Raw genomic sequence first — 109,810 nt, forward strand, 5'->3', positions numbered from 1 at the left:
TGGGCTGTGGACACGACTCATAAGAACACACCATTAAACATTAGGGGCTGCTTCCCGCAAACCTGCTACTAACAACAAATAGTCCACCTTTGCTGTGTATCCAGTATCTAATAATAATGAAACTGGATAAGGATATATTAACTGGTGCAACTTAATTTCTTTCTCTGAAAGGTATTTTAAATGTTTTTAATTAAAAAAAATGAGAAAGTTCTAAAAACTTCGTTACTTTTACAAAAAAGGAAAAAAGAGATCCCTTTCTCAGTTGTCTTTTTACTTCTAGTTAAAGTCGTACTTGATAAAGACACTTAAAGTGTCTGTATCAAAAGTTCTAACAGTGAGGCAGAAAATGTTCATATAAAACTGGAATGATGTAACAGCTTAGTACCAGATTTGATAACAGTCTTCCTTGTTATGGGGGTTTGACATTTCACATAGGAAATGGCTGTAAACTCACTTAGATGGGTTTGTATTTGCCATACGTATTTGACATTTCACATAGGAAATGGCTGTAAACTCACTTAGATGGGTTTGTATTTGCCATACGTAAACTTCCCTGTTGGGATGACCCAGAGGGAGGATAAAGGGAGGAGGGAGGTGGGAGGGGGGTTCAGGAGGGGGAACTTATGTAAACCCGGGGCGATGTATGGCAAAACCAACCAATATAATATTGTAAAATAATTTGCCTCCAATAAAAAATAAATTAATTACTTAAAAAAAAATAAAAAATAAATCGCAACTTAACTGATAAAAAAAAACAAACAAAAACTTCCCTGTTAAGTGGGTCTAGAATTGATTATTTGAACAAGTTGTTTATTTTTTAATAACTTATGAAAATCACATTTCTGTCAAACCTAATTTAAGACATGTATTAATACTGCTGAATTTACAGTATTCCATGCAGTTTACTGTTGCATTTACAATTTTGATCCATTTAGTGTGTTATTTTTATGACTGACTAGTTCTGTGATGTGGTATATTCATGAAGTAATAGCGCCACCTTCTGGTCACATCATTGTTAAATTTGAAGTAATTTGAAATCTCACTTTTGCTTAGAAAATTAAAACATGTAATTGCCTAGGATGACTTAGAAATTAATATAAAATGTAATGCAACATTTGTGAGTGACTTTTAAAAATCTTTTGTTTGGAAATAATCATAGAGTCCCATGAGGTTGTAAGTAATAATCCAGGGCTCTAGTATACCCTTCAGCCATAATACAGAACAATTCCATCACCACAAGGATCTCTCATTGTTGCCCTTTTATAATCACAGTTACCTCCCATTTTACAGGAGGAAAATAAAAGTCATTTGCTTAAATTCACATCTGGGCTCTTAACTATCATGGTATTGCTGCTACAGTAGGAGTCTTGAAAATTGCTCTGTTTATATTGTACTATCTCCAAGGAGTTGAACTTTCCTTCAACTTATTTTCAATGTTTTTCACAACCATAATATTTCAAATGATAGATTTCTTTATACGTGCATTTGCATTTAATATTTGAGAATCAATAGTAGATAAATATCCTGATCATAACCTCCCTGATTTTAAGCCCTGACATTGCTATTACATAAATTAATAAGGTTACCGAAATAAGGATTTTAAAATAGCTTTCAGTTCAGTTCAGTTCAGTCGCTCAGTCATGTCCAACTCTTTGTGACCCCATGAATCACAGCACGCCAGGCCTCCCTGTCCATCACCAACTCCCGGAGTTCACTCAAACTCATGTCCATCGAGTCGGTGATGCCATCTAGCCATCTCATTCTCTGTTGTCCCCTTCTCCTCCTGCCCCCAATTCTTCCCAGCATCAGAGTCTTTTCCAGTGAGTCAGCTCGTCGCATGAGGTGGCCAAAGTATTGGAGTTTCAGCTTTAGCATCAGTCCTTCCAATGAACACCCAGGATCGATCTCCTCTAGAATGGACTGGTTGGATCTCCTTGCAGTCCAAGGGACTCTCAAGAGTCTTCTCCAGCACCACACTTCAAAAGCATCAATTCTTCGGCGATCAGCTTTCTTCACAGTCCAACTCTCACATCCATACATGACCACGGGAAAAACCATAGCCTTGACTAGACAGACCTTTGTTGGCAAAGTAATATCTCTGCTTTTTAATATACTATCTAGGTTGGTCATAACTTTCCTTCCAAGGAGTAAGCGTCTTTTAATTTCATGGCTGCAATCAGCATCCGCAGTGAATTTTGGAGCCCCAAAAAATAAAGTCTGACACTGTTTCCACTGTTTCCCCATCTATTTCCCATGAAGTGATGGGACCAGATGCCATGATCTTTGTTTTCTGAATGTTGAGCTTCAAGCCAACCTTTTCACTCTCCTCTTTCACTTTAATCAAGAGGCTTTTGAGTTCCTCTTCACTTTCTGCCATAAGGGTGGTGTCATCTGCATATCTGAGGTTACTGATATTTCTCCCAGCAATCTTGATTCCAGCTTGTGCTTCTTCCAGCCCAGCGTTCCTCATGATAGCTTTAGGATGTTGAATTCTTGAATTGGAAAGAGTTGTGGAAACTGGTTATAGTCACGAGGTGTAAGGTAAGAATGAGGTGTTTTTCCATGTGGAGAAACTTGTGAACTTCTGATAAAGTCAGGTCAAATTGGTGTCTTCAGTGTACAATATGAAGCGCACAGGAAACCTAAGAAGATGATGGGGACTTGGAAAGGTCCCAGGAGAGAAAAAGTTCTTGGTAAGTAAAAACTATGCGACAGGACAGTAAATTTGGAAATGTTGATTTGAAATTTGAAGTATCCAAGTTGATGCATAAAATTTAAATTGTTCTCTTGAAGCTTCATCACCCCTTTCTCCCTTCGCCTTTACCCTGTCATACTGGTTTTCTTCAGTGTTGGTCAAGGTTGGGTGGGGGAGCCAGGAGAATGGCTGAGTGGGTGGGAATGTGGGGAACTTTCCATGGGCTTCCCACATGGTACAGTGGCAAAGAATCCACCTACCAATGCAGGCGATGCAAGAGACGTGGGTTCGATCCCTGGGTCAGGAAGATCCCCTGAAATAGGAAATGGCAATCCACTCCAGTATTCTTGCCTGGAGATTCCCATGGACAGAGGAGCCTGGCAGGCTACAGTCCAAGGGGTCAAGTTGGACATGACTGAGCACACATACACATTCCATGACTTAGGAACTTAACCACCTCAGGCTCATTTTCGCCTGTCTTTGGTAACTTCATGACTTGAACTTATTCTGGTTCCTGTGGATCCTTCTTATTAGTTTCAAGTAGAGACCATTGGTCCCAGTGACATCTTTTTCCTTTGTGACTTTCATATACATCATGCTTCTCGTCTTGGCTCGTGTCAGCACTATCCTTGTTTATCACTCTCCTTTGGCCTGTCTGTATTGCAAAGGTGGAAGATTTCCTAATGGACTAGAAATGGCGCGTGAAAGGAAGTGATGTATTAGAGGTAAAAGCAAGTCCTGTGGCCTGAACAACTGGAGGAACACGGAGTCCATGATCTGAGGTAGCAAAGATTGCAGGTAGAATAGGTTTGGACGCAGAGGTTGTGACTGAAGTATTGAGTGTGATGGTTTGAGATGACTATTAGATGCCAAGGAGAAACATCAGGAAGGCAGTTGGATATACAGATTTGGAATGGACGGAAATCTTCATTGGAGATAAAAACTGGGGAGCCTTGAACCTACTCGGTGGTGTTTAAAGCTACGAGACTGGATTAGAGAGATGAAGAAAGAAGAGAAAGTAGACCAAAGAATGGATGGAGCATTCCAATGCTCAGAGCTCAGAAGAGGAACCAGTGGTGGAAAATGAAAAGGTGTGATTACTGGTCAATTGAAAGCCAAGGGACGTGAGTGAGTCAAGGGGAAGGGGTCGGATGTGTCAATGATGCTCACAGGTCTAGTGAGAAACCAGCCGAGAAATTGGGCTTGTCACTGTGGAGGCCATTGGGGATCAACAGGAGCAGTTTTGGTGGAGTGGAGCCAAACACAGATGCTGTGAGGAGTTTTGCTGTAACAGGAGCAGAGAAGGGGGATGCCTGCTGTTAGCAAAAGCAGGGTCAAGTTTTGTTGTTGTTTTTTTAAGATGGAATCGTGGCATTTGGTTGACGGGATGGCCCAATAGCCAAAGGAAGACTGATGACGTAGGAGATGGGAAGGATTGTTGGGACCAAGTCTTGGGGGAGATGAGAGGGAATCTTGCGCACAAGTAGAGGGCTTGGCTTTTTGTACAACAGCATCAGTGTTTGTCTGTGGTAGGAGGGCAGAGTAAGCGGAGGCATGGGCGGGAGGACATCTCTGAAAGTCCACTTGCTTCAGTCTCAGTGAATCAGGAAGTGATCCTCAGCGATGAGTGAGATGGGGAAGGCAGTATTATGAAGTTGAGGAAACAGTAGATGTGAATTGTCCCTGCTTGCGGAGAAGGACAGGACCAGGGACACAGAGGACATCTTGGCATCACGAGAGCCCACTTGAGCTTGTGCTCACGAATTACAGGTTAATGTTAAACAACAGGTCATTGCAGTCGTTTTTGTCATGCTTCTGTTTTGAAAAGCCGTCTGGGTTCCCACTGAAGGGCATGGTGCTGGCTTTTCGGCTGAGGTGAGAATATTTGATTCAACTATTCATATATATATATATATATATTTTAAATGAAGAAGGGCAGTTAAATTTGTTAAATACCTTCAGTATCTGTTGGGCTTCCCTGATGGCTCATAGGGTGAAGAATCGGCCTGCAATCCAGGAGACTCAGGTTCAATCCTTGGGTCAGGAAGATCCCCTGGAGAAGGGAATGGCAACCCACTCCAGTATTCTTGCCTGGAGAATTCCATGGACAGAGGAGCCTGGTGGGCTACAGACCATGGGGTTGAAAAGAGTCTGATATAACTTGAGTGACTAACATGAAAATAATCTTGTTTCCCTCCTTAGATCACTTAATTTGATGACTCATATTAATTCATTTTCTATTATCCACCATTACATTTTGGAAATGAATACCATTTGGTCAGGATATATTTAAATAAGCTGCTTCTGTTTGCTATAATTTTATCAGGAATTTTTGCATAAATACAAGTGATACTGGTTTGTACCTTTTCTTCTGTATGGGTCTAGTCTTTGGAGGTTTTGTGGTGTTAAACTAGCTTCATGGAAAGAATTTAGTAGATTGTCTTCTTCTAAACTGTTTTAGAACGACTTGAAAAGAATTGGAATGATTAAAGAGTTGGTGAACTTTCCCCATTAAACATTCTTGACCCTTTTGTGGGGGTGCATCCTGACAACCTCGTTTCCTCCATGAAAATTGATTCACTTAGAACCAATCTTTTCTAGAATTCATTTTAATAAATAATATTCCTAGAAAATTAGACAAGCTTTCAAATGTATTTACATGAGCTGAGCAAAATATACAGGACAAGAACTCACTTTGTCTTCAAAATAAATGAACTAACACGAATACTTCATTTATGTGACAAGTTGAGATATCTGATTTTCATTTGGCACCAAAATAATTACAGACACAAGCAAGGACCCTAAAATAAAGTGGTGGTATTCAGGTATGAGAGATCAGGTATTCAGGTAAGAGAGTTCCAAAAAACAGCTACTTCTGCTTTATTGACTACGCCAAAGCCTTTGACTGTTTGGATCACAGCAAACTGTGGGAAATTCTTCAGAGATGGGACTACCAGACCACCTTACCTGCCTCCTGAGAAATCTGTGCAGGTCAAGAAGCAGCAGTTAGAACTGGACATGAAACAACAGACTGGTTCCAAATTGGGAAAGGAATATGTCAAGCCTGTATATTGTCACCCTGCTTATTTAACTTATACACACAGTACATCATGTGAAATGCCGGGCTGGATGAAGCACAAGCTGGAATCAAGATTGCCGGGAGAAATATCAATAACCTCAGATATGCAGATGACACCACCCTTATGGCAGAAAGTGAAGAGGAACTGAAGAGCCTCTTGATGAAAGTGAAAGAGGAGAGTGAAAAATTTGGCTTAAAACTCAGCTTTCAGAAAACTAAGATCGTGGCATCTGACCCCACCTGCTGCTGCTGCTAAGTCACTTCAGTCGTGTCCGACTCTGTGTGACCCCATAGACGGAAGCCCACCAGGCTCCCCCGTCCCTGGGATTCTCCAGGCAAGAACACTGGAGTGGGTTGCCATTGCCTTCTCCAATGTGTAAAAGTGAAAAGTGAAAGTGAAGTTGCTCAGTCACGTCTGACCCTTAGCGACCCCATGGACTGCAGCCTACCAGGCTCCTCCATCCATGGGATTTTCTAGGCAAGAGTACTGGAGTGGCTTGCCATTGCCTTCTCCATCTGACCCCATCACTTCATGGCAAATAGATGGGGAAACAATGGAAACAGTGAGAGACTTTATTTTTTTTGGGTCCAAAATGACTGCAGATGGTGACTGCAGCCATGACATTAAGACTCTTGCTCCTTGAAATAAAAAGCTGTGACCAACTTAGCATATTAAAAAGCAGAGACATTGCTTTACTAATAAAGGTCCATCTAGTCAAAGCTATGGTTTTTCCAGTAGTCATGTATAGATGTGAAAGTTGGACTATAAAGTGCTGAAGTATTGATGCTATTGAACTGTGGTGTTGGAAAAGACTCTTGAGAGTCCCTTGGACTGCAAGGAGATCAAACCAGTCCATCCTACAGGAAGTCAGTCTTGAATATTCATTGGAAGGACTGATGCTGAAGCTGAAACTCCAATACTCTGGCCACCTGATGTGAAAAACTGACTCATTGGAAAAGACCCTGATGCTGGGAAAGATTGAAGGTGGGAGGAGAAGGGGACGACAGAGGATGAGATTGTTGGATGGCATCCCCGACTTGATTGACATGAGTTTGAGCAAACTCTGGGAGCTGGTGATGGGCAGGGAAGCCTGATGTGCTGCAGTCCATGGGGTCGAAAAGAGTCAGACATATCTGAGGGACTGAACTGATTCAGGTATGAGGAAGCCATCTAAATCAAATGTCAGTGAAAGTGAAAAGTGAAAGTCGCTCTGTTGTGTCCAACTCTTTGTGACCACATGGACTATACAGTCCATGGAATTCTCCAGGCCAGAATACCGGAGTGGTTAGCCTTTCTCTTCTTCAGGGGATCTTCCCAACCCAGGGATCGAACCCAGGTCTTCCGCATTGCAGGCAGATTCTTTACCAGCTGAGCCACAAGGGAAGCCCAAATCAAACATGTATAATTTCTCATAAGGAACCAGTGATCCCAGGAGAACAAGTCTGGGTTTCCCACTTGAGAAACACTCTCCTTATGGAAAGTGTTTAAACTTAGCTTCAGGCCCTCACATTTCCACCTCCTAATACTGCTCCTTGTGTCTCCTACACACCAGGTCCACTGAATCATTCTTTGGTTCCTGATTTTCCCACTTCCCTGTCATTCTTGCTGTCATTCTGCCTGAATGCCACTTCTAGATGTTTATTTCCACTCATTGTTCAATTTCCACCAAGATGCAACTTTCTCCTTGAGATGTTGAACTTGCTTTCTCATCTTCCCCACAACACAAGCCGTGATGACCCAAAATACCTGATTGCCTCTCCCTTCCCATGCCAATCTTCAATTCAGTTAATTGGAACTGGAATTCAATTTAAGATTTTGTTCTTAAACTCTGAGCTGATTATATAGCTTTTTCTCTCACCACTGTAGTCTTAGAAAAAAAAAAAATGACTTCGAAATTTGGAAGAGATTAGAAAATGGAAACAGCTCCAATCTAGCTCTTTGTTGATTAGATTGGCCCCAAAAAGAAGTACGTAAAACAGGAAGCAAAATTTAAACAGATCCTGGTATTTAATGGCAGCTCTGTAAAAATACTCAAGTATGCGTGATTTCAGCAGTCATGCCCAGCTGTTGGAGGTCAAGGGTCCCTTTCACACTCATCACGTTCAATTTTACATTGAGTTTCAGGTCACCCATAATCACCCAATGGCTCTTCTGAGCCTGCAGTGAAAGTAAACTCTAATTCTTGAAAGCAGTGGCTCTTAAAAGTGTAGTGAACATCATCATCATCATCAGAGAACTTGATGTGCAACTTATCTGTCCCTCCCCAGTGCCTGTAGGGAGGGGACCAGCAATTTAACACCTCCAGGCGATTCTAGTGCCAATAGTTTGAGATCACTGCCCTAAAGCACCCATTGTGTGTAATGATTCTCTCCTAGGCATCTCCTTAGGAGAGCTGAGAAAACAGTCAACCCACATCACCATCTGGGTTTTGGGGTTCAGTTAAGGAACCCCACTGAGAAAGGCTACCTGAAACCACCTGCCTTGAGAGATTACACTCAAATAGGAATTAAAAGTTTTCTTTGATATCTTCTATGCGTGCTAAGTCGCTTCAGTTGTGTCCGACTCTGTGCAACCCTGTGGACTGTAGCCCAGGCTCCTCTGTCCATGGGATTCTCCAGGCAAGAATACTGGAGTGGGTTGCCATTTCCTTCTCCAAAGGATCTTACCAATCCAGGGATTGAACCTGCATCTCTTATATCTCCTGTACTGGCAAGTGGGTTCTTTACCACTAGTGCCAACTGGGAAGCCTGATATCTTCTACAGAGACAGAATTTTACCAAGAATCTAAAAAGGCGCTTCCACCATCTAGCTCAGCCTCCTGGCAATGGAAGAACCAGATGTTGAGTTCTAGAAGTCTTTGTCGTTTGGTGGAAAGAAGCATGTCACCTTTTCTGAGCCAGAGAACCTTCTTGACACAGAATGTTCAGAAGCTTCTGTCATGTGGATGTGTTACAAGTTAAAAGGGACACTTAGTGAGATGGGACCAGTATCCTTAACACAAGCACAGGAGTTTGTCCAGTTTTCTCTGTGCTGCTGCTGCTAAGTCGCTTCAGTCGTGTCCGACTCTGTGCAACCCCATAGACGGCAGCCCACGAGGCTCCGCCATCCCTGGGATTCTCCAGGCAAGAACACTGGAGTGGGTTGCCATTTCCTTCTCTAATGCGTGAAAGTGAAAAGTGAAAGTGAAGTCGCTCAGTCGTGTCCGACTAGTAGCGACCCCACGGACTGCAGCCTACCAGGCTCCTCTGTCCATGGGATTTTCCAGGCAAGAGTACTGGAGTGGCTTGCCGTTGCCTTCTCTGTTTCTCTGTGTGGTTAGTATTTAAAATCTATTTCTTCCCACTGATTTGAAATAAAGCTTTTATCAGTGTCTTAACTTGGGTGGCTACAACAGAATACTTTAGACTGGGTGGCTTATAAACAATAGAAATTTATTTCTCACCATTCTGGAGGCTGAGAAGTCCAAGATCAAGCTGTCTCAGTGTCTAGTAAGAATCATTTTCCTGGTTCATAGGCGGATGTCTCCTGGCTCTTCTCTCATGTGGTGGAGGGAACTTCCGGGGATCTCTTATAGGGGTGAGAGTGGAGCCCTCATGACTTATCACATTGCAAGGGCCTCACCTCCTAGCACATCTCCTTGAGGGTCAATTTTTGAGACATGAATTTTGGGGGAGCACAGACATTCAGGTTCTAGCACTAATTACTCATGAAAGTGAAAGTCACTCAGTTGTGTCTGACTCTTTGTGACCCCATGGACTATACAGTCCAAGAATACTGGAGTGTGTAGCCTTTCCCTGCTCCAGGGGAATCTTCCCAACCCAGGGATCGAACCCAGGTCTCAAGCATTGCGGGTGGATTCTTTAGCAGCTGAGTCACAAGCGAAGCCCAGGAATACTGGAGTGGGTAGTCTATCCCTTCTCCAGCGGAACTTCCCAACCCAGGAATCGAACCAGGGTCTCCTACATCACAGGCAGATTCTTTACCAACTGAGCTACCAGGGAGGCCCTGATATGATAATCACTCACAGGGGAGTGCATTTCTGAACTTCCTTTAACCTGAATATGGGTATTTCTCTGCCAGAATCATATAAGCAATTACAATTAATAATACATTTTAATAGCACATAAATATTTTTCTATTCAATTTTTGAACTTCTGGATCTTTATTTTGGAGTTCAAAAATATCCTACTTTTTTAAAAAAATTGGAATTACATCGAGTTTATAGTACTGTGAAATGCTAGTTCCTGTTACACCTGAGAAGGGACACTACCTGTGTTTGGTGACTCCAGGCAGATGATTCTTTCCCGCCCCCAGGGATCTTCCTGGTAGCTGTTTGCATTTGGGGGGAAGGAGGCTGCAGATAGGACGCCCTGTGCATCGTGAGAGAGGCAGGCTGGGTGTGGGCTCTGAACACAGAGGGGGCTGTGAGGAACATCTGCCTTTGGAGACAGGAGGAGAAGAGATGCTTCTGCTTTAGGACCAGGCGGAAGAGCGGGTACAGACAAGGGCCTTCTCCCCAGTTCTGCAGAACCTGGTGTGGAGCCGGCCCAAAGGGCTGACGTCTGTCTGCCAGGCCATGAGTCACTCCAGTCGGTGAGGTGCTGGGGCTGGCTTCAGAGAGTCAATTGTTGAGTTTGGGGGAATTGTGCAAGCTGGCTGTTGTCAAACAGCCATAGTTGAAAATCAGACTTATAAACTTACATAAATTTTGTTAGGAACAAAGGTAATAAAAACTCACGCTCATCACTTTCTAGTTTTACCACACTCTGCTTTCACCCCTGCTCTAGGGGTTATTTACAGCTCCTGGACCTGAGGGGATGCTGTGCCCTCTCTCACCCTACTTCCACGTTCAGTGATGTCATGTTGGCAGCTTGGCGGGGGTATTTACACGTGGAAATTGGCAAATGCTACAAATTAGGCCTTGACTTATTCTTTCATCTATTGTCTAAATGAGAGGTTGGCAACTTTTTCTGTAAAAGACCAGATAGTAAATGGTTAGGCTCTCCAGACAATCCCTGCCTCTTTATTTTTATTTTTCAAATTTAGGTCTATGATCCACTTTGGATTAATTACATTTGATGTCTGTATGGGACCAATGTTCGTCTCCCCCCCATATGAACAGCCAATTAATCCAGCACCATTTATTGAACATAACATATTTAACTGCAGTTATGCTTTTGTGAAATTAGGTGATTTCTACATGAATCTCAGTTGGGCTTCTTTCTGGTCCACTGATCTACATTTTCATTTGTATGCCAATATGCAGCAGTCCTGATTATTGTGATATCCAGACACCATCTTCAAAGGTATCCTGGGAGTTGTCACCTCTATAGATTTTGCAAGGGCAATTCCTTGCATAGGGACATAGAGCATTGGCCCTTAGGAGTGGAGACAGTGAAACAGGGAAAACAGAACTGGAGGGATAAGCCATGTCTAGACACCAAAGGCTCCTCTGGTGGCTCAGATGGTAAAGTATCTGCCTGCAACACAGGAGACTCAAGAGACGTGAGTTCGATCCCTGCCTGAGTCAGGAAGATTACCCGAAGAGGGGAATGGCCATCCATTCCAGGATTCTTGCCTGGGAAATCCTATGGACAGAGGAGCCTGGCAACTACAGTCCATGGGGTTGCAAAGAGTCAGACATGACTGAGCAACACTTTGACTTTCTTTCAGATACCAAAATAACTGATATTTCAGATATCTGAAAGACGTTAAGCTTTTGTGCGTTTTAAAGATGTATGAAGACTTCCCTGGTGGTCCAGTGGTTCAGACTTCACCTTCCAGAGCAGTGGGAGTGGGTTCGCTCTCTCCTTGGGAAGCTGAGATCCCACATGCCTCAGGGCCCAAAACCCAAAACATAAAACAGGAGCAATATTGTAACAAATTCAATAAAGACTTTAAAACCAATCCACATCAAAACAAATCTTGAAAAAAAAGATGTAGAGATGTTCTGGTAGATTAAAAAACTTATAAAGGCACCCTCATATTAAAAATGTCAGAAAATATAGTTTTGGAACACCCTGCAAGATTTTTGTGTTCATTTGGTGCTAAGCACTTGACACTTTTTACTCTGTGTCCAGTCATGGATGGAAAGTAGTCATGGATGGGGCAGATGCTGAGCTCAGAGGAGTGACAAGGTGTCTGAAATGCCTAAGGGACCAGGAGTGACCCCAGGAAGGAGCACAGCCCACAGCTGGGAGGCCCCAGGAGAAGGACCCTTGGCTATAAGGAGAGGACGACTGGGCTGGTTGCCCCCCTACAGAGCTTTGGCTTTCTTGACATTTCCTTCCTTCATTTGACTCCCTGTCCCCTTGTATTAATGGTTAGTACAGAAAATAAAAAGAAGCAGAAATTACCTTCCATCACTCATCACGCCTCCACCCAGAATGAACCAATGTTAACACTCAGGCTTTGTTCCTTCCAGGTTTGAGTCTGATGATCTTTTTTATTTTTTTAAACAATCGGGGGCAAACAGCATGCACAGTTTTATTTCCTGCATTTCTTGTTCGGGGTATAAGTAACCCCCTGGGGTCTTTCTTCTGTTTCCTTTTGAGTCTCAAGCTAGGGAAATTGGGCTGTTAGCCGGGAGGATTTCCTGAAATCCCTCTGAATGATCGCAGGAGTTGGGCTCAGGCTTCCTCCAGTTGAGAGTTCTGTTTTTTTTCCTCCCTCCCCTCCTATGAAGCTGCAGATCAGGAAGGCAGATGGAAGACTCAGCTTTTGGGTCTGATTTCTAAAAGTGGTGGTTATTATTTTTTTTTAAAGGAATAGAGAATTAATTTAATAACAGGGTGCCAGGCAATGGCTAGGCTTGAGCACCCAGAAACTGTCCCTAAGAAGTGGAGTCCAGGAGGAGAGAGAGACGGAGGTCTCTGCAGGGTGAGGTGACTACAGAAGGATGGAGTGGAGGAGGGGCTGTGGCCGCAGGCCCAGTGGAAAAGTACCTCGTTCGTGAGTCATCACGGATAACACGAGGCCTGTGCCCTGCCACTGGCATCCAGGAGTGCGGCAGTGACAGCTGGAGGTCACATCAAAGACAGAACCACGCGGAGGGGAAGAAAGTAAAGGAAAATCAAGATGAAAATGTACCACTTCAGGGTAATACCTGGCTTCAGCTGCGAGCGAGCATCTCCAAGTCGGCCAGCGTGAGCCCAGTGTCTGCTATGTGGCTGGCGCTGTCTGGCTCAATGGGCAGGCTAGGCGGCCGATCCAGGAAGCTTCCAGTCTTGAAGAGGGGTGGCGGAATGGCATGGGACGACCCATCGAACACAGTTTGGCTGATTAAAGAAGGGCTGTGGCTTAGACAAATGGAATTCCCAGTGCCACCGAATTTTGGATCTCTAAGGATATTGCCCTGATTATAGAATAACTGGATGGTTTAAAAACGTGTTCGCATAGCGTCAATATGTAGGAATGGCCTGCAGTTGTCAGCTGGGCTGCTCATTAGTGTTCTTGGAAGACCCTGAAAACTAGACACCAGGGATTTTCAACCATGTCCCAGAGGGTTGTTTTTTTTAAAAAAAAACAGTTTTATTCAGATATAATTCAAATAGCTTCCCATTCTCCTTAGAAGAGTGTACAATTCAATGGTTTTAGTATCTTCATAGACAGCTACGAATCTACCTTCTGTCTCTGTAGATTTCCCTGTTCTAGGCCTTTCATGTGAATGGAAGCATATAATACAGTCTTTTGTGACTGACTTCTTTCATTTAGGGCAACTTATCCAGTAACCCCATGGAAGGTCTTGTGAATCTTTCACAAGGATAATCCATGTCATAGCATGTAACATGGACTGTGGCATGACAGGCTCCTCTGTCCTCCTCTGTCTCCTGGAGTTGGCTCAAATTCATGTCCATTGAGTTGGTGATGTTATTTATCCATCTCATCCTCTGTCATCCCCTTCTCCTTTTGCCTTCAATCCTTCCCAGCATCAGGGTCTTTTCCAATGAGTCAGCTCTTCGCATCAGGTGGCCAAAGTATTGGAGCTTCAGCTTCAGCATCAGTCCTTCCAATGAATATTCAGGACTGATTTCCTTTAGGATTAACAGGTTTGGTCTCCTTGCAATCCAAGGGACTCTCAAGAGTCTTCTCCAGCACCACAATTCGAAAGCATCAATTCTTTGGTGCTCAGCCTTCTTTATGGTCCAACTCTCACATCCATGACTACTAGAAAAATCATAGTTTTGACTATATTGACCTTTATTGGCAAAGTGCTGTCTCTCCTGGTAAGTCCATTTAATTATTTTTGCAACAGATGGATTCTTTTTCAAAGTAACTGTACCAGTTTCCACTCCTACCAGTAATATATGAGGGGTCCCATCTCCCTACATCTTCGCATCTTTTGTTATCATCTGACTTTTCGATTCTAGCCACCCTAGTGACTGTGAAGTGGCATCTCATTATGGCATTGATTTATTGATGACTAACAATGGCAACCCACTCTAGTGTTCTTGCCTGGAGAATCCCAGGGACGGGGGAGCCTGGTGGGCTGCCGTCTATGGGGTCACACAGAGTCGGACACGACTGAAGTGACTTAGCAGCAGCAGCAGCAGCAGCAACAATATTGAGAATCTTTTCATGTGCTTACTGGTGCTTTTTTCCCTTCACTTTTAAAGTTTTGAAATAATTTTAGGTTTAGAGAAAAACTGTAAAAATAGTACAAAACTCTCATTTACCCTTAGCCTAGATTCCCCAATGTTAACCACACATGCCTGATCATTCTCCATCTCTGAATCATTTAATACTTGCAGACATGAAGGCTCTTTACCTCTAAATATTCCCAGTGTGTATTTTCTTAAAACAAAACAAAAACCAGCTTTCTCTTATGCAACCACAGTAAAATGATCAAAGTCCCTTCAGTGTTCACCTGAAACTATCACAACACTGTTAGTCATCTATACCCCAGTGCAAAATGTTTTGGTGTTTTTTAAAAAAAATACAATTAAAACAAAATCAGAAAATCAACATCTACTCAATACTATCAGTAACTGAATGTATCCCAGTTTTGCCAAATTTCTAGGCACCAACATTTTAAAAAAGCTCTACAGATGATTCTATTGGATATCAGGATCTCTGTCACCTCCTCTCATCAATGAGGACCATTAATTCCAGGGAGGACAATGCCCTCCCCGAGGTCACCATTGATTTAGAGCAGAGTTTTCAGAATGTCCCATCCCCCAGGGCACCTTTATGTGACTTAGGGAAAGATGTCTTTCTGCTACAGCTAAATAAATAAATTCGAGAAGTGGCCATGTCTTCTCTGTTCTTTCCAACTTCGATTTAGCCCCATCACATCAGAAACATCGGGTGGTGGAGCTCAGCCATCTGAGTTTTCACCAGTCATCCAGGTACTTCTAAAGCATGCTCAGGTTTGAGACCCCCTGGCCTAGTAGCTATGGCCACAGGGAAGTCCAGGAAAGACCAGCCCTTTTCTGTTTCTAGTTATTCAAAGTATACATTCTCTACAGCTGGTGAATCAAGAATCATGACAAATTATTTATAGTGCGCCTCAGTTCAGTTTCGGAGAAGGCAATGGCAAGCCACTCCAGTACTCTTGCCTAGAAAATCCTATGGATGGAGAAGCCTGGTAGGCTGCAGTCCGTGGGGTCGCTAAGGGTCGGACACGACTGAGCAACTTCACTTTCACTTTTCACTTTCACACATTGGAGAAGGAAATGGCAACCCACTCCAGTGTTCTTGCCTGGAGAATCCCAGGGACGGGGGAGCCTGGTGGGCTTCCGTCTGTGGGGTCACACAGAGTCGGACACGACTGAAGTGACTTAGCAGCAGCAACAGCAGTTCAGTTTAGTCACTCAGTTGTGCCCGACTCTTTGCAACCCCATGGACTGCAGCACATCAGGCCTCCCTGCCCGTCACCACCTCCTGGATCTTGCTCAAACTCATGTCCGTCCAGCTAATGATGCCATCCAACCATCTCATCCTCTATTGTCCCCTTCTCCTCCCACCTTCAATCTTTCCCAGCATCAGGGTCTTTTCCAATGAGTCAGTTCTTCGCATCAGGTGGCCAAAGTATTGGAGTTTCAGCTTCAGCACCCATCCTTCCAATGAATATTCAGGACTGATTTCCTTTAGGATTGACAGGTTTGGTCTGCTTGCAATCCAAGGGACTCTCAAGAGTCTTCTCCAGCACCACAGTTCAAAAGCATCAATTCTTCGGCGCTCAGCTTTCTTTATAGTCCAACTCTCACATCCATACACGACCACTGGAAAAACCATAGTTTTGACTGGATGGACCTTTGTTGGCAAAGTAATGTCTCTGCTTTTTAATATGCTGTCTAGGTTGGTCATACTTTTTCTTCCAGGGAGCAAGCGTCTTTTAATTTCACGGCTGCAGTCACCATCTGCAGTGATTTGGGGGCCCCCAAAAATAAAGTTTCTCACTGTCTCCATTGTTTCTCCATCTATTTGCCATGAAGTGATGGGACCAGTTGCCATGATCTTAGTTTTTTGAACTACGGAGCTCAGATCATGAACTCTATTGCCAAATTCAGAAAGTAAGGAAAACCACTAGACCATTTAGGTATGACCAGTGTGCCTACTATGTGCCAGACAAAGGAAACAGGAAGATGGCCTGGGTGGGAGAATGTGACTCGGTGAGTGGAATTCCAAAGCCTGTAGAAGGCCATCTGAGCAACCACTGAAGCTGGTGGCAGGGCTTGGGTTTACACTGATGGAAGCCAAGACCTCAGGGGTCTGCAATTTCTGGTCCAGCTTAATTAGAGTCGACATGGGGAAAGTTGCATGATTCTTTCATATTCTCACAGCTTTAGATATCTCATAGTTCCTATTAGTGTAAGAATTAAATACAAAAAATTTGGTAGTTACATGTAACAATTCAAATTTGTAGAGAAAGAATCTGGGTCTTCTAGATCAAGTTAATGTAAACTTTGGCTTCCAAGCACCTTAGAGATTCTACTGATAAATAAACTTATTGAATGCTTTTTAATGCTTATAGAACCTTGCCCATTTTGTGGGTACTTGTGGTTCAGATGGTAAAGAATCTACCTGCAATGCAGGAGACCTGGGTTCAATCCCTGGGTTGGGAAAATACCCTAGAGGAGGGCATGGCAACCCACTCCAGTATTCTTTTTTTTTTTTAAGTTAATTTATTTTAATTGGAGGCTAATTACCTTACAATATTGTATTGGTTTGCTATACATTGACATGAATCAGCCATGGGTGTACATGTGTCCCCCATCCTGAATCCCCCTCCCACCTCCCTCCCTATCCCATCTCTCAGGGTCATCAAAGCGCACCAGCCCTGAGCACCCTGGCTCATGCATCGAACCTGGACTGTCGATCTATTTCACATATGATAATATATATGTTTCAATGCTATTCTCTCAAATCATCCCACCCTCACCCTCTCCCACAGAGTCCAAAAGTCTGTTCTTTATATCTGTGTCTCTTTTACTGTCTCGAATATAGGGTTATCATTACCATCTTTCTAAATTCCATATATATGCTATACTGTATTGGTAGTTTTCTTTCTGACTTACTTCACTCTGTATAATAGACTCCAGTTTCCTCCACCTCATTAGAACTGATTCAATGCATTCTTTTTAATAGCTGAGTAATATTCCATTGTGTATACATACCACAGCTTTCTTATCCATTATCTGCCAATGGACATTTAGCCTGCTTCTGTGTCTAGCTATTGTAAACAGTGCTGCAATGAACACTGGGGTACATATGTCTCTTTCAATTCTGGTTTCCTCGGTGTGTATGCCCAGCAGTGGGATTGCTGGGTCGTTCAGTTCAGTTCAGTCACTCAGTCGTGTCCGACTCTTTGCAACCCCATGGACCGCAGCACGCCAGGCCTCCCTGTCCATCAACAACTCCTGGAGTTTACCCAAACTCATGTCCATCGAGTCGGTGATGCCATCCAACCATCTCATCCTCTGTCGTCCTCTTCTCCTCCCATCTTCAATCTTTTCCAGCATCAGGGTCTTTTCAAATGAGTCAGCTCTTTCGCATCAGGTGGCCAAAGTACTGGAGTTTCAGCTTCAAAATCAGTCCTACCAATGAACACCCAGGACTGATCTCCTTTAGGATGGACTGATTAGATCTCCTTGCAGTCCAAGGAACTCTCAAGAGTCTTCTCCAACACCACAATTCAAAAGCATCAATTCCTCAGCGCTCAGCTTTCTTTATAGTCCAACTCTCACATCCATACATGACTACTGGAAAAACCATAGCTTTGACTAGACAGACCTTTGTTGACAAAGTTATGTCTCTGCTTTTTAATATGCTGTCTAGGTTGGTCATAACTTTCCTTCCAAGGAGCAAGCGTCTTTTAATTTCACGGCTGCAATCACCATCTGCAGTGCTTTTGGATCCCAGAAAAATAAAGTCAGCCACTGTTTCTGCTGTTTCCCCATGTATTTGCCATGAAGTGATGGCCAAGTGATGGGAGCAGATGCCATGATTTTAGTTTTCTGAATGTTGAGTTTTAAGCCAACTTTTTCACTCTCCTCTTTCACTTTCATCAAGAGGCTCTTTAGTTCTTCATTTTCTGCCATAAAGGTGGTGTCATTTGCATATCTAAGGTTATTGATATTTCTCCTGGCAATCTTGATTCCAGCTTGTGCTTCCTCCAGCCCAGCATTTCTAATGATGTACTCTGGTCGTATGGCAGTTCTATTTCCAGTTTTTTAAGGAATCTCCACATTGTTCTCCATATTGGCTGTACTAATTTGCATTCCCACCAACAGTCTAGAGGGTTCCCTTTTTTCTGCACCCTCTCCACCATTTATTGTTTGTAGACTTTTCGATAGCAGCTGTTCTGACTGGGGTGAGATGGTACCTCACTGTGGTTTTGATTTGCACTTCTCTGATTATGAGTGATGCTGAGCATCTTTTCATGTGTTTGCTAACCATCTGGATGTCTTCTTTGGAGAAATGTCTGTTTAGTTCTTTGGCCCATTTTTTGATTGGGTCGTTTATTTTTCTGGAATTGAGCTGCAGGAGCTGCTTGTATATTTTTGAGATTAATTCTTTGTCAGTTGCTTTGTTTACTATTATTTTCTCCCATTCTGAAGGCTGTCTTTTCACCTTGCTTATAGTTTCCTTCATTGTACAAAAGCTTTTAAGTTTAATTAGGTTCCATTTGTTTATTTTTGCTTTTATTTCCATTACTCTGGGAGGTGGGTCATATAGGATCCTGTGGTGATTTATGTCGGAGAGTGTTTTGCCTGTGTTTTCCTCTAGCAGTTTTATAGTTTCTGTATCCTTGCCTGGAGAATTCCGTGAACAGAGGAGCATGGCGGACTGCAGTCCATAGTGTGACAAAGTCAGACAAGACTGAGTGACTGACACTTTCTTTTCTAGTGCCTAGATGGTGAGATAACTCAAAGGTTGAAGCCCCCTCCCTTAAAAAAGTCTTTATTTCCTTCAGTCAAAGTCGAGCAATCTTGCCTAAAAGACAGCATGTTCTACATGTGATCTTGGTCCCATGTAGGTGAAGGGGGTCAAAATGTACAAACTTCCAACTATAAGATAAACGAGTCCTGGGGATGTAATGTACATACAGCATGGTGTCTACAGTTAATAATATTGTATTACATATTTGAAAGTTGTTGCAAAAATAAGTCTTTAAAGCTCTCATCCCAGGAAAAATTTTTTGTGACTGTCCATGATGATGGACAGATGTTAACTTGACTCACTGTGGCCATCATTTCATAATATACACAAATACGGAGTCATTATATTGTACGCCTGAGACTAACATGATGTTATATGTCAATAATACTTCAATAAAAATGCACGCACCGAAAATAATACCCATTTACACCAATACGTGCAAGTAAACAGATACACAATGAACCATCAGAATGACTGATGGTGGAATGAAGCTGGAGAAATAGATAATGTGAATAAATGAAAATAAATACATAAAACAAGACAGGGGCCTTGGATGGAAAAATATTGAAAGTATGATTTATTCAATCCTTGGCACCTGAAGTCCAAAATAAATACATCAATAAAAATATGAAATATCCTTGAAAATACTATACATCCTGAAAAGCCTCCTAAATGTTAAAAAAATATTTTCTTAAAAAACAAGAAAAATCCCTTTTCGGAAGGCGAATTTCTTTTTTTCCAGTAAGAGTTTTTTCCAGCTGATTTCTGAATGATATTTTCCAGCTCATTTTGTGACTAACCCAAGGGGGTAACAGGATGCTACCTTCTCTACCTAAAGATGACGTCATCAACCCACCACTAGGGGGGTTACATTTTGGTTTGTTTTCTGTGAGGAGGTGCTGGTTTGTGTTGACTCATACGAACTTCTTAGCAAGCATATGTACTTTCACAGTCTCGCCCCCACCTCCCTTCCCATTCTTATTTCCTACCTGTCTAGACAAATGGGTTCCTTCCTCGTGGCTCTTTCAACAGCCTCATCATAGTTCCGTGCCTTAGGACATGCGTCCTGCGCCTCCTTCAAATGTCACTTCCTCCATAAAGCTCTTTTCCAACCTGGCCAGGAAGAGTTAATCAAACACAGTGGGGAGGAGATAGAATAATCTGGGGATAATTCTCACCTCTAACACTTAAGTGAAGTGAAAGTCGCTCAGTCGTGCCTGACTCTTTGCAATCCCATGGACTATACAGACCTTGGAATTATCCAGACCAGAATAATGGAGTGGGTAGCCTTTCCCTTCTCCAGGGGAATCTTCCCAACCCAGGGATTGAACCCAGGTCACCTGCATAGAAGGCGGTTTCTTTACTAGCTGAGCCACCAGGGAAGCCCTCTAACACTTATGACCTCGATAATTTACTGAATTTTTCCAAGTCTCAAGTTTCCTTGTTAAAAAACAAGGTTGTGATAATAATACCTATGTTACAGGGTTGTTGTAAGATTTGGATATTTAAACTACTGGGAATGTGCTGATGCTTGTTCCTTTTTTCCCCTGGGGGCGGGGGGAAGGCAAACAATCTTGCCTAAAAGGCAGCATGTTCTACATGTGACCTTGGTCAGCTTTTCATGCTGCTCCTGAATAACAGCAAATCGACAAGCCGTCATTCATTACCCGTTGGTGGCTTTCTGTGGATCTATTTGAACTTGTGTCTGTCCAATATGTGAAATGAAGAGTGAAAAAAATTGGTCACGTGCCACGCACTTTTAGTTTTTAAAGCAAATACATTGCAAAGAGCCAATTAGGGCATATATGGGCTGTTGATCTCCTGTAGTTGATTTAGAGGATGGATTAGCCTAAATTAATGGAAATTCTGAATTATAGATCTTGAAGGCTTGAAGGAAAACAGAGCAGCAACTAGGTCTGGGGTTGTTTTCTAGAGGATCCTTCTTGAATAAATAGCCATGAATGTTTTTCGATTTGATATTAGAAATCCTGATATTTCCCTTGTGGCTCAGCTGGTAAAGAATCCACCTGCAATGCAGGAGACCTGGGTTCAATCCTTGGGTTGGGAAGATCCCCTGGAGAAGGGAAAGGCTACCCACTCCAGTATTCTGTCCTGGAGAATCCCATGGACTGTATAGTCCATGGGGTCACAGAGCCGGACACAACTGAGTGACTTTCACTTCCCTTCAATATTTTTGAAAACGTTTCAGAAGTTCTCCAGAATACTGGAAATATCCACACCATTTGCACTATTTCTGAAGATGGGCTTTGCACTGAAGAGGCCCTTGCTGAAGTGAACGAACTATTACGAAGCTGATTGAATCTCTTTTCATCCAATCAGGTTATGATAACTCCATCTTCAATATAACTTGAAGTACTCCCTCATCTAAAATCTAATAACGGATCTGTATTTTAACATGTGTGTTGCCGAATTCCACTTTTTAAACTCAATCTACCATCTGTACTGCGGCAGGATGATTTTGCCAAAACACACCTTCTTAAAAGCCTTGTGTAACTTCTCTTCAGCGTCAGAGGACAGCCGGAGCCCTGCACAACCTGCCCCCTCCACTTCAGCTGTCTCTCTTGCCCAGAGGGAACCCTTTCCTCCTTGCAGCCATGCTAGAGAACTTCCTCACCCGGATGGACTCCTAATATTCCCTCCCCCTGCAACACCCTCCCCCACAATGCGTTTCCTGGTCCTCGCCCTCCTTCCAGATGGAGCTCAGTTAGCGTCTTTCCAACGCCCCAGTTTTCCCCTCACAGAATTCCCTCAAGCCCCAGCATTTTTCTTCTCATCCTTCTCTCCCCTGCACTAGTTTCATGCACCTCATGGGTTGCATTCAAGTGGCTATTTACACTTAAATGACTTAAAACGAAAGACAAATAAAATTTAGTTCCTTGCTGCCACTTGCAGTGTTTCAAATGCTCAGCAACCACGTGCTGTTGGTGGTGACCACCTTGGATGACACCACTTGGAAACCTTCCATCACAACAGGGAATTCTAGACTATGAGCTCCTGGCGAGGAGGGGCTCAGTCATTCACCATCACATCTCTGGTGGTCAGCAGAGTGGCCAGCACACGGCAGACACTCAAGAAGCGTCTCTTGAACCAGATCAAACCGAATGGACGTGAGACTGTCTTCAGAGAAGCAGGCTCAGGGGGCCTGGGTCACCAGAGGTCACGGCATTCTGATGGTGGAGTAGCGGGAAGGGTGGGAGTGTGGCTGGTACTCAGAGGGGAGGGAGCCCAAACCAGCGCAGAGGTCATCTTATTTTTCTGGGTGGCATGTCCCAGCCAGGATTCTGTTACTGTGGAGAGGGTGAAAATGGGTGAGAGGGAGAGCCCCAGATATCTGCTGCCCTGGGGCCAGGGGACAGCCTGGGTTGAGGACAGCCTGGGGGAGAGTGTGGGGCATGAAGTCTGGACTCCATGTGACTGAGATGGAGAGGCCGGGAAAGTAGGGGCTAGAGGAGTGGTAAGACTTTAGGAAGAGTCAAAAGCATCGCCACAGCGCCTTAGCTTCTGGTCCTTGGGGTGAGGAATGCCCCCCGCCCACCACCACCACTCTGGGTCCCTCGTGTACCTGGGAGGCCCCAGGCGGGAGGTCTTTCTCCTCCTGGGACAGGCAGACATGGATGCTCTGTTCCAGTTCAGAAGCCGCTCTTCCTAACCCAGGTTTTTGGCAGCCCTGGTGTTTCATTGTTCATTATTCATGAATAGACTTGACTTGGTTCAGAATTAAAGCTTCCACGCAGCAAATCTGGCCTGCAGAGGGGATGGCTGGGAACTTGCCTGTGTAGCTCCAGAAATGGCCCCCTTTCTCTGGAAAAATCTTATCTGGGAATCTGTGCCAAGACCTGGTGAGTGAGAAATGACTTCATGATGTATCCAAAAACTGCATCTTTTAAGAAACTGTCTTTATAAATGGTATCAGAGGGGGAAGAAAAAAAGAGAGAGAGGGAGAAAGAAGGGAGTAATCCTTTCGGATCAAAAGCATTCTTTCTAAATATGAAGATGTTGGGGCAAAGGGAAGGTCCCCTGACTTGTGCTGTGCTCTTCCACACGTGCCCTATTCACACAGGTGGCACACACACACAACACCCTCCTGAGTGGATGGTTCCGGTCCCCATAACCCTTCTGGGGGGACTTTAATTTTCTAACTTGGCATCCATGGTCTCCTTGGGGTCCCTGACTCAAGCTGTCTCCTTGGTGACCTGTGTTATCTTCGGAGCAGGGGGGTGAGCTGCACTCACACCTGAGAGGTGATTGTGATGCAATCCTGGTCCTTCCAAAGCCTTTTGTGCTGTGTTTAGTCGCTCAGTCGTGTCTGACTCTTTGCACACTAGGGACTGCAGTCCGCCAGGCTCCTCTGTCCATGGGGATTCTCCAGGCAAGAATACTGGAGTGGGTTGCCATGCCCTCCTCCAGGGGACTTTCCCAACTCAGGAATCAAACTAAGGTCTCCCACTTTGTGGGTGGATTCTTTACCATCTGAGCCACCAGAAAAGCCCCAAAATACTGGAGTGGGTAGCCTATTTCTTTCCAGGGGAACTTCCCAATCCAGGAATCGAACCAGAGTCTCTCTCCAATTCTGCTTCTCAGGCTTGGCTTGGTCTTCTGTTCCTCCATTGGTTGGCCCCTTGTGATGAAACCAACAGGGTGGTTCCAACAGCAAAGAGATGCTGTCTTCCTTCCCTAGTGGATCAGCTCTGTGGACTCTATGGCTTGCACTTCTGATCATCACCATCACAAAAACTTCTTTTAGGTTGCAAACCATCACAGGAGTTGTTTCATTGCTGAAAATACACTTTGATTAGTTCCTCCAGGGAGACCCAAGATCACTGCCATTTTCCTGGTGAACGTCCCTGAGATCCAGCTTGCAGAAAGTTACTGAATGTCCCTGAGATCCAACTTGCAGAAAGTTACAGAATTAAGGGCCAGAGTGGGATTCCGAATCCAAGCCCATCAGATGATACGGCTCCTGCCTGCTTCACTAGGGCATGCTAACTTACCCTGAGAGGGGAGGAAGGATACTTCAGATAGAGAAGGGAGCTTGGGCTAAGTCAGAGAAACCTTAAACAGGAAGGTACGTTCCAGAAAATGCAAGTTATTCAGCACTGGGGGGAGCAAAGTATATGCAGTGGCGGGGAACGGAGTGAAGAATTGGGGGGAGAGGGTGATGGGGACTCAGTGGGACACTCAGGGACTTACTCTCTGCCAGGAAGGAGCTTAGATAAGCTGTGGTCACGTTTTGCTTTGAATCAGCTAGTTCACTCTGCAATCTGGCCATTCGGCTGGAGGGGGTAGAATGGGGGCCAATGGGTTTAGAAGGTGTGCTGGCTCCATCACTCTGAACTTGTGGTGTGACCTGGGAGTCACTTACCCTTTCTGGCCTCCAGTTTTCTCATCTGTAAAATACAAGTATTGGATGAAAAGAAGTTTTCGCCAATCTCTTCACCATGGTGAGACCGTTTATCTCATCTGCTAGCTGGACTACAGCGGGGAGAGTTTTTATTTCCTGATGGACTTTGTGTATTATTCCTCTGTGATGCCAGGCCAAGCTCCTCTTTTTTGGGTAGTCCCAGCCAGCTGAGCACTTGCAGCCTCTAATCAGCAGAGGTATCACCCCTTTCTGCACCCCCTAAATCCAGGGCTGAGTCAATTCTGAGCGCAGGTCTCCCTTCCCACAAGGTGAGGTCCTGGCTTTAGGAAATACCACCCTGGGGTCCAGACACTCAGGACAAGGCCAAACCATCTTGTCATGCCCCAGGATGTGGACCTCCTGCTCACCGGTTTCTTGGGCCCAGGGACCCCTCTGGACCCTGGACGCTACCATGTCTCACGTTTGGGAGGTGCTTTCGTGGGAGGGGGTGGGGGTGGTGGTGGAGTTATACATATTTGGATTTTACATTTAAACTATTTTTGTTGGAAAAGTACTCCGTACCCAAGGGAACAACGAAATACAGAAGAACAGCAAAAAGTCGCTAAGCCTCCACCACTACCTTCCCTCTAAGGCCAGCCCAGGGCCCACCCAGGCACCCCTGGGCGCCTCTGCCCTGGCTCAGGGCTGCACGAGCCCTCCTCGTCCCGGCTCCTCCGGTGCCAGCTTTGCCTATCTGCGGACCTAGCACCGCCCAGGCACGAGGACCACCTCCTGGGTTGCCCCTGCTCCTCCAGACCACGCCTAGATTCACTTCCGTCTCAAATGACGCACCGAAGACTCTCGAGTGAGATCAAAGGCGAGCCCTTTAATTTAACAGCGTTTGGAGAGAATCACGCACGTGGTGAGACTCAATCAGTACAAAGCCCCTCTCCCACCCGAGACCATCCCCCCCACTGCTTCCCCGTCCCCCGCAGCCTCTCGCGTCTCCTTCCCGAGCCCTTCTGGGCAGGCACAAGCACGCATCCCACCCGTAACTTTTTTTAAATGGCTCGAATGACTATATTCTAACTATTTCTGCTCTCTGCTTTTTCCACTTGACGGCGGGTCTGGGCGCTGGCTTTGTGCCAGCCCCGCGAGCCCCGCCTTCTTCGCCGGGGGGTGTCCACGGTCATGGTCGCGCGTGCAGAGCGCGGGGGTCAGTTCCAGAGAGATGTTCGCCTTCCCGCCCTGGAGCGCGTGACCCGGCCCGGGGTCTGAGCCACGTCCCCTCCCGCGGCCGGGCGGGTCCCCAGCTCGGCAGTTTGCGGGAACTTTCCCGGGCGCTCGCGCGCCGGCCCCGCGCGGGTTCCTCTGGGCGAAGCCTCTTTTTGGGTTTGAGGTCCCGAGTGGCGGCGGAGAAATCCGCGAGAGGAGGATACGTGGGGAGCGGAGACCGGGCAGCAGAGCCCCGCGCGCGGGCGGACCCACCCGCGCGCCGCCCCGCCCGCGCGCCCGCGCCCTCGAGCCCCGCCGCGCCCGCCCTGCCCCGCCGCGGGCGGTCCCCGGCCCGCCCCCCGCCATCCGGTCGGCCCCCCTCCCGGGCGCCGTGCCCGTCCCCCAGGCGGCTCGTCACCGCCGCGAGGCCAATGGGCTGGGCCGCGCGGCCGCGCGCACTCGCTCGTCCCGAGTCCCTCCCGCGCTCTGCCCGGCGCCGCTCTCCGGCCCTCGCCCAGCCCGCCGCCGCCGCCGTCGGAGTCGCCATGCAGCCCCCGCGCGCCCCGTTCCTCCCGCCGCCGCCGCCGCTGCTGCTGCTGCTGCTGCTGCTCGCGGCGCCCGCCTCGGCGCAGCCGGCCCGGGCCGGACGGTCTGCGCCGGGCGCCGCCGGGTGTCCCGAGCGCTGCGACCCCGCGCGCTGCGCCCCGCCGCCGGAATCCTGCGAGGGCGGCCGCGTCCGCGACGCGTGTGGCTGCTGCGAGGTGTGCGGCGCGCCCGAGGGGGCCGAGTGCGGCCTGCAAGAGGGCCCCTGCGGCGAGGGGCTGCAGTGCGTGGTGCCCTTCGGGGTGCCCGCCTCGGCCACGGTGCGGCGGCGAGCGCAGTCTGGCCTCTGCGTGTGCGCCAGCAACGAGCCGGTGTGCGGCAGCGACGCCAAAACCTACGCCAACCTGTGCCAGCTGCGCGCCGCCAGCCGTCGCTCCGAGCGGCTGCATCAGCCGCCGGTCATCGTCCTGCAGCGCGGCGCCTGCGGCCAAGGTACCGGCGCTCCGGGAGCTCCCCGGTCGCGACATCCCGGCCCCGAGGGACGGACGGGCCGGGAGAGGGGCCGCGAAGCTTTGCTGGGTCTTCCGGGGGCACCTACTGGCTGGGAGAGGCAGGCACCGACCCGCCGGGGTGGCAGCGATCCGCGGGCTCCCTCGGAACCGAGCTTTGCGCCTAATCCAAGGTCGTTCCGCTCGTGGCGGTCCTGGTCCTGCTCTATCCCGAAGCCCCCCCAGCCCAACTCGGGGAACCCGGGGCCGAAGCCTCCGGGCCCATGGCCGCCTGCTGGTTGCCCCGCGGGGAACCGCACCTTGCCAGGGCCTGGGGGACAAACAAGACGGGAATGTGGGCATAAAGAGGGTTGAGAAGTTCAGGGCTGGGAGAAGTGTCCAGTGCTGAGTGAGCCCTGGGGTTGGGACCATAAAGTCTCATTTCTGTGGCTTTCCCTTCCTTCTCTTCATCCCCCCACCACCACCCTCCTTGAGATGAACAGGGTTCATGTTTCACATTAGCGATCTCCTGGTTGAAAACTTTTAACTTTTTATTTGAAAGAGGTGGCCATGCCCTTGAGGCTCCCCAGTTTCTCCCCGCCCCAGGGTTTCCCGGTCAAGCACCGGTTTAAGGAGGTGTAGCGGGCACTGATGCCAGCGTCGCTTCCTGGGTTTTGAGCCAACCGTACAAAAATGAAAGTGGCTCTATTTGAATAAGCTGAGCGTGGATCAGGGGAATGGCAGAGGCAGGGGTGAGGGGAGCGCGTTAGGGGTGAGGGAAAAGTGTAGCCCTCTCCCTCCTGAAGCATCTTTTCTGTATCAGTAAGACCCGTCCTGGTCGGGGAGGTGGGGGTGGGGGGAGCGAAGGGTGGAGCCAGCCTCTCACTCTCTCGCGGGACCTTCCCGAAGGATGCTTCTCTCCAGTCCCAGAGACCATATGGAAAAACAATGCTGAGTTCAGCTCCGGCCAATCCAGTGGTGTGGGGACGGGCCAGCCCTGCTTGGCAGGGCACTTTCCCTCAGCCTGAAAGCTGCCTCCTCACCGTGGGCAGTTCGTGGAGAAGGGAAGAGGGGAGCCCAGCACCGGGGAGCTGGGCTAGGTTTTCTTGGTAGGCAAATGGTCTAAGAGCAACCCGGCGCCCCCCCGCCCCGCACAGGCTGACCGACCTGGGGAGGAGGGTGCCAGACCCTTACAGGTAAAATGCAGAACCTCCGCCCTCTGGAAACAGCCTAGTTAGAGGGTGGAGGAGACGTATTCCAGAGAGATGTGAACCTGCCCAGTATGGGTTTACACCACAATTCATGTGTATTGGGTGCCCATTTGGCGCCCCAGTCCCTGGGCTAGATGTGTTACGTGTGTGATCACACTCAGCCTTCACAGCCTCAAGAGGAGGGAAGTCATTTCCGTTTGACAGGTGGGACAACTAAGGGTGAATTACATGTCCAAGGTCACTCAGCTGGAATTTGAACCCAGACAGCCTTATTCAGAAGCAACCCAATGCTTTACCTGGCTGGGGGAACAGGCGTTGGGGAGGGTAAAGGAAGTTTTGGGAGACCCCAAATTGCATCCCAAGTGGAGTAGGGGGAGGCAGGCTGAGCCCAGCCTGGTTTGGTGAGTAGATTGGTGTGACTGGGGAGGCATCGGGGTGACCCAGGCTGGTGGTGCAGAGTCCCCGGGCCAGAGAGGACAGTCTGGGTTGTGTTCTCAGATGTTCCTGAGCCAGGCAGCTCCCAACAACAAAACAGAACAAAAAAGCTGGGTAGGACGAAGCTAGCGGTGGAAAGCAGACCACACCGGGGCGCGGAGGCATGATGCATGCCATAATTTGGGTATGAGGTGATGACTTTAAAAAAGCATATTGCATGTTTTTTTTTTTTTTGTCAAAAACAAGCCAGCTGTTACTGTTTGTAGTCTCACGGCACAGGGTCCTGAATAACTGGCACTATTGGAGCACCAGATTGATTGCCAGCGAGGTGGAGTCACTTAGCTAGTTTTGGAGTTGGCGGAGTCATTAAGAGTCACCGTGTGTGTGCACGGAGAATAGGTCGTCTGCTGCTGGCCAGCAAGCCTGCAGCAGGCTCCAGGGAGAGCCAGAGAGGGGACAGCACCAGGAGTACAAGCGTGGTGAGGAGGGAGAGACAGAGGGCGCAGAACGGTTCTCCCCTGCCCTCCTTTCTTTCTGCAAATATTTACTGAGCTCCACGGTGCATCCAGCACTGTGTGTGTGCGTGTGTGTCTGCTGGGCACATGGGAGGCACCTGGCAGATGTGTGTGTGGGGAGGATGTTGAATGAACAAATGAAGCAGAAACCAGAGGTACTGGAGATCCACGGCCACCCAGTCTTTCTTTCCTCAATGAAAGGTTTTGCTTTCGCTGCCCTTCTCAGCTCCCCACCCCTTCCCGCCACCCCCCGATCCTCACATCCAGCCCACTGCCCTTGACTTTCCAGAGGTACCTCTGAGGACCGGAGCCTGGGAACCAAGACTTCATTCAGTCGAAGCCTTGCCCACGAGCAGGTCACCTGAAGTCATTGTTCAGCACGGTGCGTTGGCCGTCGGCTCTGGCTCCGAGGCTTGGCCGGAGCGTTCCTTTAGCTGGAGTGCCCATGGGAGGTCTTTGGAGGAGGCGCCGTTGGACTGGCAGCCTGGAGTTGGAGCGAGCCGCGTGAGGACGTGGGGAAGGAGCTCCCTGGGCAGGAGCGGCTCTGCCAGCCCTGGGATCACAAGGAGGGTTTGACTGGGGCAGAGAGAGAGAGGGCAGGGGAGGTAAAGGGTGCTGGTGAGCAGCCCGTGGGAGTCACGGCGGATCATTGGATGGTGGGATGTGTCCTCATTCAAAAGAGAGCACTTTTAAAAAAAAAATTATTTTTTTAATTTATTTAAATTAGAAGCTGTTTACTTTACAATATTGTAGTGCTTTTTGCCATACATTGACATGAATCAGCCATGAGTGTACATGTGTCCCCCATCCTGAACCCCCCTTCCACCTACCTTCCCATCCCATCCCTCAGGGTCATCCCAGTGCACCAGCCCTGAGCACCCTGAAAAGGGAGCACTTTCGTCTGTGAGCTGTTTCACAAAGACTTCAGAGAGGGTCTCTAATCATGGTTCTGGAAATGAGGGCACATCATGGATTTCAGAAATCATGCTGCTGTCAAAATTTGGCTGGGAAAGTGTACAGTTATACCAGAGATTAGAGAGCTGCTGTCTTCCACCAGGAGCTGATTGGATTAGTTTAAAGCAGAAACTCTACACTGGGCAGGGGATTACAGAAAAAAAAGAAAGGGATTGCAAGTAATAATAATCTGATAATAAGGGCTAACATATATTTCGTGCTTGTTCTGTGCCAGCCCTGTGCCAACCCGTTTGATCCTCCCAGCAACCCTGTGAAGGTGTGCTGTCATCCTCCTGGGGTGACAGCTGGGAGACAGAGTCGCAGAGCTGTGCCTTGCCCAGGACTTGAACCCATGCATCTGGTCCACAGCCCATTTATAATCACTCTGTGCTGTTGACAGAGAAACCAAAATTATAAGCCAACCCCAGCTAAGCTGAAGCGAATAGCTGGAATAAACAGAGCTCCAGATGGCCGTGGCCTTGAGCTGAAACACAGGACCCGTCATGGTGCTTGCTGCTGCAGCACAGCAGTTGGGGGACATGGTTACCCCCAGATTCCATTAAGGCAGCTCTTGCTGGGGGAAAAAAAAAAAAGCAAAAAAGCACCGAAGGATCCGTACTAGAGATATTTCCAAACCAGAGCCCTGGACCCCAGACTGTTCTTGGTCAGAGAAAGGCTTCTTTGGATTCCCAGATATTGCAATAAACTAGCCAGGATCTCTGACCGGTCTCTGCTGAAAAATGGACAGGAAGCCAGGAAAGAGACCCAAAAAAGACTCCCCAAGTATCAGAAGCCTAATTTTTTTTCTCCTCCTCGTGCACAGTCCAGGAAAGCACCCCACCCCTGCCTCAAACAGCAGCCCCGAGCCCAGAGGTCTCGAAGCCCAGGGACTCCCCATCTTGGTCCCACCCAAGGCCTGACAAGGAAGGGCTTCTGGTGGAGGCTCGCCACACACTCCTGGTGAAGAGCCACCACCAGCTTAGAAGTAATTTATAAGGGCTTTGCTCACTCTGGTTGGTTATCTTCTTTGGCTCTCTGTTGGTCTTGCTGTGCTGTGCTTATTCGCTTGGTCGTGTCCAACTCTTTGCGACTCCATGGACTGTAGCCCCCAAAGCTCCTCTGTCCTTGAGGATTCTCTAGGCAAGGATACTGGAGTGGGTTGCCATGCTTTCTTCCAGGGGATCTTCCCAACCCAGGGATCGAACCCAGGTCTCCCTCACTGCAGGCAGATTCTTTACCGGCTGAGCCACCAAAGAGTTAAAATAGTAAGGTTTCATAAAATTGGTAAGCCAAGTGTCTAGAAGCCAAGCGTTTGAGTAACTTCTTCAGGAGTTATTTCTTTTTCTGAAGTTATTGAGGGTTAAAGCCAAGGTTGGGGTTGATGCCTGTGGCCCATCTGGGGCCTGGTGGCCTTGTACTGCAGCTTTGTGCTGGCTGCTGCAGTTTCCCCGTGACCACTGTGGAGACACGTCTAGACTCAGGAGGCGAGCTGCATTGAACCTGGTGGTCCTCCCTTCTCCCCAGGGACTCTGAGGCTGGGCTGCAGGTGTCCTCTGGAGCAGGATCCCTCCTGAGTCTTTTCTCTTTCCTTCTCCATCTTCTCTGCTATTAAAAAGAAAGAAAATTAATGTCAGCAGAGAAACTGAGAAGTGTAGCCATTCCAAATGCTTTTCTGAAAGGCTTCCATTGAAGAGGCATGTCTATTGCTGCTGGAAGGGCTCAGATTTCAGCTTTTGGAATTAATGACATGAGTTCTAAGTTCATTCGGAGCATTTATTGAACACCTACTGTGCACTCAGAGGGTCCAGGTAGAAGGAGTCAGAGGTAAGTAAGGCTGGGTAGTCCATGATGTCAAGGAGTTTGTAGTAGGTCATATCACACCCAGCTTAAGGAGTCTGATCAGTTCAGTTCAGTCGCTCAGTTGTGTCCAACTCTTTACAACCCCATAGACTGCAGCACGCCAGGCTTTCCTGTCCATCACCAACTCCCAGAGCTTGCTCAGACTCTTGTCCATTGAGTCAGTGATGCCATTCAACCATCTCATCCTCTGTCAACCCATTCTCCTCCTGCCTTCAACCTTTCCCAGCATCAGTGACTTTTCTAATGAGTTAGTTTTTCGCATCAGGTGACCAAAGAATTGGAACTTCAGCTTTAGCAACGGAGAAGGCAATGGCAAGCCACTCCAGTACTCTTGCCTAGAAAATCCCATGGATGGAGGAGCCTGGTAGGCTGCAGTCCGTGGGATCGCTAAGGGTCGGACACGACTGAGCGACTTCACTTTCACTTTTCACTTTCATACACTGGAGAAGGAAATGGCAACCCACTCCAGTGTTCTTGCTTGGAGAATCCCAGGGACGGGGGAGCCTGGTGGGCTTCCGTCTGTGGGGTCACACAGAGTCGGACACGACTGAAGTGACTCAGCAGCAGCAGCAGCAGTGAATATTCAGGACTGTTTTCTTTGAGGATTGACTGTTTTGATCTCCTTGCTGTCCAAGGGACTCTCGAAAATCTTCTCCAGCACCACAGTTCAAAAGCATCAGTTCTTAGGTGCTCAGCTTTCTTTATGGTCCAACTCTCACATCCATACATGACTACTGGAAAAACCATAGCTTTGACTGGATAGACCTATGTCGGCAAAGTGATGTCTTTGCTTTTTAATATACTGTTTAGGTTTATCATAGTTTTTCTTTCAAGGAGCAAGCATCTTTTAATTTCATGGCTACAGTCACTGTCTACAGTGATTTTGGAGTCCAAGAAAATAAAATCTGTCACTGTTTCCATTGTTTCCCCATCTATTTGCCATGAAGTGATGGGACTGGATGCCATGATCTTAATTTTTTGAATGTTGAATTTCAGGCCAGCTTTTTCACTCTCCTTTTTCACTTTCATCAAGAGGCTTTTCAGTTCCTCTTTGCTTTCTGCCATAAGGGTGGTGTCATCTGCATATCTGAGGTTATTGATATTTCTCCCAGCAGTCTTGATTCCAGCTTATGCTTCCTCCAGCCTGGCATTTCACATGATGTACTCTGCATGTAAGTTAAGTAAGCAGGGTGACAATATACAGCCTTGACGCACTCCTTTCCTGATTTGGAACCAGTCTCTTATCCCATGTCTGGTTCTAACTGTTGCTTCTTGACTTGCATACAGATTTCTCAGGAGGCAGGTAAGGTGGTCTGGTAGTCCCATCTCTTAAGAATTTTGCACAGTTTGTTGTGATCCACACGGTCAAAGACTTTAGCGTAGTCAGTGAAGCAGATGTGATGTTTTTCTGGAGCGCTCTTGAGTCAGATGACCACTTTCTAAAGCGATGACGTCTCTTATGTGACCGACTCTCTCAGTTTCTTCATCAGTAGAATCATAATAAAAATAATGGTGCGTCCATCTCTATGTCAAAGGATTGTTGAAAGATGGAAGCAGCTGATTATATGAACTCAGTGCTTAGAACCATACCGAGTGCATTACTAGAACTGGATCAGTGTTAGTTGTCATAATCATCGTCATCATTTTCATAGTGATAGCCAATGAGGAGTCAGCTCAGTGGAGGTGGTGCTGTCGTGTTGTCTTCCTGGGGGTAAAGTGTGTGGATGGATTAAAGGTGGCATCACAGGGGAGGAGGGTGACGCCAGGCCTGTGTCCTGGAGGCTGACTTGGAGTTTGCTAACAAATGTGTTAGGAAAACCTCTCTGGACCGAAGGACTCAGACACCACTTGCCTGTCGCCCTTTGAATCCCCCAGTCATTGTCTGCATCACCTAAGAAGCTTGTGACTTCTCTGGACGGAAGAGCTGCCTGTCTGGAACACCTGGGATTTTCCAAACGTCATCTGGTTCACCCTTCCTGGGTTTGTGATGCCCGGGACAGAGCAGTACGTAGAAACCCTGAGAGCCTCTTGAATGATGCTGCCTTTGTTTTCCGTGCTTCGGTAATTCCTTACGAGGAAAGATTTGTCACATCTCAAGGAAGAAAAAAATAAGTTTGAGAGTCCACGGGTGGCCTATTATTTTACATCCCCGGGACAAATTGTCATGTCAGCACTTGCCATAAAAGCAGTCCTACCCGGTGTCATGTGACAGCAGCTGGGCCCTCATCAGGAGATAATTATATCTCCTTGGGCACATGGTGGTTTCAGAGGGCACATTGTTGTGGCTGGAATTTTCGATGGTTTTCAAATTTGAATAAGCTCTGTCTTAACGAGTCAGAGCCTTGTGCAATATTTTCAAACCTCAGGAAACATCTTTCTCGTTAGTTGTGCAATCTGATCTCGAGAAGAAGACAGTAGGCCTGTCTGCCTGATGAATTTTTTTCCCTCCGAGTTTGGCAAGATCTGCAGTAGAGTTCCCTTGCACACAGTCTCAGGCGAGAGTTTACTTGATCATCCAACAGTTGAGTCATCTCACACCCCGTGACTAGGAGAGCCCTCTCTTTGTTGCCAGTATTCCAAGTGGTCGTCACCACTTGGTGAGGGTGGATGGACACAGAGGGTTCTGCCAGCTGGGGTTGCCCAGGCCGATGGCTGCCAACCGGATACAGAGGAGCAAAGGCTCAGCATTCGGCAGTCACAGGTGCTTCTCTCTGGCAGAGACTGAGCTCACCTGGGGGAGAGGGGAGAAGGGTCAGTATTCTCCTGGACAGCCAGGTGCTGGGCAGCAGCACTGGACGGAACCATGGCCAGGAGAGCTCCCTCTGCTGGGAGCTTCCTGGGAGCCAGGTGCTTCCTGGGAGCTGGGTGCTGTGCTCTTGGTGTCACGGGCCCACCTCGTGCATCCCTCATCGCCACCCAGGGAGAGAGCAGTGTTATCTCATTGTCCAACTGTGGAGGAGATGAGGCTCTGAGAAGTGAGTGGTAACTCTCAAGGGCTACTCAGGAGAGGGAGGTGGAGCCAGAATTTGAACCCAAGTCTGCTTCATTTCCCAACTCTTCTTGAGACATCTTTGACTCAAGCGTTACTTAGAAGCATGTTATTTAATCTCCAGACCCTTGGGGATTTGCCAGCTCGCCTTCTGTTATTGATTTCTGGTTTAGTTCCTCTGTGGTCTAAGAACATACTCTGCGTGATTTCTGTTCTTTTAAATTGGTTAGGATGTGTTCTCTGGTCCAGAACGTGGTGTCTTTTGGTGAATGGCCCATGTGAACAGCAGAATTTTCCGGTGTTGTTGGATGGAGTGTTTTGTAAACATCATTGAGATCTAGTGGATTGATAATGCTGTTTGGGTCAGCTGCATCCTTACTGATTTTCTGCCTGCTGGGTCTATTGGTTCCTGAAAGATAGGTGTTGCTGTCTCCAGGGTCTATTCTGAGCTCAGAACTGCTGTCTCCTTGTGCTGTCTCCTCCATCCTCTGACAAGTGCAACTGTGTGCGCACACCTTCCATGACCCATCTCCAACCACAGTGACTCTCCACCTTCGTGTCTTCTGGGATCCTGTGGACAAAGACTCCTCCTTCCCTGCAGAGACGCTGTTGACTGGTCAGAACCACCAATTGGCTTGTGGACAGAATCCCAGAGCTCAAAATCTGAGTGTGGAAGTTTCTCGAAGGTCCCATAGCCCGACCCTTCACTTTAGAGACAGGCACCCAAGGGGAACATGACTCTCACAAGCTGCTTAGCTCACTGGGGCAGGAGGGTTGGTGGTCTGGTGTGGGTTCTACACCGGAGCTCTTCGCTCCTCAGCTGTCCCTTCCCGCTAGAGCAGGGGGCTGTTTGGGAGAGGCTGGGGTCCATGCACACCATTTGGATGAGGCAGGGAGACAGTGGCCACTTTCATTGAATCTCTCATTACAAAATGATGCTAAAGAAAGCTTCCTCCACCCCCGCCTAAAATAATCTGCTTGGATTGGAAGATGATCAAAAGGCTATCCATATAATGACTGACTTCTCCTCTCAAGAGTTCTAAGCGCCTATTAATGCCCTTGAACCATAATTACAGTCCTCCTACTAAAAAGAAAAAAGTCAGTATAAATATCATAGTGGACAAGCCAGATAAGTCAGGGCTGAGATGCTTCAATATCTCTTACGCTGTGGTTTGATTTTCTTTGGGACGAATATACCAAGATTTTCCTCTCTTAGCATAAAGGCTCTTTTTAATTTCTCTTCACCATGCTTCTTAGACATCATGGGAAATGCTTTGATGACGTATTACACTATACCAGTTTTTGAAAATTATACTTTAATCACATCAAAAAAAAAAAAAGAATAAAAAAGATCTAGGATTCCACCGTTATTCCAGCAGCTTCATCATTTCTGTCCCGAGCGTTGTCACCATTTGCTTAGCTAGTCCTTTTTATGTTCTTTTGGGCCGTGTTTTCCCCAAACCAAACATTTTTGTGTTTATGGCTTTCGGTATCTGGTTATCCTTTGGGGATAGATACTAAAAAGCACAGTGACTGGATGAAAGGGTGACCGTTTTTGTAGCTCATAGTGTACATTGTCAAATATTTTCCAGGGGATTGTACCCATATTCGTTGCCATTGGCTATAGAATTAACAGTCTCCTAAGTCGCTGAAAGCTGCGGCAACCAGAAAGAAACTGTCACCAAAGAAATCCATCAGGATAAATGGAATACGATGGTACTAAACCACTCTGCTCCGTCAGTATTTACCTGGTCTGTCTTTACATGACTTTTATTCCCAGGTCGACTGCTTTTAGGAGATAAATAACGTTTGGGGTAGAATGAGAACTTTTAAAGTTTAATTTTACCTGCTGAACGTGAAAGAAAAGAAAGTGAAGTTGCTCAGTTGTGTTCGACTCTTGGCGACCCCGTGGCCTGTAGCCCACCAGGTGCCTCCGTACATGGAATCTTCCAGGCAAGAGGACTGGAGTGGGTTGCCATTCCCTTTTCCAGGGGATCGTCCCGACCCAGGGATCGAACCTGGGTCTCCCACGTTGCAGGCAGACACTTTACCGTCTGAGCCGCCAGGGCTGTCTGACCTAATGTGGATTGTGTGGTCCAACATTTGTGTTTTCCCTGCGGGGCCAGGACCAGCAAGGGGCTGTGAAAGCCCAAGGTCACAAACCAGGCTGTGACAGAGGCTCTGAGTCCCTGGACGCCCAGCCCAGGGCTCTCTGCTCTCGGTCTCCCGGATGCCGTCTCAGTTCAGGATGCAGGAGGAGGCCAGACTGTGCTTGTTTGGAAAATTGAACAATATGTTTACTGGAATGTTTGGTTACACATAGACCGAAATACAACAGGAGCCGCATATATAAAATACAATTTTCCAGTAGCCACAATAAAGAAGTAAAAAGAAACTGACTTTTCCCCTTTTTTTATGCGGTTCTACTGAGATATTATTCACCTACCATAAAATTCACCCCTTTGAAGCAGACAGATCAGTGTATTTACAGAGTAGTGCCAACTGTCATCACTGTGTAATTCTAGAATACTTTCATCACTCCGAAAAGCAACCCAGTACCCGTTAGCAGTCACGCCATACTTCCCAGAATTCTGCGCACGGGATCATGAATCTGCTTTCTGTCTCTGTGGATTTCTGTGTTCTGGACGTTTCATATAAATGGAGTCACACATTTGTGGTCCTTTGTAACTGCCTTCTTTCACTGACTGTAATATTTTCAAGTATTTTCAAGGTTCATCCACATCGTGGGTGTCCGTGCTTCATCCTGTTTTATGACCAAATAATATTCTTTTGTGAATATAGGAAGGCCAGACTTTTATTTTATCCCCTCTTCTTGATTAGGGTTTCCCTAATCCCAGCCCCAAACGTCACTTTGAAAGTCTAGACAGCTGAGGCGGCCCAGAAGAAGCTGGAACACAGGCTGCAGGAAACCAAGATGGAAAATAAGAATATTCTATAAGGATGGGAATTACGTACTGAAAGGGAAAGATCAGGAAATGTACTTTTCAGATATATTAGATTGTATAATTTTTTCGGGAGCTGGAAAGGAGGTTGGAAATGGTTTAGTCAGCCCCCTCATCTTACTGATGAGGTAATTGAGGCCCAGAGAAGGGAAGTGGCTCGTCTTGGGTCTTAAGGCCCACTTTTTACGGCTCACTTGAGCCAAAGATTTCTTCTGAGTTTTGTCTCAGTTTTAGGAGTTCCCCTCCTATTAACCAGAGGACGGTTTACTGTTTAGTTGCTAAGTCTGTCCAACTCTTCGCGATCCCCTTTGTTGCCCGCCAGGCTGCTCTGTCCATGGGATTTCCCAGGCAAGAATACTAGAGTGGGTTGCCATGCCCTCCTCCAGAGGATCTTCCCGATCCAGGCATTGAACTTGCATCTCCTGCTTGGCAGATGGATTCTTTACCACAGAGTCACCTGGGAAGCTCGAGGATAGTGCCTATCAGCAAATGGGCAGGTACTTCTCTGGATGGTCCCTACCCAGATGGAGAGTCGTGGTTCACCATCACATCCTTTCCCCCATGCTTTCCCATCTTCTAACCCCAAGCCCCAGGCCCGCCCTTCTCCGCCAGGGCCTGCCGGAGTATGGCTGCTGACAGCTCAGGAGCGTGTCCCAGGCCCTTCACTGGCAGACTGGTCACCTCCCAGCCCGCTGCTGGAGGCTTTGGAAGCCTGAACTGCCTTGGCCACTTCAGACATAACAAGCAGGAGGAGCTGGAGCAGGAAGAGAACCAGGCCGAGAAATCTGGGAAGGTCAAGACCGGAGCCAGATGCTTATCAGGAGGAGAGTTAATGGTGTTTTTGTGAGCTGAGCAGTCAGCCGTTTCCCCAAAGATAATAATAGACACATCATGCTGGGTGTTCAGGAGACTTCTGAAAAAAGAAATTGTGCAGTGGAATGGATTGGAAACTCTTTTTTTTCTAATACGTCAAACAGGTCAGAAAAAAAAGAAAAACTATGAAAGGCAACAATACCCAGCAAACCCAAGCATTCAGCATGGGTATGCAAGCGAGGACTTTTTTCTTTTTCGCCAGTGAGACTGAAAAGCGATTATCAATGACAGGCACCTTTAAACATAGACACATTGTTCTAGAAAAGGCCTTTTACCTTTTACCAGTAAAGTTGAAACTGCAGAGAACCAGGCCTTGCTTATGGCTGACTGGCCAGCTGGCCGGGTGCCCCCTGAAAGCCGTTCCTCCTCCTCGGGGGAGGCAGTCTTAGACTTGTTTGGGTTGTCTCTCTCCTTCACTTCACCTGCCCGAGTCTTTTCCAGCATCATCGGTGGCAGCCTCAGCCCGGCCCCTGCAGACAGGCACTCTCTCAGGGCACATGGAGGTGGGGAACGGGTTTGCAGTCTGAGGTCTGGCGTCAGGCGAGCTTTTCCCACTCTGAGCCGTCTGGGAGACTGTGCCGGAAAGCCAGGAGCTGCCAGGCCTTGAAAGTGCCAGTGCGGGCTGGAAATCGAGGCCAGGCTCCCCGGCTCCGCCCCGTCTTCCTGCTTTACTCAGTAGGAGCTGAAAAATGGGTCACACGTAACTCTCCTCCATTTTGCTTTTTTACTTCTCTGCAAAAGAGAGAGTGTAGTGGTCTGCCATCCAACTGTGAATCTTTAAAAAAAAAGAACAGTTGCTACCTGTAAATATTCAGTTTCTTTTCACAAGAATGTGGCTGAGGGCCTTTGGCCCTGGGACCCTCAATTCCAAAGCTGTGTCTTTTCTGTTGTGTGCTTCCTGACGTTTGCAGACAGTGGCCTTGATGATGTACAGATTTTAGACCTCAGTCGGCCGCCTCGGCCTCAGTCAAGTGATGCTTCTCTGTCCCTCCTGTGTGTTTTCCCTGGAGGGCTCAGAGAAACCTAGCTGCACAGGCCCTCTGCCCTGGAATTTGCAGTCACAGCGCTGATTAGAATGGGGGTCTGATTTCCTGGAATGTGCAAGGTCTCGCTTCTGTCTCTGCTGCCTCCATGCTCCAGAGCAGCGCGGGGCCAGACCCCGCGTTGGAGCCGTGGCTGACACATGTCCTTGGAATCTAATGGAGCGGGGCAGACAGAATGCAGTCGCTCAAACTGAAAACATGGAGAAAATGAGCCTGGCAGGGCATCTTTGCCACCTTCGCTGAGTGATGCTTTTTTCTTCTCCTCCAGGCAAGTGCTCTGGCAAAAAGGAGGCCCCATCCCCTTTGCAGACTTCCCAGGTAGCTCAGCAGTAAAGAATATACCTGCCAATGCTGGAGACATGGGTTTGACCCCTGGTCCAGGAGGACCCCCTGGAGAAGGAAATAGCAACCCACTCCAGTGTTCTTGCCTGGGACATCCCATGGATGGAGGAGTCTGGTGGGGGCTAGAGGCCATGGGGTCGCAAAGAGATACGACTCAGCAACTAAACAACAATCCCCTTTTCACATCCTGGGTCATTATCCATTAGGAACCTGTTTAAGTCAGTGTCTCTCCTGACCCTCAGGGGAAGGTGGTCCAAGGTCAGCGGAAGAGGAGGAGGTGTCCTGAGCTCCTCTGGTGCCTTGGCTCCTTTAACTGCCGCCTTCCTGCTGTTCCTTCTCCCCCTCAGCTGGCCAGCCCTTCTCCTCCTGTGCCCCTCAGGGTAACGCTCAATCCATCGTGCACCCTCACAAAGAGAGCTTTGCTCAGTGAGAAAAGCATCCTTGTGCCTCCCCGGGATGTGGACCAGCCGCTCTCCCAGCTGTGCGGTGTCAGGTTACTTAATCGCCTGCCTCCCGGTCTGACTCCAAGCGCCTACACACCGGGCACAGGTGTCCAGCTGGGGCCCTGGGTGCCCGTGCTCCCCCAGAGGTGTGGAGGCCCGCCACCCAAAGTCCTGATGTGGGGGTTGGCATGGCAGGGCTCACCGTTCACAGTAAAGCTCAGTCTTCCAGCTTCTGTCTTTCCATGGTGCCGGTGGCTGGCCTTGGCCTGCAGCCCTCTCCTTCTCTTGGGTCTGTTCTGGCCCCATCAGGAGCTGGGGGGTCTTTGGCTCAGGGCAGTATGATGCCCAGCATCCCTGTACCCCAACCCTCCCCAGCCTTGCCAGGCTCCACTTGGCCTCGTAGTAAAGGTACTGAGCAGTGAGTGGAACCGGATGGGTGAGAATGGGCCCATGCGGATGGTGTGCGAGTAATAAATTTCCTCCTGGGGATTGAGGGGTCCTCTCTGCACTTGGGCCTGGATTTATATACAAAGCAAGTAGCCTCTTCGTAGTTACTTTTAATCTCGCCCTGCTAGGGACAAAGAAATGTTCACACGTGACCCTGGGACCCTCTATAGAGGAAGAAGGAGACAGCCTCGGGCGTATACCCCCTGGCAATGCATCCTGAGGGATCACTCGTTTCTAGGTCTGAATCTAGGCTGATTCTTGGAAGATGGGGCTCCAGAGACTGGACCTCCTATGGGGAGCACCCTCTTGGGGTGCTTTGACTGTGGGAGGGTGGCTGATGACAGGTGAGAAGTGCATCCCAGACCCCTTACTCAACTGAGCCATTCCCAAGGCTATTTAAGCTTTCCCTGATACCTACGGCAAGCCTGCTGTGCTTGCTCCTTTATTTACCGTTTCTGAGCCTATGGGAGACTGGCTGGCTGTGTCTGTTGGTGGCCAAGAGAAATTTCCCAAGGCTTTGGGGCAGAGAGCAGTGGTGGGTCCAAGCTGGCATCTCAGGGGTAATTACTCCTCCTGGTCCTTCCAATGAAAATGGAAAGGTTTTCCACTGGCTTTCATTTCCAACCTCTGTACAATGCATTTGTACCCTTGCCTTAATAAGAACTTTGATCACTTATGCCCAGGTACTCTGAAGGAAGAGAGGGCTGGACCCGAATGCCCGGGGACTGGGTCAAGTGCAGGAGAGCCAGCCATGCAGGACAGTGGCTACCCTGACTGGTCTACCCAGCCCCTTGGCGAGTAGACCCTGGGCGAATCCAGCCATCATTTTGTCTGAGTTCCTTTCTTCCTCTTTGTCCTTTCCGCTTTGTTGGTGTTCACTTACTGAGTCGTGTCTGACTCTTTGTGACCCCAGGGACTGCAGCACGCCAGGCTGCCCTGTCCTTCACTATCCCTGCCAAACTCATGTCCATCGAGTCAGTGATGCCATCCAACCATCTCATTCTCTGTCATCCCCGTCTCCTCCCACCCTCAATCCCTCCTAGCATCAGACTCTTTTCCAGTTAGTCAACTCGTTGCATGAGGTGGCCAAAGTATTGGAGTTTCAGCTTCAGCATCAGTCCTTCCAATGAACACCCAGGATTGATCTCCTTTAGAATGGACTGGTTGGACCTCCTTGCAGTCCAAGGGACTGTAGTCTTTAAAGCATGACTGTCTTTGTGTGTGTGTGTGCTTGTGATCAGTCATGTCTGACTCTTTGTGATCCCATGGACTGTAGCCCACCAGGCTCCTCTGTCCATGGGATTTTTCAGGCAAGAACATTAGAGTGGGTTACTGTTTCTTCCTCGAGAGGATCTTCCCGACTCAGGGATTGAACCGCATCTCCTGTGTCTCCTAGCATTATAGGCAGATTCTTTACCCACTGAGCCGTCAGGGAAGTCCATGACTGTGGGTTCAGTTCCTGGGTCTGGAAGATCCCCTGGAAGAGGAAATGGCAACCCACTCCAGTATTCTTGCCTGAAAAATCCCATGGACAGAGGAGCCTGGTGGGCTATGTTGATAGGGTCACAAAGAGTTGGACACGACTGAGCACGCACGAACCATCACGACTACGTTTGCTGGCATTTAAAGTTGAAGAAATTAGGTGGAAAATCACAAAGGAATTCTCCCCTTTCTCTGTGGAGCCAGGAGGGACCTTGGAAGCCCCCCAGTTGAGCCTCCATATTTTATAGTGGAGGAACCTTCGGCTTGAGGGGCTTGCCTGAGGTTGCGCGGTTTGCCTCACGGAGAGTGAACTGGGCCAGGCACCTTAGATCACGGGAGACAGACACCTGCCTTCCAGCACACGGGGTGCTTCATTGGCTCCTAGGCAGGCTGAGTCTGCCTAGGCTCAGCCAGATGAAGGCATCATCTCCGGCAGGTCCTGAGCAGTGGCATCATAGCAAAGCAGTGTCGTTGTTGTAGTCTTTGATTCAAGTTTTGGTAGATGTCCCTAGTTTCTGGAGCTTTCACAGGGTTGGGATGTCTTAGAGACCATCACTCCTGCCCATCTTAGTTTTCTGTTGCCAGTGATGAAGGACCACAAACAAAGCAGCTTCAGAACCACCCAAAGTCATCATCTCGAGTTACATGAAAAGGTCCCTAGGTACAGTCCCCTCTGCTCGTCACCGCCCTGGGCTGAAACTGAGACGTTGCCCAGGCTCAGGATTCTCTTCCAAGCCCACCGGTTGTGGACGAATTCACCTGTTAGTCTTTACAGTGAGATCCCCGTGTTGTTTCTACCTCTGGATCAGGGACCTACTGATGCTTCTCAGCTCTTCACAAGCACTTTGGGTTTTAAATCAGATGAGGTTGGAATGTAGGCAGGGTCTGCTTCATGGGTGTGCAATCTATTCAGAAGGACCCCCACTCCTGACTTAATACTCTGCTGACCATCTTGGAATTCTTGATAGTTTTGAAACAAGGGGTCCCCGCATTTTCCTTTTGCCCTGGGCTCTGCAAATTATCTAACTGGTCCTCAATGTGGGACAGGGCATTAAAATGCCAGTGATTTGACCAATCTGCTCCTGCAACTGATTTGAATTTTGAGAACACGCTGTTCCTGTTGAATAAAGAGGGATTTCTTTCTTTTCCCTCGAATACACTGCATTCTGTTTTCCAAATTAGCCCTACTTATCAACCCTGTGGAGAATTTGGAAAGCACGATTGTTCTTGCTGGAAATGAAGGTTGGCTTGTTAATCCTGAATCCTGGCTCTGAGTTCTCGGGCCTGGAAGTGAGAAGCTGGTTCCCACAACCGCAGGGGCCTCGGGGGGCTGGAGGCTGGGTGAAAGACCGCAGAGGCAGAGCAAAGAGCTCCAGCTAGGCAGCCAGACAGATGGGGTCGGGACCTCCCGCCTCTGCTGCTCGCCAGCTCTGAAACTTTGAGCATCGTGCTTAACTTCTGTGATCCTCCCTCTCCCCATCTCTGTAGATGGGGGATAACGGCGTCCTGCAGGCTTGCAGGAATAATTAGAACGGGTACTCAGTGCCTAGCTTTGCGCTTGACACATGCATAGATGCTCCGTAAATGTATAGTAGTATTCTTGTTGGTGCTATTTATTGCCAAGATTGAAAGCTGGGTGGGATTTGACTTGCTGTTGGGGAGGAGAATCTGTATGCTGGCCAGGAAGGAAAGTGTGTGTGCGAATGCAGGACATGGGGTGGAGCGTGGTGTTTTTGGAGGCTTGGTGAGAGGTTTGCACGTGTGGAGAGTATGCATTAAGGAATCTTGGAGATAGAGTTGGGGACTCATAGCCACGTGATGGAGGGAGTTTTGGATGAGATGGGGATGGCCGTGGGAGCCCTGAAGCAAGTTCATGCACCCCAAGTGGTAATTACTGAGGGGAGACATCGAAAACCGACCTGCCTGAATTAGACTGTACAGGTGGGATTCTTAGAAGTTTCAGAAGTGTGGAGGAAACTCTGGGAGGTGTGGAGATGCACCTGGGAGGCTGAGTGCAGGGCTGAGAGCTGGGAAGTGATAACCCAGCCTGTGGCCTCGAGACAGGGGTGGGTTCAGTGCTTTTTGTGCTTCTCATTCAGGAACGTTCTGGGGTTGGAGTCCAGCTTGGCCTTCCTGTCTCTCCCAGGAAACCATCTCTTTTGGAAATTTTAAAAAATTGTTATTTTTAAAAAATTTTTATTCATTTTTATTTTATTATTTGGCCTCCTGGCATGTGGGGTCCCTAGTTCCCTGACCAGGGATCAAACTGGAACTCCCCTGCATTGGAAGCACAGAGTCTTAACCACTGGACTGCCAGGGAAGTCCCCTGGAAACCATTTCTGTCCTAGGGTAGATAACTAGACACAGAAGTGACTTCAAAGCACATAAATGTATTTATTAATTAAACCCAAAGAGAAATGATCCTCCTAGATTTACCTTCCTTGCAGCCATATCCCTGAGTGTCCACAGCACTCCAGCAGGACAGGGGATGACAGAGGGAAGGAGACAAGGTTTTAACCAACTGCAGTTTAAATATTTCACTTCTGCAGACTTTCCAGAAGCTTTTGACAACTGAATGCTTTACTAGGGTCCTCATGGGGCAAATGCAGGCTCTAGGCCAACACCTTGTCTACCTTCCCTATAAATCTACTTTGATTATTGTAGCTGTGCTGGGCTGCAGCATTATCCACTGGAGAGAGCCCAGGAGACCAGGCTGGGGTTCCCATAGTTTAGTGGTTTGTGGACACTGGGTGTCTTAGTAATTGCTCCCAAATCACTGCAGATGGTGACTGCAGCCACAAAATTAAAGGATGCCTGCTCCTTGGAAGAAAAGCTGTGACTGTGTATTAAAAAGCAGAGACATTACTTTGCCAGCAAAGGTCCACCTAGTCAAAGCTGTGGTTTTTCCAGTAGTCATGTATGAATGTGAGAATTGGACTATAAAGAAGGCTGAATGCTGAAGAATTGATGCTTTTGAGCTGTGGTGCTGGAGAAGACTCGAGAGTCCCTTGGACAGCAAGGAGATCCAACTAGTCAATCCTAAAGGAAATCAACCCTGAATATTCATTAGAAGGACTGATGCTGAAGCTGAAGCTACAGTACTTTGGCCATGTGATGCGAAGAGTCAACTCATTGGAAGAGGCCCTGATGCTGGGAAAGGTTGAAGGCGGGAAGAGAAGGGGTGACAGAGAATAAGATGGTTGGATGGCATCACTGATGTGATGGACGTGATGGACGTGAGTTTGAGCAAGCTCCGGGAGTTGGTGAAGGACAGGGAAGCCTGGGTGCTGCAGTCCATGGGGTCATAGAGAGTCGGACACGACCAAATGAGTGAACAACACCATTGGGCCAAAAGAAGGATCGCACAGTTCCAGTTATCAGATAATTAGGTCCCAACAACATAATAAGTTTTGTGTCCTTGTAACACAGTAGTCATTTGACCAAAAAAGGAAAAGAAAGAGGGACTTCCCTGGTGGTCCAGTGGCTGAGACTCTGCCCTTCTGGTGTAGAGAGCTTGGGTTTGATCCCTGCTCCAGGAACTAGATCCCACATGCTGCAACTAAGAGTTTGCATGCCGCAACTAAAGACACTGCAGGCTGCAACGAAGATCGACAACATCCCAAGTACTGCAACTAAGACCCTGCACAGCCAAATAAGAAAGAAAAATGACATTTTAATTTTATTAGTCACTAATGTATGAATGTGAGAGTTGGACTGTGAAGAAAGCTGATTGCCGAAGAATTGATGCTTTTGAACTGTGGTGTTGGAGAAGACTCTTGAGAGTCCCTTGTGCTGCAAGGAGATCCAACCAGTCCATTCTAAGGGAGATCGATCCTGGGTGTTCAGTGGAAGGACTGATGCTAAAGCTGAAACTCCAATACTTTGGCCATCTCATGCGACTAGTTGACTCACTGGAAAAGACTCTGATGCTGGGAAAGGTTGGGGGCAGGAGGAGAAGGGGACGACGGAGAATGAGATGGCTGGATGGCATCACCGACTCTGTGGACATGAGTTTGAGTGAACTCCGGGAGTTGGTGATGGACAGGGAGGCCTGGCGTGCTGTGATTCCTGGGGTCGCAGAGAGTTGGACACGACTGAGCGACTGAACTAACTAACTAAAACCACAATTACTTACAAAATTAATACAAGTGATCTATGTGCACTCACTGGGAGCCACACAGCCTCTCAAATCTTAGTTTCAGATTGGACAGTTCCACCCATTTCCACTTCAACATCGATTTTTGTATGGTACTTACTCTTAATCACAGAGGCCAGCACCACCCGACATCCAGATTCACAAACATGTGGAATCGCTAACAAAGTATAATGCAATCTGATTTTGAGATTGTGATCTGCCGAGAGCTCGTTCTCAAGGTGTCCAACAGTGCTTTCCCAGGAAACTTGAGATATCCTGGGAGTTTGCTGTGACACTCTGGGGTGGCTCTGCGCTGAGTTTGAGAATGAACACTTTAGGATTAGAAAGATTCCTTCCTTGCTTCACACCTTATCTTTACCTGACTGTTCTGCCTTAAAGATGAAAGAAGCACATGTTTTAATGTATTTAAAGCACATGTGCGGTGGTGTGCCAAATTTTTGGAGAGAAACACAGGTAGAAGTCTGTCCTTTGATTCATAGCCCCCTCACTGTGATTTTAATTTTCACTGCAGCCAGTTTTCTTCAGTGTGATAACGTATGTCAAATACTTAACTCATTGCCTGGCCTTTTTTCAGTAAACACTTTATGATGGAAGTGTCTGCTATTCTAATTTTTTTTTTTATAAAATTTTATTTATTTGGCTGGGCCAGGTCTTCGTTGTGGAACAGCGGAGCTTTAATCTTTGTTGAGGTTTGTGGGATCTAGTTCCCTGACCAGGGATCAAACCTGGGCCCCCAGCATTGAGATCATGGAGTCTTAGCCACTGGACCACCAGGGAAGTCCCTGTAATTCTAATTTTGATAATAATCATCGAAACTTATCAACAGTATGTGTGTGTTTCCCTCTCCTCCTATTAGGAGGTTGTTGAAAATAGTTAAGAAGTACTACTTATAAAACCCCAGAGATGAGGCTTCCAAGGAAGCAATGTTTGTGGAGTTTTGTGCATGACTCGTGGTTTATAAAGAGGAAAGATGAATCATTTATTATCTTTGGATGGGAATCTGTGTATTTAAAAACTCTTAGAACTATAGGAAATGGCTACTCTTAATGGGTCATTGGTTGTGTTAAAATCAGTAATGATAAATATTTACTAGGTAAGTGGAAAGCTCCGTCTTTGTAAAATGTCATGACTTATCATTCTGCTAATCCTAGTTATTAGAAATTTTTCTGTCTGAAATAAAATCACATAGTGTACATTTCAGTTCTCTCTTTTTGAGAATTATTTTGATATCCTGCATTCTTTGCTTTGCACGTAAATTTTAGAAATAACTTGTCAGTTTCTGCAAAATTTCCTGCTGGGGTTTTCATTGGGACTGTGTTGAGGTATGTGGGATCTAGTTCCCTGACAGGGATCAAACCTGGGCCATAGATCAATTTTGGGAAAATTGATAGCTTAATAAGAGGGAGTCTTCTGACACAATATGATGTCTCTGTCCTTTTATTTATGTTTTCTTTATTTCAGCAGTGCTTTGCAGCTTTCGGTGTACAGGTCTTGCACGTATTTTATTAAACATTTTCCTAAGTATTTAATGGGCTTCCCAGGTGGTGCTAGTGGTAAAGAACCTGCCTGCCAGTGCAGGAGATGCAAGAGACATGAGTTCGATTCCTAGTCAGAGTCATCCCCCAGAGAAGGAAATGGCAACCTGCTCCAGGAGTCTTGCCTGGAAAACTCCATGGATGGAGGAGCCTGGTGGGCTACAGTCCATGGGGGTCTCAAAGAGTTGGACATGATTGAGTGACTAAGCACAGCCCCAAGTATTTAATATTTTTGGTGGTGTTATAATTGATATTTTTAAAAATTTCAGTTTCCAGTTGTTTACTGATAATGCATAGAAATACAATTGATTGTACATATTGACGTGTTACCCTGTGATGTTGATAAACTCACTTATTCTAGGTAGTATATTTATAGATTCTTTTTTTTGTAGACCCTTAATGTCATCTGCAAATAAAGACAGTCTTGTGTTCTCCTTTCCAATCTCTATGCCTTTACGTTTCTTTTTCTAATTAATTATTCTAAGACTTTAATAAAATATTGATTAGAAGTGGTAAGAATAGATGTCCTTGCCTTGTTCTCATTTTTAGCTGTGTGTGCTATGCTCAGTCACCCAGTTGTGGCCCATTTTTTGCAACTCCATGGACGGTAACCTGCCAGGCTCCTTTGTCCATGGAATTTTCCAGGCAAGCACATTGGAGCAGGTTGCCATTTCCTTCTCCAGGGGATCTTCTAGACCCAGAGATAGAACCTGTGTCTCTTGCATAGCGTTTTTCACCATTAAGTATGATGTTAGTTTTAGGGATTTTTGTTTTGATCCCTTTTGTCAAATGGAGGAAAGTCTCTTTCATTTTTAGTTTGCTAAGGTTGGTTTTATTTTTTTAATCATGAATGGATGTTCAATTTTGTAGAGTCTTTTTTTTTTAATCTATTGAGATGATTGTTCAGGTTTTCTTTTTTAATGTGTTAATATATGGAATTGCAAAGAGTTGGGCACGACTGAGTGACCAAACTGAACTGAATAGTGAATTACATTGCTTGATTTTCAGATGTTACACCAACTGTATTTATCCTTTCCTAGGATAAACCTCACTTAATCATGATATGGTATCCTTTTTATTATATTGATAGATTCTGTTTGTTAAAAATTGTAAGGACATTTAGTCTAGGTTTCCCTCGTGGCTCAGATGGTAAAGAATACTCATAATGCAGGAGACCTGGGTTCAGTCCCTAAGTTGGGAAGATCCCCTGGAGAAGGGAATGGCAACCCACTCCAGTATTCTTGCCTGGAGAATCCTATGGACAGAGGAACCTGGTGGGCTACAGTCCATGGGGTTGCAAAATTAGGACATGACTGAGCAACTAATACTAGTCTATGTTCATACTGGATATTAGCCTATAATTTTCTTATAATATCTTTGGCTTTTATATTAGAGTAATGTTGAGTTCATAAAATAAGTTGGATAGTAGTTTCCGTTTTCTGTTTTTGGAGAAAGTTTGTGAAATGTTAGTATTGTTTTTTCCTTAAATGTTTGGTAGAATGCACCAATGAAGTTCTATGGGCCTGACATTTTCTTTGTGGAAAGGTTTTTAACTACTGATACAATTTTTTTTTTACTAGATATAGTATTGTTTAGGTTATCAGTATCTTCTTGAGTGAGTGTTGATAGATTATGGCTTTAAAAACATCTTTCCATTTTATCTGAGCTGTAGAATTTATGTGCATGATTTTGTTCATGATATTTCCTTATCATATTTTTAATGTCTGTAGGATCTGTAGTGATGCTCCCTTTTTGACTCCCTATGTTGGCCATTTTTTGTCTTTTATCTTTTTTACATTAATCAGGAATGTAGACAATACCTTACTTTCATGCTTCTGAGTTGTCAGTTTTCTATAAATGGCCGGCCATTACTGAATGCCAGCCGATTCTAGCTTTCTGTGATAAGGGAGCAGCTAGAAAGTCCAGGCCTCGACTCTGCTTGAGGTTTCCCAACCTCATTACCTTCTGCCATGTCAGTTCTGGCCTAATTAAACGAGGCCCTCACTTTGCAGAGGGAGTTATATTTGTCTTCGGGGCAGCTTGGTTGCTCCATGGGAATCTGAGAGTGCAGCTGGGCTTCGGTTCAGGCTAGGCTGTTCTGCTGAACCAGCTCTCATCTAGCTCTTGTGGCTATGGGGTGCTCTTACAAGCTGAGGAACGGAGGTACACATCAAAGCCAGAAAAACTGGCTTACCACACAGCTTTCCTCTGATCTCTGCCCCTGCACTGCTGGCCATGATGGCTCTGTTAGAAAGAGTCTCCAAAGGCATACACAAATTTGCTGAGGTGGGGAGAGTGGTTCTCTGGACATGTTCACCTCCCCCTTTACTTTTCTGCTGTGCCACAGAGATAATTGGTGCTCAAACCTGTCTGGAATTGGCTACTGAGCACCTCCAGCAGTTTTTTTTTTTATTTTTTTATTTTTAAGCTATGCCATAACTTGGCCAAGCACTTTATCATACACAGTAGCTCATAAAGTTAGTGTCAAAAACATGTGAAAGTAGGAGACTTCCTTGGCAGTCAAGTGGATAAGACTTCACTTCCCAATGCAGGGGGTGCCCGTCAGTCCCTGATTGGGGAGCTAAGATCTCACATGCCTTGGGGCCAAAAAAAAAAAAGCCCAAAACATAAAGCAGAAGTAATATTGTAACAAATTCAATAAAGACTTTTGAAAAATGGTCTACATCAAAAAAATCTTTAAAAAAAAATAACACACACACGGAAGTAGATGGGCTTTGCTGGTAGTTCAGTTCGTAAATAATCCTCCTGCAATGCAGGAGACCAGGGTTCAGGTCAGGAAGATCCCCTGGAGAAGGAAATGGCACTCCACTCCAGTATTCTTGCCTGAAAAATCCCATGGACAGAGGTCTCTGGTGGGCTGTACAGTCCATGAGGTCACAAGAGTCAGAGTGAAGACAACTTAGCGACTAAACCCCCAGATAAGACTTGGAGGAGTCTTCCGCCTAAGGTCAAACAGCCAGGAAGTCCTGGACCAGGTATCTCACTCTGATCCTTCTGAGACCAGAGCCAGTGCTGTGGCCCATCCTCCCCATGCTGAGTGGCTTGGATGCCCCAGCCCTCCGTCCGTCTCTGTCACTCGGAGAGTGGGTCATGGCAGAGCCAGGTCCATCTCTGGAATTCTTCACCCAAGCTGACCCCTCTTGGAGGAAGATGGTTGACTCGCAGTTGAAATCACAGCAGATGGGGCCAACCAGGGTTTCTAAAGACCATGAGGCAGCAGCAGCAGCTTCCTCTAGTTTGACGGACAACTTTAAAATGGAACCGGACTCTAACACTGAGTCAAGCTGCTCTTGGCGACCCTTTTATTCCTCATTTGAAAATTGTGTTTGGAGAAGGCAAACACTTCTTTGGTTTGACGTTTTGCCCATCTTTGGACTACTGGTTGATCCCGCTTCAGTTCAGTTGTTTGTCCTCTATTTATTTCTCCCATTGACACGGATCCACCAATGATATTAGAGGTAACTCGTTGCTTTTTCATCTAAGCTGCACAATGAAGGCTTGTCCCTTGGGCTTCTCAGTGTGGTCTGTGTTCCCACTGCCCCTCTGTTCTGTGTACTCATCTGCAGAATTAGGCAAGTCCTGTGCCCAATCTCAGATTCCACAATCTCTTTCTCTTGCTGTAGCATGTTGGAATGAGAGGGAGAGACAGGGATTAGATCATAGAGGGTTGGGGTGGGAACAGACTTCACAGCTCATTCTAGAGGTAATTGGCCCCATTTTACAGACAGGGAAATGGAGACCACCCAGTAGGCTGTGGCTGGAACCCGGGCCTTCTGGTGTCCAAGCTAGCTCTGGACAGGCTCTCTCCCACGTTGCTGTCCCAGGTGGATAGACCCTGGAGCCCCTTTCTCTAGTGTCTGTGAGAAAGCAACTGCTTCTCATTTTAGCTGGAAAAACCCATGCTCATTTTCATCCCTGATGTGGGCAGATTCTCCCAGGCCTTTGTGGGAAGTAGAAAGAGGAAGCAAGGCGATGATTTTTAGTGGCAGGGCTCTAGTAACTGTCCTTCTTGTGAGGTTCTCAGAATCTCCACACTTCCCTGGGGTGGCTGGTCTTGTTGGATTTAAGCCTCCTTTTGGCCTTTCCCGGGAGCAGGTCCAAGGAAGCCCAGAGGTACTTGTTCACAGCTGTCTCTGGGTAATGTTCGCCAGGTTCTGAGTTGGGGAGGAATGTTTCTATCCCCTTTATTTATTTCTCCCATTGGAGAACTTGGGGAGACACACTAGTTAAATCACCTCAACTACCTGGAATCCTGGGAGGACAGCAGAAACGTTTGGGGCTGGAAATGTTTTATTTTTGCTCGGTTTTTTTTGTGATTCATACACTCTGTGAAGGAAATTTAGTGTCTATGTAGAAGTCATTTATTGTCTGTGAGCCTCAGTTTCTCTAGAGGCTGTTGTTCAGCTGCTCAGTTGTGTCCGACTCTGTGACCCCACGGGCCACAGCACGCCAGGCTTCCCTGTCTTTCACCGTCTCCTGGAGCTTGCTCAAACTCATGTCCATTGAGTCAGTGATGCCATCCACCCATCTCATCCTCTGTCAAGCCCTTCTCCTCCTGCCTGCTATCTTTCCCAGCATCCAGATCTTTTCCAACAAGTCAGCTTTTTACATCAGGAGGCCAAAGTATTGGAGCTTCAACGTCAGCCCTTCCGATGTATATTCAGGGTTGATTTCCTATAGGATGGACTGCTTTGATCTCCTTGTAGTCTAAGAGATTGTCAAGAGTCTTCTCTAGCACCACAGTTCTAAAGCACATGGGAACAATATCCAATTTTCCTCTTCCACAGGAAGGGGATCATGCTACTGCTGCTGCTAAATCGCTTCAGTCGTGTCCGACTCTGTGTGACCCCATAGATGGCAGCCCCCCAGGCTCCCCCATCCCTGGAATTCTCCAGGCAAGAACACTGGAGTGGGTTGCCATTTCCTTCTCCAATGCATGAAAGTGAAAAGTGAAAGTGAAGTCGCTCAGTCGTGTCTGACTCTTAGTGACTCCATGGACTGCAGCCTACCAGGCTCCTCCGTCCATGGGATTTTCCAGGCAAGAGTACTGGAGTGGGATGCCATTGCCTTCTCCAAGGAGATCATGAGGGTAGGTTTTCTGATAGTATCATATGAAAGGGTCCTGAAAACCAAATAACAAAAATGATGCTACTGTAAATTTGCTGAGTTAGTTAATCTTGCCGAGTAGTTGCACACCTTTTTCTGTACCTTAGAAAAATCAAGCTGTGCAGAAAGGGAGTGGATTCCAGCCCTGAATTAAAGCAGTGCTGAGTCCAGGAGCTGGGACAGAGAGGGGCCCTCCCTTTGTTTTTTGATGGTCTCTCACTTCCAGGAAGGAAAGTTGGGAGAGGCAGACTAGTCCCCAAGATGTCCCTGTGCCCAGGGGTATAGAGCGGAGAACCGAGGTCCCTGGTGGGGTCACACAGCCACTGGGAATGCCTGTGGATATGCAGCTCCAAGAGCCATAGAGGACTTGAGAATGTCACAGGTTTCACAGCCTGGAGCAGTGGCTGTACCCCAGGCGCGGAGGCATCCTGTGGGTATGTACTGTGAGAGCGCATGTGTGTGGGTATATGTGAGCGTTAACTGGGTATACGTGCGAATGTAAGAGTGTGTGTGTATGAAGCTGTGTTTCTCTAAGAGTCAGATGGAGTTTGTATATATGTGTGTGCGTGAGTGTGTGTGGATGTCTTTATATACGTGTGTATGTGTGTGTATGTGTGTGTGCTCATGAGTATGAGTGTGTATATGTGTGTGTGAGCATGTATTCATGAATGTGTAAGTGTAGGTGTGGGCTTGTCTTGTGTGTGTGTGTATATGTGTGTTGGGGGTGGGGCTCACAGACCCTTTGTTCGTGAGGGACAGTTTTGCAGGCCAATGGTTTCCTTTTAAACTTCAGGCTTCTTGCGAACCCCACTGTGTGAATGGTGAGCGAGGCAGACCAGGGCCTCTCAGACCATCTGTGGTGAAGGATAAGGGTTCCTTTCCTTGTTATTTTCTACCCATCATGGATCAATACATTCATCAATTCAGTTCAGTCGCTCAGTCATGTCCGACTCTTTGTGACCCCATGAACACAGCACACCAGGCCTCCCTGTCCATCACCAACTCCCGGAGTTCACTCAAACTCATGTGCATCAAGTCGGTGATGCCATCCAGCCATCTCATCCTCTGTTGTCCCCTTCTCCTGCCCCCAATCCCTCCCAGCATCAGGGTCTTTTCCAGTGAGTCAGCTCTTCTCATGAGGTGGCCAAAGTATTGGAGTTTCAGCTTCAGCATCAGTCCTTCCAATGAACACCCAGGACTGATCTCCTTTAGGATGGACTGGTTGGATCTTCTTGCAGTCCAAGGGACTCTCAAGAGTCTTCTCCAGCACCACAGCTCAAAAGCATCAATTCTTTGGCGTTCAACTTTCTTCACAGTCCAACGCTCACATCCATACATGACCACGGGAAAAACCATAGCCCTGACTAGACGGACCTTTGTTGGCAAAGTAATATCTCTGCTTTTTAATATGCTGTCTAGGTTGGTCATAACTTTCCTTCCAAGGAGTAAGCATCTTTTAATTTCATGGCTGTGGTCACCATCTGCAGTGATTTTGGAGGCCAAAAAGTAAAGTCAGCCACTGTTTCCACTGTTTCCCCATCTATTTCCCATGAAGTGATGGGACCCGATGCCATGATCTTTGTTTTCTGAATGTTGAGCTTCAAGCCAACTTTTTCACTCTCCTCTTTCACTTTCATCAAGAGGCTTTTTAGTTCCTCTTCACTTTCTGCCATAAGGGTGGTGTCATCTGCATATCTGAGGTTATTGATATTTCTCCTGGCAATATCTTCATAGCATACGCTAAAAATGAACTACTACCAAGATGTAATAAGAAAAGACACAACCAGCCCCATTAAAAAATTTTTAGATTTCTCTTTCAATTTCTTTGTAGGTTTCTGGAAACTCCCGTGAGTCCCTTCCCCCCAGGCTGGGTGGCAGTGTGGCGGGCAGAGTGCTGGGTTTAGCCCTGAGCTAGATTCACGGCTAAGGCAGAGAGGAGGGGAAGGCAGGGGTGTGGGATTCTTGGCTTCAGACTGACTTGGAACTCCTCTGCTGTTGAAGCAGAGAGACTTGTATTCTGGGGTATGACCAGGTGGCACAGGTTTGGGGTCAGAGTAAGAGGTTCAGACTGCTTCTGCCACTCGGGTACCCACAGAATGGGGGCTTGGTACCCTGAGTCTCCAGTAGCTCATCTCTGAGTCAGGTACCATGGGAGGGTGCATTGGGCTGGTGGCAACTAACTTCTCGGAACCCTACGTGGGATCTGTGATAGCTTTGTTTGAAAGTGGCTTTGCAAATAGGGATTCCCTACTTATAGTGCATATGTTTACATAGAGAATTATGGTCATTGGATTTTTCCTTTTTTTTCCCCAATAGAATCAAGGCATCTTTTGGCCTGGGATGTCCTGGGGTGGGAGGAGTGGAGTGAATGATTAAGATGGAAAACTGATGTGGGGACAGACAGTGGGGAAGACACTATCTGTGCCTGCGCCTTAGTGCTTTTCCATAGTAGCCTCTTAAATCTCTAGCATCTGATGGGCATCTTATCAGAAACAACTTCAGCCTTCCCCTCGACAGCGGTGGTATGCTGAGAAGGGCTGCTCTGTGGTTCTTGGGGAGTCGGGGAAGGGACACTGGTGGATGGTGCCATGTCAAGGTGACCCTTGGGCCACCCGCTGTTTGGAATAATAAAGGAGGCCCAGGTATCTGCTGATGCCTCTGGTTCAACATTTTCGTGATGAAACAGTTGAGACCAAGGAAGCCAAGCAAAGAGGTCATCTTTGGTGGGTGTTGCTGTCTCATCTGGGGCTTCCCTGGTGGCTCAGCGGTAATGAATCCACCTGCATTTCGGGAGCTGTAAGAGACACGGGTTTGATCCCTGGGTTGGCAAGATCCCCTGAAGGAGGGCATGGCAACCCACTCCAGTTCTTGCCTGGAGAATCCCATGGACAGAGGAGACTGGTGGGCTATAGTCCACAGGATCACCAAGAGTCAGACAGGACTCAAGTGACTTAGCACACACGCACGTGCACCTTACTGGGAATTTCCTCAAGTGCTGGAAAGATCTCTGTCTCTGAGCCCAGGCCTGGGATCTTGTCTTCACCCTCCTTTTCTGGTTCTTCTGACGCACAGCACAGAGCACAGGATCTTTAAACGTCTTGTCTTTGTTTCTGTTCTTAGGTCAGGAAGATCCCAACAGTCTGCGCCATAAATACAACTTTATTGCCGATGTCGTGGAGAAGATAGCTCCTGCCGTGGTTCACATCGAGCTGTTTCGCAAGTAAAGAGCGCCTTCCTTTTTTCCCTCGGTCTCCGAAGCTCCCACCAAAACTGCTGCCACAAGCAAAACATCAGAGCTATTTCTGAGACACTTTAGAATGACACTGAATACAGTCCTACAAGAAGATAAGCTCTTCTTCCTTGGGATGTTTTCCTGTTTGCCTATTGAAATGTATATTCTTGACCCTTCTACATGTTTTAAGAGCCTCTGGTTCTGAAGAGATGCCCTAAGAATATTTTCTAAGTGGAATTTTGGGATGCGAATAAAAGCCAGTCTCACATTCTATTTTTTAAAGTTTAATAAAGCTATTGTGCAGAGTAACAATTGCTAGTAATAGGTGTCTGTTGCTATTATAGATGGAGAAGGCAATGGCAAGCCACTCCAGTACTCTTGCCTGGAAAATCCCATGGGCAGAGGAGCCTGGTAGGCTGCAGTCCGTGGGGTCGCTAAGGGTCGGACATGACTGAGCGACTTCACTTTCACTTTTCACTTTCACACATTGGAGAAGGAAATGGCAACCCACTCCAGTGTTCTTGCCTGGAGAATCCCAGGGACGGGGGAGCCTGGTGGGCTTCCCTCTGTGGGGTCGCACAGAGTCGGACACGACGGAAGTGACTTAGCAGCAGCAGCTATTATAGAACTGATGCATCAGTGTGTCAGAGGGTCGATTTTAAATGTTTCAGCTTTGACCAGGTACTCCTTTTGGTTCTAGGCTTCCTTTTTCTAAGAGGGAAGTGCCGGTGGCCAGTGGGTCTGGATTCATCGTGTCCGAAGATGGACTGATTGTGACAAATGCCCACGTGGTGACCAACAAGCACCGGGTCAAAGTCGAGCTGAAGAACGGCGCCACCTATGAGGCCACGATCAAGGACGTGGACGAGAAGGCGGACATTGCCCTCATCAAAATCGACCACCAGGTAGGCGTGCTCCCCACCTGCAGGACCAGGTTCTCAGGTGCCTTGGCTGAGACTTGGCTAAATCCGGAGAGGTCAACAGACACCAGAATTCCCTGATTTCATGAGTTTCTCAAGTGGGACTGAGCCAGTCAGGTCTGGAGCAAAGGAGAGCATTTGGGAGACACCGAGTGTGGCCTGGGGTGGGGGAAGGGTGGGATCTCATGGAAGCTTCTTGAATGAGCAGGCTCTAAGATCAGAGTTTTAATAATAGTGTTCCAAATTTTTATCAAAGCAGTAGGCTTATAAAGAAATGAGTAGGTAAGCAGTGAAAACTGAGTTTCCATTCCATTCCTACCCCTGAGGCAACTGTTGCCACAGATTTGTGTTCCTTCGTGCACTCTCCATGTATAAAGAATTTACTGGGTTTTGAAGTTAACTATCATTAGCATGTAAACAACTACTCTGAAAACAAACCAGGTCTCCCAAACTGGGCTTTTGCAGAGTCACTAGATGTGTTTTAAAACAATACTTGACACTCAAAAAAGTTTTGGAAACCTTGAATTAAAACAAAGCTAATGGATTTTGACCTCATAGCACTTCTCAAAGCTTTTCATGTGCTAATGTGCATAGGACCCTCCTGCAAGAGTGTGACTCTGAACTACAACTGTCTGAGGGTAGAATTTTTTTTTAATTGAGATGTAAAGAGCTCAGTTTGGGAAATGGCTTGCTTTCTGTTGGAATATTCTCCTTGTAGTCGTTTTTGTCCTGTTGATTTGTTTATAAAAATCTTCATGTGTGCGTGTTAAGTTGCTTCAGTTGTGTCCAACTTTATGCGACCCTATGGACTGTGGCCCACCAGGCTCCTCTGTCCATGGGATTCTCCAGCAAGAATACTGGAGTGGGTTGTCACGTCTTTCTCCAGGGGATCTTCCTGACCCAGGGATTGAACCCGTGTCTCTTACGCCTCCTACATTTGGCAGGTGGGTTCTTTACCATTAGTGCCACCTGGGAAGCCCAAAATCTTGGCTGAAATCAAGTCCAGTTTTTATTAGACCATCAACAGTTCCCACTTGTTGGTGTGTTGATAATGGAGGTTTGGTTTGCTTCGTGGCAGGTGCCTAGTGAGATTGTGTTTTCTAGTTTCTCCACACTTCGTCATTTTTCAGACTTCATCTGGAAGGAGGAATTGGGATAGATTGGAATCTTGTTTCTGGACCAGGAAAAGGTCATAAACTGAGAGGCAGAGAGTGGTCTTCTTTTCCGGCTCTCTGTGCCTTCTACCTGATCTGAGCTGTGAAGTCAGACCACAGTGAAACAGCACAGGCTGTTTTCATTTATGCTGTGATCAGGGCAGAAACAGGCCCTGTGCCCAGCGTAGGTAACTGACCTTTAGAAAGGTCTCGATTGCATACTATTTCTGTTAGGTTACCATGGGATTTCTGTAACAACTCATCTTTCAAAATGTGTTTATGGGTCACAGTATAGTCATACTAACTTCTGCTTGATAAGTTCCAAAACTGGACCAGGCTCTGCCTTCATTTATAACTTTCACCTATTCTGTCAACGGCTTTTATCATTCCCATTTTACATAGGAAGGAATAGGGATTCAGAGAGCTTAAGTCACCTGCCTGAGACCACATAGTTAATACTGTGGTGAAATTATAGCCTCCTAAGCTGACTTCACTTTCACTTTTCACTTTCATGCATTGGAGAAGGCAATGGCAACCCACGCCAGTATTCTTGCCTGGAGAATCCCAGGGACAGAGGAGCCTAGTGGGCTGCTGTCTATGGGGTCGCACAGAGTCGGACACGACTGAAGCGACTTAGCAGCAGTGGCAGCAGCCAGCTGACCAGGGGACTTCCGCAGGAGACACGGTTTGGATACCTGGGTCAGGAAGATCCCCTTAGAGGAAGGCATGGCAACCCACTCCAGTATTCCTGTCTGGAGAGTCCCACGAACCGAGGAGCCTGGCTGGCTGCGGTCCGCAGGGTCGCAAAGAGTCGGCCACAGCTGAAGCGACTGGACACACACACGCAAGCCTGCCAGGCTCCCCAAGTGCCCAAGCCCGTGACCGTGACGGAGGGATGAAGCCTGACCTTTTGGTGTGATGAGATGGCTCAGCTTTAAATAACCCATGGGGAGGCTGGCACACCCCAGTGTAGGATCATACAGCTCTCAAGGTGTCCAGGATGTGGCAGTCTCACCGGAAGGAGGCTGGCCAGAATAGCACATCCTGTGGCCACACGCAAGACTCAGCTCCCCTGAGCCCTGGGGAGGCAGCCAGCTGTGCGGGCTCTCTCTGCAGGCAGGGCGCTGGTCTGGACCCTGCGTGAGCTGCTCCCGCTGAGTAATTTCATGTTTGGCACGCGTGGGCGCATCCCATGCAGCTGCTGTGGCCGGGGGATATTCTTTTCAGCTTCTGAGCCGAGGTGGAGAGCGGGTTCTCCTGTCATCCCTGGCAGGTCCCGGCAGGATGTGGACTATCTCGATGAACCAGCTTTGCAGGGTGTTTCTAACCTGGCTCTTGCTGTTCCCGGGAGGCTAGCCTTCCTGCCAGCAGCACGCTATTTGAGATGAGTTTCTAGCCCCAGAAAAAGGAGCTTGAAAATTTAAAGTCGAACTAATGTGGCTTTGCAAAATGGAATCGGAAATGAAAGGATATTAAATTGCAGACACCCACACAAGAGACTGGTTTCCACTGACTAAACTGCTTTTTTTTTTTTTTGCTGATAGTAGTTGGAAGTGGGGAGAGTGAAAACATCTCTTCCAGCTCTTTCCATTTTGTTCCCTTAGTCGGAGGATTGATTATTTAGGAGAGGGGGGCAGGGACTGGTTTGTAATGAGGCTCAGTTTGGGAGGAGCCCCTCAATTCAGTGAAGACTACTGTGCCCCAGCGCAGGATTTTATAAATGTGTCTGCCGTGCTGGGGGTGGGAGTGGGGAGGGGTGGTGAGCTTCCCTTGCACTGTGTCACTTCGGGAGCAAGAAACAGAGCAGGGAATCTCAGAGGAGGCAGAGCAGACCCAACAAAACTTGGACTTGAGGACCAAACTCATTCCGAACGGCGCTTGCCATGTGAGGTCATGGCTCAGTCTCCCCAGGTCCGTTTGCCCGTAACCCAGTGAAACTGGGGTGACTGCCCCCCCAACATACACGGGCCCAGTGGTTAACCTGGTGCCTTATAATCTGGGCCCATTTGCTCCCCAAGGGCCAGACTTTCACGCGAAGGGCTCTCCATCAGTAACACCGAGACCCTCCTTCCTGAGTGTGCTATTCCTGCCGCTTTTAATGAATGGAAATTACTGTGGACACCTGCGGTCACTGCCCACGTCTTCTGGACGCAGAGGCCAGCATCTCCTTCTGGATCTATTTCTGCCCCCCCCCCCGGACAGTCTTGTGGGGGCACCAGTCACGGCGCACCCCCCCCCCAACCCCCTCTGGGGCCATGGGACATAGGATCCATCAGACCAAGCAGATCCTTCGCTTGGAGCAGTAACTGGATGCCAACCGCAGGAAAATGACACGGGGAAGCCGGTGTGGCCCCTGTCTGAGCTCCTCCTTTTCAGAGCCTGATCCGCCAGCCTACTTTCCCTTTCATTCTTCAAGGCCCCCTCACATCTTCTGTAAGCCCGCCTCGGCTTGAGCTTGCCAGAGACATTTCTGGGCTTGCGACCAAAGAGCGTTTTTAAAGCTCCTCACTGCTGAGCGGACTCGTGTGCACTCACTTCCCCTGCTGAGTCTGAGCAGGGGAGAACCTTTGGGGGGAACCTCCCAGAGCAGGGCGCCTGCCCCCGCCAAGCTGGAGAAGGAGGGTGTCCCCTACAAAGGCAGCCCGCCTGCCCAGACATGTCTTTCCACTGCCCTTTCCTCTGGGCCACGGACAGGGGCCAGCATTCGCCTGGGGCCGGGGGGGTGGTGCCAGCTGCAGGAAGGAAGGACACTGTGCATGCGAACAGTTTAATAGAAAGCAGCTTTGAGGGCAAACTAGTTCAGCCTCAGATAAAATCGGATTCCAAAATGTGTTGAACATGACGCTGGCCGTGTGTGCAGAACACTTAAAATTTTTTTCTCCAGAGGCCGTGTTTTGTCCATGCAGCTTTTTTTTGCTGAGTAGTTCGGGAAAAGAGAGAGAGAAAGAAAAAAAATATATTTGGTTTCTTTAGGTCAGAGTGCAGGACAGAAATAAGTACTGGGGAGATACTGAAGAAGGTAAGAAAGTTACTTTTGTTGCAGCTATTTTTCCAGCTGTGTTGATTAGGAAACAGATAGGGGAAAAGCATCTGTGCCCCCCCACCCCCATCCCAGGACTGCAACTTTCAGATCCAGTCCTGTCTGCCTGTATAAAGCCCTTCACACTCTCTCTGTGCTTATGGAGAAATCTTAACGACTTAGCCAGAGATCTGAAGGTGTGCCCAGCCTGTTGGGTGTCCCACTCTCCCCTCCTGCACTCTTCTCTCTACACCTCCCCCATTCTGCCAACCCTCCACTACTCCAAACCCCTGCCTCCTCCCACAAAGCCGGGCTGTTCTCTAGGGGCCCTGCTCTTGCCTTCCCCGGGGTGTCCCCCTTCCAGCTCCTCCACAGGTGACCTTCCGGTCCTTCAGCGTGTGTGTGTGCGAAGTTGCTACAGTCATGTACAACTCTTCGCGACCCCACGGACTGTAGCCCGCCAGGCTCCTCTGTCCATGGGGATTCTCTAGGCAGGAATACTGGAGTGGGTTGCCATGCCCTCCTCCAGGGATCTTCCAGACCCAGGGATCGAACCTGTGGCTCCTGTGGCTCCTGCCTTGCAGGCTGATTCTTTACCGCTGAGCCACTGGGGAAGCCCCCGGTCCTTCAGGCCTAGGTTAATTTCTGCCCCCAACAGTCCTTCCCTGACACCCACCCAGGGAGAGTCCATGTCCCTGACTCCCCTCCTCACTCTGGGGATGCATAATCCCAGAGGGGATCTTACGTTACTGTTCATATTTCCCTCCCAGTTGTCGTGTTTACTTGTGGATTTCGGTTTCTCTCTGCCGCGGGGGTGTGAGGGCCACAGCTCTCTCAGTCACTTGTCATGTTGTAGAGCCTCAGCAGCCGTGTGCAGAGGATGAATTCAGAGTCCTCCGCTCAGAGGAGGCAAGGCTGGTTGCTTGTGGACTGGCGGGGGTGGGGTAGGGTAGGGGGCAGGAAGGTGCTGGGGCTCTTGCAGTGGCTGCTCCCCACTTACAGAGGAGGAGGTGTCCATGCAGCAGGTGGGCTGCAGAGCAGCACCTCCATCTCCACCCCAGACTCCGCGAGGCCAGTGCTCATCTGATTCCTGGAGTTGGGACAATGTGTGGCCTTGCCGGGCCCCGGGGGGCTCTGTGGTCTTGGCCACTCAGAGCCCTGGGAGCAGTGAGTTTTCCTGTGGGCACTTCTCCCTGATGCCAACACCCCCAGGGGATATTTGGAAGCAGGCTTGTCCTGTCTTGTGAAGTGGTTTTCTTCCTGCACCTCCAGGCCAGGCCTGCAACTGTCTGCCACCATCTTTGGGCCAGATGCCACCTACCGCTGTTTGAAGTGGCTGAAGGTGACACCTCTGGGCTTGGGGGGCTGCTCTGTGGCAGAAGGTCCTTTTCCTGCTGAGCTGGCTGCTGGGGCCAGAAGAGCTGACACCCCCCGACTGTGAAATGTAGAACCCCGATGGCTCTGGGAGAGTGAGGGTCCCAGACCCTTTACAGAGCTGGCTCTGGTCTCTCCAGGCCTGTCTCTCAGAGCCTGGCCTGTTGGTGGCAGGACCTGCCCCAACTTCTCAGAGGGAGGAGGGTCCAGGTGACCCAGGGATGGTGGCAAGGGAGGGGAGCAGCGGGTGCAGGCGTGACTCATGCCCCCTCCCGCCCCCGTCCCTGCCTCCAGCCAGTTCTCCTCAGACAACCTGATTGTCAGAAGGCGCTGACTCAGCCGCCCGAGCTTGTCCAAAAGTGAATCAGATAACACAGGGCCCGGGCTGGACCGGCTCCCCGTCTTCTGGAGTCTGTCACTCATCCTTGTAAAGTAACCAGGAGCTGGAATGCGGCTCCCAGTACCATAGCTACCCTGGTATTTTGTTTCTGTGTTTTTCCATTTTGAATTCTTTTCTCCACTCCCTCCGTCCTGGGCGTTCTGTGGTCTCTCCTCTTTTTTTCTCCCTGAACTGAGAGGCTGGCATTGCATTGGCTAAAGAGGCCACAGACTCTTCTCGATGTTAAGAGGCTCCTGTTACTGTATTGATTTTTTACCATTTTTAGGGGGATGCAGATCAATATTTCATTAGATGATGTCCATCCAGAAGCTGGATTGGAAGCCGGCGTTTTTTCTCTGGGTCGGCCTTCGCCCAGGGGCTCATGGAGACGAGGCTCCTCGTTGTTCTGATTGCAGCTTCTCATGGAATGTGAAAATATTTCAGTTCCCCAAACCATCAAAAACCAGAGCCCTAGTGTGTTTTCTGGCCTCATTTCAAGAACTTAGTTGATTGTTAAGGAAATTCTTTGGCTATGTTTTTCTCTTAATATGGTAATGCTTTTTTTTTTTTTTCACTTTGGTGATTTCTCTTCAGGGAATTCAACCAAGACTATTATTTATGGTTCTGGCAAAGCAGTTCCCAGGTTGTTGGGACTGAATTTGTAGGTGTTCCATGGGGACTCTCCCCTTCCCTGAGGGGAGGGCATGCATTGGTTCCATTTGCTAGTTTTGTTACTGTGTAGCAGTGTGTTGGGACCCGGGGTTGGCCAGCTGTGGCCTGCAGTCCAAATCTGGCCCTCCATTTGCTTTTGTAAATAAAGTTTTATTGAGACACAGCCATGCCAGTTTGCTTTGGTAGAGTCTACGGCTGCTCTTACTGGTCAGCAGAAGAGTTGAGTAGTTGGGATGGAGGCCACCTGGTCTGTGAAGCCAACAGTTGTTACTTTTTGACCTTTCACAGAAAAAATTTCCCAACCCCAGTGTGAGATGATTAACACCTTGCTCTAGAGGAGCCAAATGTGCTTGGACTGAAATATGCTCTTTAGATCCAAGTGAGGTGAAGCCCGAGGTAACACAGGGGAAAGGGCAGAGAAATAGATCTCATGTGCTTCTTTGCTGAAGCAGATGCTTTGGTCTTGCTGGATTAAGCAGAGAGGCCTTAGAGACCTCTTTCTCTGTAACATTGATAGAGAGGAATTTTGTGAATTCTGAATTATTATCTAGTTTTAAATCCTAATGATCTTTTAAGGTCTGGTTCATTCATTGTTTCTGTTATTCTTTATTCATACATGGTGTCTATAAATATTTATTAAGCATCTATTTTGGGGACTTCTCTGGGTACTCAGACAGTAAATAATCTGTCTACAATGCAGGAGACCTGGGTTCAGTTCCTGGGTTGGGAAGATCCCCTGGAGAATGGCAACCTGCTTCAGTATTTTTGCCTGGAGAATCCTATGGACGGAGGAGCCTGGAGGGCTACAGTCCATGGAGTCACAAAGAATCAGCCATGACTGAGCCACTAACATAAACATCTGTTTGACCAAACACTGTGTTGAAGATGTAAAAGCAATGGACAGAAGCCATGGGGCTTACTGTTTGGTGTAGAAACAGGCAGACTGAAATAAATATGACGATTGATTCAATGAAGGAACAAACAGAGAAAGCAATAGGAGGCTCTGGAGGCTGGGGTGCCCTCTGAAGGTACTGTTGGCTTACCTGAGCTGACATCCACATTGAGATGTGAAGAACAGACAGAGCCAGCCAAGGGAAAGAGTTGCTTAGTTCTCCTTTTCTGCCCAGCCTGAGCATGTGGGCCTTGGACCAAGTGCGACCTTACTTCCCAGTGAGTTTACTAGAGGCTTCCAGAACACAGGCTACCTGGTTCCTCTGCATATTGTCTGTGTCTCTTATTGGCCTTGGGGTTCCTGGCCGCTCTCCGGAAAGCTCCACTTTCTTATGCAGTCAGACTCCTGAGAGTCTAGAAGTGCAGAGGATTCATAATGAGCTGCTTGCCTCTCATTCATGGCACGATGGAAGTAGTTTCCCAAAAGTGCTTTCCTAAAACCAACCACTTTCCATGGCAAGGCATAAAGAAGATGTTCTGGTGAGTTGAGGACTGGTTATTCTAATAATTGCTAATTAACAAGTTACTTTTGTTAAATAAGGCACCACAATCTGATAATGAGAACTCATGGTATTTCCCTCTTCGCTTTGGCTGCCAGGTGAGTCATAGAAACCATTGGCCCTATGGCTAGAATATTTTTTATGCTACCATTTTATGTCATGAATATGTAAGAATTAATTTATTGTAATAAGCCCTGTGTCATTGAGCAACCCAAATTTTTTTTATATAGAGAAAGGTATACATCTTTGGGCTTCCCAGGTGGCGCTAGAGGTAAAGAACCCACCTGCCAATGCAGGACAACACGCTCCAGTATTCTTGCCTGGAGAATCCCATGGACAGAGAAGCCTGGCCAGCTACAGTCCATAGAATCACTGGACTGACTTAGCATGCGTACGTCTTTAAGAATTTTTTAGAATAAATAATATGAAAATGATATATCCTGGGCAACTTCCCTGCTTCTGGATCCACACACACTCTAAGTGGTCCTGGGTAGCAGGGATCTACTCTGCCTTCAGTTCAGCTTAGCTGATACCAAGAAGCTGAGCACTGAACCTACCAAACAGAGTGAGGCCACGCCCTTCCCTTTGTGGAACTGGTGGGTATAAGTTGTCTCCTATCACCTGAGCTCCAAGCCTGCAGCCTTATAGATGACTGGAAACCAGGCTGCATCCAGAGTCAGTTACCCGAACTGAAATGCCAGGCCGTGGCTAGCCCCCAGTATTGGCCTAATCCCAATTTTAGGATCCTGATGGATCTTTTAAGATCTGATTTGCTTACTTATTCATATAGTCACTGTCACATCCCTTGGTTTTCATAAATATTTATTGGCCAAACACCACTATAGCAGCATTAGCCAACTTGAAGTCACCGGATAGAAGCGGAGGAGCTGGCGGATGGGGAAGGCAAGTTGCACTCAGTGAGACAATGTTTTTCCTCCTCTTGATGCCAGAGAATATATACAGTCACTGGCCCTTGGGCTTCCGTATAAAAATGTTGACATTTTGCAGTTTAAACAGCAAGAGTAAGGGGATCTTTGAAATGCCAGCGTTTCTTGATACAGCTTAAGGGAGACTAAACATTACGGTGGTGTGCGTAAACAGGGAGGAGGACTAGGTTGATTGATTTGCTTTTTCTTTCTTTTGTTTTTCCGTGACCATCCTCTGTTTCTTTTCTCTCTTTCCCTCCTTCTCCATCACTTCTCTTATCTGTCCCACCTGAGTGTCCCCCACCCCAGTCCCCCCCACCCCCCTACCCCGCACATCACACCTCTTCTCCTCCCCTCCCAGTACAGCGACCCTAACATGTCCATCTGTGGAAACGGATGGTGGTAACTTGATGACCCCGTCCTCCGAGCTCTGTGTGTGCTGTGACCTCAGCGCGTGTAGGAGATCCTTCCTGGCCCGGCCTCTTGACTCACCTGCTTCCTGCAGCCCCCCTCCCTTGGTTGTACCATCGACCTAGTCATCGCTGATAACCTCCACCCTCTCTGATCTGAATCCCAAGCTTCTCGTTCTTGGTCCACCTCCTCCCCCGCTGGCACCGCTGCTTTATGGGCACAGGACCTGTGCATTCACAGAAGGGAACCCTGCTGGAGGGTTTAATGCTCTGAAAAATGAAGTCGCTCAGTTGTGTCCAACTCTTTGTGACCCCATGGACCGTAGCCTACCAGGGTCCTCTGTCCATGGGATTTTTCCAGGAAAGAATACTGGAGTGGGTTGCCATTTCCTTCTCCAATTAATGCTCTGAGGTCTCTTTTAATTTTTTTAATGATTTTATTTATTTATTTATTTATAGCTGTGCCAGGTCTTCGTTGCTGTGAGAGCTTTTCTCTAGTTGCGACGAGGGGACGACTCTCCGTGGTAGGGTGTCAGCTTCTTACTACAGTGGCTTCTCTTGTTGCAGAGCATGGGCTTTAGGGCCTGAGGATTTCAGTAGTTTTGGCTCCTGGGCTCAAGAGCACTGGCTCTTGTGACCCGTGGGCTTAGTTGCTCTGAGGCATGTGAGGTCCTCCCAGATCAGGGGTTGAACCTGTGTCCCCCGCACTGGCAAGTGGATTCGTTACCACTGAGCCGCCAGGGATGCCCTATCCATTTGGTTTTATCTTTGAATTTGTGCTTTGAATGTGAAGTCTGATGAGTGGAGTATATGCTGGGTGCTTGGAGCCTTCCCACTTTCCTTGTTGCCCTCCTTCCCCCAGAGCGTACAGACATGGGGTACGTATACTCTGCAGCATCTTGGGCAGCGGGTAGATGACTCTATAGCTCATTGTGCTGGCAACAAGGCAGGGCCAAGCCCTGCCCACCCCATCCAGGTACCTGGTGCATCCTGGCGCCGAAGGAAGTTGCAGCACCCTTGGGGGTAGTCTGTCCTCTGTGGGTTGGGGCAGTGGACCCTTGGGATGGGGAGAGGCCTGGCTAAACTTCTGAGTTCCTGCTTGGGCACAGTGCATGGTTCTGTCTGGTAGCTGGTGAGCAGAGTACTGAGTCTGAGGCTCCAGGTCTGTACTCACCCCATGAACAACTTCGTGCCCCAGGGAGCACAACACTAAACAGCAAATAAAAACATCAGGACAGATGAGAGAGAGAGAGCATGTAGAAGAAAAAAAAAGGCTTTATGTTTTAGTGCCTTTAATGTCACTTTTTATGTACTTTGTGAGCAAGGCAGTCTACATTTTTATTTTGTCCTGAGCCCTGCAAATTATGTAGCAGAGCCCTGGTTCATCCACTGTCCCTCAGGCCCTCGTGGGCTCACTTCTCTCCTTGCCAGATCCCCATGTCTCAGGCAAGTCTTAGCTGCTGACATCCCCGTGAACTCTATGGTCTGCTTTGCCGTTCCTTAGGAAGCACGCAAGTTCAGTGGCACCGCTCCTTGCTGTGATCGGGGTATGCGCCCTTTTCCTCCCATATTTTTTAAAGAAAATGAAAGGTTAGCATAACTGCTTCCAGAAGACCACATTGAATCACTTAGCTGAGTCTCAGCCAGTTCCTGCAACATCAGCCTTTGAAGCAAATTTCATCGGACACACAGGACCAGCCCGTGAGCCTCAGCCCCTTGGAAATGCATGTGCTGGGCAGCTGGCGGACATGGTGGCTTCTGCAGATTCAGCAACAGAAATATTTTTGTAACAGGAGCACTTTATACTCTGCAAGGAAGAGAAAGAAGTTGTTGGCTTGCGTCATGAGGTTAAAAAAAAAGTTGCCAATTTTTCTTTTAGTTTTATTGGTTTGTTTTATGGCCCTTCCTTCCAAGCTTTGGGGAATGAGGTTGCAATGAGAGGAGTGCCCAAGGGCTTTTAGGCAAAACCCAGGGTGGCCAGAAGCTGAAATGTTGATGGATCATTGTTTTGAGGTCTGCTCTCAATGATTACTGGCTGAGCCAGCGTCTGGAGAATTCCAGGGATCCCCTTTCCTCTTGGGCTGCGAGAGTCTGCAGGAATCATCTGACCTCTTTGGGGAGTCGTATGAGAAGAGATTTATTAAGGTCTCTGATGCTTGTTTTGATCTCACCAATTTAACCATTGGTTGCTAATAGGTTTTTTGGCAATGTACCAGGTCTTCTGGAAAGATCCCTATTGTCAGAGCTGGGGTGACCTTGGACATCACTAGGCTCAACTCCCTTATTTTAGAAGTGATCAATCTGAAATCCAGAGAAGTCTGTCAAGTGATCCAAGGTCAGAGTGGGTTAATACAGATGTGCTGCTCCCTGGGAAATTGTGCTCTCGGTCTGTCTAGAGGCCGAGGGTGGCCTTGTGTGTGTGTGTGTGTCTGTGTTTTGGCTGTGTCGTCACTCTGCACCACCCTTTGTGAAGGGAGAAGCCTGTGACCAGCCATCGGCAGGGCGCTTGCTCACCACAGGCCTTTTCTTCCTGCAGGAATCAGAGTTGTGATGACCCTGCAGGGGGAGGCCAGGCCACACAGAGGGCTCATGAAGCGAGTGGTGCCCACAGATTGCCTCCACACCCAGCCCGGGCTTGGCTGAGTGTCCCTTGGGCTCCCACTGGGAGAAGCGGTGTGGCGTGGGTCCTCACCCTGAGGGTGCGTGGCCTCGCTTCCTCTGTCTCGCCTCTGCTCTGACTTCCCTCAGCTGTCCCACGGCCCTGCTGCGTGTCTTCTCTGCTCCCGTCTCCTGCCCTGTGACAAGGTCCGGCACTACCAGCTCTCTTCTGGTGCATCTGGGCAGTGGGCAGAGGGGACTGGTGAGAACACCTGCGATCTCAGTATCACTGCCATCAACCGTGGGAACATTGGTCCCTTGGGTATGATGCCTGTCCCATCTGCCTGTTGACTTAAATAATAGTCACAACCTAGAAGTTGAGACTTACATTTTATTGCGTGGGAATTTTTAGGACTTCAGTCCAGGGAGACAGCATCTCAAGTGACCCTGAGGGAATTGCCCGGAGGAGGAGAGGGGAAGAGCCAGATTATATGGAAGTTTTGCAACAAAAGGCAGGTAGTCTTACTTATCAAACCAGTCAATCCTAAAGGAAATCAACCCTGAGTATCATTGGAAGGACTGATGCCCCCCTCCCCAGCACCTAACTCAGGCACATCCTGAGGGGTTAAGGCAGCCATGATCACCCCAGCCCCCACCAAAGGATGGTTGAGGGTAACCTTGTGACCAGATGGTGGCTGCTGACCCCCAGAGAAGAATGGAATGTGCTGGGCCCTTCTGGACTCAGACACACAAGGGAGCAAAGAGCCTATTACTTCCAGTTGGTGTTGTCACAACCCTGAGTATCAGCTGAAGAGCTGACTCATTGGAAAAGACCCTGATGCTGAGAAAGATTGAGGGCAGGAGGAGAAGGGAGCAGCAGAGGATGAGATCGTTAGATAACATCACTGACTCAATGGACGTGAATTTCCGGGAGGCTCAATGGACGTGAATTTCCAGGAGATGGTGGAGGACAGAGGAGCCTGGTAGTCCATGAGGTCACAAAGGGTCTGGCACAACTTAGCAACTAAACAGCAAAGTCTTCACATCAAAAGATTATTGTTAATAAAAGCAAACCAGATATCCCAAGTTATGGAATTTAGTGCTTTTTTATGTATGGGATGATGTAAGAGTCTGGGCTCACTGAAATCATTCCTTTCTTAGGCATCTCTGCCATCCTGGGTGTTTCCTCTGTTTTTTTTTCACATCATGAACTGCCTTAAGGCTCACCATAGGGAGTGGCTGCAGTCTGATGGCTGTTATCCTTCTCCTTCCTGAGTGCCCTTAGGGCTCTCTAGAGGGCTGAAACCGCTGATGACTGTGGCATCCTTGTTTACTGATATGGCAGGAAATACCTCATTTCTCATGCCCTCAGGACAGACCATGAGCCGTGTAGGGCATGCAGACAAGGGGGAGGTTTGTCTTCAAGCCACTGGTGTCTCACGCTGACTGCCCTGGCAGTTTGTGATCATTGCTTTCCTTTGAAACAATGCTTTCCTTTCCTTCTCCTCTTCCTCCTCCCATTCCCCAGAAATCTGCCTGAAGGAATATATACTTGTAGCCCTTTCCAGACATGTATTAGGATCACCACTGTAAAAGGAACCATTTTTTCCCGAAGCTTCAGTGGACACTGATGGTGACCCACCGTGAACGTTTCCTCCATCTTGCTGGCACAGCCCTGAGTTTGTTTTCAGTCCACTCCTGACCCCCCCACCCCCCAGCACCTAACTCAGGCACATCCTGAGGGGCTAAGGCAGCCATGGGGGCCATGATCACCCCAGTTCAGTTCAGTTCAGTCGCTCAGTCGTGTCCGACTCTGCAACTCCATGAATCACAGCACGCCAGGCCTCCCTGTCCATCACCAACTCCCGGAGTTCACTCAAACTCATGTCCATTGAGTCGGTGATGCCATCCAGCCATATCATTCTCTGTCATCCCCTTCTCCCGCCCCCAATCCTTCCCGGCATCAGAGTCTTTTCCAGTGAGTCAACTTGTCGCATGAGGTGGCCAAAGTATTGGAGTTTCGTCACCCCAGCCCCTACCAAAGGATGGTTGAGGGTAACCTTGTGACCAGACGGTGGCTGATGACCCCACAGGGAAGAATGGAATATGCTGGGCCCTTCTGGACTTTCACTCCTTCTGAAGAGACACACAACGGAGCACAGAGCTTATTACTTCCAGTTGGTGTTGTCACACCTTCGTGTCCTGCCTGGAATGATGGTGGCCCTCTTGTGGCCATGAGAACAGGCTGCCATTGATGAGCTGGAAGGAAGGAAAGAGCTGCTGCTAGACCTTGCCCTTGAGCCTTGGAAGTGATCAGCCCTCCCACCACTCTGCCCTTGAGCAGGTGGATGTTTATTTTATTTGCATTGGTTTTTCTCTTACTTGTGGCTGGAAAAAAAAATCTTAATTAATGCACTCAAATAATTTTTTAGTGTTGATCTATATTTAGATTCTCTGCTGAGTTGCCCTAGGGGAGGGAGATGGATTTTAACTCTTTTTATTGCTGCTGATGTGTCCTGATGATTTGTGTGTCTACCCACCCATCACGCAGTAAGCCTGGAGGGCACGGGTGGATTTCATGGATCTTTTGTGATCGATCCCTGTGCCAGGCCGGCCCTTGGTGAATACTTGTTGAGAAGGTTCTCTTTCAGTGTAGGCGTTATTTCATGGGAGGGGTACTGCCAGGCCTGCTGGTTGTGGTTCCTTGTTTGTTGTCATCTAAACGAATGGTTAGAGCCTTCTTTCATCATGCTATGTATGTTTTAGCAGTAAAACATGCCTCCATGCTTTAGCAGTAAATCTATCACAACATTCGTATCCTGCCTAAAGCTTATCGTTAGTGACTTAACATGGACATGGCGCGTCTGGAGTCCACGCGCAAGACTCTGACACCCTCATCTGGGCTGTTTCTCCGTCGACCTGGGTGGCATGGCTGATGACCTGGGGGATCCATGTTCCCTTCCAGCCCCTCTTGCTGACTCTGCTGTGGGGCCGGCATTTAGCACAAGTGAGTCACTTACAGGCTGAGGGCGACGTGCCTTTCAACTTAGACTTCCTGCTTCTCCCACTGGCCCCCCAGCCTCCTCCCTCTCATCAGCAAGAGTGTGACCTTGAGAACGGCCGTATGATGGACTCACTTTGGGATGCCCCTCGTGCTGGAGGGGTTGGGATAACATGAGGCTCTCCTGGTGAGGTCCAAGGACTCCTGCTCAGCTCTGGTCCGGAGCCTCGGGGTTGAGCTTTTGCCACTATGAGCTCTCCACCCCTGCTTTGCTGCGTGCCTGACTGCATTTCACCTTCCCCCCTCAATGGCCGGAGAACCTGAAGACAAGGAACAGGAGCTGTATGTATGCCCTGTTCTTCCTCCCTCCCCCGTGCTCCTCCCGCCTGCCAAGCAGAGGATGAATGTCCGTGGGTTTTCTTAATAGGTGCGCTGTGAGGCTCCAGTGAGGTGATGAGATGTGGGCAGCGGCTGTCAGGAGCCAGACTGGCATCTCCAAGATGGCCTGTGGCCGGGTCGCTGCAGAGGGAGGCTCAGACAGAGTGTCTGCCGCCAGGAGCCTGGAGACAGCTTTGATGTGGGCGACGTGGGAACCAGCCTGTGGACTGCAGCACAGGGTTAAACTGGGAATTGGGAGGGGGTTGAGGGGGGTGGGCCCAGGGTTTTCCCATCTTCAGGTCAAGGCTGAGGCATGTCTTGGCGCTTCCCGCTGTATCTGCATTGCATCTTCCCCAGGTCCCCCCATGGAGTGTGTGTCTAGACAGCTATGGAATAAAATGCTCAATTACCAAGTAGGAATTTGGCCAGTGGAGGTATCACTACACCGAGCAGACAGCCCCAAGATGAGGAGAGAGGCTGAGAACGAGCGCATCTAGTATCTAAAATAGGCTGGAGAGCCTGGAGCTCGCGGGGCCAGCCGGCACCTGCAGGGAGCAGAGGCCAAATGGTCCACGAAAGGCATTTTGACCTCCTGAAGGGCTGTAAATCTGGCCTGGCCCAGATCCCCAGCCCCTGCCACTCCCTTGGAAAGATTTCTGCCTACAATTAGAATTCAGATCAATACCGACAAGGAGTAAAGCTCTAAGAGGGGGGAAGCCTGTTCTCTCATTTAGCCAGGCTGCTTGTGAGCTGTGAGGAGTCAATTCGGCTCTGAGCCTCAGTTTCCACATCTGTAAAATGGGGAGAAATACGCACTAACTGCCAAGGCGGTTGTGAAAAAGGGCTTTGTCACCTGGGGGGTAAAAGATAATTCCTTCCACATCAGTACAAGCTTCATAGTCTGAGAATCCCCCTTGAGATATGTCCACTTGCTTTTTTCTGTCTTATGATTATCCCTTAGAATCTAGGAGATGTTTCTGTAAATAAAAAGTAAACAAGGTGACCCCCAGTGCTGCCGTTGGTGTAGGTTTGGCTCAATGACTGCTTGTGAGCTGAATTTCTTCCCCTGGTCTTGAAGTGAGGAGTGGTCCCTGGGGAGACTCTGGGCTTGTATCACTGGTGTCCACCGGTCCCAGCCTGTATGGTCACTCCACTGAGTGACTTTACTGCACTGGAGCCCAGCTGGTACATGGGGTCCTCTGGGCCCCGTTCCCAGCTGCAGGCCTAGTCCTCTGCAGGGAGCGCAGCTGACCTGAGCCGTACATGGGCCCTCGATTCTCTCCTTCCTCCTGGGGGCTCTCTCCTCCATCCATACAGCTTCTGCTTCCCACAGCGTTGCCTGGTTTCCTCGGCGCCTGGGTCTGAGCTCAGCCTTGGAGACAGGAGTTCCAGGGAGCACTGTCTTCAGGCCCCTCTTCCTTCGAAACCCACTGTGATATGGCCCCCTGGGTCTGGCCCCCTTTCCTAGGGAGTGGAGGTAAAGGGACAGGGTTGGAAGATTAGTGGATGCTAATGAAGACTCCATAGTGAGTCCTCCCATGTAACTTTCTGATGTGGTTCCCGGCTTGTTGCTGCACTGATGTGGTCTGGGCCCACCTTCTGTGTTTGAACTTGACTTCTTGCCTTGAAATTGGTGAAAAGCAACTGGAGAACCCAGCCCAGGAGCCATGGCCACCGAGTCCAACCCTCCAGCCCAGCCCTGAAGGCTGTCCCTGGGTCCCGAAGGAGTGGCAGTGTCGCCCGGCAGGCCTCCCCCAGGGTGGCCGAGTGCTCATCACCAGCTCTGACTCCTGTCCGCTCACCCGCTGCGGCTGTTGGATGAGGTCATCCCTGGCAGAGGCAGCTGGCACGGGCCCAGGGTAAACAAGCCCTGCTGAGCTCATTGGCACACTTGTAGATGAGCTCGGGAGTGGGGGCTTGCAAGCCTGCCCCACTCCAGAGCAGGACCATGCACTGCAGCCTCGGGGGACCACAAGGGCACAGTGTCACTGTCAGGGCAGACCTGTGCCCCCAGCCTCCTCCTGGGTGGTGGGCGGACAGTGAGGGCTGGGAGACATGGACTACTCTGTTGGAGTTTAGTTGGCGGGGTTTCCCCCACTGAGTCTGTGCAGACCTTAACGTTAATCCCAGTAACACAGCTGAGGCTTACATGCCCCACTTACATGATGCGTCACTGACAGGTGCCACTCACAGAGCTGTTCAGATCCCGTCACTGAATTTTCACATCAAACCGATGAGATCGGTGAACTGCATTATTGCTATTTTCCAGCTCAGAACACTGAGGACCAGAATGGTTGTAAGGTCCGGCCAGAATCTAATCAGGCCTCTTGGTCTGAGCTCTGGACTGTGGCGCTCTTCTAGGCCTCTTAGTATCTGTGATCTGAGGGGCATCATTTTTCGTGTGTGTGTGTGTGTGTTGCCCAGTGTGTGTGTGTGTGTGTGTGTGTTGCCCAGTGTGTGTGTGTTGCCCAGTGTGTGTGTGTGTGTTGCCCTGTGTGTGTGTGTGTGTGTTGCCCAGTGTGTGTGTGTTGCCCAGTGTGTGTGTGTGTGTGTGTGTGTGTGTGTTGCCCAGTGTGTGTGTGTGTGTGTGTGTGTGTTGCCCAGTGTGTGTGTGTGTGTGTGTTGCCCTGTGTGTGTGTGTGTGTGTGTTGCCCAGTGTGTGTGTGTGTGTGTGTTAGTTGCCCAGTTTTGCGACTCCATGGACTGCAGCCTTCTAGTCTCCTCTATCCATGGGATTCTCCAGGCAAGAATACTGGAGTGAGTTGCCATTCCCTTCTCCAGGGAATCTTCCCAACCCAGGGATCTAATGCAGGTCCCCTGCACTGCAGGCAGATTATTTACCATCTGAACCACGCAAGGGAAGCCCTTGAGTTTTCTGATTCAACATGTTCCTGACCAACATCTTCCTTTTTTGGGGTCAGAGGGGGTCTTTGTGGCTCAGTACCTTTGTAGTGGATGAGAGTCTGGGTTCAGTGTTGTAGTTTTAAGACCCTGGCCTATCTCAAGTCACCCAGTTGCTTGGAACCTCAGTTTCTTCATCTGTTAAATGGGCCCAGTGATCTCCCCATCTTATCAGCTGGTTTCTGCTCTGTCCCTGGCAGAGGCGATGCTGAAATAACTGCTGGTTTCCACCCACCGCACCCTTCCAGCCTCCTCTCCTCTTTCCTTCATTTTTGAGGTGGACAAACACGAGAACTCTTACATTGCAATTAGCATGAGGCCTGGGCCAGGTCTTTGCTTTCTGGGCTGGTCCCCGTTGCTCGGAGCAGCTGCTCATTTTGACTCGGAAAGCAAATGCGAGAGGGACTCAGAGTTTTGCCTGGCTCTGGGGAGGAAGGGAGGGAGGAGAGCTTAAGAGCTCTCTGGGACGGAAGCCCCACGCCCCTCAGCCCTTGTGACTCGAGCTGGCTTTGTTTTGTCCCATTTTGGTTTGAAGAGTAGTTTGGGGCTCCTTACTCTACTGGCCTTCACAGGTCATTGGGGATTAAGCAGGCTTTGTTGGATTAATCAGCCCGCCTAGAGGCGGGGGGAGCAGAGATGGTGGTGGAGGACTTTGCTGGGAGAGGAGAGAGCCCACCTCTTGGGTCTTGGTGTCCAGTGGCCCTGGATGCCTTGCTGTCCCCAACCCCACCTCTTCCTGTCACCAGGATTAGCACAGAGATGCCCCGGACTGAGTCAGGGCAGCTCCAAGCCCTCAGCGCTCCTGATTCTTCAAGACCTAGGAGGGACGTGCCTACAATAAGAGAGGGCCGATCCCCTCTTCCCCTCCCCCGGGGCTATAAGCTCTAGATCCTTCCTTGGGACTTCACTCTCTACCACGCCTACGGTCAGGCTTGCCCCAATCCTATACTTGTCCCCCTCTGTCTCTTGGCCTCAAGGTTTCGGAGCAAGTCTGTGCTGACAGGTTCAAGATGTGCTGAGACCCTGAGCTGGCTGGCCTCCAGTATCCATCCCACGTCTTTCCTGTCCTGCGGCAGCAGTGTGCGCTGTGCACTTGACCTGCCCTGATTATCTTGGGTGGGAGGGACGTTAGTCCTCAGCTGGGAAGGGAGGTCATGCCTGACCTCGGTTTCCTGCAAGGCCCAGTGAATATGAGCGACCCCTGGTGCCCAGCATTCTGTGACATCCGTGCGTGTACCTGTTTTGTTCACTTAACCCAACGCAGCAACGCCAACCTTGTGTTTCCAGGGAAAGCTGCCTGTGCTACTGCTTGGTCGCTCCTCGGAGCTGCGGCCGGGAGAATTCGTGGTCGCCATTGGAAGCCCGTTTTCCCTTCAAAACACAGTCACCACGGGGATCGTCAGCACCACCCAGCGTGGTGGCAAAGAACTGGGGCTCCGGAACTCAGACATGGACTACATCCAGACAGACGCCATCATCAACGTGAGCCCGTCTGCTGCAGAGTCGGGCTGCAGTTGGGAAGCTGGGCTGGGCTCAGGAACCGGGGTGGAGTCAGGATCCTCATGGTGCTTCCAATGGGGTCCTTTTGAACCCCTAAAGCAGACAAGGCAGAAGGGCTGATCCTCAGCCTGTTGGCAGTCTCCAGGGACTCCTGTGATGGGCACTTGAAATTTGCCCAAGTCTGCAGCCCGGAGGAGTTCTCCATCCCCCCGCTACCCTGCCCCAGGGTCAGCCACCCCTGGGTCGAGCTGCCTGTGCAGCCTTGTGGAAGGAGGGATGCTCAGCTTCGCACAGGCTCTGCAGCCCCCGGAGGTGTTTCCTCTGTCTTTGGGGGGGACAGTCTGAGCACCAGGCCAACCCATTCGATGTCCAGTGGGGTCAGGGATTGTCCCACACAATCTCATCGGTGGAATCTTAATTTTAAGTCACATTTTTCCACTTCAGCTGTTTCCCTTTAGGATTGACGTTTCTCAAAAAGCATTTTCCCCTCCATCTGTCTAATAAATAAGAAACACAGCGTGTTTTGTGCACTCGCTGCCTCTGGTAGGCTTTATTCCCAAACCTTCTTGTGATCTGCATGAAGTAATGGAAATAGAGCAAACCATGTGGATTTTCAGGCCCAGCAGCAAAGTAGGGGTCACATAGATGTGGAGGGGGATGGCGCAGATTTGAAAGACTGCGACATTGAGCAAGTGGGTAGCCAACTTATTGTCGAGAAAGGGAAGATGTGTTAGGTGTCTTGGGAATTTGTTGTTGGCCTCTGGGCTTTGGAGGAAAAAAATACATATATCAATATATAAATACCCCATTTATGGTACATTTAACACTCTCTGAAAACTGTTAAGGTCCTTTATTTTGCCAGCAAAATATTAGGTAGACAGGAAGAAATCTCAGGAAAGAATTTGCACTCAGGAGCCTGCCAGGCAGGGAGGTAGATTGGACCATGTAATGATATAAACTCATAACCTTTTAATTTTTGCTTATTTTCAGTATGGAAACTCTGGAGGCCCATTAGTAAACCTGGTAAGGCTTTCAAAAAATCTATCTACGTGTGTTTTTTTTTCCCCTTTTGATTTCTTTTCAGATATGAACTTGCCAAAGCATATTATCTAATCCTTTCAAATTAAAATCTGTGACCATACTGTACCTTGCAAATGTCTCTTCTTATCTTTTCTGGAAAGAGTAAGGCATGCTGGTGTTTGGATTGGAAATGCTGTGCCAGCGGACATGCTTGTGTCTCCACGTTACAAGTAAAGGCATTGGAATTCAGGTCTGATCCAGGACTGTTAAAGGAGCCAGTCTTTATTTTGAAGGTGTCAGCAGTTCTGGCTTGCCCCCCAGCTGCCTAAGGAGCTGGCTTGGCTCATCCACAGGCTTTGTCTTGGCCAGGAGCCTCCCTTAAGACCTGGCTTGGAATGAGGAGTTACCCCACTCACAAAGATGTCACCTAAGGTTGTATTTTATTTAAGCGTGAAAAGGGAAGCCTTTGAATCATATCGTCAGAGCAAGATGCAGCTCAGGGTCCCCTATCCCAGCCCTCATTTACAGGTGATGAAATCTAAGCCGCCTTGCTTAGCAAAGCCCAGGAGGGCAGTGCCTCCCGGATGGTCCCTCAGAGTCGGGGACTGAATTCTCAGTGCTACGGGACGTGTGCAAGGAGTGACTTACCCACTCCTGGCAGTTTTCCCCTCTAAGCCCAAGTTGGACAACCTTTAAGGATAGTGTTCAAAATAATGGTTGGATGGCACGAGGCGAGCCTGTTAGTCCAGGATGGTTTCCTATGGTGTGGCGTTCGCTAAACTGCGAATTTACCTTGAATCGAAGCACACACACTGGCTTCCTCCATGATTTAAAGCTAGTTTGCAACAAGCAGAGGAAATGAGATGCGATTATGAGATTCCGCCTCTCCCAGAGCCCCGAGGCTGCTTGGAGATGAGGGTTTGTTTTCCTGGTGATGAAGTCTGTCTGCCCTGAGCGCTAGATGGTTCCTACCTGATGTCAGCAGAGGAATCTTAAGATTCCTGGAAACGGGAGAAGCAGGAAGGTGTGGATAGCCACCTAAAGGTCTCTGAGGTTTTTTGTTTTGTTTTTTTAACTTTTATTTTATCCTGGAGTACAGCTGATTAACAATGCTGTAATAGTTTCAGGTGGACAGCAGAGGGACTCAGCCAAACATACACATGTATCTATTCTCCCCCCAAAGTTCCCTCCTGTCCCAGCTGCCACAGAGCATTGAGTAGAGTTCCCTGTGCTATATATAGTAAGACTCTGGGGCTTTTGGACACGTATTCCCTGCTCAAGGAGCAATTGTACATTTTGAAACTTTCTGATGCTATGCTTTCATTGTGTTGATCACTCAGTCCTGAGTCGAGTGGGTACTGATTCTTCCATTGTTCAGCTCAGCTTAATGCTGTGCACGAGTCAGGCCTCTCACTCTGCGACCCAGAAGCCCCATCTGTCCAGTTCCTCCTACCCCAATCATGTCTCTGAAGAAGCTCCAAGACTCCTTCCATGCGAATTCTCCACTCTTTCTTGGTGGATATCTTCAGGTGAATCTTCCTGGATTCAGCAAGCTATTTGCCTTCTGCTTTTCAGGATGGTGAAGTGATTGGAATTAACACACTGAAAGTGACAGCTGGAATCTCCTTTGCAATACCATCTGATAAGATTAAAAAGTTCCTAACAGAATCCCATGACCGACAAGCCAAAGGTAAAGCAAGTGCCCCCGGCAGCCCACAAGAGATTTTAGGCCTGGGGATTGGCTACCCCTCAGAAACTGGAAGGCAGGGAAAATGACCCCCTGAAGGTCGGCCACACATTTCCTATCAAGAACGGAAAGGAATGCATGTCATTAGGTCATCGATGTTTGACTGTTTTTCTTGACCTATGATCATGCATGTTTCATATGGTTCAATCTGTTATGTACCAGGCATGATCCTGGATGATTTCTGTACATCATTTCACTGCATTATTCATTATGTCATTTAATTCCTTTCCCTAATCAGGTGGGACTTAGTCCCATTTTACTGATGAGAAAACTGAGATTCAGGGAGCTCATTCAGTCCACAAATGTTTAGTGACTCTTCTGCTCAATGTCAGGCTGGGGGTTAGAAGCTCAACAGGGTCCCTGTCAGGTGTACTGTTTACCTTCTACCTAGGGGAGAGAGGAGGCAGGTAGGGTCCCAATGGTCCCAATCAGGATTTGAACCACAAGCTGAGAGCATCCCTGTATGGCCCTCACTTTACACGACAAACTGGGGGGATGGAACCCCACTGCTCCTGGTGTCCCCGGCACAGCCGCCAGCTGGGCTGACCTTCTGCTTCCTTCTGTGGTCCCACCAGGCAAAGCCATCACCAAGAAGAAGTATATCGGCATCCGAATGATGTCACTCACACCCAGGTTGGTAACAGGACTTCTGTGTCTTAAATTCAGTTATTTAAGTTCAAATACTTATTTGTTTGTTTAAAATTCAAATATTTACTTTATGTGGCTGTGCCAGGTCTCAGTTGTGGCACGTGGGATCTTTAGTTGTGACGCATGAACTCTTAGTTAACACGTGTGGGATCTAGTTCCCTGAGCAGGGATTGAACCCCAGGCCCCCTGCACTGGGAGCTTTGAGTCCTAGCCCCTGGACCACCAGGGATGTCCTTGTGTCTTAAATTTAAAAGAGTAACTTCAAAGGACTCACATGGGCACCCCGAAAAGAGAAACCTTATTCTGCCTCCGGACAGCTCAGTTTCTGGTTAAGTATCGTGAGGAAAGAGAGGCGTGGCCATTAACCTTGGCCTCACGTGGGCTTCCCTGGGGGCTCAGACGGTAAAGCGTCTGCCTGCAATGCGCGAGACCCAGGTTCCATCCCTGGGTCGGGAAGATCCCCTGGAGGAGGAAATGGCAGCCCACTCCAGTACTCTTTCCTGGAGAATTTCCAAGGACTGAGGAGCCTGGTGGGCTGCAGTCCGTGGGGGTCGCAAAGAGTCGGACACGACTGAGCGGCTTCACTTTCTTTCATGTTGGTTTATCCGTCATGTTTGTTTCTGGGGTTCTGAGCAGATCCTTCCTTCTGAAAGATTCTGCTTTTCATTGCAAGAAAAAGAAAGTGAACTGAATTCCAGGTCTCCCGCATTGCAGGCAGACGGTTTACCGTCTGAGCCACCAGGGGAACCCACGCTTTTCTTTGAAGGCAGGCCTGATGAGCCTGGGTGTTGGTCATCGCTGCCCCCCCACCCCACCCCGCCGCCTCCTCTACCTCCACACCTTCCTCTCCCCACCTGGTCTGTTGAAACCCACATTCCAGGGGTGCCTTAAGCCCCTCCCTCAGTGCCCCAGAGCGCCCTGCCTTTCCTTAGCCTGCCGCCTGTGGGCTGGGGCTCCTGGAATGCCAGGCAGGCCGGCATGACTGATGGGCTTATTTTCCCTGAGCTGGTGAAAGTTGTGGTATGTGGCTGCCAGACGCATGACATACTGGTGTTTGAACCTTGATGAAAAAACCTGGTGTGATTGTAGGCGTCTTGGTACCTAAGGGCCTGGTTGAAACTCTTGGAAGTAAAGTCGGCAAAGAGCAGAACCTGTTGATATAAACACTAATATCTTAATTACTGTAATTAACTGGCTATTAATTCATTGTGATCACACAACTATTAGTTTAGACACGTGTGATAAATGATGGTGCCTTTCTTAGCTGGCTTGCCAAGACTGAAATGTGCATCAGGTCTTATCTTGGAACTCTGAGAGATGGAAGCCTGGGGGATGCAGGGAAGGGAAGGGAAGGAATGTGGCCCCGGGGGTCCAGCTTCCTGGGTTCCTGTCCCAGCTCTACTATTTCCTGGCTTGTGACCTTGGGATGACTTGAGCCCTGAGTGCCTCAATTTTCTCCTCTCTGGGATCAGGATAACCGGGCAGGCTTGTTGGTGTGTGGTGAGCACTGAGCGATTTTTAATACGTGTCAAAGCTGGGGTGAAGGGGTGATGGCAGTGGTCACTAGCCATGGGGAGCCTACCCACTGTTTTTTGAGTGTGTGCTCAGTGCCGGGCACGGGGCCAGGTGCTACATCTAGATAAGATCATGTGGTTCTCATGACAACCTTGTGGCACTGCGCCTGTTTAATAGGTGAGAAAAGCAAGGCAGAGAGGTTAGGCAACTTCCCAAGATCACACAGCCAGGAAGGGGCAGAGCTGGGGTTCCAAAGCAGGCCCGCCACGACACTGTCCTGACTTCTTACATGGTGGGTGTGTGTGGCCGACTCTTTGTGATCTGGAACTGCAGCACGCCAGACTCTTAAGTGGCTGCTGCTGCTAAGTCACTTCAGTCGTGTCCGACTCTGTGTGACCCCATAGACGGAAGCCCACCAGGCTCCCCCGTCCCAGGGATTTTCCAGGCAAGAATACTGGAGTGGGTTGCCATTTCCTTCTCCAATGTGTGAAAGTGAAAAGTGAAAGTGAAGTCGCTCAGTCGTGTCCGACCCTTAGTGACCCCACGGACTGCAGCCTACCAGGCTCCTCCATCCATGGGATTTTCTAGGCAAGAGTCCTGGAGTGGCTTGCTTATTGCCTTCTCCTCTTAAGTGGCAGCTACTCTCAATTAATTAATAAAAAGGACAATCCTAAAACATTTCTCTTGCTGTCATCCGGTAAATCTTTGACTCTAGGAAATAAGCAATTTGCAGCAGAATCAAACTCCCTGGACCCCTCCAGGGATTTTGGACTGCTTCCCTGGACCACTTCCACTTTGGACCACTGGACCACTTCAGAGAAACCAGAGAAGTGGTCCAGTGGCTAAGACTTTGCACTCCCAGTGTAAAGGGCCCAGGTTTGATCCCTGATCAGGGGACTGGATCCCACATGGTGCAACTAAATATCCTGCATGCCACAACGAAGATCTGGCTCAGACAAATAAATAAAAAACTAAGAATAAAAAGGAAACTTTAATATTAAAAAAAACCCCTGATTTATTTACATTGGAATTTGACATTAGAATCAGGGATGGAGGAAAGGGCCTGTGGGAGCCCCGTTGTTCTTAATGGTTAAGCCAGGTGTTCTTTCTCCCAAGCAGCAAAGCCAAAGAGTTGAAGGATCGCCACCGAGACTTCCCCGATGTGCTTTCAGGAGCGTATATCATTGAAGTAATTCCTGATACCCCCGCAGAAGCGTGAGTTAGAATTCTTCTCCGTTTTCCTGATAATCGTGTGTTTCCTGGAGGTAGGGGGCAGGGGACTGTTCTTTTCGTCTCACCTCAGGTGACCGTGAGGACCCTTGACAGAATGGTCCAACATCTGTGTCGATCCGGCTGGTCAGGGCTTTCAACCTGGCTCAGCTCAGGGCTCATCGGCAGACGGGTGCTTCCTGGCTAGATGTCCTCTTCAGGAGGGAATCAGATGGACTTGTTAGGAGTCTCCAGGACAGACCTGGCTGGGGAAAGACCGCTGAAGGAGCAGTGTCTCTGAGACCTTAGGCAGTGATCCTGGCCTAGGCTGCTAGAGGCATCTCTTCCTGAGGCCTTCTCTAATTATGCCTGTTACCAGTCAGGCCATACTTATCCACACATCTAGAAAAATAGCACAGGGAACATCAAAGTAACATGGAAAGAAGTTGCTCAACCCACAATCAGGTTTATTACCTGTGAAAGTGTTAGTCGCTCAGTTGAGTCAGACTCTTTGCAACCCCATAGACTGTGTGGACATAGTATCCACAGAAAAGTGCTAGACCAGGGAGTGGCCAGCAAACTGTTTCCCAGGGACCAGATCTGGTCTGCTGCCTGCTTTGGGGTTAAGATTAGATTTTCCATTTTTTTTTGTTTTAAAATTAATTTATTTTTTATTGAACGATAATTGCTTTACAGAAAGATTTTGCATTTTTAAATTGTCAAAATAATTTAATTAACAATAGTATTTTAGGACACTTAAAAATGATACGAAATTCAAATTTTAGCATTATGTAAATGAAATCTTACCGGGGCACAGCCATGCCTAGCAGATTATGTATTGTTTGTGGTGGCTTTTGGACTCCCATGGCAGAGTTGGGTTGTTGTGATGGGGACCATCTGGCCTGCAAAGACTAAAATATATCCTCTCTGGCCATTTACCAAAAAACTTTGCTGACCCCTGTCCTAGACCACTAAGGTGCGAATCAGCTTATTTGATGCTGTCACACACAAGAGTTAAGGTTACAGCAGCAATAAGGCAAAGCGGTGCCTCACAGTGGAACCATACCTGTAGGTACTGCTCTCAGAGTTGTAATACCCATGACAAGCAAGCTGGCCACCATGGTCGCTGGTGTGTCCTCACTTCCTTTGGGGTCAGTCAGTGATGAGATCATACAAATGCTCGCACACGTTTCTACAATGGACACGATTGCTGATGTGGCCTAAAAACCTCAGAAGGCAATACTGCAACCCATTGGTGGTTTAAGCCATTCTCACGTAAGTTAACTACCATCTCACCCTGTTAGCGCTGGGCTCTCAGGTCCTAAACTGTGCCTCTGTAGATGTAAAGTTGCTCACCTTTCCGGCGGCTACACCAGGAGAAATGGAAACATTGCAATCTCATTTCCCTTTGTGTTGCAGTGGGGGGCTCAAGGAAAATGATGTCATCATCAGCATCAATGGACAGTCGGTGGTCTCCGCCAACGACGTCAGCGATGTCATTAAGAAGGAAAGCACCCTGAACATGGTTGTCCGCCGGGGCAACGAAGACATTATGATCACCGTGATTCCCGAAGAAATTGACCCATAGGCAGAGGCATGAGCTGGACTCCATGTTTCCCTCAGAGAACTCTCCGGTGGACGATGCTCGGTGACTTTGGGACTGTTGGCACCGGATGCCCAAGACTTGACTGCCATGTTGCTTGTTCCGCAGAAACACTGGCCAGCAGAACCCTTTCTTGATAGTTCGCAGGCAAAAGCCAATGTAAAACGTAGACCCGCAGGCAGAAGCTCTCCCTTCTGTATCCTATGTACGCAGTGTGCTTTTTCTTGCCAGCTTGGACCGTCCCTGCTCGGACTGTCAGCATTTGTCTTCTCCTTTAACCGAGTCACCGTCTTAGTCCAGCTAAGGCTGTTGCTGTAACGCATAGATAAGAGGAAGGTCCCATGGGAGCCGGGATGGTACTGGGCGTGTTTATGCTTCCTTCCGAATCAGCACCCAGAGGAGGGAGATGCCGAGACAACGGGAGGGTGAGTGCTGGCCTCCGGAATGGCCACAGTTGCCTCTTTTAGGAATCTCTTCAGAACTGGGAGCACAGTGATTTGGAGTTTGAGTTATTAAAATACTTGTTCATACTTTGCGTCCTGGCGTCCTTCTTTCCCGGGAACAACTGGCTACTGTCTCTTTGAATCGATTATCATGTCAACAGCCTGCTCTTTAAACCATGCTGTCTGTGAGGGTCGAGCTCGAGGTCTCACCAGTTATTTCAGAGTCACCCTGGGGGTTCATGAGTGCTGGGAACACTGTGCCCGGTCACGCTGGGTCCCTGAAAGAGGCTTGAAGTCAGTTGCCCTTGCATCTGGGGCTTTTCAAACTAAAAAGAGGCTGTCAACCCCACATATCATGCAGTCAGTCAGCAAAGAGTCCCTGGGCCTCTGGTCTGTGCCAGGCGAGGCATAGGCCGAGGTAGAGGGGTGAGTGCAGAGCAGAACCTCAGAGCTTCCGCTGAGAGACTAGGTCTCTTTCTGAAAGGGAGATGGTTCAGGAGACCAGGATGCGACCTGAGAGCAGTCCTGAGTCTTTAGAAAGCACAGGCTGAAGCGGATTCCAGCTGTCATGGGCTCTGAAATAGAACCTTAAATCTTGGGGAGGGGGGTTTGGAGCAGGGCTCCCCTGACTTGTCCTAGAACAGACACAGCCTCAAGCAGCTGTGGGCCCCTTTATCTCCATGAAAGCTTCCAGGAGTTTGGGAAGCTGGACCCAGGAAAACTTGAGCTTGGGAATTTGCACAGACCTGAGTGCCTGCACACATCACAGAGGGGGCTGTTTACAACCGGAGCAGAGGGTGAAGGCTTTCTAAGGGTCAGTTGTCAGGACCGGGTACTTGGACAAGATGGCGGTTCAGTTCTGTAGATTGAGAGCTTTAACCCTCCATCGACCAGTAGACCTCGATGATCCATTCATAACTGGAGAGGCTATGGCAGGTCAAAGGCCCAAGTGAGGTGGAAGCGTAGCAGAACCAAGCCCTCATTGGTATGGATGCTTGGCAGCTGGGCCGCTGGTGTTCTGTGCGACACGGACCTCTGCTCCCTGCTTAGATGACCTCGTAGAGTCAGGGAGGAGCCAGCAAATGCTATCCCTGCTGGCGTGGGTTTTGCGTTCCCTCCCTCCTCATTAAAGGTGGTGACTCAGAGAATGGCCTTCAGCTCCAGGGGCTTAGACTCAGATGTTCTGCCTATTGGTCTGCTCCTCTGGGGGTTCCTGGGGCCGAGGGGCTGTCCCAGGTTGGGAGGATGTGCGGGGTGGCATGTGGGTGGCATGTGGTCAGAGGTAGCCCGGCCACAGCCCATCTGTCTTCAGCCTGTCATCCATTCAGGAGATCACAGATAGTTCCTCTGGAAGGAACTGGCCTGGCGGCCGGCGGGCCTGGATCCTCTGTAAACACTCAGCAACATCTCCCGAAGGTCCACAGGGCTCTGGGTGGGGTCTGAGTTTTGTCTGCCTACGTGGCAACCTACAAGGCTGCAGAAAGGACAGCGTGGCATGCTGTAGGCACATGGTATGCTTGGTTACAAGGCTCCACCGGCCTCTGGGACCCTCTGCCCTCTGGGGGCTGCTTATCCTTGCACCCCATATTCATCCTTTTAGATTTCACTGGATTCCTTAGAATAGAAGTTTATTCCTCTTGCTTTGGGCTGTGCTTCAGGTCTTTGCAACTGAATTAGCCTTGAAACCTGGGAGGCCGAGCTGAATTGAAAGAACATGGTTTTTGGAGTTAGACGGACTTGGGTTGACTGTCTGGGTCTTATTGGCTGTGTGACTTTTGAATAGTTACCTAACCTCCCTGTGCCTGTTTCCCATATGGGAATGTAATAGTACCAACTTCTTATGGCTGTTGTGGGGATTAAATGAACTAAAAGCAGCACAAGGTAATCACTCAGTACATGCTAGCAACATGTGTGTGAACTGTCTGTGAGCCTCAGTTTCCCCTTCTGTAAAATGGGGGACAATAACAGTGTCCCCCTTGCACTGGAGTTGTGAGGGTTAGCCATGATAGCACGTGCCACTAGGTCAGTACAGCGCTATTGTTTTCTGATTATCCTGCCAGCCTCATGCTGGGAAAGAATGAGGGCAAGAGGAGAAGAGGGTGACAGAGGATGAGATGGTTGGATGGCATCACCGACTCATTGAACATGAGTTTGAGCAAACTCCGGGAGACAGTGGAGGACAGAGGAGCCTGGCGTGTTGCAGTCCATGGGGTCGCAAAGAGTCGGACACAACTGAGCGACCGAACAATATCAACAAGCCTACCATTGTTCTGGGGTTTAATGACACTCACAGTAGCTGACATCTGTTGGGTGCTTGCTTCGTGACAGACACCATGCTGAGCATCATACATTGATTAGCTAGTTGTTCAGTTCTCAGTTCAGCCCCGAGGTGGACACTGCATTTATCCCCTCTGACAAGTGAAGAAATTAGGCCTTTTGCTTAAGACACCGAGCTTGCAAATGGGAGCTCTGATGTAAGCCCAGGAGGTCTGAGCTCATGGCTTTTGTATGGTGCCACCCGGCCCATCTTTGTCTTCTTAGGACCAAGCCCTCTGGTCCCTCTGTCTCTGTGTAGCTTAAATCCATCTCCACTCCTGGAAGGTGGTCATGGGGACCTGCAGGCTCAGCCCCTCTGCCGGGTTTGTGTCTCCTCCTCGCCCTTTTGGGCCTGTCAACAACCACTTCTCTGTCTCCTGCAAAGCTCCCTCTGCCCATCCACCACCTCCCAATCTCAGCCCTCCAGGCTCCAGCCGTCTGCTTCCAGCTTTTGCAAAACCTTAAGTCACCAATCACGGGGCACATTTGCATCGCTGGCCAATCCCCACCCGGCCCTGCAGGAAGCTTCAAGAGAGAGGCCCTGAGTGCAGAGCTCTCTTTGCTGCACCTTCTAGGCCCAGCTGAGTGGCGGTCGTGCCAGCAGCTCTGGACAGGAACCTGCTCTTTTCTGGCTTTATGTCTCCATCTGAAAATTGGAAGAGTGCCCCATGTCTGGTGGGTGTGGTGAAAGGCAGAATGTTTTTATGAGAACTTGCGTGCTGCTCGTCTCCACCCAGTGTCAACACTTCAGACAGGCACGAGCCTCAGAGATAGTGCTTTGATTGGCAGGCAAGTGTACTGGGCCATTTTAGGTAAGTGCCACTGAAGACAGGGCCAGGCTTGCTAAGGTTATGCAGAAGGGGGCCAGTGTCTGGGTGGGTGGACAGGGCAGGTTCCAGATGATGGTGAAAGTTGCCTTCCCCTTTGAAGGTGGTTATAAGTGAGGTTGGGGCCCCCTGGTGGCTCAGCCTGTAAGGAATCTACCTACGATGCAGGACACCCAGGTTTGATCCCTTGGTCGGGAAGATCTCCTAGAGAAGGAAATGGCTACCCACTCCAGTATTCTTGCCTGGGAAATCTCATGGACAGAGGAGCCTGGCGGGCTATCCATGGGGTTGCAAAGAGTCGGACATGACTGAGCATCGAACACTTTCACTTTCATAAGTGCGGTCAGGGCTGTGATGGCACCAGGTTGGCAAGTAGGTTTCTACTGTATCCTGCCAACACCCATCGGTTGGTGGGATTGCCTGGAGCGTCAGGCTGAGTAAAGGTTGTAAGACTTGGTGCAAAGGCATTTTCAAGAAGAAATGCAGGACTTTCCCGGTGGTCCAGTTGTTAAGAAGTGGCCTGCCAACGCAGGAGGCACAGGTTTGAGCCCTGGTCTGGGAAGATTCCACCTGCTGGGCAACTCAGCCCGTGGTCTGCAACTTCTGAAGCTCGTGTGACCACCGTGCTCTGCAACAAGAGAAACCTCCTGCAAAGAGAAGCCCGTGCGTGTGCCTCGAGAGCAGCCACACCTCGCTGTAACTGGAGGAAGCCTGAGGGCAGCAACAAAGACCCAGCACAACCAGACAGAAATAAATCCATAATTTTTTTTTTAAATGAAGAGGAACTGCTGTCTGGACCCCACTTGCGGCCACTCTGATGATGCCACTGACAGCTGGGCTGTGGCAGGCGGTCTGCTCTCAATGCTGCCCTCTCGGCCGTGTGGCCCTGCCCTCCTGGGTCAGCTTCTCCTGACTCCGTGCCTACCCGCCTGGCAGCTGAGACTCACCTGCTCCACAGGGCCTCCTGCAGCTCTCCCAGGGCCATTGCCACAGGCCAGTGCCCAGCTCTCCTGCTGGGAGCCCACGCGGTTCTGAGGAACTGTCTCGAGAACCGGCTCATGGGATGTGACCATGTGCCAGCTGGATCTGAGAGGACCATCAAGGATACTGGCTTGCAGAGTCATCCCTCTTTTTTTGTTGTAATATTTATTTATTTGGCCGTGGCGGGTCTTAGTTGTGGCACGAGGGATCTTTGATCTTCGTTGCAGAGTAGGGGATCTTTTAATTGAGGCATGTGAACCCTTAGTTGTGGCTTGCGGGATCTAGTTCCCTGGCCAGGGATCGAACCTGGGTCCCCTGCATTGGGAGCGTGGAGTCTTAGCCACTGGACCACCAAGGAAGCCCCCGTCTCTGTTTGAAAATAAGCATTGTTGGTTACACTTCTGAGCACATGTCCCCGCCCTTCCAAACACCCCGACCCTCTCAGGATGCACTGAGCCACAGCTCATAGGAAGGAAGCTGCCAAATACAAGGCTATTAATAGAGTGGAATAAGGCTGGAGTGTTGGAAGCACCCATCAGAAGGGTCATAGTCTGCAGGAGGCTGGGCCTCCCAGGCCACTGATCCCATCTGGGTCCTGTTTCTGGGGCCCAGCTGGGCGGTTTGGTTGCTGTCTGTGCCAGCTGCCGCCCGGAGGCCGCGGTGCTCTCTGCTTCCATCAAAATGAGGGTGGAGCACACGAGCAGAGGCCTTGCTGCCATAAGGCAGTTGTTTTATTTAGAACTTTAAAAGGTGATTGCCTCTGTGTGGTGCTGCCAAGGATCAGCCAACATCAAATGAAACAACGTCAACAAACGCATTATTAGTTTAAAAAGTTAACAGTGGCTCAGAAGGCTCTATGGAAACATTTCTCGGTTAAGTGTGTCTCACTGGGTCAGGTGAGCTTTTGTAGTTAAAGTGCCTGATCCTCTTTTACTCCATCTCCTCCGCCACCACCATAGGATCCCCATTTTTCTGACGAGGGCAGTGAGGCTCAGAGCAGTTAAGTAACCCGACTATTGTCACCCAGCAAGAAGGAAGGTAAAGTTGTGGCGCTGGAACCCAAGCATCTGGGTCAAGCCCTCTCTTAACCACTAAGCCCTTGTCTTCTTTGGCTGATGCTGTCCTGTGATATTTGAAGCTGAAGAGCCACGTTTCCAGTGTGGTATAATTTTCATTAGACCCATCTCTGAAGCAGTGATAACCTGAGTGGCTGTTTGGTGCGAATGACTTTGCAGGAACAGGAAAGCTCTCAAGGGTTCACGGCAATTGCCCCCACCCCCCCCCCCCACCAGGAAGGTCGTAAATGCTGTGGGCAGTAAGAGAGAGCCTGGGGCATGCCTGCCTAGCATTCGTTTACAGAAAGTCCAGGCATCAACTCCCAGATGTCTGGGCCTTTTCTGTTGTGCTGTCTTCTGAAGAGTCATCCGCTCTGAAACGATACCCGGGGTAAGCAGTGTGCTCCATCGTCGAAGGCCTGGCCCTGATGCCGAGCTTAAAGAATACAGCCTAAAACCCCCAGAAGAGAAGATCAGTAAAACACTTAACACTGTGACTTCAAACTGCTTCAAAATCCTGACAGTCAAGAATCCTCAACATTGCTTAAAAAATTTTATCGAAATATAGTTGATTTACAATGGTGTGTTAATTTCTGCTGTACAAAGTGATTCAGTTATACATATATGTACATTCTTTCTTTTTTATTTAATTAATTTTAATTGGAGGCTAATTACATGGTAGTTTTCATTAGAATCCTCAGTGTTTTTTGCTGTTACCTGGTTTATCATCCTTGTCCTTCCCATTGTAAATTAACTGCACCGAAGTTTAATGATTGAAATTGAGAAAGGGGGAGTGGGTAGGAAAGAGTCCAGGCTGCTCTCCTGTATCAATGAAAGGAGGTCAATGTGAGAGTCTCTCAAGACAGGGCAGTGAATGAGGGGCTTGCCAAATCCGTTTCTTCTTTTTTAAAAAAATTTTTAATGTAGACGGTTTTTAAGTCTTCATCAATTTGTTACAATATTGCTTCTGTTTTTTTTTTTTTTTTAATGTGTTGATGTTGTGGCCTTGAGCCATGGGATCTTAGCTCCCTGACCAGGAATCAGATCTGGACCCCTGCACTGGGGGAGCACAGTCCCGGCCACTCTACTGCCAGGGAAACCCCAGTTTCTACTTTTCACCTTGGTTGAACACCTGTTCCTGTGACCTTTTGTCCAACTCTGTTTTCTGGGCCCTGCGCTGTGCTGAAAGGCTTAACAGCCACCATCCCAGGGAATTCTGATGGTGCACCTTTGTCAACTTTGCAGCCCCTCTTTTTAGGGGAGGAAATTGAAGCTCAGAGGGACAGCCGTCCTTATTCAGTGACAAACTAAAGTCAGGGTAGAGGGTCAAAATCAGGCTTTTTGCCTCTTGAACCTGGGCGTGGGCTCCCACCACAGTGGCCCGGCACTTCCTTCTGTCCTGATGGCTTAGTCGGTCTGGAACCCGAAGCCTAGTCCCCTTCATGGACTCAGGTGGAACAAGGGGTAGACGTCTGTCACACAGTTTTCTCATCAGTAAAAATTACACCGAAAATCCACAAAGAGTGAAAACAAAAGCGTCTAGAAAGTAAAATTCTGTCTACACAAACACATGCTCATGGAGATTTTAACAGCTTCATTCATAATCACCAAGACTTAGAAGCAACCAGTGTATTTTTCGGTAGTTGAATGGTTAAATAAACTGTGGTGATACATCCAGACAAAGGAATATGACCTGATGCTAAAAAATGAGCTGTCAAACCATGAAAAGATATGGAGGAACTTTAAATGCTTGTTACTAAGTGAAAGAAGCCAATTTGTAAAGGCTACCTACTGTATGATTACAACCATATGGCATTTTGGGAAGGGCAAAACCATGGAGACAGTAAAAAAAAAAAAAGTCAGTGGCTGCCAGGAGTTAAAAGGGAGAGAGATGAATGGGTGAAGCACACAGGATTTTTCAGGCAATGAAACTATTCTGAACTCCACTTTCTGCACAGTTTTGCTGTGAACCTAAAACTGCCTTCAAAATAGCCCATTACTTAAAGTTTAAAAACAAACACCTGAACAATGTGAACTCACCATCAAGCCCTCGAGCCAAAGGAAGCACCTCAAACCTGCAGGGTTCATCCTGAAATAAAATGAAAGCCCAATCCCATCTGCTGGGAGTGTGGTTGCTGGCCCCCACGTGGCCCTCATGTAGCTCCAAGCCAGGTTCCTGGCAAACTACTCTGCCACTTGCTTCCCAATGCGTCCTTTGTCTGGGACAGAAGCACACATTCTGATAAAAGAAAATCTGTTCTTGACTAATGAGGCGGGGCTGGGGGTGGTGAGGAGCACTATGCCTTGGGCTGCACAGAGCGGGGTGGGCGCTGTGAGGTGCTCCACGTCTGTGTGCGTTTCTCTGCCTGGGGAGCACACCCCTCTCCTGCGACAGTCACCTGTCCTTGTGACAAGATCCCTCAGAGCCCAAGCAGGATGCAGGAGGCTTCTGAGGACCAGAGCTGCCTCTGCTCCGTGAAGCCACCGTCTCCTCCCTCCTGGACTCTCAGGCGGTGCCTTTTGGCCTCTGGCGTTGTCCACCCGCCCCAGGGGCCCCTGTCTGGCTAACGTGCCCCTTCGTTCCATGAATGCCCTGCTGAGCCCACTTAGGGGTGTGAGGCTACTAGGTCTGGGACCTCTTGGTTCCTTCTCACACGGGGCCCCGCCCCTCCTCCCAGTTCATTTTAAAACCTCCGCTATCTGTGAAGCAGGCATTTGGCATCTGAACTCCAGAACCCCTGAACAATTTATTACTGGGCTGGGAGAGGAGGGAAAATCCCATTCAACTTTGTGGCTTCGATGACGGTGTAGATGTGTCCACTAGAGGGTGAGCTGACCTCATGAAAGTCCAGGGAGATGTCAGAGGACCTGGCGGGGGAGCAGGAGGACCAGCCAGCCAGCCTTCAGGCAGGAATGGGCAGCTTCCTCCAGCCATGACGGTGAGCAGCTCTGAGCCCCCTGCCTCTCCCGGTTCCCTTCTGGCCTCCGGCCGCAGCAGCCCCCGTCTCCTCTGTGAACACACACTGATTTCGTGCACTTGTCTGCTTGTTTTCTGCTTCTTTCTCCTCCTAACATACAAGCCTCCTGACAGCAGGGACCTCACACACGGCCTCTCCATCGGGGCAAGGAGGAGTCGACGAACGGCTGAGGAATGCTGAAGAAATGAGCGGCCGTAGAGAAATGTCTGGCACGCTATCCGGTGTTTGCAGTGTCCGCTCGGTCGACAGGAAGCATCCTGCTGCCCCTGGCTTCCTGTACTTTGAAACCTGGGACTACTAGACCCAGGGGCAGGGGAGCACCCCCAGGAGCACCCCCAGGAGCACCTCTCTGATCTTTCATTTGTGTAGCTGGTTTCCTCGCCTGCCATATCCATCTCCTCTGGTCACAGTTCTTTTTACTTGCGAAGCATCTCTCCTGTTCTTGATGATCAGCAGGACTTAGTCTCCCCTGTGGCACTGGGCTGCGATCTGGGGTTGCCCGCTGTGCATACGTCCACAGGGGCATGCCTGTCTGAGGAGCCCCTCCACTGTGGATCCCTGACCTGACAGACCCACCCTTGAGCTGAGCTGGGGAACCTGTGTGCTAACCAGTCCCGTAGCTGAGAACCCCTGCCCGGGAGATCAGGTCTGTTCCATGCTGTGCTGGGCCCTCTTCCTCCCAGCAAGAAATTCTGGGAACTGAGATGGAAGGCGGGCATCTCCAGGGTGGTGAGTTGTCAGGCTGAGAACATTGGATTTACAGCTTCTGCCCTCCTCTGTTCCCACACCCGCTGGGGCCTCCTGGCCTCTCCCGTGGCTGATGTTTTCTCAGGTTCTGATGTGACCCACTCTTTGCAGGGATGCTAAGCGAGTCACCCTCCTGACTTCTGGAATCTTCCTTGTTCTTAAAGGTTGACGTTGCTGGGGTTCCAGACAATGAATAGTGGGGGAACACAGTGGGGCCATTGGGCAGGATGGTTCCAGGCCAGTGTGAGGCAGAGGAGGTAGCTGAGCAGAACTGGGTTGGAATCCGCCTGCTGCCAGGCACACAGCCTGGAAAACGCGTTTCAGGCTGCATCCCAGGAGATGTGGAGGGTCATTTAGTCTCTTGGGGCCTTATTCTCTTCCTGTTTCTGTCTCTCAGTAGAGCAAACACCCACCTTCCATCTAACCAGGTTTAACAGTTGCTCCCATTTTGCTAGATTTGCTTTTTTATAAATACCCAGGGAGCGCTGTACAAATACCTCTGAACTTCCCTTTGACCACTTTTGCCCAATCCCAATCCTTCCTGCCTCCTCACCCCCAGAGGCACCGTTGTTATTAATTTGATATGTCACTTTTTCATGCATTTATATATTGTGTATATATCTATGGGCACCATGTACTGTTTTATGCCAGCTTTTAAGAGTTTCATTCACGGTATCATAGTGGGTCTTTTTCTACAGTTTTGTCTGCATACAGCTTTGTTTTCTGAGATGTATCCTGTTGTGATATGTCTATACCTGGATGTGTATCTCACCATCATGGTACTCCATCATCTGGATATGCCAGGGTGAACTGTTCTGTTTCCTGACTGGCGGATCCTTATGGTGATGAGGTCCAGGGTCTTGATCTGTGAAGTGGGAGTCCTCAAACCTTTCTCGTACACTGCGGAGCCTACATGAAGGGACAGAGGTGAAGGCACCTCCCACGGCCCTTGGCCACAGAACCTTCTTAAGACCTACAAGGAGTGGTTTTCCAGCCCCCTGGATGAGTCCTGCTGCAGGACACACTGTGTCCAGCATCTTCCCCAGGGGCCAGGGATGACAGCCCTTCCAATTAGTTCCATAAAAGGAGGGCTTGTGACCCAGTGAACAGGGTCAGCCCTGGGGGTATCACTCAAAGATTGGGAGCAATTTTAGGACTCCCCTAACCCAGTTTCCCACACAAGTTAGCACCATGGGCTATCCTTTCCTTCCAGTCTCTAAAAAGCAGCTCTGTCTTACATTGGGTCAAAAAGTCTGTAATCTGGTAAACTGTACCTTTTTGCCCCATTCTGCCTGCAGGGGTCATACAGGTCACCCAGCCCCGCTGGGAGCCCCAGCATGTTGCAGACTCAAGGGCAGCAGCTATGTCTGTCCTTTCTCTGTCTTTCATTCCCTAGACTGTGTGTTAGTCGCTCAGTCGTGTCCCTCTGTGACACCATGGCCTGCAGCCGGCCAGGCTCCTCTGTCCATGGGATTCTCCAGGCAAGAATACTGGAGTGGGTTGCCATGCCCTCCTCCAGGGGGTCTTCCCAACTCAGGGATCAAACCCAGGTCTCCCACACTGCAGGCAGATTCTCTACCATCTGAACCTCCAGAGAAGCCAAGAATTCTGGAGTGGGTAGCCTTTCCCTTCTCCAGCAGATCTTCCCAACCCAGGAATTGAACCGGGGTCTCCTACATTGCAGGCAGATTCTTTACCAACTGAGTTATCAGGGAAGCCCCGATAGCTAGGCTAACCAGACACAATTTAAGAAGGAGATGCAGCTTTCCTGGGTGCAGTCTCCCACCCCTTCACCATCCCGCTCAACCTCTGAATGTGTTTCTGTTTCCAGTCTTAGATGAGAGATTCCTGGTGAGCTGAGTTTCTATTGAAATATTTGGGACTGCAGCAAATGCCAGAAATGAGTATGGGTACTCTCTGTGGATGCTGTTTGCCTTGAGTATTAACAGCTTTGCACTGAGCATCTATTGATTTTTCTGTTCAGCATCCTCTCTCCATTCACCACTTTTCTCAGGATTACCTCTTCACCCAGCTCACGTGGAAAGTGGAATGGGCGTCCAGGCTGCCTTTTCTAAGAGCCATTTTCTGCGTCCTGGCACAGTGAGGGGATCAGGGCCCCGGAACCTCTGAGGGTGGATAGGGCTTCCACACCCCTCCTTTCTAAGTCCCCTGATGTTCATTGCTGAGGACACCCATGCTTTATCGTAGGCAATTGACTCAGCCTTATGTAAATGGCTGTGCAAATGCAGTGTTAAACTCTGCTTTCTGACCTATCTGTTGGCCTTTTAAGTTGGAACCAAGAGATTCTGGATTAAGGCTGTGGGTCACTTTAACGGAGCAGATTCAAATTGGAGAGCTGCTGGCAGCCAGAGGTTTCCTTGTTAAGCAGAGGAAATCCCAGGAGAGAGAGGGGAAGACAGTGAAACAAGAGGCGAGTGGGAGAGCTCTGATGGAGCAGAGATGCGGGAAGGAGAGTCCCAAGCAGTCCGAGCCCCTGCCTCCCATCTCCTCCTGGACCTTGGAGACCATGAGACACCCCAGGTGTATAATGAATCTCCCTTTGTGTGTGAGTTGCGTCCAGTCACTTTGTATTTCTTGCAACCACAAGACTTGATTCATGCAGGCTGGAAGCCAAGCTGATTCTACAGCCGGAAATGGCCATGTGATCCTCTGTCAATCACATCTGTTCACTCTTCCCTTCTCCCTGTGGCTTCTATCCTAGAGTCTTGCAATGCCCACTGTTGTACTGTGTTTCTATTCTAAGCTGCCCCTATCGCCTTGGAAGTTGGTAGGGGAGGACCCCGGAACCAGTGAAACACAGGAGCAGAGGCGAAGCTCCCTGTTAAAAGGCTCAACCTGGACATTGTTAGGGACCCCATTCCACCACTGCATCTGATCCAGAGAGAAGAAGCTCGGCTCCCAGATGGGAAACATCTGTCCTTATAACTGACTTACAGTTACTGAGGCCAGGAGGAACGTGCAGCCCAAGGCACCAGGAGCTGTGCTGAAGTCTGGGTCAGGCCAGGGTCAGCACCCACATTAGCCACACCCAGTTGCTGGACGAATTGAGTAATCTGAGAAGGAAGTCCGCTCTTCTCCCCTCCTCACCTCTGGTCACGCCATGTGTCAGCTTGGAGGCTTTTGGGTTTAGGCTGTGCCAAGCAGTGGCTCTGCATGGGGGAAGGTGGGGCACCTTGGTTTTGGTCCAAGCTCAGCCACTCATTAGCTAGGTGAGCTTGGCCAAGGGGACCTTTAATTCTGTGTGAGTATGCATGCGTGTGTGCTATCTCATGGAGTTTTAAGAGGATAAAATTTAAAAAAATGGATCAGGGAGTTTTTGCCAGGTTATAATGGTAATGACAAAAACGACCATTTGCTGAAGATAGAAGTGTGTTGATTCTCGGTAAAGATGTGGACAAGAGGGAGCCCTCCTGCACTATTGATGGGCATGCAAGCTGGTGCAGCCACTGTGGAAAGTGGTATGGAGGTTTCTCAAAGAAATGGCAAGTATAAAAATACCGTGAAAGTGAAGTGAAGGCAATCACTCAGTCGTGTCTGACTCTTTGTGACCCTGTGGACTGCAGCCCGCCAGGCTCCTCTGTCCATGGGATTCTCAGAAATACTGGAGTGGGTTGCCATTTCCTTCTCCAGGGATCTTCCCAACCCAGGGATCGAACCCGGGTCTCCTGCATTGCAGGCAGATGCTTTATCCTCTGAGCCACCAGGATATAAAAATACCATGTGACCCAGCAATTCCATTCCTGGATATTCATCCAAAAAGAAAGAAAGAAAGAACCCCCAAAACACTCATTCAAAAAGACACACACACCTCAGTGTTCATAGCAGCTTTATTTATAATTGCCAAGATATGGAAACAACCTAAGTGTCCATCGACAGACGAATGGATAAAGAAGCTGTGATATGCATACACAATGGAATACGGCTCAGCCAAGAAAAAAAAGAATGAAATTTTGCCACTTGCAACAACATGGATGGACTTGGAGGGCATGGTGCTAAGTGAAATAAACCAGACAGAGAAAGACAAATACTGTATGATATTACTTATCTGTGGAATCTAAAACAGGGAACAAATTAGTGAATGTAATAAAAAAGAAACAGACTCACAGATACAGAAAACAAATTAGTGGTTACCAGTGGGGCACGGGGAGGAGGGACAATACAGGAGTAGGAGTTTAAGAGGTACGAACTACCATATATAAAATAAGTGAGCTACAAGGATATATACAAAGCAAGGCATGTAGCCAGTATTTTATAACAACTATAAATAGACTATAACCTTTTTAAAAATTGCGACTCACTATATTGGGCTTCGGAGAAGGCAATGGCACCCCACTCCAGTACTCTTGCCTGGAGGATCCCATGGACGGAGGAGCCCGGTAGGCTGCAGTCCACGGGGTCGCTAAGAGTCGGACACGATTGAGAGACTTCAAATTCACTTTTCACTTTCATGCATTGGAGAAGGAAATGGCAACCCACTCCAGTGTTCTTGCCTGGAGAATCCCAGGGACGGCGGAGCCTGGTCGGCTGCCTTCTATGGGGTCGCACAGAGTCGGACACGACTAACTCGACTTAGCAGCAGCAACATATTGGGCTTCCCTGGTGAGTCAGTGGTAAAGAATCTGCCTGCAATGCAGGAGAAGTGGGTTTGATCCCTGGGTCGGGAAGATCCCCTGGGGAAGGAAATGGCAACCCACTCCAGTATTCTTGCCTGGAGAATTCCATGGACAGAGGAGCCTGGCGGGCTACAGACCATGGGGTCGCACAGAGTCGGAGACGACCATATAGTACACCTGTAGCTTATATATTATATATCAGTTATACTTCAAATTAAAAAAGAAAAAGGAGTGTGTTGACTCTCATATTTGGTCCTTATGACACCCTCAACGGAGGTGTCATCGGCCCTACTTCAGAGGTGAGCAAAGGGAGGTTTTTCTCATTAACCTGCTCTTACTAGCAGATGCTCCGCTAAGAAGAGCAGGAGGCTTACTCCAGATCTCTTCCTGAGACATTCGATTCTCTTCTTCCAGGAGGCACACTTCGTGCTGGAAGGCAGCATGATGCTGGCTCACAGGGTTGTGTACCCACACTTCACGGCCACTCAGAGCCAGTGTGGTTTTACAGCTTGGACGAGAAAAGGAGACACGGCTGTTTGAATCCAGTGCTGTCTGCGGCTGCCGTACAGCCCTAGGAACAGCCTGGCTCACACCACACCCGACAGTTCTTTGTTTGGGGGGAAACTTTGGAGGCCTGTGGGATTGAAAAGGTGAAGGCTCCAACTTGGGCGAAGTTGCTGATCCAGAGGGAGAGAGAGTAAAAAGGAGGAGACGGCCGCTTTGTCAAAGAAGACAAGACGAAATTGGGTCTTTCCCGGGCAGCCCTGAGACAGAGGTTAACAAGCCCAGAAAAAGCAGGGGCAGAGGACAAAGAGATACAGACCTTGGCAGGAAGTTGATGAGAAATTTCCTGCAGATGCAGAGAGATGAGGGAGGTGTTTCCAACCAAAGCCCTTGCTCTTCTGTAAACTCCCTTCAGTGTCCCCAAACTTAGCTAAAGTTTTGCTGATGAAAACTTTGGTTAATGCTTGGCAGAGAGAAGCAAATGGACTATAGGCACCTCCAGAAACTAGAAACTTTGCCAACAAAGGTCAGTATAGCCAAAGCTATGGTTTTTTTTTTTTTCCAGTAGTCATGTACAGTTGTGAGAGATGGACCATAAAGAAGGCTGAACGCCAAAGAATTGATACTGTCAAATTGTGGTGCTGGAGAAGACTCTTGAGAGTCCCTTGGACAGCAAGGAGATCAAACCAGTCCATCCTAAAGGAAATCAACCTTGAATATTCATTGGAAGGACTGATGCTAAAGCAATACTCTGACTACCTGATGTGAAGAGCTGACTCATTGGAAAAAACCCCGTTGCTGGGAAAGATTGAGGGCAGGAGGAGAAGAGGGTGACAGAGGATGAGATGGTTGGACGGCATCGTCCACTCAATGGACATGAGTTTGACTAAACTCCGGGAGATGGTGAAGGACAGGGAAGCCTGGAGTGTGGCAGTCTATGGGGTTGCAAAGAGCCGGATAACTTAGCGACTAAACAATAAGAAACTAGAAAAGGAAAGGAAACGGTTTGTCCTAGAGCCCCTAGAAGGAAGGCAGCCCAGCTAAGACCTTGATTTTAGCCTCATAAGACCCATATTGTACTTTTGCCCTCCAGAACCATAAGGTAATAAATTTGCATTGTTTTAAACTACCCAGTTTTCAGTAGTCTGTTACATCAGCAATGAGAAAAATTTTCCCTCTGCACCTGTGTCTATGTCCCTATCCAGGATATGAGTTTCTGAAGCCTGGACCAGTTTGATTCAATAGCTATATTTTGAGCACTTTCCCCTTTCCCGAGCACTCACCTGAGATGAATAAAACATCTCTCTGCCCTCAGGAAAAGCACATCTAAAATCTTTGTACTTTTAGAGATCCCAGCTCCAAACCTGGTGAAAAAGAGAGGAGTAGGAATTAGCTCGCGACTGAGGGTCCCCATCACACAAGGAAAACACGACGATGAAGCAGCTTTGGTTAGGAAAATTAAAACAGGTGTTCTCAGGACTTCCCTCGGGGCGCAGTGGGCGAGAGTTCGCCAATGCAGGGGACATGGGTTCCATCCCTGGCCCAGGAAGAATCCATATGCCGAGGGGCAACTAAGCCCGTGAGCCACAACCCCTGAGCCGATGCTCTGGAGCCCGGGAGTTGCAACTTCTGAGCTCTCCTGCTGCAACTACCCTAGCCCTTGTGCCCTAGAGCCTGTGCCCGGCAGCAAGAGAAGCCACTGCAGTGAGAAGTCTGTGCTCCACAACATGAACAGCCCCCGCTTGCCACGCTCAGCGATCAAGACCCAACGCAGCCAATGTAAGTAAATAAATAAAATTTTAAATAAAATAAAATAGACGTGAACGGCAGTGAAGATAAACGTTTCTTTAAGCTTAAAGAAGAGGACCAGGAAGAAGGGGAGGCTCTGGAGCCTAAGGGTCATGAATGAGGGGAAGACTTGGTGAGAGGTAGGTGGGAGGGGTCAGGTGAAGGCAGTGAGGCCACGGCTCTGGGAGTTTCTGGGAAACTGCTCTGAGCCTACCTGCCTCTGTGACTCACAATCACTTATCCCTGCCTTTGCGCTGCCAACTGAACAAATCAGCCACCTTCCCGGAGGTTAAAATGGCCCTTATCTTTAGACCTCAGCCTTCACCTCTGAAAAGAATCGTGAGGGATGAGGACCAGGAACTATTCACATTACTGTTCCTTACACCGGGGTGCGGGTCTGTCCCAGGGCATTGCTGATGGGCATCCTGCCAGGGGTGGGGAGGGCCCTTTAATGTGCAGTCTCAAAGGGCACCTGTATCAGAATCGCCTGAGCAACCATTAAGATTCCCAACCCCTTCCCAGACCCCTTGATTCCAATGGTACCTAAGATTTGAGAATAGTGTGCCTTTTCTGTTTATTGGACAGAAAACTTTCAAAATAGCAACAATTTTAGCAGTTTTATGAAGTTAATCAGCATGAAGGTTGGGACCTCAGTACCCCTGGGCTGGACCAATTAATCCTTATAACTGATTATCCTCTTCGATTTTTGTAGAATACAGTACAGTATGGATAAAAGGTATCACCTAATTGCCCTCTATTAACAGTTACTATGAGTAGCAACAGGAAGCATTTTATGGCAGCTCCAGCAGATATCAGTTTCTCTAAATAGACATTTATTATTCTCCTTTTAACTTCTTACGTCACTAGTCGATTACTTCATAGTACAATATCTGACTCTTAGGAGCCTGACGTTTGACAGATAGAGGATGCTGGACTTTGCCTGAAAAACGTTGGAGAATCAAAGTTATTAATAATAAAGTCACTCTTGGGACATGGTGTTTTCTCATAATCTAAGTGGTCGATAACCCATATGTCAGCAATCTGGTAGTTTCGTAACATGCTGGAGCAATGAAACTAATCTTTCTGGAAGATTATTTTTGTGCTGTGCATTACTGGCATGGTCTAAGATGTGACAAAACACTGTAAATGATTAATTGTTGTGTAAAGATGAACACGGGCTTCCCTGGTGGCTCAGTGGTAAAGAATCCTTCTGTAGTGTAGGAGGTGTGGGTTCAATCCCTGGGTCGGAAAGATCCCCTGGAGAAGGAAACAACAACCCACTCCAGTATTCTTGCATGAGAAATCCCATGGATAGAGAATCCTGGTGGGCTACAGTCCATGGAATCGAAAATAGTCAGACATGACTTAGTGACTAAACAACAACAAAGATGAATACACTGGATGATGTTGGATATTAGGTAGGTGTTTCAAATGCATTTTCATATTAAGTAAACCAGCTTGATCAGCTAGTTTTAGGCATCTCCCCGGGAGAAGGGCATCTAGAACACCAGCCCTGGGCTTGAGGTGGAAGATGTGAATTGCTCATGACCCAGTGAATGGGGAACTGCACATGGAAGACTCCTTAAAATGATGTTGAAGAGGAAGGTTCAGCACGCAACCCTTAACTCTTCCTAGATCACAAAAACATGTTGTGTGGTACTCAAATCTAGAATTACTCTGTGTTTTAAAAATTACTATTTTGAATACACTTCTTGGCAGACCAAGTATTGAATACACAAAGCAGGTAAAACAGAGGGTATTCACATTACAGCACAAGGTCTGCAGGACAAGAGGGTTGGAAGAAGGCAGGACTCGAGGGCAAAGAGAACTGGGTTCAAGCTCTGACTTAGCCACTTAGTTATTATGTTATGCCACTGGGCAGTTTTCTCCACTTTATTTCAGCTCTAAAACAGGCCAAGAAAACTTGCCTCCTAGAATTGCTGTGGTGCTTGGGGACAGTGTGTTTAGCATGCCAACCCTGTCTTGTCCTCGTGAAATCGGGGTGGCAGCGGTCATCTTCATCACTGCCATTGTGCTTCCATCTGACTCCATGGATGTGTGCCTCGTGTTCAGGGCTCTATTGATTACATAAAAGTATCCTGCATCCTTACTTTTTGCCAGGAGGGGTATATGAAATGACTTATTCATCTTTAAAATGACCACTTTCCCACCCACAGTTGCCTGGTTCCTACTACTTGTAAGTGATAGGTGCTGTGTTAGATTGTGGTTGAGCTGAGCTGAACTGTAAGCTTTTGATCTTGACAGTGGGTGGAGAACCCACTTTAGCAGACCATAATTAAATGACAAATCTGAAAAGAGTCAACAGAGACTATTACGTCCACCTGTTTACCTGTACTTAAGACACAAAGGCTCTGAAATATGCGTGCTCCAAAGTCAGAGCCCCGCGCACTGTGAAGTCTTGGGAAACTGTCTGGATTCCCTTTCTTTTTTAAAAAATCAAAGTTTGCTGGAGACACCTTTGGAGACTTCTGGTACCAGGCTTGAACTTGATTTTTACAGCAAAGGGGGCAGCTAGCGGCTCTTTGTAATCAAAGTGCTCTGTGGTTTCCATAAAAGACGACCAGTTCTTCTGACCATGAGAAGAACAAATAAGAGGCGGTGGTTAAGCATGCAGGCCGCACACCACTTAGACCTGGGATTGGATCCAAGTACTCACTTATTATCAGGGATAGCAGGCTACTATACTTAACTTTCCCAAGCCTCACTTTCCTCATCTATAAAGACGGTGTGTGATAACATCGGTGCTTTTCTCATAAGCTTTGGGAGGATAAATGAGTTACTGCAGCACAGTGCAATGAGCCTAACAAAACTTCTTGCTGTCATTGTTGTCTGGTCTCCCAGAGATAGTTGGGTGCCCTCCTGGGAGTGATCTTGACTGCAGAACTTGAGTTCACTGCTCTGCTTCTTGCACTTTGGGTCTCCACTCATAATAGCTGGTTAGATAAGAACATTAACCTCTAAAGCTCAGACTTTTCTGATACGTGGATGAAAGACATGAATTCTATACCTAGGAAGAGGCACACATCCATATGTTTTAAGTGTTCATGGGGTCCTAAAGCCCATAGGTCCATCGGACCAGGTTTTGGAATCCCTGGCTTGAAGGAAATTAATCAGAAGGAAATTATGGAGCACTTCAATGAACCACATGAGCTTTCCAGGTGGCACAATGGTAAAGAATCTGCCTGCCAATGCAGGAAATGCAGGAGACGCTGGTTCGATCCCTGGGTCGGGAAGATCCCCTGGAGGAAGGAATGGCAACCCGCTCCAGTATTCTTGCCTGGAGAATCCTATGGACAGGGAGCCTGGTGGGCTACAGTCCAAGGGGTCACTAAGAATCAGACACAACTGAGTAGGCCCACAAGTACATACCAGGGCACAATGCTTGCCGTTTGGCAGGATGCAAACTGACATTGGCAGTTAGTACTTTTCACCAATCCTGGACTCTTTCAAAGTTGACTCATTCTGTGGATCCATTCAAAAAAGACTCACAGAAACACTTCTACTGGTTGATGGCAGAGTTTCTGCCCAGAACAGCAGTTTGAGAATCAGGAATTATCATTTATTCCACAAATAGTTATTGGAGGTACCGTGTGTGAGGTGCTGTGCCGCGAGCAAAGAACACAGGAGCCCTGCCTTCCTGGGGCTTCCGGACAAGAGGAGGAAGCAGAAATAAGCGAAGAGATGGGTGAAGAGGGCTGAGATGACGTTCAGTGCCTTCATCTACTCCTATTCAGCTTTATTTTAAATAGTTATTTATTTACATTAATTTTTGGCTGCTCTGGGTCTTTGTTGCTGTTGCTGGCCAAAATCTTGGCCTTCTCTGCCCACCGAAGCGGAATGAAAAATACGGAGACGGAGTCTGGAGGAAACAGAAAGGTGGCTTTTATCTCAGCCAGCAGAGAGGGGATAACCGTAGGTTCATGCCCCAACAACTGTGCCCCCCAACCCCCACGAGGAGGCTAGGGGCTTATATACGGCAAGGACTCGAAGTGGGGAGTCAGTGATGAGGAACAAAGGTGATAAGATCTTGATTTCTTCCTCCTGCATGGTTTCAAAGACAGTCATAAACTGGTGTCAGTAACCCACTAGCTGAGTCTGGCTTTTCAGCGGCTCTGCGTCCTCCTTTCGAAACGATATGTAACTACAAGGGGAAAGGTGTTGTAAGGGTGAACACCAGCTGCTGCTGCCACCGCTAAGTCGCTTCAGTCGTGTCTGACACTGCAATCCCATGGACAGCAGCCCACCAGGCTCCTCTGTCCATGGGATTCTCTAGGCAAGAGTACTGGAGTGGGTTGCCATTTCCTTCTCCAAAACACCAGCTAGGGGATGTATTTAGCATAGAGTCAAAGGAACCCAGGTGCGAAGTACAGCTCCTGCAGAGTTAGGGGGCAGAAAAGCAAACTTAATTACAGACATTCAGAGTTAGGAGCAATTAAAAAAAAAAACAAAACCCAGGAATGTTCAGGCCTGCTCACTCTTTATATTCTTTGTTCTCAGGAAAGAGAAAAACTCATTCCTCTTTTATCCTTTCCTTTGCAACACTATGACATTATTTCTTATGAGCTTCCTGGTCATTTTGCACTAAAAAAAATTTTAAGAGCTGTTTTTATTATGACTATATCGTATGTACAGTATAGTCAAACAAGTCCAAAGTTTATACAGTAAGAGGGGAAATTCCCCTCATAGATTTACACGATCACTTTCAGAGCTAAATAGTCTCCATATCTTTCTGCTTAGTGAGTCAGGCCTTAAGAGATGTCAGATGCATTTGCTGATATGATTGGTGGCCAGGAGATAATCTTGGCAGAGCAGAAACCATTATTAAATAGTCTGAATCTCACAGTGAGAACATGGGTTCTTGTCTGTTCTCCTGCACTCTTGTTAAGTCAAGTCATCTCTGGTGCTAGGTTTTAACATTCCCTAGCCTTGAATCTTTGTTTTAACAATGATAGAGCCAAAATCAAGTTCTGACCCATGTCAACCCAATCTTTTTGTTGTTTTTTTTAAAATATTCAGTGTGTCTTCATATCCCCTGACTCCAGGAGCTCACAGTATAGCTCAGGAAATGAGAGATAAACTTACAAGAAATTTGACAATGCCAAGATGGCATATATGAAATGTCAGGCAGACGTATTCTCAGGTTTCACCAAAGGTGGCAGCTTGAGGTGAGTCTTGGGAGACAAATGAGTTTGCAGAAGGAAAGCTGGCTCTTGTAATCAAATGAGAAAAGCTGAAGAAGGGTAAGCTCTGTTACTAGGACATGGTTGATAAGGAGGAGAAAGTGTGTGTGGAGGCAGGTGGATTGGTTGGGGGTTGTGGACGGCCTCAAATGTCAAACTTGGAAGTCTGTTCTGTAGCCAGTGGGCATGGAAGGTTCTCAATGTGTCTGGTGGTAGCTAGAAACAGGTTGAAAACCTATAGAATTGATTCAAACCCCAAAGAAGATAAAGCAAAGAGGTGAGTATTACAGGTTCTGGATCCGAGAGAAATGGCTGTGGAGATGAAGCCAAGCCTCTTTCTACAGCCAAGAACGCACCCTGTCGTCCCTGTTCAGGGGCAAACATGAGACCTGCCATCGCTTACCTCATGCCTCCACCTACCCTATGCTTCCCTGGCAGTTCTCGCAGGGTGCCCGCGCTTTCTCTTATCTTCATGGCCTTGCACATGCTAATCCCTTTGTCCCGAAAGCCCTTCCCACCCACCCTCCCCACCCACCATCCCCTCCCACCATCCCCTCCTCTGCTTCCTTACTGCCTGACTTGGCTGAGGTTTTACCTTGGTGACTAATGCTCTTTCTGTGTGCCAGTCCTTCCAGCAAGAGGCCTCCTGGTGCCCCCGGAGTCTCCTTGGCTGCCTTATCACACTCTATTGTTATTATCTGCTTTATAATTCTCCCCATTGTATCAGAAGCTCCTTAAATGCAGGGACCTTGTATTGTTCATTCTCAAGCCCAGCACTTGGCCCAGGAGCTGACATGGAGCTGGCACTCTATAAATTCTTATTGAATGGATATTATTCTTATTGCAAGTTAACTACTCAATTTTGTTTTCCTTCCAGGAACCAACTTAAATGAAAGCAAAATGTTTTTCTCTCCTGGTAGCTCAGACAGTAAAGAATCTCCTGCAACGCAGGAGACCTGGGTTCGATCCCTGGGTTGGGAAGATCCCCTGAAGGAGGGCACAGCAACCCACTCCAGTATTCTGGCCTGGAGAATCCCATGGACAGAGGAACCTGATAGGCAACAGTCCAAACAAAATGTTATAAAGGAAAACTTCAAGGATGTCAGGGTAATGAGACTCTAGAACCATGGATCTCAAATGGAAACTCAGTGGGCTATGAACTCTTGGATAAGAGTTGGATAAACATTTAAAATGTATATATATATTTTGAATAATAAAAGATCTATTTTGTTTGGGGTATTGATCACAGGCTCAGTGAACTAAGCAGGGCATTTGACCCAAGGTAGCTCTTTCCCAGAAGACTTCCGGGTCTTAGTGTGAAACTGGATCAGCGGCAGAGGTGGGCATGAGTATATAAGAGAATACAGTCCGAGCCACAAACGTTCTGATCAAAGAGAGACATGGTGCTAATGACCAGCCGAGTGAACGTCACGTTAACTGTGAAGGCTTTCATAGCATTCTGTTGTAATCTTTAGTGTTGTTTGAGTTTTCTTATTCATCAAGTTGCTGCCAAAATTCTACATGGGAATCACTGCCCTAGAGGAGTTTCTGAACGATGACCAGGCCATCGGTCAGTAAGCAGCAGATCTTACAACAAACACCAACAGACACCGACTATATTAATGGACTTCTTGTTCTTTCAGTTTGATGCCATTTTTTCAAAGCAATGAAAGGTTTGAAGTCAAGGACTGCCTTGCTCTTTTTTTTTTTGAAATCGTTACCCTTTGACAAGTTTTATAACTGTATCTTGTATTAGGTTAATAATTAAATTGCTGTTTTTCAATCGAGACCATTTTTTTCAGTCAGGCTATTCACTAATTATTTTCAGATTGATAAGATAAAGGACACTGAAAACCATAGCATGAAAACTTCTGCCTTTTATGATTTACCTGAAATTGCATTAATGGTTGGCTTTTAATCAGGGTTTGCTAACTAATAGCTTCCCCTCGACACCCCACCCTTTTTTAAAACCACTCTTCCATGTTCCTAACAATATTATGCCTGCTTGATCTGTGTCTGAGGAAAACCTGCTAAGATCCCCCAGCACGACTGTGGTTTTATTACTTTCACCTTCCAATTGTATCCGTTTTTACTTAATGCGTTTCCAGATTATTTTGGTAGATGCAATCACATTTTGGTGGAATGTTTCTTTTATTACTACGTAGCATTCTACCTTCGGAGAAGGCAATGGCAACCCACTCCAGTACTCTTGCCTGGAAAATTCCACGGACGGAGGAGCCTGGTGGGCTGCAGTCCATGGGGTCGCTAAGAGTCGGACATGACTGAAGTGACTTAGCAGCAGCAGCAGCATTCTACCTTCTCTATATTGATTTTACTGTAAGTTATATCACGCTGCTGTCACTCCTTAGTCGCTTCAGTTCTGTCTGACCCTGTGCAACCCTATGGACTGTAGCCCACCAGGCTCCTCTGTCCGTGGAATTCTCTATGCAAGAGTACTGGAGTGGGTTGCCGGGCCCTCCTCCAGGGGATCCTCCCAACCCAGAGATAAAACCCTGGTCTCCTGCATTGTAGGCAGATTCTTTACCACTGAGCCACCGGGAAAGCCCAAGTTAACATCATGTTTTACTACAAATTAATACCACTATGCAAACTATGGTTTTCGTACTTCTACAGTGTATCTTTTCTCAGTATTTCTATGTCAATTTGTTTTAGAAACTGTTTTACATGACTTTTATAGTCAGGATATAGCTTCATTAAAAAAAAATAAGAATGGATAGTCTGTTTCTATTGAAGAGTAAACATAACCTATTTACATTTCTTGTGATTTCCCATATATTTAAACTTATTTTAAGCATTTTATTTTATGACTGGTGCTTTCCGTCCTTCTTGTTTGCATTTTTTTTCCAGTCCTGCCTTCAATTAGATTGATGAAATATTTTCATATTCCCTTTTCCTCTTTTGCTGATGTGGAAGCTATAAATTCTGCATTTTTAATTTTATTTTTGCCTTTAAATTTCTAAACTTAATACATAATTCCAGCTCTTTTTAGAAAAATATAAAGGTATATGGTTTCAGGCTGGAATCAAGATTGCCGGGAGAAATATCAATAACCTCAGATATGCAGATGACACTACCCTTATGGCAGAAAGTGAAGAGGAACTCAAAGGCCTCTTGATGAAAGTGAAAGAGGAGAGTGAAAAGTTTGGCTTGAAGCTCAACATTCAGAAAACGAAGATCATGGCATCTGGTCCCATCACTTCATGGGAAATAGATGGGGAAACAGTGGAAACAGTGTCAGACTTTATTTTTTGGGCTCCAAAATCACTGCAGATGCTGATTGCAGCCATGAAATTAAAAGACGCTTACTCCTTGGAAGGAAAGTTATGACCAACCTAGATAGTATATTAAAAAGCAGAGACATTACTTTGCCAACCAAGGTCTGTCTAATCAAGGCTATGGTTTTTCCTGTGGTCATGTATGGATGTGAGAGTTGGACTGTGAAGAAAGCTGAACGCTGAAGAATTGATGCTTTTGAAGTGTGGTGCTGGAGAAGACCCTTGAGAGTCCCTTGGACTGC

At 48.2% G+C, this 109,810-nt stretch overlaps 1 protein-coding gene across 1 annotated transcript; it reads left to right on the forward strand.

Annotated features, from left to right (window-relative positions):
* The first annotated feature begins 26,151 nt into the window (after nucleotides 1-26,151).
* On the forward strand, nucleotides 26,152-85,328 carry HTRA1 (HtrA serine peptidase 1). The gene is made up of 9 exons (XM_055424475.2): nucleotides 26,152-26,770; nucleotides 56,262-56,361; nucleotides 57,074-57,278; nucleotides 76,844-77,038; nucleotides 78,047-78,079; nucleotides 79,652-79,766; nucleotides 80,399-80,456; nucleotides 83,106-83,201; nucleotides 84,615-85,328. The coding sequence occupies exons 1-9, from the start codon at nucleotides 26,167-26,169 to the stop codon at nucleotides 84,781-84,783; spliced, it is 1,575 nt and encodes a 524-aa protein (XP_055280450.2). The 5' UTR covers nucleotides 26,152-26,166; the 3' UTR covers nucleotides 84,784-85,328.
* The last annotated feature ends 24,482 nt before the right edge of the window (nucleotides 85,329-109,810 follow it).

Source organism: Moschus berezovskii, chromosome 12 (assembly GCF_049115385.1).
Source record: "Moschus berezovskii isolate FMDL1 chromosome 12, NW_MosBer_1.0, whole genome shotgun sequence".
NCBI classification, from domain to species: domain Eukaryota; kingdom Metazoa; phylum Chordata; class Mammalia; order Artiodactyla; family Moschidae; genus Moschus; species Moschus berezovskii.

Bases quoted from the DNA above. Each gene is read 5' to 3' on its own strand.
- HTRA1 (XM_055424475.2), top strand. From the start codon at position 26,167: ATGGGCTGGGCCGCGCGGCCGCGCGCACTCGCTCGTCCCGAGTCCCTC. The intron at 26,771-56,261 runs GTACCGGCGCTC...TTCTGTTCTTAG, and splicing joins GCGCGGCGCCTGCGGCCAAG to GTCAGGAAGATCCCAACAGT. The intron at 57,279-76,843 runs GTAGGCGTGCTC...TTGTGTTTCCAG, and splicing joins TCATCAAAATCGACCACCAG to GGAAAGCTGCCTGTGCTACT.